Genomic DNA, 144,179 nt, shown 5'->3' on the forward strand with positions numbered 1-144,179 from the left:
GTTGTGCTAGCCAATTAGCTGCCAATAATTACGTGCTTGTGTGTATTTTAGAAATGGACCCTGGCTCTGAGCTCAGTTATTAGTCTTGTTTAGACAGTGAGGGGGGACAAAGTCACAAAAGGCCTCTTTGAGAAGCTCCTCAGGTGCATGTTGTCATTGTGGTCTGTGGCCTTATCTGATAAACTGCGAGATGAAGCTAGTATTCTGTGGTCCACTTTAACATTTCTTATCGCAAAAACGACAACACTTTGTGCTGTAGATGGCCACGACATGGAGCGGAGACCAAGTGGCTGCACAGAAACTGTGATAAGCATCAAATTGCTCCGACAAAAACTGTCTCTGTTTCTCACATTTTGTGGCTTTGGCCAAGGTCCCCTGGAAAAAAAGGTGCCTTTTGAAATGGAGATGAATAAGACACATTATGGCAGTACAGAGAAAAAAAAAAAACTTTCGCAGCATTTAGGTGAGGAATGACAAGTGGTCAAGCCATTTAACATCTATCTTAATATACAAGTTTAACATGTGCGTGGGGAGTTTTAATAAGTTTCGCTTGGCTCCTTTCCTTTGCCATATTTCATGCTCAATAATGAAAGTTTTTATAGAGATCCTAAAAATGAAGTACCACAGAAAAAGAATCCAGTAATGTGTGAGCAAATCACTTTAATGCCTTAACAGAAATGAGAGAAGCCCCACAGACTCTCCAGTGTGGTTGGATAATGTTGGGACATACAATATGAGTCTGAGCCTGAATCTATGCAACGATTCAAGATATACAGTACTGTCTTAGGCCACTGTCTTAGTACAGTCTTAGGCCAAGTGAAACGTTGTTATTTTAGCAAGGTTATGATGATTATACATACAGTATTTAATTCTCAGTAGTCTCTTTACTAAAATACAACCAGAACATACTGGAAATATGTATACAGTATTAAAAACGCAAATATGTCAAAATAAATCAACTTCAAAAGGCTAAAGTTAGAAGTATTAAGTGTGACAGACAATGGGATTTAAAATACTAATCTTCAGGTATACAAGACAATTATTTAAGAAAACTTCAAGATGGTGCCCAAGAGAGTTTGAGGTGCTATGTGTAAAGGGAGGTCACACTAAAAATTGCCTTCAGCTTGAATAAGTGTATTAGCTCTCACTTTTTTTGGTATTTTAATGCACTGTGCATGTTCTCTTTATTCTTTGTATTTTAAAGAGGCTGAGGAATAGATAAATATATATAATAATTGCAACTTGGCTAAAACAACAGATCTATGGTGGCCTAAGATTTTTGCACAGCACTGTGTATTGCATCTTTACCGTATCATTAGTTTTTGATATTTTCCTCACTCACTGAAGATGCTCCATCAGCATTCTCCCACTGTTCACTGCTGCTATTTTTCTGTCCCGTCACTGTTACTGAGCCACTGTGTGTACAGTTTAAGATAAAAGGCTGCTCCTATCTGTGGGCAGAGGGTGTGTACACCAGATCAGCACGCACATTATCGTCAAGTGAATATTTACTCTCTGGCCCGGTGCCATGGCTGCTCTCTCACGATGGCATCTGACGTGGTTTCAGTGCCTCCGTGCTCACTTGAATATGCCCCGACACTTTGATCTGTTGAAATTTCCTGTTGAGTTTTTCCTCCGTTCTCAGAACAGAAAGGTTGTATATTGTCATATGGACAAGCTGATACAGTGACAGCATTGATACTTAGTGGAGCCAAGTGTAATAGTTTTGCTGGCAGTGTCCACTGTGACATTATAATTTAGGTAACACCCTCATTATGGCTTAATGGGGCTGTAAGAGTGACATAATACTACAGAGACCCTCAGCTCTATGGAAAACCCCCTCGACAGTGATCCGTCTTTGACCCAGAGTTGAGTTACTACGTCCCCAACACCTGCTGCTCGCCACTCTGACGCTTTTTTCACATTCTTCGAATCTCTTTTCCACACTTCCAGCATCCTTTTTTCCTCCCTTCATATCCCCCTTTTTCTGCTCATGCTTTTCTGCTGCCTCTCTATTCTTTTAATCGTACATCTGCCTGTATTTTCCCTCCTCTCTATTTGTTTTTTTTTAATTCTACCATTTCAGTTTCTCCTTCCTCATTTCTTACAATGAAAAAAATGCACTACCCTGTAAGAGAAGAAACTAAACAGCTGAACATTTCCATGGAGATGCAATACCTACATCCAGATCTAAGCCTGGCTGCCTCAACTACTTGCACTGTTTTTCAACATGCATTTACACACAGCCTGGCAAAGGCAACTAACAGTACAGCAACATGGATGATGAGGATGATGAAGACAATAATAATGGTAAGAGTAATGGAATACTACTCTCAGGTCTGTAGCGGCTGCTTACGCATGCATCAGAATGAGTCACAGGGAGGGGAGGGTCCTCCCTCCCTCTGCAACTCTGTGGTGAGGTATTAAAATAGTGAGGAGAGAAAAAAAAACTGGTTTGACAGACAGTTACACAATCTGGATTCTTTGTTATGGAACGCAGGCGAAGTCGTGGTTGGATGTGTTGATGATGGGTATGCGTGCACATTACTGCTCTGTATATATGAAGAACAATTAAAGAGGCTGGAGATGAAGAGAGATGGAGAAAGAAGGAAAAGGAAAAATCAACATGGTATATGAAAGAGAGGATACTTTAATTTAATCTGCCCTCCAAAAGAAACAGACCACCAGACAGGTTGTGGACAAGCCAACAGTTTAAGGGATAAATAACCCCCCCACATCAAAAACACATATTTTCCTCTTGTGCTATTTATCAATCTGGATTGTATTAGCTATGAGTTGCTGAGTGTTGAGAAATGCCTGCCCTCGGCCTATGGTCCTCAAAGCGCCAAAAAATACAAATAATTAAAAAAAACTCAAGATAATCCACAGATCTTATTGTGAGCAGTTTTATTTAGGAACTATTTTCTTTCTACTGAACTGCACCCGCAAAAATGAATCATTTATGTTCATGACAACATGAGATGAGGGTCTAAATACTAATTGCGTCGTCCTCAGCTGAGCTGTAACACTGGCTACCTCAGGTGAATATTGTTGATTTTGGGGAGAACTGTACTTTTTAGGAAGATTGTCAAAGCCACTTTGTTAGGAAGTTAAACGCTAGTAAGTACAGTATCCATCAAGGCACAGGAAAACTATGCAATATACAATTGAGTTGCTGTGTCTTTAAGCATTAGATTAGTTGAAGCAGGAAGTTGGCGTGTGCACTGTGTTGGATGATCACAAAGGATAGTTTGAGTTCTATTTTTATTATTTCTTTGCTAATCTGGTAGTTTGTTTATAACCATTTTGCAAAACCAGTTTTGCCAGCTCCTCTAACTTCTTGCTAGTCATAGCTGCGTGGTTAGTCATTGATCGGTCGTTCCAACACTTTGGTGCAGATTGAAATATCTCAACAACTAAAAACTAAACTGAAAACTGAACCCCAAGATTGCGCCTGTTAAGTGGAATCGCTTGCCAGATGCATGTGCCAAAAAATGGTTTGAATGTTGCAGGTTTAATTACAAGGTATTAAGCCCACTGAAAATGCGCAGCAGTGTTTCTTCCTCAGATTTTTAGATCGCGTCTCTCAGCTCAAGGAAAGTTTTACAAATGTAATACCTCCATGTATCAAAAGTTCATAACAGGAACAGTCATACTGACCGTATTTGCAGTTTTAGGTGACCTGTCGACATTTTTCAACATGTCTTTTGTATTAGTGTTCTATGGAGGAAATGCTTTTTGGGCTGCAGGGGATTTTTCTTCAATAATAAGGCAAACAGGACAGAAATGCGTTACTAGTGGCCTGGTGCTAAGCAGCAAATGTGAGCACGCTAAAATAAGATGATTAACAAGGAAAACATTATACCTGCGTAACATCAGCATGTTAAAAGTTTTGTTGTATGTTAGCATTTTAGCTTAAGAGCAGCCTCACAGAGCAGCGACTTGGTGAGTACAATCTTTGTTTTGCCAAGAGGAGTTGACCAAAGCTATGAAAATAATACAAATAGATAATAACAATATTAGTTGTAATAAACTGTAACTGCCTTTTTAACTCTTTTAATAACCGCAAACATTTGCGCTCTTCCTAAATAAACATTTTTAGTAATGACAGTGTTCAAAATCCTCTGGGGCAGTCTTTAACCCAGATGGGAAAAGTGAGCTGCTCCAAAAATAGCTTTATGTCCTCCCTGCGGTGGTTCTCAGGTCTGTCACAGAGCAGAGAAACTAACACACTAAGCTATAATTTTCTAAGGTATACAATACTCTGCTCGTCTATTCATACATCTCTTTCAGACACACACAAGCACACGCAGAGTGAGGAAATGAGGATACTCGTAGCTTCTGGGTATGTTTGAGCACGATGACACAACTGTTTAGTCCTAACGACACTTCAGTCACAACAGGGACACATTGTCGATTGTTCTTCTCCTCACTGTGGAGTAATGCGCTTGTTTGCTCTGTGCAGGAAGGAGCTCCTTACTTATTTAACAAGAAAACACAAATACAAGGCCAGCTGAATGAGCCCTTTATTGTTAACACGGGTGTGCTTTAAATAGCTAAATGACTTTTTGCTTGCTGTATGTGAACGTGGTGACACTGGTGCCGAAGTCTCCAAGACAAACAAAAAGTTGTATTTTTCCCTCAGCATTCAGAGTGGAGGTGTGCAAGAGTGTGTGTGTGCATATGTCTACATGGTGTTTGCATGCCCACGTCTCACTGGCTTTTTGTGAAGTTCCATAATATGTCGACATTCCACCACAGCACAGTATACGGCATCACATTTTCCCTGGTACCGATGCAGCTAGATCACGTCTGCCATGTATGTGAGCAGGCATACATACTGTACCTTGGCATTTTGGAGTAGTGGAATAAGTACACACACATACACACACACACACCATCAACAAGCTGGAGAGCATCCACTCTTGCTGTAAGGTCTATAAACCAACGCAGGGCAACGAGGTCACACAGTTATAAACACGACCACTGCGTGAGTCACACGGTTCTCTTAAAAAAGTCTTGTGGCTTTAGGTATTGTTGGAAAAGCACACAGAACATTCATGTTATCATAAAGTGAGAAAAAAGTTTGATAGGTTTCAAGGTAATTATCCACATTATTTCAAATCTGTCAACTGTTAAATGTGTTAATTTAAAAATGGCTGTAGAAGAAGTGAGTCCTGCAACAAAACTGGCATCTCCTTAGGTTCCACTTGGCGTGCACACACAGGAAAAAATGGCAACTTTGCAGCAAATTGTGCTTTAAACGCTGCAGCTTGTGGAGGCTATGACCAGCAAAATATGTCGACATTTTTCAGACTCTCTGATTCGCCATCTCACCACGGACCCTCGACCGACATATGTCAGCAGTGTGTTTTTGGGCACCAGTTCCTCATTTAGTTCTTGGATTTGATGAGTTTTAGTGTGTTTTCTATTAGGTACTAGTGTTGTCATGATACTGGAATTTTTTTACTTAGATACCTTGAAAAATATTGATATTTGATACCAGGGGAAACGTAAATATTGACAATTTATAGTTTTTATTAAAAGATTAATAAGGCTATAACTTGGCAACGAAGAGAATTATTATTTTAGTTTGTCACAAAAAACAGCAGAAAGACTGAGGTTAACATTAACATTAAGCGAGAGCGAGAAAATGCCACTGGCACTAGTGTATTGATCCTGTGGAGAATGAGTTTTGAAACCATTTAAAATATTCCAAATCAGCGTCAATATATTTGACAAAACTATTAGGTAGGATTGATTCGTACCGTGGCCCAGTGTGATTGCCCCCACTCCCACATCGCTCAGCTTTCACGTAAACAATGCCCATCCCAAGCGCCAAAAACTGCAGTTTATTGAATGACCACTTGAGGCTGGCCACAGAACATAAACCCCCCGATGTTAAAATGCCCAACTTTACAGCAGAAATAAACATGTTTACAGCCTTGTACAAAGCAGTGTTGGTCTGTGAAACTAATTTCAAATTTATGACAACGTTTTCCCTACAGTGTAAAACAAAAGCAATCGCATGATCTCAGGCGCATACGGTGGAGTTCATCTTCACATTATGCCCGCTATGTTTACCATTTCAGGGACAGTATCATAAAATGATCCTCTTACCTGCCTTCCTGTTTTATCACCCACCCATTGCCATGCAGTCATGAGGATGAGAGTGACAGATGCTGGGAGCATGTGCAGATTTTGATTAAGTCCGGCGGTGTTAAGAAACACCTTCGCAACTCCACTTGCCAACTGCTACTCACGTTAAATAGCAGTCCACTTCTGTGTTTTTGTACAGTATTTTTTCACACCTAATGCAAGTACCTTGAGCATGGATTAACATACCGTGCCTGGGTACGGTACACAGTGTTTCCAGTAATCAAACAAACTGGACTCTGTGGTCAAGTGTACTCAGATCCAGGCCAGAGTCCCTGATGTGAAAGCCTCCTTAGTTTCACATCCTCTGTGCTCCGATGAGAGGAGACACAGTTAAAAGATCTGAATAAGTGCCACTGCATGATCTACTTCAATTACAGCTCATTGTCTACTCCAACGGCAAATATACCACAAACAGATATACCTGAAGTGACAATTAGTGAATTGGCCTTCACATGCAAATTTAAAACCATACAGGGAAATAAAAGCGGCTTATGTCACAGCAAGTCAGTTTGTGGTTTAATAATTAATTTGGCTGTCTGTTGTTAGCCTAAATATTTTTAAAGCTCCGCACCAGTATTGTGCACATACAACAGTCTTTCTGTGGCGACTGGTGTGTTGCATACTTTTCCAGATCTTTTCTATACATTTTAGAGAACTGAAATAGTTTCTGCTTCTCTTCTAAGCCATCTTTACACAATTTACCCATTTTCCCGCCAAAGGAATCAATAAAACCTGTGGGCAAGAAACACACTATTCAAAGTGTTAAAACAGACTTACATTTATTCCCACTGATGGCCAAACTTTAATGATTACCATGCTTTTGTCATGTTTATGGGCATTTATGCATGGAAGGTTTTGCCAGGGGAATCCTTATTTAATTCCTAAAACCTTCTCAGTGTTTCTTTTTGGCCCCCAAGCCTGTTTGATTACAGAACCATAGCCTACAAGCTGCGTCATGAATGTCATTAACAGTCGGTGAAATTACTTTAATGCCTTCAAAGTGCACTGTTGATCACAGTTGGTATGAAATCAGAAAGTCTCTGATGTCTTTTCAAAAATGCCTGCAAAGGAAGGGTGCTTTGCTGAGGTGGCAAATTTCCCATTTTGGTTTTAAAGAAATCCATGTGAACCTACTAATTTAGTTCACTTCTAACAGCCAGTTTTCTTTGCAGACTCATTAAATCCATGTGTCTAATGAACAGAGTGTAGTAGCTCTCTCTCTCCCTCTGCACATATGTACATCATATTAATGCTCTGCATTGGAACTTTACCTGATTCTCAAAGAAATAGTTTGACATTTTGGAAAATAACATAATAATTTGCTGATACTAGTCTCATGTTTGTTCACTACACATACTGTTTACGTGATCATACAAAAAGTTAACGTACAACCCTGAATGAAAAGTTCTACTGTCTTTGTCTGGCAGCTGGTCCCAGTCAATGACTGTATATTAAAATGGACTACGCATCTCCACTTCCTCCCACTATACAAAAATGGAGCCATAATATTCCTGATTTGACTGCGGCCATCTTGCGCTGGCGGCGTAGTTTAGAGCCAGTGTCTGTGCAGTTAGTTTGGCCCGAGTCCTTTTCGCTAACATGGAGGGGGCAGGGTTTATGGCCTATACTGTAGTCAGCCAACAAGGGGCGATCGCAATGTCTTGGCTTCACTTTTGGGGCGCTGTCATGTCGTCAATCTTTATTTTCAGTATGTAGCCCTGGCCAACAAATAGTCCGCCACATAACACTAAGTAAAACTGTTTTACACTTGTGTGAAGCAGCTAAGCTAATCTAACACATGAGCACAAAGTCAAGTAGTATCAATCCTAAACATATTTCCCCAAATGCTGAACTTTTCATTCTAGGGGATCATTAGTCGTCCCCAAAAAAGAAGTTTGAGTTTGACAACCAAAGATAATGCTTTCACCACGTACTTGCCCTTTCCAATTTCAAGTGTCTTTATGATAAATGGCACGGTATCATATTCTTACAATGAATATAAATTTGACCAAATAGGTCAGTTTTATGACATTTCATAGTTAAATATTTCATTGAGCCAAAATAGCTGTGAGACAGAGAGCGAGAGAGACAGTGAGTGAGAGAGGGTGGAGAGAGGGGGGGCTGTTAGTTCATGAGCTGGTGGCCCATCTGGTTTGAGTTACTGAAACCCCCCTCCTCAATTAGACTCAGCATGATGTCAATAAAACGTCAGAGTGGAGAAGCTATCACTTAAATTGGGCCTGTCAAGTATTGTTCTTTCCTCAGCATTCCAGCGGGGACGATCAGTCTGAAATGATTTGTAGTTTGATTAAGGTTACCACAATGTGCCATTTCTGATTTCGGTGCTTGGCTGGAAATCATTGCCATAAAAGTTGTTTGCCTATTACTGGGGTTATATATGTACACAGAGAAAATGCACCAAGCAAGGAAAACGAATGGTATAGAACGAAAAAAAAAAGCTAGTTAGTTTCAACTTTGGACGGTACTGATAATAATTTTCCATGTGTCTACTGTCCTTTACAACATTCCTCTTTTATTCAGCTGTTCTAAAGTTTAACCATCTAACTCCCCGATTTATGCTCATACTACATTTCTGTTTCTCCTCTCTTATTACACTGCAAATTTATAAGGAGTTCCCTGGTTTTAGCAACGGGAGTTTCCCAACAAGACTGTCTCCTCTCTTCTACAAACCACGGATCATCCTCCAGCGCCCTACGTGCTGATATCCAGAATTATTATTGTCATTTTACATTTCTCGATGTTTGCACCGATGCAGGCGTGTTTCCATAGAGTCAATCCAGGGCCTTAAAAACGGTGATCCGTGGAAAAGGTCACACATTCCCAACTGCTCCCAGTGGGAAAACAGGAGAGTCCACACCTTCTTAGGAACGCAGAGGCCTACTACCCCAAAATCTGACAGCAATTACCACATGAATTTCGGCATATTATATGCCAAACAGTTTTTCTGCAGACCTCCACTCACTGGTGTTCAGCCAGTCTGGAGATTATCAAGCTATTTGGTAGTTTTAACTGTCCATTTAAAGTATATAAGCTTCAACTACATTTGCTGGAGAGCTCAAAATTCACATTACAGATGCTTAAAATTCCAAGTGCAAAGATATGATATGCAGGCTCAAAGCTCTGTAAATCACAAACTCTGTGCTACACGTTTATGTCACTGAAGCCTCTATCGACATCTCAAATTCCAGCGTGCCTTGCGAACATAAAGATTTAATCAAGTGTTGCGAAAATGTGACAGCCACGGTTTAACAGCAGCACACCGAGTGCAGAGACGACCTGCTAGCTGCCTCTGAATCAATGCCAGAGCGCTCTTGAAGGTTTAAGAATGCTGCTGATTGCTGTAATTGCTGTGTAGCAGGAGTCTGATACAACTCATACAGAGAAATAAAAAACTTGAATGCTCATATGTTTCTATAGGAACCCCTCTAACATTGTAAAGATGTGGTCTTGGTTTACTGACGGACTATACACTTAGCTTTTATGGTACAAGCGTGACTGAAACTGCTGGTGTTAAATTAGATTGTTCTGTAGCTCATGTTCCTCTGGAATATGCTTTGTAAGTCATAGATAGAGTGGTGGACAAAATAATGGAAACATTTGAAGATTCATCTCTTTTATTGCTGACATTGCTTCAGATGTGGGTTGCTGATTGGCTGAACTGTATGAACAATATGCTGTAAATGTGCAACATATTGTATCCTTGTTGTAAATGCTGTTTTTTTCCAGATAAAGTTTGTGTGTCTTTACCATATTATATCATGATTTCTGAGATTGTTCTCACTACATTTTTTTCTGCACCTGCACTTCAGCCACAGATGATTTGGCTTCCTTGGAGCTCAGTTATTTGTCTTCTATTGCGTCTAAACTTTGAAAACTCGTATCAAAGAGCTGATTGCCAGATCTCTTTTATAGCCAACAGATGCTGCCAACTGGTATTCAAACTTAGATGACCCATTTTTTGAAGCAGTGTTTGTAAATGTGATTAAAGCATTGCAGAAATTAACTTCTTTTTCCATGTTTACATTATGTTGTCTACACCCTGTGGATTGATTTTACACACGGTATCTCTTTTATTAAGAGCACAGCTCTGTTTATGCAGATGGCTCAACCATTTGGGCTGTGAGTCACTTTTAAATAAATCAATAAGTATAAAGCATAAAAAAATAAGGTTAGGGGGTTCACTTATTTAAAATCCAAGTTTACCAATCAACTGGGTTTCTGATCTTTTGATTTTTAGTCCCCTATTTCTAAACCCTTTTGCTGTTAGTGTCATAGCAATGTTCCACCATTCATGGGTTTTAACATCAAATATAACGCACACATAAAAATCAGAATATTCCCAGTTTGGGTCAGCACCGACACATTACTGAGTTAGCTTAACCAAAAACCCCAAACTAAGTAAACACAAGACAGTGGGTCATTTTGACCCAGTGTTATATACTCTAAGGTTTACCGTGCAGGATTTTGCCCTTGAAGACAATTCATTCCGAACCCGGGACTTCTGGCAAGAAGGCTATGATATAGTGCTGGATAATGCTCACCCAGCAATGTGTAATTGTAATTACTTAGCAAGGCTTAGCAATTGCTTAGCAAGGTGTGAAAGTTGAAAGTTTGAAAGTTTTCACAGGATAAGCACAATATTCACACAATGCTCAAACTCACATTTTCGAGGCGCTAAAAGACATAGCATCTGTAAACAGCGTGCATCCAAGAGAAAGCTAATGAAAATTGTGTGCAAAGTGCCAAAAAAAAAAATATAGTGTGGCAAAAAGAAAACAAGTGAATGACAAAGCTTGTTCCCAAATGAGAGTGAATCTGGAGTTGGCTTTAACTTTCGTTGCCGATGTGGTTTATTAACAGCGGCCAACAATTCCTGCGTACTATAGGCTACCTATAACAGATACAACATTTAAGTGTAAAATGAGCTAGGGCAGATCATCCATACCATAATTTGACCCAGTATTTATAGTATGTGCATATTAGACAAACACCTAATATGTGTTTTTAAACTAAATTAAGGCTGACATATTTTGCATGCTCTTCGGTTTAACGGACATCTGTTCACTGTGGACATGAAGCAATAGAAATCAGGCAACCATTACAGTCTATGACGTGAGGCTGGTACTAATTTTGCTGGTAGTGAGGTTAGTGCAGATTGAGACATGAACCAGTCCAAGTTCTCTGTATGTCAACAAGGTGAGCTCATGGGAAGTCCCTGATTCTCCCATGTTAGACAGACAGAGAAACACATTTTCTCCAGCTCTGGCAGCCCAGTCCCAAGCCTTTTCTTTTTAGAGGCTTCTAATCCTGGCGGGTCCCTGCTCTGACGTCACAGGGCCGTTCCCCCCCACCCCTCTGTCTGCCGATGTGCTGTACCCACACTCTCATTTCCTCCGCAGCTCACGAACACCAATCTGTGCTCTGGTCCTTTTGGCTTCTGACGTCTGAGCATCTGATTAAAACAGACTGCCTCATCTGGCCAGCTGAGGGGGTTAAGCTTTGGAGAAAGGCGGTGCTGAGTGAATCTGTGGGCTGGCGTGGGTAGGAGGCAGCCAACCAAGATCCCTCTACTCCCCTCTGTCGCTCTTCCCTACTTCCCCTGTTGTATGTCTCTTCGAGCTGCATCATGTGACCAGGAAGTGTGGCTCCCCTCCATTTCCCCTCCTGACAGAAAGGAAATATTGTAACAGAGGGGGCCGGCGCTGGGCTCTGTTACGTCGCTGGTTAAAAATAACTGGCATATTTAAGGCTGCCGAGGAATCCCAGGGCAGGCAAAGGCTGGACAGCCTGCCGCCCGGCAGGAGCTCTCTCCTCCCTCTCAGTCTGTTTCTCGCTGACTTCTTGTTCTCTCCGCTTCCTCTTCTTAACCCATTTTAAGCCCTGCAACATGACCACGACCACCACCCTATACCTCAACCACTTTTTCCTACGTCTGTGGAAGCCCACCACTAAATTATATGACGTGATGAAGTCTCGGTGTTGGTCAGTTGCATCCCAGCCGGACCGCAGCTCTGTCCAGCTATAGAGGCTTGGCTGGGACTGTCCAAATAAACAGCCCCCACTGACTCAGACCTCATCCATATGCATACCATCACACAGCAGAACTGTCAACCAGCCCCATCTGTTAGCATAGGAGCGCTTTGAAAAATAAATACAAAACTATTTTGTCATAAAAATGACCAGAGCTAATTTCTTTACTGGGATGATTTATATACAAGGCTCTGCTTGCTGGTGGATGTCTGGACCACAGGAGCAGGTGTGGTGAACTCTGTGGGCCTAGGCCAGGCCTGGATCCATCAGGTGTTTTTACATCACAGAGCGTTTTAGATTATTATAAATGAAAAAGTCAAGCAGTAATGACTATAACAGGTATTTAGATGTTACAATCTCTGATCATAATTTGTAATGTGAATGTTGAACATCAACTGAATGTTTTTAATTTTTTATTGCAAATGAACCTCGGAAGATGCAGCTGAAACAACTCTGAATCAGCAGCTGTTTTGATAATCAATCATTTCAGTAATTTTTCAGATATTCACTGCCTCTTTAATGCGATGATTTACTGGTTTTTTTGGGGTTTTTTTTTTTGAGGTGGTGCCCCCAGAAATGTTTTATATGGGTTGCCAGATGGTTCCACTGAAATTTTTGGGGTGGCACACTGAAACCATAAACCATAACTGAATTGAAGGAATCCAATTATGATGTTATATATATTATGAAGTATATAGACGTGCTGTCCATTATGTCAATACTTAACATTTTGAGTTCCACAACAATCCTGTCTTAATGTGTTACGTAGCTATATGTTAGGCAATTCAATGTTAAAGGGATACACTGATTGTGAGAAACAAAACAATTATTCATAACAAGTCTTCTCAAGTTTAGAGGAGACAGGTGGGTATCCGTAAAACCCATTTTCATTCAGATATCTTGAGGTGAGAGTTTAAAGGACCTCTTAAAACATGTCCATGCCTGTTGTTACTTCGTCAAAGATTAGCCAAGCTTTTGAGTATTATTTTGCCCTGTTCCTGTAGTACCGTAAATATGATTGATACCAATAGATGCCTCATGTTGTCTAGTTTAATAAAATACCACCACCTTCATGGTAGCTTAAAAAATGAGCCTCTTAAACACAGTAATGTTGGTGTCCAGTTAGGAGAGGCGTGGATTCCCTGTGGAGGTGCTGCTGCTTTTTCAATGCAATTTCTTATTAGTTTTGGACAAAATAAGCACATCAAAGCTGTCTAAATGAGCTCTGTGAATGGAGATGGACTTTTTTTCACAATTTTTGACATTTTGTTGCCCAAACAACTCAGTGATTAGAAAAACAAAAAGTCATAAATTGCAGCCCTAGATGTTGATTTATTTAAAGGTTTAAAAACCTGATCAACAGCATGGTGTTGATCTTACTTTGAAGAGATGTGGATTTCAAATATGAAAGGAAAATGAGGTTTTGAATAGTGGAAATTAGGTGAAAACATTTCAGTGGAAATTGTTTTTTAAACATAGCTCTTCCAGTGAAGTATTCAAATTCTTTCTGAGATTAGGAATTATGACTCCAAACTAAAAAAAAAAAAAAAACTGCAGTACCAGGGGAAAAGATGATCACAATAGGACTTTTAGTCTGTGCTTTGTTGCCTGAGCTGCTCAAAGGCTTTTCTGGCTTTGCACGGACAGAAAGTTCCTACATACATATACTATAATTGCATTAGAGCTAATGTGAGGTGGAGTGGAGGGAAGTGCAGCACGGAGAATCAAAAAAGCTTGCCTCAGCTTTCAAGAATTAAGGAAAGAATGAAAGCTATTTTTTAATTACTGAACAGCATCTGGAAGAGAGCACTGCAAACCTCAATATCTGGAGTTATGATCCGCTGGTACTCATATTCACTTGGGTGCTTTCCAGAAGGGGGGACTTCACTGAGGGACACCAGTAGAAACGATGTCAGTAACATGCACACCATCCGGGGGGGGGGGGGGCAAATACTCAGGAGTTGTGCCGTTGAGATATTTGACTACTTACACTCTATATATTTAATATTAATGTTCACAACTGTGTGACTGGATTATCAACTTTGTTTGATCTCAATTTTAATATTAGCATAAGCACGGATTATGTCAGCTGCACAGCGACTGTTTTGAAAATATTAAACGCCTAAGCAGTCGAAACTCTCAGCACAGCCAAGAGTGACACCTGAGCTCACCTTTAAAACAGTAATTATTTTGAAGGCGCTTCTTCGAGTACGTGTCATCATATCCACACTTGATCCATGCCGCTAATCACACAAAGAAACAACATTATCAGGAGGCGTGAGTGGAAAATGTGACCTTTTAAGTGTCGAGTTAATGCTCATCAGTTATCTTTGTTTATAAAACAACGCCACCTCAATCTCTCCACATCTGATTCTTGCAATCATGTCACCAATTGTGCTAAAATAATGTCAATATTTGGAACTGCAACACTTGAAATGATTCATTGTGCCGCTTTTATATCGTCAGCACTGCATCCAGTGAAAACTGTAAATGTTGCATTTACATATTCCACACAACGGTTTTGGTGTGAGTTACTAAATTACCATGACTTCATTGTGTCACAAAAAAAGCACGTAGTGGTGTCATCTTCTCTTCCTTTATCTCTTTTCTCTCTTCCTCATCTCTCTGTCATTATTACGATGCAAAGCACCTCAGTTGTCAAAGTTGTTTTCAGGATCATTTTCAAAACTATTATCTCCCACCATAAAGAATACGGCTATAATGACACAGCTGCCATTGTGTTCGTACCTGCTGTAGGAAGCAGGTCTTCAAGAACAAGACACGTCGTTCAAACACTGAGGGTTAAAAGCCATCACTTTCAACCACGCAATGAAAGAAGTAAGACAATACGCATTTTACTGCTTGTATACTCGTGAGATTAAGTGATGTGCTGTTAATTTATCAAACAATTAATAATAACTTGCCCAACAGGATAAAGTTTATATTTACAAAGTTTAATTGTAGTCTGTTTTTTCCATTATTTTTTTTTTTGTTTGCTAACCAAAGAAACATGCATTAGTGCAATTTAAACCTTTGAATGAAGACACCGCCGCATGCTGACAGTAACCGTGTCCTGTTTAAATGACGGCATGTTTGTTGACATGCCTAACGGACAAGATCCTGATGCAGCAGGATCAGCGGCAAACGCTTTGTTTGCTCTCGCACTGAACTCTTGAGTCAGTGTGTCTAATTATGTTGGAGAGAGAGAGAGGTTTGTGTTAGCTCGCTAGCTCTGAGCAAACACTGCCTGAACCCAATTCAAACTCAACACTGAACAGTTCTCAGCATTTTAAAATTCCCAGGTAAGGTCATGTTTTTTTCCCATACAGAGTTATCACAACTATACCGCAGTGTTATGAAGTCTAATTAAGGGTGTTTTTTGGGCAAAAGTGTGATTTTTGTTGTCCCGATGACCCGTTTCAAGAAACGTCACACTAAAATGTAACATTACACTAACATGTAGACACACAGCAGCTCATGGAATTGTTTATTATTCAGATTAGACCTATGTATATTTTCTATAAATCTCTGACTATTGTGCTAAGAAAATAGTTTTTAACAATTATTGTCTTCGAGAATTTTAGCTATGCATAATGTATATGTCTGCTATGTAGTTGTGACTATAAATCTACATTTATAATGACAAAGTGTAGGTTTTTATTTTGCTGCCTGCTAAATTACGCATTTCTCTAACTGTAAATGTGTGTATAATATTATAATAAAAACATTTTAAAAAGGTTAAAGGTCACGTGTAGGATTTAGGGGGATGTATTGGCAGAAATAGAATATACCATTTTAAGAATGTTTTCTTTACTGTATAATCCAACATTAATCCAGCATCATTACCTTATAATCATTACCTTAGACTGAGCCGTTTATGTCTTCATAGGGAGCAGGTCCTTGTCCACGAAGTTCACCATGTTTTTTTCTACAGTAGCCCAGAGTGGACAAACAAAACACTGGCCCTAAATTGGGTTTTTTTTAATTTTTGTTAGAGAAATTTCCTTTAGATAGTACTGGAAAACACAGATTTTTAAAATTAAACTTCTTTATTCAGGAGACCTCTGGAGATAATTGACCTTATGGTAAAAACCTCCTGAATATTTGGATCTGAAGTAATCAGAGAAAAAAGAATGAGCACATATCAGCAATTACTGGGTTAGCAGTCCATCTATGATGAGCCAGACAGCACTGAAGAAACGATGATTTGTAACATGAAACTTCTTTATTAAGTGTTTATACCAATTTGAATCACTTGGTCTGTTTGTGTTGGAGATGGAGAGACCTCTAGAGATACTATGACAATGATCACTAAGAAAAATTTTCACCCACAATACTCTGCATAATTACCTGTAAGCTCAGGTAAAATCATTGCACTGATTCTAGCACTTTCAAAAGTGTCATATAAATAATGTTATTATTATTATTATCATTATATTACAAGTGGAGCAAAGTCAAACAACAACAACAACAACAACAAAGTTTTATTGTTTAAGTTTAAGATTTTATTTATTGATTATTATCATAGTATATTTTTATGTAGCCAATACAATAGGTCAAGGCAGGGATACTACAGGGATAACTTGCTCTGCTTGGAGGCCACTTTTGCAAAATGACAGGAGGCCAGGAGTCAGTCACAGCAGTCCCGTACATGTTCTAGGATTTTAGGACATTTCTTGGATTTTAGGATGTTTCTAGGATTTTAGCACATTTCTAGGATTTTAGGACATTTTTGAGCTTTTAGCATGTTGCTAGGATTTAGGACGTTTCTAAGATTTTAGGACGTTTCTAGAATTTTAGAATGTTTCTAAGAATTTAGGACATTTCTAAGATTTTAGGACGTTTCTAAGATTTTAGAACATTTCCAGGATTTTACAATGTTGTAGTATTTTAGGATGTTTCTAAGATTTGAAGATGTTTCTAGAATTTTAGGACCTCAGCTAGGACTTTTGTCAGGGCTGCGGGGGATCTTCCACCAATACCTTTTTTGATAAACAAGCTCGATTTTGATGCTGTTTTATGTCCTCTGGCACCTTATGTAGGCTATACTAAAAGTAAAAAAAAAAAACAATTTCCAGTGCTATTCACTTTAATCTTATTGTGAATTAGAAATTGGGGAGGGAGGGGGTTGTTCCTTGGACATTAAATTGAGTATCACAGGGTCAAGGTATGCTTTTTGTCTATCCAGGTGATCCCTTTAGCCAGCAGGTGACCCTCCTGCTATGATTAAATAAGAGTCAGTGTTATCCCCGTTTCAGCCAGTGCGCACAGACTGCGCACAGACCCACATTTTCTCAGGGATAACGGCAGTGAGGATTGGTACCGTTGCTACGTATGAATACAAACAAACCTCTCTCTGTCTCTCTCTCCCTGTCTCTCTTCCCCTCTCGCCCCAGCCTCCCCCCACGTGCTCCCTCCCTCGCGCTCATAATGTTTTTTTTCCGCAAGGTTGCCAAGCAACGTGGGCGGGTCCAGCAGCTCCAGTGTTTTAAGGTTACCTCTCTCAACGCGGCTGTCTCAGTTCGGGCTGCCGGTCCCTGCATGGCAACAGGCGCGAGGGGTTCCCCCGTACGTCGCCTCTCTGTCTAAAAAAAAAAAAGAAAGGAAAATTGCTCTAACGTTAAAAGTTATTGTGCTTGTACCGGGCGCGCCCATGAACGGCAGCATGTACTGGAATATAGTATAACGCGCGACGCGGAGCAGAAAGTTTAAAGCCGGGGAAGCCAGTGCGGTCACACCGAGGAGCAGCCGAGAGGACTCCACATCCAGATTCTCATTGATGAGGTGTGAAAACTTTTCATTTTGACTGGTGCACATCTACTTTTGTGGACTATCACAGACTGCTGGTCCAGGATCACTCCACAAGGATTTACCATATTTTCTCTTTAATTTCAGGCAGCCTCCAAATGACGTCGAGATGGCATTAGGTGGGACTCTGCTTCCATCTATATCCACGTTTGCCAGCGGCCCCACTGTCAAGAGCAAATCCATAGGAAGTGCCAATCTAGTGAGTAGCCCCTGGTCACTTTCTTTTTTACAAATAGCCCCGAGCATCAACGGATCTGTTGGGGGAAACGTGCAGCCTCTGTGTGCAGTTCATTTACAGCGTAGTTGTTTTGTGCCGCTCTCATGTTATTATAGGCACAGTCCGGGCTTGACACCACGCTCTACTGGGGCGTGCACCAGTTTACACAGGCTACTCCAGCTGGTTTTTAGACCGTGAGGCACATGGGATACTGCACTATTCCCTAGAAAACAGCCAGCTATGACTGTTGTTTTTATTCAGAATGGGCTGTTCAGCAGGCTGCACGCTGATTGCAACAATCTTCTGATGGCTGTGTGTGTTACTTGCCACCAGTAGTGCTTTTCAGTGCAGTTTTATTTGCGAGTGAGAATAATCTGTATTCTAGGAAGTGCTCTGTGCCAAGGACACTTGCTGCACCAGACTGAGCTCTGTAGCTGAGCTGTCATAATAATCACCCTCTATTACAGATCCGGGTTATTTTCTCCTGAATCTTTCCCAGGTCTCAGCTCGAAAATCTTTTATTTAACTATAGAGTATATGTCTGCAACCATAAGGCCCGAATGAATAATAAAGGTCTTAAACTAAACATAACAAATGGGAGATGAGCTGTAGGACTTGGGAGGTGTAAAAATCAGTATAGATGCTACTGGATCAGATTAATTGAAGGAACAAGACAAAATGAATGGCAATTTTTGTCCTTACCATTAAAAAAAACATTACAGTTTTAGAGTGAATATGCCTTTGAAATAATGAAGCATCTGCCCAAAATCTTGATGAAACCATAAAACAACTGACAGTCACCTGTGCAGATGTAGGTGCTTATATAATGAAGCAGGGCACCATGGGAGAGCATTAAGTAAAGAAACTATAAGGCAAGATCTTGAAACTGGCATTTTTAGGTACATTTGTGCTCCCTATTTGGGTCTCCTATATCAGTAAAACTCTTTCGATGTTACTTAGATGTCATTAGAAGTATCAAAGTCATGTAAAAACAACAGTTTTTGGCTGTATATTAAAAAATCAATCAGACCTCTATACATGTTTCCATAGAAACTATAATAAATGCACTGAATAAGCCATATAGTTGTATTTCATGTCCTATCTATTCAAAACGAGCACTACTTTCTGAGTAGGACAGTGTGATTTTGTTGCTGTCTGTGTTATATAAACACAACACAAACAAACAGCTCATACCAGTCCAGTCATTAATGCCTCTGTAACTTTCCTCTAGAGATGGAAGGAGGAGTTGTCCCATCTTAAGAAACCCAGCGTGCCAACCGGAAGCAGCTGCTCTGACCCAGACCATCCCACTGCCACCAGCACAACAAGTCCTAGCATGTCCAAAAAAGACACCGAGCCTGATCTGGACTTGGACTACGACTTTATTCTGTCTAACTCCATCCTGCAGCAGCAGCAGCAGCAACAGCAGCAGCAGCAGCAGCAGCAGGAGGAGGCCATGGCGTGCAGCTCGGCCCAGACCCTGTCTCCGTCCCCCAGCTCTTTCTCCTCATCCTATCCCCTCCCCTCCCCTCAGGGCACCGCCAGCGAGCTGCTCTATACCATCCCAGACATCAGCGACGTCTCGCCCTCTGGAGGCTTTGTGGCGGAGCTCATGAGACCCGAGTTGGACCCGGCGTACCTCCACCCCACCAGCCTCCACGGCAAGTTTGTGGTGAAGACAACAATGGACATGGGAGAATACAGCCAAGGCGTAAACGTAAGCAAAGCTTGTGTTACCGCCGTTTCGGACCCGACTCCTTCCCGCGCCTCGCCGTCCTTTACGTGCCACAGGATAAAGCAGGAGAACCCCAGTAACTGCACCATCTCGCAGCCAATGGACCTACACCTGGCGGGGGTGAACTCCCAGGGCCGAGGGAGCCAGCAGCAGCGCCCGTGCCAGTTAGAGCTGCACGGCTTCCCCGGTGGAGGGAGGCCTATGACAGGCGGCAGGTTATCCTCATCCTCTTCCCTCTCCCCAGACCATCCTCTGAGCCGGGAGCACCAGGTTCTGGGGCATCCCCACTCTCAGATCCCTCTACCTCCCCAGGGATACCATCATAGCTCCCCACAGGGCTACTCCTCCTACCCTCAGCCGTCCTCCATGCAGTACCAAGGTTAGAGCACACTTTCTCATTATTCAGACCGACTTTAGATCCTTTCTTGTAACCTCTTGTGGCTAATGAATGCGTAAATACGGAGAAAAAAAACACAGACTAACAGAAGAGATTAGACAACAGGAATATAAAGTCGATAGATTCTGTTTAAATAAATCTTATACAACCTTAAGGGCTTTAATTAAACCCCCCAAAAAAGGCAGCATAGGAGTATAATCTACATCCCATGGTTTTGAACAATAAAACCTCCTTTCATCATAAATTTCTTTAATAAGCCAAAAAAAAAGAGATGACATTAACTGCGATTAAACAAAATATACAGTTGTTTGGTTGTTTTCTTTTAAAAAAAAGTTTTTTTAAGATGAAGGCTCAAGTTTTCTTGAGTTGTATCTTAAAGTTGGGAGTTTGAAACATTCAGCAACTCCTACAAAGCATCAGCCTATGCATTTGAAGTGGTTAAATGCTCTCTTTACACTATGATCTGCCTTGTAAGTGAAGCATGGAGGCCTGTGACCTTATTATGCTGTTTTATATCTGACACATTGAATATTAGCACTGTTCACATGGTACTATGATGATGACTGAGATCTTTTGACCCCCACAGAACCCCTCATGATCCCCAGTGGGGACTGCTTGCCGGAGGAACCGAAGCCTAAACGTGGTAGGCGCTCCTGGCCGAGGAAGAGAGTCGCCACACACACATGTGACTACGTCGGCTGTGGGAAAACTTATACAAAGAGCTCCCACCTCAAAGCACATCACCGTACACACACAGGTATGTAACTGTATGTTTAATGTTCTTTACCGATGTTTTTTGTGCCTTTCATATCTGGTTTGCAATCATTTTGCAGGGTTAAGAGGCATATTTCTGTTTTTTTATTTACAGTTTAACAAAGTTGGTTTTATTGTTCTGAGCTAATTATAATCTGAAACAAGCACGCCACAGAGATGAATGGGGGTTAGGTGGGTGGGGGATGGGGAAGGGGACCTGTTGGGCAGGTGTGGTGAAACAGGTTGATACTGATCCCTGCTCAAATACAAACCCCAGGCTGATTAGGTCGGGCTTTATACACAAGCTGCAGGACAGGACTGACCTCTTTTCTGCTAGAGGTGGAGAAGGCTGTGCCAGTTTAACCTCAGGGCTGGCACTAACTGCCCCGTGTGTGTGTATTGTGTTTCCATCAAAGGGGAGAAGCCTTACCACTGCGACTGGGAGGGCTGCGGTTGGAAGTTTGCACGTTCGGACGAGCTAACACGCCACTACAGGAAACACACAGGCCACCGGCCGTTTCAGTGTCAGAAATGTGACCGGGCCTTCTCAAGGTCAGACCACCTCGCTCTCCATATGAAGAGACACTTATGAGACTTGGCAATGGATGAAGGCTACAGGAAAATGAAAAACATGTTAGCAAGAACCATGAACAAACTTGTGAGCTACACTTTTGAAAAACCATAATTTGCCTTCAAGACGTTGTCAAGCAACAAGACAAGCTGTGGTGTTCACGGCAAAGAAAAAAACAAAAAAAAACACAGCATTACTCCCTCAAGAGCCTAGAATTTCTCCCAAGACTGATCCTGGCTTCGCACGTCGTGCAGGTGACTTGAAAGGACCTCTCAGTCAGGGTTGTAAACTTTTATGAAAGGGACCAAACTGGAATTTGTCTTATTTAACCGACAAAACTTGGAGGACCAGGTGCCAACAACTTTTTAACTGGAAATGTATTTTTGTCAGGGAAACCAGGAGCAACAGACAAACATCTCCAGAGGCCTTAAACCAGCAACATGCCAATATAGGCTCTGTTATCAACACACTGTTCAAAATACTGTATTAATAAATACATCTATATTTATATACACATTTCACCTGCAATGCCATTAATTTCAGGTACAATGTTAATTTATACAGAATGGTGCTCAGCGACTCTGAAGAAGGCTTTTTTTTAACTAAAGAAAAGGTACCAAAGAATAAGGAAAATACACAAAAACTATGAAAAAGTGCCATACGGTTGTTTGTGTGTTTCTTGGAAACCTCTCTTCCACAATCTGACTTAAATCAGGTGAACACTTCACTTATAAATGGTGATGGCAATCTTCAATGCACTGCAGTTGCAAAGTGCAATAATTTATACGAGACATTCATATTTTTGTATTGAATGAGTAACTCTGAACAAAGATTTTTTTTTGTTTATAGCCAAAAATATGTAATATAATCTTGAATTTTGTACATTTGTAAATAAAAATGCTTTGTTATTGTTTTGTATTGTACACTATAATAAAATAAAATTGTATTTGAAATAAGATAACGACCTTTACATGCATCTACATCATTATCTCATAGAAAAAAAAGAAAATCTTCCTGGTAGTGTAATGGAGAAGCACGTTTAAATGGCAGCAATAGCTCACAGTCAGCTCTCTCACAATATCCCCCCCTGATAATAGCCAGATTGCTGCAGGCTGACTAACACAATGTTGTTGTTAAAAAGATTTTCAAAAAAAAGTACACTCCTACAATGTCCTGTTTCCATGGGGTTCTCTTTCCACCTGTCACTGGGAAGAATGGGGAGGACAACCGAGTTACTGGCTGACATTCAAGGATGACACCAAATCTGACTGCCGCTCGCTGGCCGAGCTCAGGCTCTCAGGTGCACCATATGAATAAAACCTATAGATGCATCGGTGAAATAGTGTCGTTTTCTGCTACATAATTAAGCACCATGCATGATAGTATCCAGATACATGCATTTTGTCAAAAAAAAGTTACACAATATTTTTAAACTTACATTACATACAATAAATCCCTCCACATCTTAAGTGTTAATAAGGACCTGATTTGCACAGCACTGAAGGAAAACCCTGTATAAACTGTAAAAAATTGTCTATGCTTTAATGTATGTATGTAATGTTTTCCCTCACAAAAATCTTTACAAGTAAATACAGGTCATGAGTGCAGTTTAATTAACACTATGGATGGCTGATGTGAAGAAAATCGGTTGTCATATTTTCTTTACCAAATACCTTGATATTGATATTGTGACGATATTGTAATGTTGACTGTTGGTGCATTTTTAAAGTATTGACTCAATGAGATTTTTGCTAAATATTTTCAGTAATGTGCATTTAATTACAAAGTGGCAAAAGACAAAAAATTAGAGTGGCTAGAACAGTCTGGTAAGTTCAGAAAATGACATGACTTTACTGTAACACAGAATTTAAAACCAAGAAGAGACCATAATCAAAATATTGCAACACCAAAAATCTAAGATGTTATCCATACTTATATCAAAATATCAATATTATACTGATATGTAGCCCAGCTCTAACATTATATTGAATCGTTTTGTAAAATTAAGATTATTTTTAATAAGAAATAAAATGTTTAATTTGATATGAAATTAAAAAATTAAAAAGATCAGTATGACAACATAACACCTGACAAAACATATCTTAAAATTAATAAGTTGTATAAACAAGTGACTAAAACAAAGAATTACATTCTACTTACAGTGACAGACAGTTTCAACAACATAACAGCCTATCTGCCTGTGTTGAGTGAAATTTTTCTATTCATATTCAAAAGGTCTTAAAATATGTATTTCAGTATGTTTGTTTATACGTTGCTACATTTAATGCCTCCATAGTTAAAAAATTAATTTAATTCATTTTTAATAATTTTGTGCTAAACAGGTCACACACTTGAGCAAACGCAGCTAGAGTTTACTGTTGACTTGTTGAAGCATGTTGTGGTCTATGTTGCCCCCTATAGGTCATTTTAGTTTTAGGCACACAAGACTCTTGTCTTTCAGTTTTTATTCCTGAATGGAGGGTTGTTGGAATTTTAGGTCATTTAAAATAACTCTACATTTTGCAGTTCACTAGCATGCCTGAGGCAGCCTGCAAAATGTGTTGTTTTATGATTAAATGACACTGATAACGCTCACATGAAAATAACGTATTCACTGTACAGTCTTAAGAGTTACCTAAAACTTTTCTGTGTTAGTTGTACTACATGTGTTACATTATGAATCGATCCAGGTCACTGTTTAGTACATTATGTTGTTTTCCTTTTTTATTGCTCTGCAATGTGTCTATTTTTCTAAATTGTTTTTAATTGGTTTTAAATTCAGTTTAGTTTCATTCGGTTGCAAATGTGGATTTGCTTACTTCAGTTTAGTTTTTGTTCACAAATGTCAAACTTAATATTTATCAGTGTCAGCATTTTTTAAAATTTTATTGTAATATAAAAGAAACTTTAGAATAGTTAATACAATACAGACACAACGCATAGATGCACCAAAGCTTCATCATGTTGCTGTGTTGATAAATTTGACCAAATTGACAAACACTGAAATGAAAGATATTTATCGTAATACATTTTTTTGTATTCTAGTTAGTTTTGTCAGTAAACAATAGCACATTTTTCCCCCATAAAGTCTAGTTTTTATTGTTGTTTCAGTAAATTATTTATTTTTTTAGCACCTAGATTTCAAGTCATAATTTGATTTTGGCTAACTAAAATAACCTTGGCCCCGGGGGACACAACAACAGGATTTGCTCTGGAAAAAAGGCAAAAACCGACCAATAAATTGGAACCAGGATCAACTGACATTGTAATAAAATGATTGCAACCATTATTTACTTCACAAAATGTGTATTTAGCATTAAGGTACTCATTAATACTTCAGATTTCTGCAGTCACGCTCCATGTAAACACAGCAGAAAAGGAACAGCTTTCATTTATTTTGAAAACTTTTATTTTTCTGTAAAAATGGCAGTCACTGCAGCTAAATCTTGCCACATGTATGTAAACTATATACATGTTAAAATGCCTTCATATGATGCATTGCAGCTCCTGCCAACAGTCCCTGTCGGTTTACATGCAGATGAGGGATGTTAAATGGAAAAAGAACTAGTGCCATACATGTTGTTTGTTGTGCACAAATTTAATTCTTCAAATCTCCATTACTTGTCAAGTAAAAAAAAAAAAAAAAAAAAAGAGTGCATGAGTACTAACCCCGAATAAATCTTGGAATGTGACACAAACTGCAAACCATAAGATTAACTAAGGCAATTTTTTAAAACAAATCAATAGCACACAGGTGATTTCTGATGCAATGTTATTGTACTTTAATTGTTCCTCCATTTCAAACTGATCACAAACAACAGCCTGTCCTTGAACACAAGCTGAAAACAATCCAGTGTTATTAAGAAAAGTGAATGTGGTGAAGTGGTGAATAAAACTTTCTTTTTTTTTTGGAAATGTGAAAGGCTTGTTGTACACATATTTAGCAATCAAAAAGTAGAGGAAGAAATAAGAAAAACAAAATCATAATGACAAATTATTCAATCATCGTCAAAGTTCTGTTGTAAAAGGAAGTTGGCAGCCAAGTTCTCGTTCTTCTCACAAGCAAAGTAGGCTTGTATAACGAGTCCCTCTGGAAATCCTAAAGCTTTTAGCTGGAATTAGAGAGACGAGAGACGAGGGTAAAAAATTAGCCAAACAATACTTTAAATAAGCAGAAGATCATTTCTTCTTTGTGTTTAGCCAACTCAACAATGTAAAGATAAAAAAATTAAAGTGACATTCAGGCAACAACATCAGGGTTTTACAGTATATTCCAGCACTTCTGGTAAAGCAGGGCTGAACTTTGAAGTGAGATGAAAAGTTAGTGACAGTGTTGTGCTCCTCCTCACCCTCTCAATGGCCTCTTTTTCCAGTGGCGTGACCTGGATGTAGCTCATCTGACTCCCGCCCGGTGCATCACCTGCTGGCCCCGCCGGCCCTGCAGGCCCCGCCTCTGGATTGGGTTCATTCAGCATCTGGATGAACTGCTCTTGGTGGCTGCTAATCTCCTACAGAGGTAAATGAACAGTTTAGGTATGGACTGTGGTTTTTTTTTTGTTGCTTTTAAATGAATTTGCAGGATTTCTAAGAGACAGATTTAAAAGAAAACGGTAAAAATCTAAATTTTTTAAGTCTCTAATTTGAGTCAAAGTCAAAAGTCAAATGCTTGTTCCTTTTATTCCCATTATCCCACAATACAACTCCATAGTGTCTTTTATTAGGTGACTTGCCTCCTGTATCACTGTTTTTTTAACTTAGACCACCAGTCTGTAACTCAGGTGTGCTACAACTTTTAGTTAAAGTCCACATACTAATTCTTTTATTTTTAGTAGGTATTACAGCTGCCCCTTTAAAGTATGTACTGTTGAATGCAGAATGCACACACTTGGGACATACTACTTCATAACACTACATCCTGAACTTTGGCTCCCTTGTTCACGCATTTGTTACCACGGAGATCAAAGAAAACATCATTCGCGGAGCTCGTCAGAGATGGAGATCAACCCGGAGAGCTCTGCTGTTGGTACTTGGCAAAGTATGTAGCTTAACATTTACACTGTGGATTCAGACATTTTATATTACTAAAATTAGCCTAGATATGCATTGCCCAGTCATGTTGTGAGTTTTTGTCTTTGTTGGTAATCTCTTTGATTATCACTCAAACACATAATATAATTCTATTACTATTCCACTCCTCGTCATCAGTGACTTTAAAGTGTCATGTGTCACTGCGGCTTCTGTCAGCTGTCAGTCAGCTGCAATCTGTTTGCGGCCCGATGTGACGTCGGTCTTGCTCCCACTGTGCAGAGAATTGTGGGTCAGAATAACCAGAATAACTTGTCCGTTTGCATACCCCAAAATCTGACGGGATGTGGTAGGACATCCTGGTAATTTTGGCATACTGCATCTGACATATTATATATTGGGACATACTCAATCTTTTACTGGCACACTACCTTGTATGGTAGTATGGGTAAACTCAGAGTGTAAACTGCACTTTATGAGTAAAATCAGTGGACTGTCTCTTTTTCTCTTTTCTTTAAAGATTATTTTTGGGGCTTTTTCGCTATTATTCAGACAGACAGCTCAGGCTTGAAAGGGGGAGAGGGAGGAGATGACATGCAGCAAAGAGCCGAGGCCGGAATCCCACGGCCACTGCAGGGAGGGCATAGCCTCTGTACATGGGGCGCCCGCTCTACCATCTGAGCCACCAGGCACCCCGGACTGTCCCTTTAAGTGAACTGTGAATTCACTGCTTAAAACCACAAACTCATTTAATCATAACTGTGTCGAGGGCTTCCCTACCTGCAGCAGCTCAGGGTTTTCCCTGCCGATCTCCTGCAGCAGGGCGGGAAGCAGAGCGGCATTCTGCTGGATCAGCTGACGCATCACGTGGAACTGAGGCTGATTCCTTAGGAAACTCAGGGGATTACCTGAAAGGATAAGATGTTGGTTTAAGCAGTAAGAAGACAGACACAGATGGATGAAAAGAGAAACAAACATTTGCTCTCCGAGGCTGGTGGAATATGCAGAATAGTCTCGGACTTACCTCCCCCAGCAGGTGGTGAAGAGCCGGTGCTGGCAGGAAGGCTAATACCGCCTATGGGTGCAGTAGACACTCCACTCGCTGGAGGCACCACTGCATCAGGTCCTGGTGCATGACCTGCATCTCTGCCTGGAATACCCTGGGAAAAAAAGCCATTACATTTTTTTTTTTTTAACTAGGCTTAAAAAATAGTGTAGGATACTTGTAGACTGATTCAGTTTAAAGCTTGTGGGTTGCATCATGTCATGAATAGATATATTTAGTCAGAAGAGGCAAGTCAGAAGTTTTTGAGAAGCGGTCATGGGTAAAGGACTTGTATAACTACACCATAAATGTCTCTGGCATGTAAACTAAAATTTAGATATGAACTCCTTGAAATCTGAGCAAATTGGTTTGAGTTGGCAAAAACCATAGGGAGAAGCAATGAGCAACTTAGCAAGACATGGACCAAAAATAAGCAAGAAATTGGCCTTTTAAAAAGGTTACAGAAAAATGACCTGAAAAGACCCAAAAAGTGCTGAAATTATTTTTATTATTTTGCAATTTGCGGGACATTTCTTAACAAATTGTCCACTGCCTTTTCCCTTATGATTTTGAAAGAAATCTGACCACTTTGCTCAGTTTTCAAAGGCTTAAACAGCCTGTACAAGGCGTATGAGTGCAGCACAAGAAAACTGATGTTGATCTAGGTTTTAAAGGGTTAACACAGTCCAAAGGCACCGTTAATGATACATGTACAAGATCCTGACCTGTGCAGGGATACTTAGCTCTAACTGCCCAAAACCACACAGAGGTCTAACCTCGTCGTGGGTTATGTACCGATCCAGTAATTTGCTCTCGGACATTTGCTACGTCGGCCGCAGACTGAACGTTGTTCTTACTGTAAGCAGGTACTCCACGGCTCTGTCTGGGTTGTTGAAGCTCGCTCTCAGGGCTGCCTCCACCCGCTCCCTCTCGTAGCCCATGAGCATCATCTCGTTCACCATGGCGTCATATGATGCACCCGTCACTAAAGGAACACACACACCAGGACAGAATGTAAAGCTTCGTTAGTCAGTCAACACAGTTTAAAGCCATTTGAGAGAATTCAGTGTTAATTGTAAATGACCAAATATTTTAAAGTTTGTATCAAGTACTGTTTCAGTATTGAGCAAAAAAACGTGCATTAGTCATTCATATTAAGACATGGGCGTCAAAGTGTCAAGGCGATTACTATGTTTAAACATTCATTAACAGAATCAGAATTGAATGACAGAAAAAATCGGGATATTGTCAAATAGAAGACATGCTGCTTAAGTTATGTTTTGGCTAAGCTGCAGCATCCTGCTTACTGGTTAAGTTAAGTCTAAGTCAGCATGATATAGATATCCACAAGACATAAGGTGGACCAAAATTAACTACTAGCCTACATTTACACGTCGGCCGACAGATTTATTGACATACAAGAAGCAGCTCAAAGGCATCGAGGCAAAAAGTCATTTTTGTCTAACAAATGGTGCGGTATTTGTGACAAAGTTCTTACATCAGATTCAAAATTACAATTCTGTCAGATCTAAAATGCCAAATGATGATGACCAACAAATGATGTTTACGGATGCAGCCTTACCTAGATTTGAAACCGCCTCATCAATCAGGTTTGTGTTTGTTGAAGCCTCGGAGCTTCTGCAAGAGAAAACAGACACTGGGTGAGGTGTGACCTGCATGTCAGGTTTCACAAGAAGACATGCTGGAACAACACAGTTTAAGACAAACATCTACCCATCTTTACCCGGCAGGTGCGGAAGCTGGTTCAGCAGTCGAAGACTGTCTCTCCTCTGGTTTGTCGTCTGTGGAGGCGCGTGCTGATGTGTTTTCGGGGCTGGACGATGAAGCAGGAGGCGCTGCAGGAGCAGCGGTGCTGGGAGCTGAAGTGGCAGGTGAGGGCTGCGGGGTGGTGGAGGCTGTTTTAGCCTGCAAGACAATTTTTTAAAAACAAAACCATATTTTTTTCTGCGATATTATTTTTTAAGACACAACAGGCAATTTGCTTATGAGTGAACATCAAAATGCGTTTTACTTTAAGACAGCTTTTCTTAAATAATGTCTTTTTGGTTATTCCTAAATTATACCAATAAAGGCCGCCATAGACATGAACTCTTATGGTACAGTGAGCTTGATCTTTCCTCCATGTATTCTAATTGGCAAATTGAGTTTAAGAAAGAATAAACGTACACACTTATTTTAGTGGAAAGGGATTATTCGGTTCAGTGAAAGGTTAAGAAATGCGGAACATTAGAAAGATCAGAAATGTGGATTTTCATGCAGGAGAGCTTGACTCAGTTTGACAATAAGAAATTAAAAGATGGATGAATGAAAATGATTTTTAAAAAATGAATGGAATTTAAAACATTTAAAGCACCTGCAGACACCCTGTGCATGATGAAAATACAGCCTTTTCAATACTGTCCTATATGTCCTATAGTACGTCTGTATTATATTCTATAGGACGCGTGGTTTCAACAGGATTAAGACAGCTTGATTCTGTTTTTCAGCATGATAAAAATACTGATCAAATGCAGTTATGCCATCTATTATGAAATACAGCAAAGATGTCATGTTAGGAGTTTAACAGGACAATCTCTAGAGAGAATCTTATCTTCTTTTGGAGCAAATTAACTGCAACGTACAGGCTTTGACAATACTGACCCCGCTGCAAGGCAGCAGGGATCACCCTAAGAGCCCGTTGAACGGCTCCCACAGACAGACACAAGTGGTCGGCGATGGAAGGAGAGAGTTACGAAACTTCATCATAATTCAGTGTAGGCTCATAGTTATAACATTTAGGAGCTTGTTTTTTTTATGCACAGGCAAACATCACATCTGTTTGACAAATAAAATCTGCCATTTAACAAAACAATTTTGGATTCACAAACCTTTGTCACCATGACGACCACAAAGTTCTTCTCACTGATTTTGTATTCTTTGAGAGCTGTGTCATCGCTGAGGACTTTACCTGCGAGGAAACAAATATGAGTCACAATCCTGTTGGCGTTACCTGACGTGAACTCTAAAACAACACGCAGGGATGTAACAATAGATGGTATCAGATTCTATCACTAAACAGAAAGCTGTTGAGGAGATAAATCGCCTGCTTTTGTCACCACATCTGGGTCTTTTTGTTGTAGTGTTTTTCATTGTGTTATATGTACACGTCTAAGTAGGTCACACAAAACTCCATTGTCTAAAATGCTACATTATGCTTATAAAATGGATTCCGCCTCCCTTGGCATTTGTCATGTTCGATTATATAAAAACACAAAGTACAGTGGTGTCATTGGGAATTTTTGAGTCTGCAAAAAAAAAATCCTAAACCTCACGTTCCCCTAGATTTATCTTTCTTTTAAAAGACATGACTGCAATGATTGTTTGACCCTTTGAAACCTGGACTGACATCAGTTTCTTTTGTTACATTCGATTGCCTTTCACAAGCAGTTAAACCTTTTCAACCTAAGCAAATTGGTTGGATATCATTTGACAACGTGGTTAAAAAAAGCAATGAGCAACTGCACGAGACGTCCCGAAAATGCAAGAAATCAGGAAAAGCTGACAAGAAAATAACAAGAAAATGAGTTTTAAAAAATCCAAATAAGAATAATAAGAGACAGAGAAATGATCTAAAATAATTATTTAATTATAATTCAATATTTAAAGTTAATTACATTTACATTTTAGCACTTTTTTCAAGCCACTTTTTTCAAACCATTTTTCTTTTCTTTTTTTGTTTGCTAATATTGGATAATTTCTTGTGAAGCTGTTTATTGCCTTACATATTAAAGATTTAAGATTATACCATTTTGCTCAGGTTTCAAGGGGTTAAACAAATGGTTAACTAGGCTGCATCCCTTGCAATTATCTGGCTGACATTTTCATTTTTCTGACAGTCCGATGTGTTTTTTGGCAGGTTTCTTGCTGTAGGGTTTGCAATACTGGCATAAGGAGATTAAATTAAAAAAATATATTCATGAATTCAAGGCTACACAGCATAAATAATAGATACATAAATAGTCGTTTGTGTGGGTATGGGTGAAACATTCATTTAAGGAGGGTTAAATACACCTTGTAACATACCAGCATATATCAGTTTCAGTCCAGCAACTGAAAATTGGTCTTTTCCTTTCTCCTGTTCAATCCTCTCCTTTAATGTCTTCACCTGTGGGGGAAAAAAAATCAGAATATTTTCTTTATATAATTCACTATGATATAATGATATGAAAGGAGTCAGCTTTGCTGCCACCATTTGGCCCAGCCCTAACTGAAGCACGAGTTAAACAGATAAAGGTCAAAGTGCACTTCAGAAAAATACAGCTGAACAGGCATGATACTGCTGGCTCCAGAGCTTACTACCACAGAAAACATGTTGAATACTACATCCAAATTATGGACAGTTTTCTATTTAAACCCAACATCATAATTTTACTTTCTATGAGTGCTCAAACATTAAGTTAACACTTTAAATCCTAAGCAAATTGGCTTGATTTCTTTCAAAAACAGGGGAAGGCAATGAGCGGTGAAAGAACAAAGGACCCAAAAATGATCCAAGACATTAGTTTTCTAAAAAAAATACAAGAAAATTACCTGAAAAAATTTTTTTTAAGGTAAAGAAAAAAATAACATAATTTTAAATATGTAATTAGAATTATTACAAACAGTTCCTCCCCTTGTTTTTTCTTTTTTTCCCTAGATATTCTAACAAGCTTTTAAAAACTATTTTCGAAATGTACAAATGTCTTGCAATTTGTTAAAACATTTCTAGCCAAGTTGCTCATTGCCTTTTTCCAATTTAAAAAAATAATAATGATAATATTAATAATAATAATAATAAATCGCACCAAATTACCCACGGTTTAAGTCTTAAATGCTTGTGAAAGGCATCTAAAAACAGACCAAGAAAAGTGATGCTTCTCCAGATTTCAAAGGGTTAACGTCAACTACGGTGGCTGTACAGTTATTGCTTACGTTAGCTTACGTTGCTAATATATGCAAACTCATCGAAAGTAACGTTAAAGGTTGAAACTGCCTTCTGTTAGAAACACGTAAAGTTTTATGAAAATGTAGCGTAGCATTTAGGCCGTAATAATTAAAGGTAACGTTATATTTTTTTCCCACCAACCACAACATGACGTTAAGATACAAACTACCACAAGTTTGCACTGACGTTATAGCACAGTTAAACGCTATTACCAACGTTAACGCTCATTAATTAATTGCTGCGGTTCCCACTGTGGTGTTTATTGTGCTTTATTACACAAAAAATGAACTGTACTTATTCCTCATAACTTACTTGTTCACAAACACTAAACGCTTTTTAGCGGTGTGCTTACTTTGACCCCCCACACCAATCTTGAACCATACATGGGCTACGGCTAAATGCTGACAATTCAAACTACTTTCCTGATCAGTATTTAATAAATGACGCTATTCTGTCTCAAACCCCGCGTCAAACACAAGGCTGTTAACCCGAACAGCAGTTTAATCTCTAACATATCCATCGTGTTTAGATAGATGTACCTGTTTATCGTCTAATTTGACATGGTCAAACACTAAAGTCCTCCGTTCCAGGACATACCCAACTCCCACTCCTCCCCCTGACACAAATGCATGGTTTCAACTCTCACCGTCTCCTCTTCATCGATGTCGATTTTGAACGTCTGCTGTTGCAAGGTTTTCAGAGTTATCTGCATTTTGTCGAGTTTTTGTCCCCGGGCCTAGTTAAAACGTTATAGATCCAACTTGGAGGAATCTTGTCTGTTTTTGTTGGCTCATTACAAACTGTCAGCCGCCATGACTTCAGTCTTTCTTCTTCTGTGATATATTTAAGCGACAGCGCTGCTGCCGGTCAGCCTGGGAATTGCAGGGAAAATGGACAATTTTCTAAGTATGCTTTATTTTGTAGTAAAGTGGTTTAACAGATGTCAGTATATCCTTTTCTTATAGTAAGTCGCAATAACGTTACTCCAGTTAAAATGAAATAAGCAGAATCTGCCCCTTACAGAGTGTTACACTATTATTGCACGTTATGTTATTGCATTACTATTACTGATGTACATATATGCAGCATTTAAATGTTGTAACTTAAACAGGGCGCTCTCAAATTAGGGACTGTGCTTTATATAGAGTAGGGAATGGCTAGGTTGTGAGTCTTTTTTTTTTTTTAAATATCATGATGCTCCCTGGAGCTACAAATATTTTTCCTTTAGCTTCCCAGAGTGACAGGGGGAAATACATGACCCTTCCTTCTCCATAAATAAACATATTTCACAGTTTCTGGTCATGAGAAATTATGTTATTTTGGGATTTTTAAAAAAAAAAATAAAACATGCCTTTAAAACCCATTTGTGGGTTAACTTTGAGAGTATTTAAAATAAATACAAAACATAACCATTAAAAAAACAAATAAAAACAACTGCCTCCCCTATGTCACTCTCTCCCCTCTCATAAATAACAAATAGTCCCTTACAATATCTTACAGCTGATCATATGTTATTTTAAAAAAAATCTATAACTGCAAAGTAAGCAGTAACTTTAAGTTTAGAGAATGTATTAGAGTGAAACTACCATTCTCTGAAATGGAGTGTGGCAGAAGTGTCAAGGAGCAGAAAATACAAAATACTCAAAGCTGAATACACTGAATGTACCACTTACCACACCATTACTTTCATTTTGCTTGACTGATTAAACCCATTACTTGACATGAGTCAATTTGAGAGAGCTCTGGAAATAACTGGTAAAATACATCATTGAGACTGTTACATAAATATTTTCAAAAAAAGTTTTTAAATACATGCAGTTTCACTCATAAAAAAATAAGAATGAAAACCAATACCTCCTATATAAAAAAAATAGCTACTCACGATGTAAGTACAGGCATTTTTCACAGATGACATTTAAAATGTAGGAACAACACAGGTGTAAATAATGAAATCAGTAATGGCCAATTTCCATTTAGCTGCCTTGATTGATTGATATACTCACACAAACACACAAGACGTAGGGTGTAATCGTGAACAATAATGTTGCTTTACTCAGAAAAACGTGTTTTCATCAGCTTATGGACTTATGTTTCAATCATTCTTGACAGATTTCCCATTTTATGTTAATTTACATGCAATATGATGAAAACATTTGTTGAATACGTACATTTTATGGTGCATCTTCATCATGCTCCTTTCAAGACTGACATTGGTGAAATAAACTTGTTGCCCTTTCTGAACTTGAGGAGGCACTTCATGTTGTAACCGCAAGTTTCACCAATCCCAGGTCCTTCAGGCATATAGGAATTTCAATATTATCCACCCAGCACTCAGTATTCAGAGGCTTTATTGACTCCTGTCTCACATGCTGCACAGCTCTGACTTTGAGAGGACTGTTAAGAGCGAGAGATAATACACTGGAGCTCAATGGGGTCTCTTCCCCGGCCACTTCTCCCTCATTCTCATATCACTTCCCCTTCGCTTTCCATCACTGTACGTGTGAATCTGTTTATCTCCCCCTTCTTTCAACTGTCTTTCCCCGTCCTTCTGCGGCTCTTTCTCTTCCTCTATTCTGACTTTCCCTTCTATCTCTCCCCTTTTCTCTTGTCATTACGACAGGAACAGTGCCCTTGCCTGCCTTGGCCCGAGCACACGCTCATCAGGCATTCCTTATGTTGCTCCATTCAGCAGCAGCAGCAGCAGCAGCAGCAGCAGCAGCAGCAGCAGTAGCAGTGTCCTCCTTTCCCCTCTCCCCGCTGTGGCTGTGCCTCTTGCTCCTGTCTCCAGGGGTCGTCAGTCTGCCACCGGCCCCCCTCTGAAGTGGCGAGCCACAGAGATTACAGTCTAATCCCTGGCGACTTGGAGATATTTTTAAGAGATGATGTTAGACATGTGAAATAAAGACTTGGCCCCTTCTAAAACAGGCAGGGGAGGAAATGCAGAGGACGTGTGAAATTGAGACTTTCAGAGACTCCACCAAGTGCTGTTTTATAGTGAGATGTTGAGGAAATAATAAAGCATACACTGAAATGTAAAGTAGAAACACAGCCTTCTGATCTCAGTGACTCGTGGTATTTAGGGCGCAAGAGCCACAGCATTTCATTCATGTACGTTACAGACATACAGAGATGTACACGGCGCACGCACACACACACACACACACACACACACACACACAAAACTGGCAACTGCAGGGTTTGTGGTTTTGGTCAGCAGAGCTCTTGCTGGGTGTGGAGTGTAGCAGAGAGAGCGAGAGAGAAACAGAAGGGTGGAAGGGTGTAACACAGAGCGAAGGCCACTGAGATGCCTTCTCAGCCCAAAGCTATTTCCTGTGGAAGAGCTGCTGGGACTATTATTGGTTGTTCCAGGGGCTCTGAGGACATCTTACAGAGGAAATCCTACATGTCACTGAAGATGGGGAAACATGTCGCACAAAAGTTAGACCGGATAACCATGAAAACATTTTACAAAGCATATGATTAACTCTGGAGTATTAAATATATGTGTGAGCAACTGCAAGTATTAGACCAAAGTGTTTCCACTGAGTATTACTACATATTACATGGAGGCTCAAGTGTTGATGGGGTCCATACAGCTGGTGTTAATCATCATAAAAATGATCGATATGAACAAACATAAGAAAGAGGGTGCACAATATGCAGATACACAAAAATAAAACTAGAAATACTCCCTAACTGTTTACATCCATGTCTGTCTGTGAAGCCATGACAATGCTTTGAATATGGATGTTGCTACCAAGAAGCTACATTTTCAACCTGGCAGCACAGAAGATCTATGCAATCCGCTCAGTTTCAAGGTGGAAACCCAAATTTCATGTCACCAATTCGGTATCCGACCAAATGTTGTAATGTTGAGTAATGCCCAGAAAAGCTTTTTTTGCAGAACATGATGTCACAGAGATGTTAACCTTTGACTGTATGGCTATAAAATGATCACTTAACATTTGATCCTATTAAACATTTGTGTTAAATTTTGTCATAATTAGTGCATTCATTGTTAAGTTATAGCCAAAGACATGTTTTGTGAGGTCACAGTGACCTTTGAGAAATTCTTATCAGTTCATCCTTGAGTCCAAGTGGATGTTTGTGCCAAATTTGAGGGAATTCCCTTAAGGCCTTCTAGAAATAACATGTTCATGAGAATGAGACAGATGGAAGGTCGGTAGCCTTTGACCTTCGACCACCAAAATCTATCAATCCATCCTTCAGTCCAAGAGGAAGTTTTTGCCAAATTTGAGGAAGGTCTCTCAAGGCATTCTGGAGATATCACGGTCACGAGAATGAGACAGAGGTTACTGTGGCTTAATCAGTTCATTGTGGAGTCCAAGTGGACATTTGTGCCAAATTTGAAGAAGATCTCTTATGGCGTTCTGGAAATATCAAAACCAAATCTACCTACTGATACAAATAAAGTAACCTGAACCTGAGGCTGTACTTAAGCAGGAGTGCTTTGAGCTGAATGCTAACATGCTGATGTTTAGCAGGTATAATTTTAAACATGTTAAGTGTTTTAGTGTGGCGTGTCTAACATTGCAAATAAGCATAAACACAAAGCACACTTGAGGCTGATGGCAATGTCATCTCGGATTTGGTCATACACCAAAATAGTTGATCTGATGATGATCCTAGACAAAAAGTCAGCTGATAACCAAACCACAGAATTCATCCTGATGAGACATGAATTTCTGTCAGATTTCATAGCAATCACTTTGAGAATTGTATCCAAGCATGAAGTACTCACTATATGATCAAATGAGATTAATTCTGAAGAAAGAAGCTACGAAAGGTAATTTGAGTAGAAAACAATGCTTTCTTGATGGGACTTGCATTGGATTTTCCGGACTGGTTCCTTTGGCATCACTTTGCCCTTGACAGTGAAGTACTTCACTTACACTTAATGCTCAATTTGCTATTCAGGAAGCTTGCTTATCAGGAAATTTAAATAGTTTGACATCCGCGCTGATATGCATAATACACTGATTTAGAGGGCAGTGGAAGTCATATATCAGACATGAGGAATTGTTAGGCATGATATCAAATATATCAAATGTGCAGCAAATACGAAGACTAATTTTACATGTAGCAACATGTTGTCACATAGCTCAGTCTTAACTCACAACATATTAGTGTTAAGTAAGAAAAGGTTGAATTTAAGAGGCCTAATTGAATTTAGATGATGAGTTTGTACAAAGGTGACATAAATGCAATTAACCGTTATCTGATAACTTTATTATCAAGTTAAAAAAAGACAATGAATTACAATATTTACAGAATATCCAGAGATAAATGGAATAAAATTGTAAACAATCATTCTAGGCAACATCACAACCCACCATCAGGTAATCAGATTTATATGGGAAGAAAGGCAAGAAGGAGAGATTCTAGTGTCAAACTATGGAGACAACAGTCCGAAAAGAGAAATGCATCGGAAACAAACTAAACATATATACAAGTATCCAGTGTGTTGTCAGCAGGGGCTTAACTTTGGGTAAACTGGGAATATCACAGTCTGGGGACTGCACACAGTGAGGGATTCATAGTCATTTTCTATTAAAATTATCACAGAACAACAAACAATTTTGGGTTGACAGCTTCATTACCCAGTTTGTCCCAATTTGTCATCATGGTTTACACTGGGTTTTCTAGCTGGGCAACAAGCTGCCTTACAAAGCTTATTTCTACAACAACAGTTTTCAAACAGTTTTACTTTCAAAAAAAGCTACAAGCTGGTCCTGAAAGAACATAAAAAGGGCTTTGAGATTCAGCACCAACTCAAACAGTTTTTTAAGGTATTACAAGGACTGAGGAGCGCCGTGGGGCTGCTACATTCCCACCTCTTGTCGACTATGGGCAACTGATGCCCTTACTGGTCATGGATAGAAGATACTGGAGTGTCAGGTGTTGGATTGGACATGAGTGAGCTAGATCTCAGAGGGATCAATAGGTTGATGGCTGAGCCCAGAAAAGGACCAAGCAGTTAAATGCCCCTAAAGGAACATTTTTTTCTTGTCTCTTACTTTGCCATATTCTTCTCCTTCACAATAAAAGCCCTGGCCATTAATTGGTAGAGAACAGCGTCATTTTCCTTCACGTGTTTAAATATTGTACAACCACACTGCTCTTCCTATCTGCTCATTCCCATTACAGTACAAAAAAGGAGATATTTTTCATTGTAACCAGACATTGTACAACAGCGTAATAATGTTGGATTGGGGACTCAAAAAGCCCCTGAGGGTTAGCTATCGTCTTTTTTTCTTCTTTTTTAAAAATGAGAACACCTAAAGGAAAAAAGAGTTAAAGTATCCTTTCTGAAACACCACAGTTCAAACACTTAACGAGTAGTTTTGTTTTCTATACATGGCTGCAAACATGTGGTTCGCTTGGGCTCCAAACCCAAATTTCCATCAATGGTTCAATGCTCAGGAAAAGACAATCACAGCAGCAAACACAGCGGGCTTGTTAAATATTTTGGTACCAAGAACACAATTGCATGAATTGTGCTCCTCTACAAATTTGATATTTTAATTATCAGCCATTTTAATTCAGATTGTTCAGCGTTGCTTATTGGTCTTATTGGAAATTGGGCATAAATTTAATTGCTATTCATTATCTTATAAGGCTTTAGGGCATTCAAGCAGCAACTTCCAACAAATACAATCTCTGCCTTTTGTCAGCATCAACAATAACATGGCAACTTTTTTCTAAAAAGAAGCACACATATGCAGGCTATGATGGTTGTGTCAATACAGAATTTGGAGGGGTTTACGTTGGGGAATTTGACACCTTTAAAAGTCAATCTTACAGTCCCACTGGCAAATATACTCTATAAACGTGGAAACAAATGGTTTTAGGGCTCTCTGACCTGGTTACACTTGTCTTTTCAGTTTATCCCATCATGTCAAAACTGGACCGCAAACTGTAGGAAAACATGTCTGTGGCATAAGCCATAAGTTTCTGATGGGATGTCTCAGAGCCAAGATTTGAGTTTAATGCTTAATGCCAACCTGTCACTCATTTGGAGACTAAAAATACGAATTTGGGCGATGTGGACAAACCTGGATGAAGCTGAGGTAATCAGCAGGGCTGACTGCGAGAGGCAGAGACATCTGTCAGTCAAGCAAATGTGACTCCACTTAAACTAGGTTTAGCATGGAATTTCATCTGTGATTCTCACAGCATTAAAAAAAAAAAAATTAGCAGCGTATCTTTCCACATACAGCATCCTCTTTAACGTTAAATCAAATAGTAGAACACTCAGAACACACTATCAGCAGTTTTCTTCAGGACTGTTATTTGGTAGAAAATAGTTCCAAAGAAAACTGCTCATGTTTTAATGCTGTGAGAATAAAAGGTTAAATTTCACCCACTTGCACTGGATCAGCAGAAATTTTAGAGGCAGAAATCTCAAAATCTTTGCAGATAAACCAAAGGTATAAGGCTAAATACCAACAGAGGTTGATCAGAATATACATCTAATTTTACATTTTTTTGCAATCGGGTTGAACCACAGGCCAGCTGCCAGAATAAAGTGTTGGTATTGTACACTTCTACAAACCATGGATATGTTATATTTGTATGTTTTATATGTATGATGTAGTTCAGATTGCATGTGGCAGACAGCAGCAGACCACTGTTGGAGACCAACAAAAGCAAGTGTCTTTTTAACAACACTTATGGACATGTCCAGCTGTGTTTGTAGTGTCCAAAATGGGTATTTAAGGCCAAAATATTATCTTTTTCTAACCCTTACCAAGTGGTTTTTGTGCCTAATCCTAACCACACATTAACTACAGGGTAAACACAACATAAAATAGCTTTAAACATAAAATTGAAAATTTATTGAAGTGTAAAATTTTAATGTATCTGCTACGTATGAAATGCACAAATTTAACATAATAGTGGTTTGAAGAAATGTAAAATGGAGATTATGTTGTGAGTTGACACACAGGTTCATTGTGACATTAAGAACCTCTAGATGTCGCACTACAGCATCCGCACCTCAGACCAAAATGAATGGGTGCATCGCCAACAATGATGTTCAAAATTGCCAATACAGTACACATTAGAAGAAATTAAACAAGATGTAAGCCAAAAATTCTTGTGGAAAAAAAAGTAAGAAATGGAGGCATCAGGGGGGTTTCTGGTAACTTCAAACTAACTGACATATTTTAAAGCAATTAAATTGATTCAGTAGCCATTCCATTTATTTGGCATTTCTGCTTTATTTTATAGGTAGGAGAGAAAGATTGGATGACATGTTGCAAAGGGCCCAGGCTGGACTAAAACCCGGGCCATGGCGTTAAGGACTCAGGACTACACGCACTAGCCGGTGAGTAATCGAGGCGCCCCAGAGGAACTGCATTTTAAGGCACTTGCGCACTAGCTTCAGCAGTGAGCTGTGGTGGTCAGCCTCCTCCAAACTTTGCATTAAATTATCATTTATGAATGCACATCCAGTATTTGGGCTGTGTTGAAATCTCTCACATCCAATTATTACTTTTGCACTGAAAAGACAAGTGTAATCTCTGTCTCTTGATCATGAAGACAGACATGTCGCCACTGTTGTTAAAACCTGTAGTGATGTTCACGGCTATCTCAGCTTAACGGATACCTATATCACATGGATACAGTCATGACACTTCATACATATCTCTGTTGTCATATTGATCTGATGAGTGCACAGGTTCACTACGATGTTGTTTAACCTGGACCACAAACACGTCATCATACAGGAGATTTAAACCAATCACACTATTTCCATGATTTCATCAGTGAAATTACTGGACAATAAAATAGTACAGGCAAAATGCGAAGGGTGCCCCAGGCTGAAGGCTTATACGTAGTATAATATTAAGGGACCTCAGATATAGCAATTTGCTACAAACATTGGGGGGAAAATTTCAGTATTTCTATGAATGAAGAAAACACAATCTGTGGGTTTTTTTTTTTTTTTTTTACTAAAATAGATAAGGTGCGACTCTTTCTCAAGGAAAACTTCTACACATTTAACACAAAGCTAAGATGATAAAAAGTCTCAAATTTCAACAAGAAAAGGTAGCTCTACAGTGGGCCACAGTTTTAAATGCTTTCATATCTTATTTGTTCCTCTTGGGCAAATTTACTGTACCCCTGTTTTGGGAGGGAGTGTAAAAGGTGCTTCAAATAATAAAATACTAAATTTAATTAATCATTTTGGACAACATTCCTTTATATAGTATTATCTAGGTGGGATCTTTCACTGTAGAATTGACCAGAATGTCAGCAATAAAGAGTTCTGTTCACTATTGGTTACCAATATATTAAGATCTGTCCTAGGGGACTGCCCATTTAAAGAGCTCAGCCGTTTTATGCAGCACAATCTAATACTTTAAATATGTAACACCTAAAACCTAGTAATGCGCCAACTCATAAGAAGTCACTTTTTTTCGGTTTCAATCTTTTTTGTTTTCTTTGACGTCCTATTCAAACTCAGTGCTGATCCTACCCAATGCTATCAGTTTCTAGCAAAACATCCCCAAGAGGCCACAGTCAGTTCAACCAAACTGTTGATCCTTTTTGGTGTCAAGCATTTCTTTGTCTTCCACAAACTGGCTTGGACTTCTCAGTGATAGATCCGCGGGGTTGCCTTCCTCGTTGCTGTGGCTGGACAGATCCAATCCTGTGTCCATTAAGACGGAGGAGCCAGTGGAAGATGAAGCTGAGGCCTCTATTGTGGAGGTGGTGCTGGTGTCCATTCGACTGTTGTTAACCATCCTATTACCAAAGGAGGGATCAGAAAGTAGTCCTTTTAACCCATGGAAAGATATACACAAATGATAACGGGTGCACAATTTCAAATATGCTGATGTGCTCTAGCTAGAAACACAGCCTCGTGGTTGTATGCGTCTGTGAAAAAGTCAAGTTGTAATAAAAGTTTACATCCATGTCTGTCTAGACTCACATGTAGTCATGACAGTAGACAATGCTTATGAATGAATATGGATGTTGCTGCAAAGAAGCTGCAAATTCTAAAATGTGGATGCTTCACGCACATCCTCTATTCCTGAGATATGATGATGAACAATGTGAACAATGTCTGAAAAGAAGATTATGATGTCACAGTGAAGTTGACTTTTGACCCTTTATATATAAGCTGTTATCACTTCATCATTTTATTTTATTTGACGTTTGTGTTAAATTTGGTCAAAATAATCCTATGAATTCTTGAGTTATGGCCAGAAACATGTTTTGAGAGGTCACAGTGAACTTTGACCTTTTGCCAACCAAATCCATAATCAGTCATCCATGATTAAATCAGTTCATCCTTGAGTCCAAGTGGATGTTTGTGCCAAATTTCAGAAAATTCCCTCACTGCCTTCTTGAGATATCACTTTGACAAAAATGAGATGGACTCAAGGTCACCGTGACCTTCAGCTACCAAATTCTAATCAGTTTATGCTTGAGCCCAAGTAGACGTTTGCGCCAAATGTGAAAAAATTCCCTCAACGTGTTATTGAAGTATTGCCTTGATGAAAATGGGCCAGATGGACGGATGGACGAACTTACAACCCAAAAACATAATGCTTCCGGACACGGCTGTTACCAAGCATGATAAAAACGGACAGAAAGCGTGCCATATGGCTGTGAGGCTGCACACAGGCACAGCTGTGCTTTGAGCTAAATGCTAACACTGTCACCATGACAATGTTTACATGCTGGTGTTTAGCAGTTTTGTTTACTGTGTTCACGTTTACTTTACCGTGTTCCTGTTTACTTAGTTTAGCATGCTGATATTTGCCAATTAGCACTAAACACAAAGTACAGAGGCAGAGGCTGATGTGAATGCACAAAGAGCGGGAAGACAGCTAAACAGGAGGTGTAAGGAAGCGAAATAGAAATAAAATACTAACATGCCATGTCGAAGAACGTGTCGTTCCCACTCGAGGCTGTTGGTGAAGCAGCGGCCGCAGAACTCACAGGGAAGACGCTTCTCAGCACCGCTCAGCACAGTGCTGCTGCTGCTGCTGCTGGGAGATGCAAGGACCTCTGGAAAATAGAGTTCAAATGATCAGTCAGTCTCCGAATACAGTAATTTCACAAGTGTTCATTTCCTATTCGCTACAATATCCGAAAACAATAAATATTCATTGCTATCAGGCAATCAGGGCATCTACATGTGGGTCATGTTAGACTTTCTCCCAGATAAACCTTTTGTCATTTTTCTCAAAAAAACAAAACCCAAAAAACACATTACATTTTACACATTTTACACTACATTTTAAGCACAATTTGATATACAAAATATGAACTAAAGGACTCCCACCCCATTCATTATTGACTGTCTTCGGCTTGATTCATGCATTCAACTTGAATTTATATTACATAATTTTGGGTAAATTGTATGTTGTTGTTTTTTTGTGGCTACTTTATATACAGTTATAAAATCAGCTGCATAGAATATCTAAATTCTAAATTTTCTGTAATTTCAGTATTTTAAGTATTAGACACTTATTTTGAATGCTTTTCAAGACCTTTTCAAGATCATTTTTAACCAATTTTTTTGACAAAATATATTTTGCCTTTTCAGTTTAATTTAAAAATTAGAGGCATATATGTGGCCCTGCACAGAGGTAGCTTTTATGTAAGAATATTGTTACCAGAGTGCAATAGGTTATTTTACACTTTGACAACAGGTATTAAGTAAAAAGACAGTATTAGGCTCTTTGGTAGGTTTTGAGATGTGTAACATCAGAAATGTGGACTTACATGCAGAAGAGCTTGACTCATTTTGATAAAATTAAATTAAAAGACAGATAAATGAAGTTAGATAAAATGTGGCAATTGAGACCTCACAATTTTAAATTTAAAACTATTTATCATGGTCTAATATTTAGAAAATTCAATTTAAAACATTTTAACGTTTTAAACGTCCACGTTTAAGGGACCTGCAGACACCCTTATTGTACATGTCACAAAGTAAAAATTCTTAATGTATTAGAAACTGGTGACTCCTCTAAGGAAAAAGATATCTAGTAAAATAAAAAAGCGCTCGACTTTATTGTTCTAGTATAGGCCACCAAAAGTTTAATTTGTATTTAGAATATCACCAATTTAAATAATAAAAAAATCAGTACTTTATGTCTATGTATCGACCCACTACCACACAAAATGTCACAATACCATGCTGTATCCATTTTTTCCCCCCAATCTTAATATTGTGGTATAAAATCTACTTTTTCCTTAAGTGCGCAGCAATACCAGTCAAGTACACATGGTGAATGATATGCTAGAAGAATAAAGTGCAAAAATCAATTCAGAATTATATGACTGTAGCTACTTTGGAAGAAAAACACCGCTCATGAAGAATAGCTAAAACACATTTAAAAATCTTATGCATGCTATGGGACTGATATTCTGCCAGTGGGATTGTTTTCTTACTTATGGGCCCATTTGTTTGGCTTAAAAGGAGACGCAGGAGGTTTTTCACACATATCACAATTTGATATAAAATTACTGCGACCGCAACAGCAAATGGCTTTTCAGCAGATTCTCATTTACTGTGTAATCCCGAAAGGTTTTGTAAAGAAATTTGTTGTGTGATAGGCTCATATGCAGCAGTTAAATAGGATTCAGGTTTATATTTATTCTTTCAGCAAATATCAGTGGTGTTATTTGATAGTCTGAAGCTAATCTTTTGGATATGGACGCTGTCTTTTCAGATAAATATGAGCAGATAACATGTAACTACCTTGTAGGACAGGCTTCTCCTCCTCCACCCGCCTGACTTCCTCTTCATCGTCTTCCTCCTCCACCTCTTCTTTGATGTTGTCCTCTATCTCTTCATCATCCATGTCTCTCTGTTCCTCCACCATGTTCTCCATCATCTCCATTTCTTCGTCGTCGTCCTCCTCCTCCTCTGCAGCCACTTTTCCGTCTACAACCATCTCCATGATTTCTCTTTCGTCTTCCTCCTCTGCACTGCTCTCTTGTCCCTTTATCATCTCCAGCTGGTCCAGGTTGACGCGGCCCATCAGCTCAAAGTTGCGGATAACCTGAAACAAGATGTACTAATCAGTTTGGTCTAGTGTGCTTGGAGCAGTATTAAAATTCCTTTTTTTTTTACCACACTTTGTTGACACCTTAAAACATCAGCATGTGAAAGGGTGGGTACTAAATTTGCACAAAGCATTACTTTTATGTTTAGGTGTTACTTTTTCTTTTTGCTGATGCCTTTTTTCAAACTTAAGTTTTTAGGCTGGTCTAAATTTAAATTAGCCAGAAGTGCGACTGAGTTTTGTATTTCTTTTGAAGGTGAAGGCCTGTAATAAGATTGTAGAAATTAAAAACTGAAATCTCTTCATTTTTCCTTTAATGCATGTCAACAACAGATATTTAAGTGTTTACAAGATTGAGGCATTTATTTACATAACTCTAAAGGCAAAAATATAATAGATTTTTGGATTGCCGTCATTGCTTTTTGGACCCCTTTTGACCTTCAGCTACATGTGAAAGGACAAAAACTCCTGCACATGTCAATGAATTATACCCACTTTATCAGCCCTGGATAGCAGCAGATACACAAATTACTTTTCACTTTTATTAACACTGTGAGGTAAGGCATTTTGTCCTGGCAGAGAACTGCGTTCTCTGAGTGACCCTCTAGTTAATATTTTTTATAGTTTCATACAGTTATTATCTTTGTCTGCATACATTAATCAAATAAACTGCATACATACAAACTGCACTGGCACCATGTATGTAAACATAGCTGGGGAAAGAGGGTGCCTGCATCGTTTATGCATATGCATATGATAGCGGTGCTGTTTGTCCATATAAATTTAACTTGATAAGGGTCTGAGGTTTGTAAATAAAGTAGAAGGAAGTGTGCATGTACTCATGAACCAGAGGATCGTGTTCATGATAGAACGAGATGTAAACATTAATGGCGTCCTCCTCAGCTGAGCTGAAATGTTAGCCAGCTCAGTGGGATGAAAATATGTTTCTGATTTTGGTGTACTGTCCCTTTAAGTAGCACCTCTTTTTTGGCAAAATTATACTCTAAATGAGAAGTGTATGTAATAATAACCAAACATTAAATGTTTCTCCTCTTCAAAGTCCCTCATGTCAACTTCAGTCAAAACAATAATTTTCTTGGATTTTTTACCTTTGACATTATCTATATATAGGGATAAACTATATTTATCATAATTTCCATTTATCAATCATCTATACCTACTTATTCCAATTTTGGGTGACAGGAGGGCTGGACCTTATCCCAGCATGCACTGGATAAAATTGATGATCTATGTAAAGAATTTTAAAAAAGATAACTGGGTGCCCTTTTACGTTTAATGTGCTCTAAACTTCTTAAATGCCACCTGCCTTCTCACATTATCTTATAAATTATCTGCATTAACAAAGACTGAGAAATTAAACCTTTTCTCTCCTGGACGAGGTTAGAAACACTGAAGCAATCTGATATGTGATTATTTTATCCCGCTGTATTATTCAGTGGCAGCTCCTTGTCATGGAGTTTGATTTTGGCTTCATAAGCTGCTGTTGCAATGCTGTGTTGTTTGATAAATCACCACCATATGGTAATATTCACTTTTAAGTACTCCAAACAGTTGAATGGAAAAATAAGAGGGGAAGAACAGAGGTGTTTTGTGGGCCAGTTTACATACTTTCATACTCCTGATTGACTTTATGGCCCACTGTAATTGGAATCTTCTAGTAATTTCTCATCTAATAAAGTTTTATTACGCATGTTCAAAAAAATACACCACACACACAATAAATGAAAGCTTTGAGGAAATCATTAACTGGGTTCTCCCTGCTTAAAAATGTAATGTTGGCTGATATGGATTATAGTTTGAAACCGCTGTGGGGAGAAGCTTATTTACATTTAAACTAACGCTTGTAGTTAAGCAGACTTTTCATCTCTTTTTTGTCATCAGTTCAGTTTTACACAATAGGCAAAGCGATTTTAACATTTACTAAAGTTTGGGTAAACCCCCAAATCACCAAATAAATATTTTTCCTATGCTTTAGGTGCACTTTCCTGTGTATGAGTTGCTATGCACTTGCCTACTTATATAGATAATTTCTTTTAAAAAATGCATCAGTTATTTTTTTTAAAAGTTGTATGTATCTGGGACTGTTTATGACAATCCACCTGGCTGCTAAAGATAAATTTGATTTCAGATTTGTGAATTGGATTTGGCATAATATCTTGACATTGTGGGAATACAGACTTGATTGGCACAGGCCTCACGATAATAACCCCCCATAAAACCAGCAGTGACCATATAGAATTAATTGAGCAGTTGTGTTGAGTGTATAAGCTGTAAACATCTCATGTTGCAGTCAGACTGACATGATCTTAAACCGCGTTCAATAAGACTCTGCATCGGATATAAGCCAGAAAGTCTCTAATTACATTGTACAAATCAGTTATGTAAGGCACGTCAATTTAAATTCAGTTACACTAAACTTCATGTTGTTAATATATGGACTCCCACTGACCTTGTGCTCCATGCGTAGATGCTCCTCCAGCTGGCTTCGCTGACTGGTGTCGTAATAGCAGAGCTGGCACTGGTAGGGTTTGATCTCAGCGTGCTTCTGCAGGTGCAGCTGCAGAGCCTGGTCACTGGAGCATGTGAAGGTGCATTTGTGGCAACGGAACACGAGGCCCTGCAGGTGGCGAGACAGCTTGGAACGGCTGACCTCTAGCGGAGCCACGCGCTCCTCTGGCGAGGGAAGAGGAGAGAGGAGAAGTGGATTATTAGGTTGGAGAAAGAGAGAGAAGAGCAGTGAGAAGTAGTGACAGAAAAGGGAAGATTGCATTCGTCATATATATACACACAAAAAGTAATCCCAGAGGCTCTTACTGTTGTCAGTTTCAACACAAACAGTTCCTCTAAACAACAGGAGTCTCAAATAAAAACGACCCCTAAAAGTTTTATTGACTTATTACATCAGTTTCATCCCTCTGTACTTGCTGTTAAATATTTAAAGATTATGCAATGCCTTATTATTCTGTAAACAAATAGGTCCACTTATAGTTTATGTTACTTGTTTACATTGTTTGAATTATGTTTACATAATCTTATATTGGTGCATGTCAATGTTTCTGCTGGTCACTTGACTTGAGACATCACTCCAGGAAGTTACTGCTAAGAGCCAAAAAAAAAAATAGCAGCCATCGCTCCTTCTCAAGTCTTTAACCTCAAAGTTAAAAGCAGTGTGAACAGTTTAATGTAGGAACTATTTTCTTTCAACCAAACTACGCTCACCAACCATATCACTGCACAGAAGAAAGCATGAATCTACTGAGTCAGTTATTATTACAACTCAGCCGATGAGGAGGCCATTATGTTTACGTCTAGCGCTGTCACAAGCACGAGCCTCTTGTCCATGAGTAACTCCATGCTTCCTTCTGCAAAGATATATAAAGTTCGAAAGAGTTCCTAGGTTTAGTTTTTCAATTGTATTTTTTATTTGGCACTTTGAGCACTACAAGCCCAGTGCCATCTAGTTATACTATATTGTAGAGAAGGCAGACAACACTCAGCAACTCGCACCAAAACAATCAAACCCAATAAATAGCATTATAGGTAAGAGGGAAAATATATACTTTGGATTTGGGGGCAAACTGTCTCTTAAAGCTAAGATCAATTTTTTTGTCTAATTCTCAGCAAGAAAGCAAAGCATTTACCAAATGTTGAACTCTTCCTTTAACAGTATAGTTTAATAAGTTTCAATTCAGCATGATGTGTACCTCTGTGCAGGACGATGTGGTCGATCATATTGCTCTTGTGTTTGGTGTGGTAGAGGCAGAGAGGACAGCGCAGGTCTTTAGGGACGTCTTCAGGTATATTGTTGTTGTGACCGGCCTCCACGTGCATGGTGAAGGTATTCCTGAGATAGAATCACAGACAGAGAGAAGGATCAGTAAATTATTGAAAGAAATTATTCACTGCTTGTCTACCTAGCATCTGTGCAGATGAATAGTCCTTGAATGAACGTTACTATTATTTTACATAAACAATTAAACATACATAGTTTATATACTTTGCTGTTTGCAGCACATATACTCACATAAACATCATATATATGTCTCTCATTTTTCTATTTTGTCTCTGCTGAATTCTGTCCTTACTTGTAGCAGGTGAAAAAGGAGCAGTCTTTGCACTTGAAGAGCTTCTTGCCACCGTGGCGGTCCCTGTAGTGTCGACGCAGGCTCTGCATGTATCCAGAGCTGAACTCACAGAACTCACAAGTGAGAATGCTGTCTGGCCGATTATCAGCCACCGTTGAGCCGCCAGGTGTTGAGCCGGAAGACATTTGACTGCGGGAGGCCAGCTGGTAATGACTGAGTTGTTGACGAACATCCGCTGGCTCCAGGTATGATGGGTCTTAGAGAAGGGCAGGGAAAATGAGAGAAACTCTGTTACACTGTAATGCAGATTCGAGTGAAAATGGAACAGCTTATAAAATACAAAAAATTTAAAAATAAATAAAATACAACACATTAACCAGTAGTTTTTAACTTTTTTGGCTTGTGGCCTTTTACAAAAAAATAGTGTCTAGTTGGGGATCCTATTTTTGCCTGGATGTGCACACTTAGTCCTTCTTTATAGTTGGGCCTCCTTGCCCATTTCAGATGTTTACAAATTGTTAGCAGTTCCCCAAAAGAGACATTTCCCCTCTAAACCTCTCACATGGTATCAATTAAATAACAGTCCGTGGCCAAAAAAGGTAAACTCTCCGGTTCTAAAAAATTAGAGTAAAGTTCAAAAAGTTAATGCAGATTTGTGCAGCAGAACTTTTTTCTTTCTTCTTTAGTAACACATAAATCACCTCACGACCCTCAGATTTAACTTGTCTTCCTTGGAGGGGGCCCAACCATGAGGTTGAAAAGTCCTGGACTAAACAACCTAACTATACAATAAGTAGTAAAACCAGCTCCACTAGCTCCAGCTACAACACTAAAATACTACTTTTGCATCGACTGCCCCAAGGATGACATTTTCTCTGTAGGCCAACCCGAAAACTAGCACCGCCATGGTTCCTCATCAAAAAGCCTGTGGGATTTTTCCATTAGATTTTGAATCATTGCAGAAAATAAACTCTGTGGTAAACTAACATTTATGATACTTTCATGTTTTCTGCAGCTAGATAAACTTCCCAAATGAACACCACTTTCAGGATTTGTGAAGCCTAAATGTAATTGTCAGAAGTAAAAAGCTAACGTTAGGCTAAGACAAACTACGCTACAGTATCAGCTTTGGTAAACTTCCTTCCATTTTGGCAGCGCACAGATTTCCCTGCTCATCTACCAATTTAAATTTTAGACTTAAATTTTGGCTGGCCTAGGGCTTTTGCTCGAACTGACGATTGTAGCTTAACTACAGATGGTGTCCATGGTGCGAAGGTACAATGAGTATAGACATGGATCAAGACAGCAAGTCACCTCTCTTACTCTCTCTATCAAACGTAGATCAAACTGATTTAAAAAAGAAAAACTGCGCAAAAACTCCCTAAAATGTCTTCAGAAACATATATAAGTGCATAGTTTAGCTGAGTTTGTAAACAGAGTGAGTGCCATACTGTTTCCTGTATTGTTAAAACAGAGGCTAACAAAACTGAGATTCTTACAATGTGGCCACCATATTGCTTTTTGTGTCAAAACAGCCAAGCTCGGGCAAGTATTTGGATCTTCCTACTGCATAGAAAGCTGAGTTTTATGAGAATACTATCTTTTCAGCAGTGAAATACTTCTTTAACAATGTGATAATGTCATATAAAATAGTATATATGGTTACGGGGGGCCATTTCCAGCAGAATACTTACTACTAGTAGTACTTTTGATACATAATTACATTTAGCTGATAGTTTGCATTTTTTCTTGATAATCATTTTGAGTGCAGGACTTTTATTTGTTATGGAGTATTTGGTACTTTCATTTTAACATAGAAAGATATCAGTGCGAACAACCTGTATGGACAGGAAGCAGCCACTCTGACAGGAACACATAATCAATATAATATATGCTTTGGTGATTGTAAGATGATTTGGGCACTAGTTTTCAACCCACACAAGTCACTTTACATCTAAGACTCATCTTCTTCCAATTTTGCACAGCAAAATGACCTACTTTATGTGTCTTCTCTTTCATCTGCCTCTTCTAATACATTTATGAGAGATGAATGATTATTTCTTCAAAAGGAAAATGCATATGCTATTGTTTATTTAAGGCTATCAGCAGACAGGAGTTGGTCCTTTTCTCCCTAAAGGAGACAGTGCTATGGGGAATTTGGTTGTGCTCGCCCCCAATGCCTCCAGATGCAGAAGTATAACTATGACTGTCATCATTTGTCCGCTACCTCTTTTCCTCCTCATTCCCTTTCTCAAGAGTCTATAATATCAGGGAGCAAGCTCATCTTCTCGCCCTACTTTGAGCCTCCAACACATCAATAAATAAACCACAGTGACACTAATAGAATATCTATCCGTGTGAAAAATGCCTCATTCAGCACTCAGAGTATGAGGAAGCATGGAAGAGAAAAAACTTTTCTTTTAAACTTTTGCTTTACAAAATGCTTGAGATCCAATTTCTCACTTTTGGAGGAGAGGCAGAGGAATTCACACGAATCAAACAATGCCACAGTTGATTCATGCTTTTAATATCCTTTCTGCATTGTGGAGATGTATGGAGATGAGATAGCAGATGGAGAGCAAATTCTGTCGTAAGGTGGTGATGTGTCTTTTTCAATGGATTAGGGGCCAAAACCATCTATTACCTCTCATAAATGAGAGGTAGGATACTGTATGAGGAGTTGAAGCAGACAGGGGAGGGGGAGGAGGATGCCTTAAATATATTTTAAAGATGACCTTAAAGCAGCATAAAAAGTGAGGACGGGGTTTGAGTTCAAAGAACTCGGTCTGATTAAAAGTTTTCGAGCCAATCAAATCTTAATCTTTTCAAAACAACCCCCTTTTTTCCACTTCAAACATCAGAATTTTAGACATCCGACTGAAGGTAGCTAGTTTGACACAGCAGAGAGACATTTAATATGTCAGCACTGCTCTCTCTCAATGCTTCGCTTGTCTTGGTAGGGCACAGCTGACGGTGGTGGTTGGTGCATTGAGGAATGCTGCCCTGCTTCAGCTCCAGGAAAGATTCCACAGCTCCAGCAGCAAGGTGACAGCTGCTGCCAAGAACAGTCTGTAAGCTAAAGCAGCGGCTGCACAGCCACTAAAACACCTTAAACTTGGCATAACATCTAGGAGCTAGCTGCTGCAGCAACCTACACTGCAGGTGCCTCTTTGATAGGAAACATTCTGTAAAAAGAGGTGCCATAATCACCATTAAGGAAGGCTTAGGCGGTCAAACCTCAGCTGTCAAACTACCATGAATATGACACAATTTTAAATGCTTACCGTTGACTCTCCTGATTTATAGCAAATCGAATGCGTTGCATTTCTGATGCAATTTTATTTTATTTTCAAGAGCATGCCATGTGCTATGCATAAAAAATATTTGTGCTCTATCTGCAATGATTAGTCATTTGATAGGAAATGCATCAGCAGCTGTTTTGATAATCGACTTTCATGTAATGATTCCAGTATCTCAAATGTGAGGATCTGATGTTTTCTTTGTCATAAAAAAATTAAATTAATGTCTTTGGGTTTTGAACAGTTTGGTGAACATTTGAGTACATCTCCTCAGCTGTGGGAGAAAATTTAAAATATATATATATATAATGTTGTGTTTTTTAGCACTATTTTTTTTTAAATTTATTCATCAAATGATTATGTAGATCACAAAAGACCTTTATATTCTTCCTCTTTTTTTATTATTATTTTATTATTATTATTTATTATTATTATTATTATTATTATTGCTATTTTAAAGAAAATAAGATAAATAAGATATAAATAAAATACTAAAATAAAAAATCATATACCACTAAAGGCCTTGGCTCCAAAGCTAAGGAACCCAGTTTCAAGGAATTCTGCACTACAGTGGATTCTGCTTTGATGCTCAATTGAGATTTTCCAAATCTAACCTGACAAGCCAACCATATCATCTTTTATCTACTGAGATAAATGAAATTATGCAGAATCTCATACCATCCGGGGCCAAGGGAGTCTGCTCTGTGTTACTGGCTATCCGTGAGGGCCTGAGGGTGCCATGAGCAGCCTGGGTAGCAGCCCGCAGTTTGGGGAGGGTCAGCGCCTCACCATGGTCTCTCAGAGAGTGCTCCTTCAGCTGGCTGATAGTCATAGAGGAGAAGGGGCACGACAAGCACTTGTATGTGTGCTGCTCACCTGGAGGACAATTGAGAAACTAAAGTCAACACGCTGTTTGAAATTTACAGTACAAAGGGAGCATTGGATGAGGATTTGCAGAGACTTGCACATGGCCAAAGACTCTTTATGAAAAACATAGTGGATAGTATATACATCCTCCATCACAAACATAGCTATTCTCCTCTGAGCCAATCTGGAACAAATACATTACGTTGTGCTCCTTTTGGACTAATTAATGTAATTTAAACAGAAAAAAGCTGCAATGCAACTGCAAACTCAACATATACTTCTCTTGAAGGTAATTTGGAAGTTACAAAGTTGATTTTGTATTTATTTTACAACGATCAACAATTCAGTGTGTCAGAAACACAAGTGCTACATGAGGAAACTTCCTCTGTTGAGTATGTATAAAAAGCTCTGAGTGTAAACATGGATGTCCTGCAGTTTCACATTACTAGAGGAAGGCGAGTCTGAAGGGGAGGCACATTATTGAGGACTTTTTTTTCCATGCTTAGCATGAAGCTTTTTAGCTTAAAGTGACAGTTCACAGTGACAGTTGGTGTGACTTGCAAAGTGTTGAAGATATCGGCCACAGAGATGTCTACCTTCTCTCCAATATTATGGAACTAGATGAAGTGCCTAAAAACCACATCTGAAAAACTCAACAGTAATGTCTCTTTCCAGAAATCATGATTCGATGACTCAAGATAGTCCACAGACCTTGTTGTGATTAGTTTCATGCAGTAACTATTTTTTTCCTATCAAACACCACCCACACAACATATTACCGTGCAGAAGGAAGTGTGCATCTACAGCTAACCCACCTAGCACCACTGAGCTAACTAATGTAACAGCTAAGCCAAAGAGGACTATCAGGACAACTCGGGCTATCATGACCATGAGCCTCTTGTCCATGAGTAGATGCACACTTGCATGCCCAGTGGTTTGGTTGGCAGGTGTATTCGGGGGAGAGAAAATAGTTCCTTCACGAAACTGCTCACAACAAAGTCTGTGGATTATCTTGATTAACTGGGTCATGATTTCTAAATGAGGACATTTTTGTTGAGTGTTTTTAAATGTATTTATTTGGCGCTTGGAGCACCAAAATCTGTGTGCCATGTAGTTCCATTATATTCAAGAGAAGGCAGACATCTCTACGACTGATATCTCTCAGTCACTCACACCAAAACAGTCTACACTGATAAATAGCACCACATGTAGGTGGAAAAATGTGTATTTCTGATTTTGGGTTGAACTGCTACTTTGAATAAAGTTTTAGTGCAGGTTTGGGCCATTCACAGACAGCATTTCATCATTTCATATAATGCATACAGCCACTTTCTGACTCACAAATTAGAGTCTTATATAGGCTACTGCCCAATATCTTTGATTTATGCTGCTACAGTATATGACTGTACTGAGGCTGCTTTGGCTACTGTGTGTGTTTCTGGCAGCCTTGGTAGAGTTTGAATGCACCCATGAGGGGGATTTATAGCATCTTGCTTCCTGTAGCTGTTGAATATATTTGCTTAAAGGCACTAATGCAGGCAGCATCCTGAGGAGTGGCGCCTTTTCAACCAAATCTGATCTGACAGTAACGTATTCTTATCAGAAGTGGTTTTAATAAGAAAACAACTTTCTGATTGAACTATTTCTGGTAGGAACATGTTTGGAAAAAGACAGCTCCCGAATGTGGATGTTTCAAATCCAAAATATCTTCTAAAAGCAAGGACACAAAGGAGAAGAACTGAGCCACAATCATGAAAATTTAATGCTGATTGTTTTCACAAAGTCGACAGAATCAGCAAACTCCACTTTTCAAATGTAATTGCGACTCAAAATTGCTTCGTGTCGATTATCCACAGCAACTCTTAGCGCTGTTTCTTGTTCTCCCCAATCAGACAGTTGAGAGCACTCAAAAGCCGTTTGAAAATTGGTCTTTCTGGTTTGCCAGTTTTGAGATTGTTTCTTTTGCTCATGTATTGATTTCTCAGGTGGAGCATTTTTACATTGGCTTGAATGTCTGTCTTTGTCTGCTGTCTGGCTCCCTCAACAGCAAAGAAATGATTACAGGCAATAAATCTCAGCCTGACTGAAGATACCTGTAGGCTTTCACCTTTGTAACACACCAAACAAGTTCATCGGCATACTTCCGAATAAATAACATCCACAATAAATTCATTTATTTGTGCTAAAACCATGATTCTTTTAGATGTGCTTAATTAGGTGTGTCTACTGTACTCCTCCAGCTAATCCACTGGTTACACAGTGCGGGATGAGCTAAATCAAGCACAGCATCTTTATGTGGATGATGATAAACAGGAGGCCGCTATACACTGTTAGTAATGGATACAGCTGTAAGGTTTGATTTAATGTATGTGTCGTGTATGTGTTTTTACCTGTGTGCGCCTTATGCAGGTGGCTCTTCAAGCGACTCACGTAGGCAGATTTAAAGGGGCAGAGTTTGCACTTGAAGGGCTTGTGGTGCCCGTGGTGAGACTGCACATGTCTGTCCAGGCTGGGGATGAGACGAAATACCCCCAAAAAAAAGAAAAAAAAGAAAAACAGAAGGGAGGATATGAGATAAGAGGATAAAAGTAAAAAAAAATAGATGGAATGAGGACAAAAGGATAGCAGATAAAGAGAGAAAGTGACAAGAATAGAGTACCGGAAAGAAAGAGAGCTCAACTCAACAGCATCCACTTTGATGATTTCAACAGCGGGGTTTTTCAGCAGCATCTAAAGCGCTCGATTCTGTTTACCTCCCAAACAAGAGCCGCACATTTCCAATGACTACAGAACAAGGAGCCGTGGGGTGAACTCATCTACCCACAATCCCTCGGTGGGAGTGAGCGTGTGAGTGCCTGTGGGGACGGTGGCTGTGTTTTTAATGCCAGCCTCCTAGGTGGCATGGGAATGCGGCTTCTTTCTGGGTCAGGGCACATACAGTACAGAGGGATTACACCTGGGAGCTCAGAGGAGATGAGGACTCTCTCTCACTCTGTGTTTCTGTGATGGATAAAACAAATCACACTACCAAAATGTCTGTCTCGCTGTAATGTTTGTCTTACTCTCCTAGGAGGCAGGAAATCTTACAGAAGATTGAGGTTTCAAAGGAACTGTGATAGGGTAAACAGAATAAGGTGTAAATTTGGGATGTGTACAAAGTGAGTTTAACATCCAGTTAATCTGCAGAACAGCTGGTGTAAGACTGGTGAGCTATGTGAGTGTGAGAGTTTAAAATAAACTGCTACCAGAACTACATATTTCACACCCGTGATTGTACAGCTGCAGGTATACAGTGAATTCTAGGACAGGCCGATTAATCACAGTTTTTTTTTTAAGTAGCAATTTTGGTTTCCGACAATTATGAAAACAAAATTGTCAAGATAAAATGATTATTGTGCCACATCGCATTTTGGAATCATGCTCTTGTTTTGTCTTTTGTTATAAATCCAGTGTATCCAATTCTTTAACAGCTGTGCGCTTAGTGTTGCCAATTTATTAACTCTCCATACCCTGTTTGTGACTTTTTTTTTTTTTTAAAGAGTACTGATAGATATAGCAACTTATTCAAGTCATCAGGGAAAAATCGAGAAACATATCATTTATCTGTCATATATTATTTCTATGTTACATATTTTTATTTATTTTTTTTCCCCTTCAGTTTTTTTTAGTTAACTTTATTTATTTTGTTTCTCAGTTTAAAAACTTTTAAATTTCCAGAATATCCAACACATGGTGTTTTCGAAGTCAATTAAGAATCATGCTAGATAATTGTGATCTCAGTTGTGACTGTAATGATCATGATTATTTATCATAATTTAATATATGATAAATATAACTCTAATATAACTTCCTCAAAATATAGATGGTTGTGGTGGAGTCTGCCATTTCCAGACTGGATTAAAATTGCTTTCACGTGCATGAGGGGCTATAGGAAATGGCGCTTGTATGTAATGCAGTGTTACTGTTTGTAATTTTACTTCATTAATATCTGTTTACTGATCCCTCGCCCAAAGCCATATCACAGCTGTGTTAAACTACTGCTGATGCAAGCACAGCTTTTCCTACTGACATCATATTTAAAAGCATTCAACTGGCAAACTACAAATAGACTTTAATTGTTAAGCTGATGCAGGAACCTCAGTTTGTTCTTCACCAAAATAAAAGCTGACTGTGATTGTTAATCAAAAGTGCATCAACAAAACATAATTTTCCCGAATGTTATGTTAGCAGATCATTTTAACTGTTTACTGTAGTATTAAATTGCACTTGCTGCCATCAGTTTGATTTATCCAAATCAACCAGGACTGAAATATTAAAGATTACATCTTGAACTAACCTTATTAAAAGGCACAAATGAAAGAAGGCAATGTTAAATAGGGGATCCATCCATCTATACATTAATACTGTTAAAAAACAAAAACATTCTGGTGAATATGTGTTTACCTTGGACAAAGTTGCTTCCTTTTAAGGAACCAGTACACAGGGGACTGTACTGCAGAAACAGTGTTGGAGGTGTCAAATATAGACCCTGCTCCTCTCTACTTACTTGTGTCTGAACGGTGAGACGAACTGGCAGTACTGGCAGCTGTATTTGTCTTCTCTGCTGAACAGCGCCATGGCTGAGTGGCTCCTCTCATGGGACCTCAGTCCCTGCATGGACATGAAGACTCGGTCGCACTGGGCACACGGGTGTCCTCCTGCCGCTAATCGCTGCTTCAGTTCGCCCTCAGACACCACGGCCCTGGCTGCAGCCACGAGGGCCGCTGCCCGTCCTTCAACGGCATCCGTTTCTGGCTCCAAAATCTCTGTGGCAACAGCATCACCACCTCCAGCAGAAGCTGTGGAAACTAAGGAGGGACCCATCATTGTAGCCATGGGTCTCTCGAGGCCATCAGCTTCAACTGCTTCATCCCCCTCGAGGTCGCCATTAGTCAGGCTCTCTGTAGGCAGGGTCAGGGGGATATCGCTGACTTCCTGCTGCAAAACAAAACAGAAGAAGTCTCAGATGTTCAGCAACCTTTCTGCTGATTCTGTCTGTCAGCCTTTTTATCATGCAGATGCACAACACTGCAATAAAGAGAGAAAGATTAAGGTTAACAATTTATTTGGATGGTCCAACATTGATGCTCAATCAGCCACCAGATGACAAAAATAGCTTTTCACCAGTATCACTTAGAGTCTGGCACCTCTAATCGTTTTTCCTAAATTGGGCAAATCATGTTAACAGCACATAAGCAACAGTTAAGCATCTGTCTAACACCTCTGGTTGTGTCTGTGCTGTATCAGCGCCATCAATGTTAGTTACAGCTCTCTCACCCCCCCCTCGGTTTTGTCGATTTGATCCATTTAAACTTGAGTACCGAATATTGGAAAATCACCATGTGGGTATGTCACTGACCTGAAAGTCTTTCTTTGCAACACATTTCCCTGAAACAGCCAAAACACCTGTCCAATGTACTTCAAGCTGCAGTGGCAGCCTGTAAATGAAACGAATGACTGGGTTGAGTCCAGCACAGGCAAGCCTTAGCAGTAACCTTAGGACAACTCCAACCCTGACATGAAACTCTGTGGTATGCTGATATTTGCTGACACACCATACTAAGTTGATATTAAGTTGATTGCACTACTCAAATGGAATGTAACATGAAAATTTGAGTCCAACCCCTCCAATCTGTCCAGGAGCTTTGTCACATATCATTCCCAACTGTCCTCCATCTTTTTTTAATACATGTCTCAACCGTATAACTCTAAGAATAAGAGTAAAAATCAATCATAATATTCACCCAAGCCCATCCATGGGTGAAATATCAGACAATAGGCCTATGGGCACAGATATCTGGTACTTTTGCCTGTCTTTGTGATCATTATGCATCTTTGTGTGTTTTTGTGTGCCTCTGTGGTGATTTTGTGTCTCTTAAAGGTAAGTTTGTGTCTTTTTGGGTTGTTTTTTGTCACTTTGTAGTCATTCTGTGTCTCTTTATTAAACATTTGTGCCTCTGTGAGGTCATTTTGTGTCTCTGTGAAGCTTTTTTATGTCCCTTTGAGGCACTTTTGTATCTTCTTTGGTTGTTTTGTGTCGCTTTGTGGTCATTTTGTGTCATTTGCATCTCTCTGAGGTCATTTTGTGTTTTCTTGTGGTTGTGTTTTTGTCTCTTGTAGTTGTTTTATGCCTCTTTCAGGTTGTTTTCCCCATTTTGCAGTTATTTTATGTCTTTTTGCATTTCCTTTTGTAGCCCACAGTAGAAAGGGGCATTAAAAAGTTAATAGACAAATAAATAAAGCCTTTATAATTAAACCATAGTAATGATAAAATGTGATTAAATAGGCTTACTTAAAATGTGACAGATAGAAAAACAACATAATGAATTAAACAGCCTTTAGTATTATTTACAAAATGATAGGGCATTGTTGATTTTGATGAGCAACCAATTGTTATCAGGTACCACTCTCGTTGTCCAATGAGACTGTTTATACCGCCTACGGATGTATTATAGGGAAGTCGGTCCCCCTCTATTATACATCCATGCGTCCACAAAAAAAGGGAAAATATGTATAACACTGTATTTATTTTGGGCAAAAAATATATTCACAGATGTCGATTTATGAAAATCAGACCAATATTTCTTGTCTTAATGAATGAGTTGATGAATTTCAAAAGAGCACTGAAATATATTAGAGCTAAACAAGCCTTGCACATAAATAGTTTGATTCATATCTTAAATCTTGATTAGATCTCTGTTTTTATTGTCTCCTCTTTTTCAAAAAAAAAAAATATTTGTTTTGATACTTGTGTTTATTTATTTATTTATTTTTTGTTTATTTTATGAAATGACGTTTAGTCTGTAATTTTACTTGGTGTACCTATTCATGAATGTAAAAGCCAGTTTTTGATTACAAATAAAGTTTAACGGAGAAAAAAAAAAACATCCACGCATCCGCCAAGCAGCAGGTTAGATGACGTTGCTGAGGTGAAAGGGCAAAGAGTCAGGCTCGGTTGAATCTGACAGAAAACGGGGTCATTGAAGTGTTCAGAAACGCCGCTGACAACAATAGAAAACTCCGTTAAAATTCACGATGTGTTTCTATGTGTTAATGTATATTTCGTGTTGACGATATAAACTACAGTATGGATAACAAGTGAAGTAGCAGCGCGTGCATCAAGGCCGGATGCCTTTTCCGCTGCTATTCTGCCCACAGGTGAGTTGAATCAGCCGCTAGCCGTGATGCTAATATTCGCAATGGCAAACTCTATTTACACGTGCTAAAAACATTAGCATTTACCGTCCGCTAGCTAAGTAGGGCCATGTTAAATCCAACTCGATTATTTTAAAGCTGTTTGCGATTGGAATTAGACTGGGCATTTATTTGGTGTGAAAAAATACTGCCTATAAGCAGTCAGTTCTGTTGTGTTGGTAGCCTATAGTAATAATACTGTCATTTAATATTGCTTTTATGCACATTTTTTATGCACTCTGAGTTCATTGCTGCAGGCTAGCTGCTAGTTGATGTACTTTGCCAGTTAATTTTACCATTAGCATTTTTATTTACTGTTTATGGGGAATTCATGAACATTTTAAAGGTGTGTTGAAATGCATGCTGTTTGTGTTTTATTTATTCACTATGCATCTTCAATGCAGTTGAGTATTCACTACAAGTGTAGCTCTCTAAACTAGTTATTTCTTTTGGATATGAATGAAATTGTGATTTTTGAGTCAATTTCACCAGCTGTACTTTCTAACTCGTAGAGGATATCTCGGTGCCATTGGAGGAGATTCCAGAGATTTTAAGGCGATTTCAGAGAGAACCATTTTCCAGAACTGGATGGCGAACCCAGTCCATGAGAGCCCAGAACCTGCTACTTCAGTGAGGAGGACGTGACCTGAACACCTGCATCAAGTACGGTAGGATTGCAAAGTACACACACATACAGCTCAGAGGAAAGAGAACATACATGGCTTCCTTCACACCAGTCACACGCTGGAGTTGGATAAAGAACTGTGATTCTGAAATGAAGCAGTAGTACACAAGAAGGTGTGCTTCAACATCATTTGGGGCACTTCAGTGATGCTTATGGATCTTGGAGTAAGCGCCTCTCTCCTGACTGCATGTGATAGTCCCTCTTATGTTATGTTGCAATTATACAGCAGTTACCAACAAAATAAAAATAGAATTAAAATGTATTCATGATGAGGGGCAATAAGCTCTAAAAATAAATTATTTTTGCAACTGTTATCTTCATGGAAATACATCAGAAAACAATCAGTCATGTCAGTAGAATCCTATATGTAATGAAACCTAGTATGCTACTCCAGGAAGTAGGCCTAACCATGATAACGACCTAGCAACAGACATGTTTTCTAGTCCCTGTTGAGTCCGCTGGCCAAGTTCAGCTCATATTTTCTAGAGATTGTGGAGTTTCCCAAACTAAATAACTACACCAGATATAAACACAGAAATGCTCAGCTTGCAGTCTCATTACGACTAAGACGTCTGGTGAAATTTTCTTTTTCCATAAACAGATTTAGCTACTACATCCACAAACTTTACCTGTATTTTTAAGCTGCCATGTCACCAACACAGCTGATGGAGGATGCCAAACATTTCCAATAGCTCAAGAATATGGTAAAATCCAAAAGTCAAAATTGAAAAAAAAAAAGATAGAGGTATCATCATTTCCAAAATTCACAACATGCTTTTGTAACGAAATGTTATGCTACTATCCATATTTGATGGCGTTTAGCCTTTCAAAAACATTTTCACTGTAGTCACCCTCACTTAGCCCGAGTATTGTAGTGATGCCCACTTTCCCATCATGCCTAGATCTGGACTGAGTAACTTTTAGTTTGCAGTTAAGTTTTCTAATTGGTATTCTAACATGCAAATGTCACTTTTTGTAAGTATTTATAATGTGTCTGCTCAGATTATGGTGATTTATCCTGGCTGTTGTCATCTTTATATTTTCCACCATTAGTGAGGTGACTTTTACTTTTCATAATATCAGCTGTATTTCCTCAGTGTGGACTATGAGGTCTCTGACATTAAGTAACTTCAACGCACTGATACTTCTTGGCCACAGCCTGATAACTGCTATCATGATTGCAGAATTTCTTCAAGTGTAGTGTTGAAGAAATGGCAGAATATTTCCTTTAGTGATGATGAAAGTTTGCTGTCATGGTGATTTTCAGCTCATTTTAAATGTATTGTTGACCTCTCTCATTGCTTGGTTGGAACTACTTGCTGTATAATTTCTAATTTGAACTTATGTGTTGAACTTAACTTTGTAATTCCACCTGTTTGCCACTTTTTCTAACCATTTAATATATGCAAATAATATCTATATTTGAGTCCTGTGTTTTCAGAGTCTGGCCCAATCTTTAATACATAGCTGTAACATCCCCTTTCTGTATTTAGAGGGAACACATACTGGTTACACTTTGCATCTCTTTGAGGTCAGTTTGTGTCACCTTGTGGTTATTTTGTGTCTTTCTGTAGTCGTTTGCATCTCACTGAGGTCAGTTTGTGACCACTTGAGGTAAATTTGTGTCTTTTTTGGTCGTTTTGTGTGGCTTTGTAGTTATTTTGTGTCTCCTTGTAGGTTTATTTGTAATATGTTGAAGCTAGTAAAAATTAATGCTGTTCTGTTCAACTGCTCTTTGGTCAATTAAAAGACAGAGCTTAGATATGATGCTTTATTTTGTTTTTGTTGTTATTTTTTAAAATCTCTTTTGTGCCAGCGAAACAAAGAAATCTTTCTTATAAATATAACTGTTAAAAGTAATTCAGTTCTTCATTACACTACCTTTGAGTTAGCACAAATTCACTAGTACGCTTTTATGAAACAAACTTAACCTTTCACATAAAAAACAACATTAAAAAAATAACTGCTTCGAAAGTCTCTTCATTATATATGTTTATATATATAATATATATCCTTTTCTTCCATCTATTTTATTTAACTGATTTCTATGTTAAAGCTTTATTTATTCAATTTTCTCATCAAAAACTGCTTTTTACAAGATTACATTAAAAACACCATAAGAATGTTATAATTGTATTCGCCCAGTAGTCAATTATTACTGAATAGAGCTTTAATGCATTAAAATGTAACACAGTTCAAGCAGCGATGCAGGGAAAACACTGGCTATTGTTCGCTAGATAAAAGCAATCCCACGCTCAACACATCGTCATATAAGCCACAAGGTTATGATAAAACTACTGTAAGAGATTCTTACTATGCGGGCAGACAAACTGCAGCGATTTTTACAGCGATTTTTGCCAAAAGATGACTAGATTGCACCTATGTTTGTGTTTTTTTTTCCCCATGTTTTGTAATTATTTTGTGCCTCTTTGCAGTTCCTTGCATCTCTTTATGGTCTTTTTGTGTCTCTTTGTGGTTATTTTGAGTGTCTTCCTGGTTGGTACATATATCAATTTGAGTGGCAGTTTGCAGGTGAAGGCTAGGGGGGCCTCGACAATTTGGGTCCTTGGGTCTCCATCCATGGTCCCATCTTTATACCAAACCATTAATTAACTTTATTACTAGTTGTAGCTGATGCTAAATCACCCAGAAAAGAAAAGAAAAGAAAAGAAAAGAACACAAAAACTAGTCATAAAACAAAACAACAACAACAACATGAACCAGCAGCAAAAAACAAAACTCCTCCATCTCCTTCCTCTTCCTGCATCTGCTGGAGTGCAGGCTGGTTTCTGCAGTCGTCACAAGTGGACAGACAATCACCGTGACTTTTTTATTGCCCCGAGGAAGCTCATTCTTTCTGTGGAAGGACCTGACCCTGCACTTCATGTAGCCATAAATAAGATGTGGCATCCACAGGCTCAACCTTGCCATCCAGTCTGCCCTGACTGCACTGTCAGCCTGCTCTTCATCCAACTGTATCAGGAACCATTGCAGTTCTATTGAGTTGGAACTGTATTCATGATACTATGAAAAAGCTTTCATTTTTATTTTTACCTTCTGCGATGTGTAAAACATGCAGTATATTCCATCTGGTAGAGATGCTGTAGGACATGAATGCTTATTGTAGCTCATAACTCTAGCATGTGTTATTAGCTTCACAGGCTAACATTTTATCCTATATACTGAATATCTCTAAAGGTCAAAGGTGAAACAGAAGCAGTACATTTTTAACAGTAGTTCTTGGTTGCCAAAGTGAATACAGTACATCTTAAATACAAAAAAGACTGACTGAGTGTCTGACAGAGGAACAGGCCTCCGTCTGGGTGAGGCGTTGGATCCTTAGGCCTGTTCCCTTCACTGGCATCCTCAGTGGAATACTAATGTTCGAATGGTTACCCGCCGCTGCCCTAAAAGTTATGGCTCACCACACTGTCCTCCACTTCCCCCTCTCTGCTGCAATGGGACAGCGCTGCTTGTTTTCTCTGGGGGAAGCTGACAGACTGTCTACCCAGAAGCCACCGTCAGTAATAAACAAAACGAGAAACAGAACTCAAGTCCAGTGAAACAGATCACTGCAGAGCCAGGAGGATGAGGAGTTAGTTTACAAGACAGAAACACTGACAGTCAATATTGTACTCTTAAATACTGTTCATAAAAATACCACTTAATAATGCATACTATAGATTTGCTTGATATTTGGAGTAATAGCTGCACATTTTTTTTGACATTTTGAGAAACATATTTATTTGCTTTTTTTTTTGCTAAGATTGATGTCACTCTCAAATCTGTTTGCCAAAGATGAAACTACAGCTAGCAGCAGATTAGCTTAGCACAGGGGGAAACAGCTGGCCTGCCTCTAAAGCTTACTGTTTTCTCCATGCATGTTTAATGAAAACAGAATACAGTGTTGGAGGCAGGGCCCCAAAAAAGCTCTACTACCGCAATATGGAATGATCAGGATCTTCTAAATAGTGCCCATAGAGCAAGAGCACTAGAGACTTAGAGCACATAAGCTGCCAGCTTCTGCTGGCCGAGCTGGCTACATCCGGCTAAGTGCTCCACTGACATGAATAAATATAAAAATGATTGAACAGTGTGGCTCTTCCAGACTTTAGGAATGTTTAGAAAAGATTCATCCACCGGCTTACAGACATATCTTTCACAAAGAAAGTAAAAGGGAAAAAGTCTTTTTGGGCCCCATGGCTTCATGTGATGAACCCGGACATTGTTATTTCACGTTTGGCCGCTCTGCAAAATTTTCTTCGAAGCCATGTGCTGCCTCTGTGGGGTTGATTTTCCCCTGTTTTCATGCAAAGTAAGCTACGCTAACCAGCTGCTGGCTGTAACTGGATCTTTACAAAACACATATGAATCATATTCAAAGCAAGTAAGTATATTTTCCAAAATGTCAAAATAGAAATGAATATTTATCATGGTTAGTACTTTGATTAATAATTTTAATAAATATATTTTAACACTGGCTTGTTAATGTGAAAATATTTCAGACTTAATGCAACAAATTCCCAATTATTAACACAAATACTATACCGTCATTTAATACATTTTGAAAGAAATCCCATTCCATTTACCTTGACATGGCCCTCTTTGACCTCTCCATACTGGACATGCTTCCTAAGGTGGTTGCAGATGGCTCGGAGGGTGGGGTGCATTTCTATGCAGAAGTTACATCTGAACCCTATGGGAGCTTTATTTACAGGGCTTTCCTGTTCACAGAAAAAGTGCAAAAATTAGTCTGTTTCATTGACAGTTTCAAAATCTATTTTAAAATGATTTGTGATAAGGACGTTTATTTTAAACTCCTTGTGGACTACTATTTCTTCTCTCCATGAAGTTACTGCCACTGTTCTCAAATATACATTAAGTGAGATCAACGGTACCTTAATGAACTTATTATAAAACTCATTATCACAGCTCATTATCACTGTTATATATTCCCAGTGACAGTCAAGGGCCAATTTGAAACACATAATTATCTCTTTAATTTTGGCAGAATATGACTACTCTGGGTACAACTGCAATGATTGTGGGTTTATAAAGTCATGTAAAGACAAATTAACTATAATCTCTGTGATAACTTATATCTCTATGAGCTCTTTTCCAAAACAACTGGAGGCCTGACTACAAAGGTACAGGTGTAGGATATGATGACAGTAGTAACTAACAGCATCATTTATTGCATGCTCTCAGATACTGATGGTGAAATTAAATCATCTGGGTTTAAGTCTGTCATTTACAAGCTTTAAGTGAGACTCGTATCTCTGCTCACCTTCTCAGGTTTGGTCTCAGGTAGTTCTGTGGCTTTCTGTTTGCTGAGCAGCTGCCTCCTTCTCTCCTGCCTCATGGCTCTCTTCTGAAACTCCTCATTGTGGTTCAAGAGATGTTTAGCCAGAACTGGGAGAGCCAGGAACTTCAGCTCACAATGAGAACACTGGTACAACTCTGACTCCTCGTCCCCAGGACCGGGCGATACCAAAAAGTCCCGCTTCAAGTCATTGCTGTGGTGGTCGTTGTAGTGCATAGAGAGCAGCTCGCCTGTGTTGAAGGACAACCGGAAGCATTTTAGACACTTGAATGGCAGCCATTCTGAGTCTCTGTCCTGCTCTGGGTCAAGATGAACCTCCAGTACATCCTTGTCGTCCTCCATTGCACTTACAACAATCTTCTCAGGTTCTTTGGCATAGATAACGGTAAAGTACCGACCAAGCTTGCTAGCGTGCTGCTTCTTGGGGAAGACACCTGGGTGGCGTTTGATGTAGTGTGACACAATGCTCTTCCTACTGAAGGCCTGGAAGGCGCAAAGAGAACACCTTCGTCTCTCCACTGCCAAGCGCAAGTCTTCGCTCATTTCTGTATTCTCCCCTTCCGATGGCGGGTGTGCTATCACTTTATTAGGCTTCTCGCTCATAGTCTTGGAGGCAGCAAGACAATGGGTGTAATAGGCATCAATATCGTGACGCTTCTGATAGTGTGCTGCCAGACCTTTGCGTATAGGGTTTGTGTATGAGCACAGAGCGCACTTGAAGACATTGTTTTTACCCTCTGGCTGAGCACGCACGTTGTTGTGCTTGATGCGGTAGTGACGAGCGATGCCTTTCCTGGTGGAGCAGAAGTACTTGCAGAGCTGACACTTGAATATGGCATGTTTCTCTGTCTTATTGATGGGTAACTGGGAGAGGGCAAGGTCCAATTCACTGACCTCCTGGACTTTTGCAGCGCTTGATATATTACCAGCACTGCATTCTGCTACTGGCTCCATTTCTTTACCGGGAGAGAACTGTGTCAAAGAGGGAGCAAACATATCAGAGGCAGACTGATTGTGATATTTCTCATAATGTATTTTGAGTTTCTCCAGTGTCCCATGAGTATACGGGCACATTTTGCACCTGTATGCTCCATAGCCTTGCCTTTGAGTTTTGCACTTGTCGTCTGCTTCGTTTAAATCAGGGATTTGCTCTATATCATCTGCAAAGTCTTCCGCGGTGACTTTCACTAATGGGTGTCTCTTCTGATAGTGGGTAAGGACGCCATGGATACGGGAGTTTACATACGGACAGTGACGACACTTATACACAGAGCTCGGGTTGATGTCTGCCTCTTGTGCAAAATCTGCAGCTTTTACTTTCATGCCCGGGTGCTTCTTTCCGTAGTGAGTGAGGAGGCCATGGAGGCTGTTGTACTCTGAGAGACATACAGTGCACTGATAAGGGTTGTTAGAGATGGAAAGACGTGGGTGGGGAGGATGGGGATTGCTCTCTTGAGGCGGAGTGACAATGACCAGCGCTCCATCATCCTCAACAGACTGGCAATTGAAAGACACGTGTTCTTTGGCAACCTGCTGTTGGATCTTTTCAGCTGAGCCATTTCCTTTGATAATATCCAGAAGCACAGATTCATCTCCTTTAATGACCCATGGGTGGACTGCCTGATAGTGACTAGTGATGTCCCATATTGTACAGGCCTCGAAGGCACAGTCTCTGCATTTGTAATGTTTCGTTTCCATATTGCCCCCTTGTTGGGTTGTCTCCGGACCAGCCCACAGCTTGCTGGCCATGTATGTGTAATCAACATTGTGCTCGGGATGGCGTCTTTGGTAATGGAGCAGCAGGCCTTGGGGTTCAGCGTGGGAGTAAATGCACCACTCACAGTGGTAGCCAGCCTCCAGAATGCCATCTTGGTATGCCCAGTGTAAAATGGTCATGGCTGTGGCTTTCACAGTCGGGTGCTCTTTCTTCAGATGCTTCTTCAGGGCATAGACATAAGGGGATGTGTAAGAGCAGTGTTTACACTTCAGGGAGCGCAGGGGTGTAGTGTTTTCAGGGTCTGGAGGGGCTGGGATCAAGGCGGAGGAGACGCTGCCTGACTGAACCATCTGCGCACGCTCACGCTGACTCCGGACAACTGCAGTGTGTCGACGCACAAGGTCGGCGTTAGCCTTGGTTTCCCTATGCTTCTTCTGGTAATGAATAAGCACTCCTTTTACAGTGCGGTTGCCGTAATCACAGTGCTGACAAAAGAACAGCTCGTCCTCACCTTTCTCGCCACTTCCCGTTTTGGGGCTGCTGTTGTTGGATCCATCGTGACCGTTATTTTGAAACTGCTTCAAGAACTGTTTGGGAGCCGCAATTTGCAATTCATCCATTAATTTCATCAAACCAGGGGTGGGGGCACCATGTTTTATATATTTAGCCGTCACTTTTACTTCTGGGTGTCTCTTTTGATAGTGGACTAACACGCCAACAACAGATCTGTTGCTGTAGACGCAGTGTTTACAGTAGTACATTTCTTCATCTGATCCATACAGTGCTGTGCTTGGTTGTTTTTGAGGTGTTGCCATGCTGAGATTATATGAGGAGTTTGCAACAGGCTGCGACTGATCCACAGAGATGACTTTCATGGTTTTCTGTATACGGAAGTAAGATGCTTTTTGCTCTGGGTGTTTCTTCTGATAGTGGACCAACACAGAGTGCATGTTGGGGCTAGCAAAAGAACACACGTCACAATCATAGACAACAACGTTGCCACCCATGGATTCTTTGAGAGGGTCTGTCTCAGCACTGGCTTCAGGGGTCTTGGAGACCGTTTTCGGCGCTGGGCTGGAGGAGGACCTTGGCGTTGATGTGGCTGAGTTCAAATTCTTGGGGCCAGAGTTTAATATTTCTCTCAGAGTTTGCGACTCACCCGTTTTGTGGGATTGCTCCACCACATAGCTGGAGAAGATCATTGCATTGTTTATTTTCACTGTAGGGTGCATTCTTTGGTAGTGGGGCATTAGGCTCCGGACGTTGGGGCTCGTGTATGAACAAAAGCGACACATGTAAACCAGATTTGGTTGGTTGAAGTTGAGAACATTGCTTGCTTCAGGGTGGTGATCCATGTAGTGTTGGTGCAAATCATTGTAATTTGTGTATTCAATGTAGCACTCTAAGCAGCGGAAAACCGCACTCTGGTCCTCAGGGTCCAGGATGTACTTAAAGCTGAATTTGATGTATGGGTGCATCCTCTGGTAATGGGTGCTGACGCTACGAGCTGACTTGTTGTGGTAATCACAGTGTTTACAGTAGAAGCGTGTCGTTCCTGGCTCCTCTGAGTAATCAGCGTTCTCTTGGACAGCGCCATCACTGGGGTCAGCAGAGATATTTTCACTATCATCAGAGAGAGTAAGCGATATAGGAAGGTTTCTAGGTTTTGACTTGGGGTTGCTTTTTCTTTTCCCTATTCTGCCTCCCTCATGAGAGATCATTGAATCTCTTGCATGAAGCTGTTGTGTGTTATAAGTAAAGACAGGATTTTTATTGTCATGGTTCCTGACCTCTGTATCAGCATTGGTGTGATTTTCTGCTGCATCTTCATCATCCATGTCATCTAGGTTTATGATCATATCCTGTTGGCTTTGGCTTATCTTACTTTGAAGGTTACTTGCAATTTCATCGATTCTAGTTCTCTTCTTAACTGATGATAAATCCAAAGGCAAGTCATTTATGGACTTCCTGGCTCTTTTCCCTGTTACGGAGGGCTTTTTGGTGGCAAGTCCTAAAATAGAGGTTTGGGTTTTTTGTAGAAAGATTGGAGAAGCGTCTGCTTCAGAGTCTGGCTGGTCTGTCAGTTGGTTTTCAAAGACAGTGGGATCTAGGTCATCACAGTAGGAATGCTTATGCTGCTGGTGAACCCTCAGACCTTTCAGAGTGGTGGTAGAGAAGCTGCAGAGCGTGCAGCGATGAGGGTTCTGCTGGTCGTTCGGTATGCTGGTTGTCTTTTTTCCATTGACTTTGGAACTTACATTACCCCCATTCACTGGGTCTGTAGCACTGTCGTTGTGAGGATCTGGACTATCACTTGTTAGGTCCAGGGTGTCTAAATCTGAAGATATGTGGCTCTGTTTATGCGTGCCTAGTTTAAGAGGGCTGGTGCAAATAAACGGGCATTCATCACATTTATACACTGTGGTTTTACCGGAGAGGTGAATGTTTTCAATGTGGCGGGAGATGCTCCGCCTGTGCATGGTGAGGAAGGAGCAGAACGGGCACTGAAATCGGTTCATGTACTTTCTGAACGGTATTCCCTTTGTCTCCAGCAATTTATTATCCTCATCAGTTAAAAGCTGCTTTGCATCTGCTGACAGGGTCCCAGTATAGCTTGGATCATCTATATCGCCCAACTCTTCTTCATCATCGTCGTCCTCTAAGCTGCTCCGAGAGTCCTCCTCATTGAGGAGGTTGGCATCCATCTCTACGATGCTTTTAGAGACATCAGATGAAGCAAACCTCTTTGACAAAATAGAGGAACCTGTGCTGTTGGGGGTAACTGCACTCATCTGTGCATATTGAAAGGATGAGATCTCCGGGATTGACTTCTCTGGCGTGTTTTCTGCTGTTTTTGCTACCGGCTCTTCCTTCCCTCGAACATCAGTGAAAGTCGTCTTTGATCTTGTCGGGCTTCGGGAAGCGGAGGGAGAATCTATATTGGGTGAGCATGCACTTGCCTCCCCTTCCAGCTCTGCAATGCAGGAAACTATCTTGACCTTGTCACTGTGTTCCTTCACCACGTGATTAGTCCAGCTGTCCTTCTGGTCAGTCTGATAGTTACACCACTCACAGGCAAATGTTCCCTTCATGAGTCCACTGGCTGAGTCCGATTCCTCTCCAGTCTCTGCGTATTCTGAGGCATCTCCAGCACCCTCTGAGGGACCCTTATTATGATACATTAGTTGGTGTTTCATTATCCTTGCTTTGCGTGGAGACTTGTACGTGCAATATTGACAGGAGTACACTTTTGAATGGTCATTGTGCATTATAACGGTGTAGCTGGGCTGCTTGGCTGTCTGCAAGGAGATGCTCGCATCTGAATCTTCCTCGACAACATTATGCACTTTTTTGGTGTGGTTTCTTAAGAATGACTTTGATCTGAAGTAACGGACACAGAACTTGCACTGGTAAAAGGGCAGGTGTGTTTCATCTGTCTGCTTCTGTGGTGTTTGGTTGGAGTTGTCAGCAGAGTTAGGGCCTAAAAAAAAGAGAGTATGTCAGCTGTAAAATATAAATTAGCACCATTTCATATTATTCAAACTTTTGTTTTTATCAGTCAGTAAAACTGGCAACAACTCATAAATGGTATTCTCCTCAATAACATCTAAAATCATTCTACTGTGAAGAGTTACTTCAAATGAACTGTAAAATCTGATTTAATGTGGTGGACATACTCGTTCCAGCTTTAGGAGGCGTGTAATCCTTGTCATCCTTGTCATCCTTGTCGTCAAATTCCTCCTCTTCCTCCTCATCCTCATCCTCGTCTTTCAGAGAGTCAGACTCATCTGCATCTGCAGGCTGCAGGAAAGCCGTGTGCACTTCCTGAATGTGGGTCTTTAAGTCATCATATGACTCGGCACGGAAGTCACAGCCGTCACACTGCAATACCTCCATCACTGAAAAGAGGGAGCACTCCCTGGAAAATCAGGGAAACCTGCAAAGAAAAAAAAAGAGAGAAAAAACATCATGAGGACATGCAGCATTTTATGATGAGTACAGAGCAGAACACATGTCTAATTAAGTGGGTGTGATTGAAAATAAAAGTGATTTATATGAGAATCATGGTTAAATATTCATAGGAGCCATTTACAGTGCAAGTTAAGGGCTGTTTACTATAGCATAGAGATGTGAATGTACAGAGCTATCACAGAGCAGGAATAATTTTATTCTGTAATACTTCAATATTCAGTGTAGTGAACATGCTCTTCCATAAGAATGAGCTTGGTGATGATCTAGTATGATTACCAACGGCAATTCCTGCTGTGAACAAAGAATAATCAGGATGGATGACGCACGTTTTCCACAGAGCAAGAAAGACAATGGACAGCAAAAGATAAAATGTTTCAAATGATCATGATTACATGTTCAAAAGATCTCCTTCCAGAGGAGTCTCGCCTGCTTGCTTTGAAGAGTCTCTTCAAGTTGAAATGGCAAGAATTTACTACAAAATTAGCATGTTTTGGAAATTTGGCACTGGAGGGAAACATGTTTTTTTGGATTGTATACTGTAATTGAAATAGAATAAATTACATAACAACATAACACAGCACACATTTATGTTTTTGTGATTGCTTTGTAATTTAAAGGTGAAGTATATTATATTTTATTTATATTTAATAAAATCATAAATCTAAACCAATATGGGATCAATATGTTACTGAGATACATCCCAAGCCAAAAAAATATGTAAAATTAAAATGACTGAGTTTTGTCACTGATTCTCAAATGAAACAAAGAGGACAAATGTGTTCATTCATGCAAACAGCAGAAAATTCCATGTGTCACATCATGAAGACAAAACCACACAAAGAGTCACAAATTCATATATAAAAGAGATTATTTTCAATCTCAAAAGCGACCGCAGCTGTCCACGAACTCCGATAGAAAGCCTGACAAAACATGATAAAGAGCAGAATTCAGCAGATGCTGATGTTAGTCTGAATACAAAGAAGGTCCCATTTTTTAGCATAGCATCATTCTAAGAACAATGGAGGGACTGAGGAGGGATTATGGGCTGATTTGTCCCATTTTTATTACCTTGGGATAAGCAACAGCTGGAGAGCAGCTCCACAGCTCAGTATTTAGAGCAGACTATTCCATCAGATTGTATCAACTGCTCTGAAATAAGATTGAATGAATCAACGGAGAGATGAAGGCTTTATGTCTTTGGGCTTCTCTGCAGTTTGGACTTGGCCTGAGGAATGGAAGTTGATGATGTGGCCATCGTTTCACAGCTCTTTCATCATCGCTTTCTAATCATTAGTCATTTTGTCTCGCAAACCATATATCACACATAGCATTTGTAGCTCACGCTGGTTCTGAAATGGATAGTTAAATGGCACACTTAACTACCTTGGCTTCCAAATCAAAACCTAATCAAAAAGATTTTCTCACACTTAAAAAGCACAAAGTTACTAGTTGCCGTGAGCATATTATGTTTGAGGTTCATACTGTGGTGCACACTGATGTTTGTGGAGGAAAGAATATCAAACATGTTGTCTTGGACATGTTTTTTAGATGAAGACCATATCCATACCACACCATATCAGTTAACTTTTAAACGCACTAATAATATTGTGAGTGGGTCTGGCAGACTCAGTAACTTCTTTTAAATCACATCTTAAAACCCATTTTTATAGATCTGCCTTTGTGTAATGTCGTCTTTTAATTCTTCTTTTAAGTTGTTTTTCAATGTGTCTTTTAACTCAACTCCAACGGATCCGACGTATTTGGATCTTTATATTGTCTTTTAATTTTAGCCTCTTATTTATCTTTTTACTTACTTATTATTATTATCGTTATTGTTATTATTGTCAGTGTTCTGCGTCTACTGCCTTTTTGTTACCATATTATTCTAATATGTCTCTGCTCCAAATTCCCTACTTTATTCTGCCTTAACTCTTGTCTGCCCTTTGTTGGCATTATTGACTAAATTGTTTTATTAACTCTGGGGTTTACAGCTTTGGCTTTGCCCTGCTTGTCAAAGCACTTTGTAAACTGTGTTTTTAAAGGTGCTATATAAATAAAGGTATTATTATTTTATTTATTATTATATTATAGTTGTATGCCTACTGATTATACTGATACTCATTATACTGTAACGATGTGTCAAGGTGGGAGATCAAATAATTAATCCACTTTAAAGAAAGTTAGGGTGCTGTATCTGACACTGAAAGCGTATGATTCAAAGTCTGAACTGGGATTGTCTGCACATGGCTACTGGTACTCAAGTTTCTGTAAAATGTATATTTGGGCCCCTTGGCATCACAAGGGAAGTTGTAATTCCATGTTTGTCCGCAAATTGGCTTTAAAGTATGGTGCTTGTCCGAAGGTTTTGTTCAGGACGCCATTACTAGAGCTGCCCCTTGAAAATAGGAGGCTCGAATCATCAGTCAGAGACCCTCAGTGACTGAGATTGCTCCAAGTGAGCTGTTTTTTTCTGGTCAGTGTACTTTTAAGGACGTTTTGGTCTGCAGATTTTGCGGTAGAGTGAGTGCTCTTGACTTTCATGCTACTCGTTGCAGTTGCGGACATACTGCAGCAGCACAGAGGGAGAGGGAGACCACACTGTAAGGTGAGGAAGTAGTGAAGTTACAGCTCACAGCCAGGTAACATGATGTAGTCTTTGATTTTGGTTGATATCTAGTGTCGGCAAAAAAGTTGTTGCACATTTGCGATCCGTCAATAGCGACGTTAGCTTGTTTGCTGTATTATGTGAATGCTGCTGACACACTTAAAAGTCCCACGAAGCCCCATTAAAGTTTAAAACTTTATATGGAAAACAAAATTAGTGGTCGAATATTTGTATTGAACAGCCAAATCTCATTTGACTGGCATAATCCTGAGTCGGGCACAGCCCTACCCCTTACCATACTCTTACCTTACCATCTTTACATAGCAAATAGTAGTTTGCTGCTATAGTAATGCTCTGAATACTATATACTCTTTATTCTCTGTTCTTACTGTATGGCGCTGCTACATCCCAATTTCTCAGTTTTGAGATCAATAAAGTATATCTATCTATCTATCTATCTATCTATCTACTTTACCTTTAAAGAAATGGATGGTTAACGGGAAGTGAATGAGACTCTGTACAAGAACTGTACATGTGATTTTAATCACAAAGCTCCCATTCATTTTAGGACTGCTCATATCCAAGGCCCATGCACAAATATGCAACCAATATGGAGAACCTGTAATGGTATGAGTATGTCTATGTAGTGGGATTCATTAGGTCTGTTGATCACTCTCTATAGATACATTATAGCCTAACAGTATGAGGCCATTGTACAGGACCAGTTGCACCCTGTGGTACAAAAACACATTTCCACATTTCAGGATGATTACATCCCCAAACCACTAAGTAAGTTGAAGAGTGGTGTCATGGGCACAATGGACACCTCCCAGGTCTGAACATATTTTAACCTATACACACAGCTACGCCCTTAAGATGGATAGAAGCTCTTCTGAATGCATACGTGGCTATTTTTCTCATTACTCCTCTTGACATATTGGCAGGCATTTTCTTTATTTTGTCCAGCCCTGCATGTAAATGTCAGATGGAGGAACAAATATGAAGTACATGACAAAAACAACAATGAAGTGAACACTAACGTACGTACACAAATCTAAATACACACACTGTGTACACTGCATGTCACTTCATTTCTTAACTGTTAAGAAAGACCAGGACAGATGCCTCAGCTTGCAACAACTTTTGTATGTGTTTCTCTTTTGTGCCAAACTCCTTTGTCCACTGAGAAAGTAATTAACAGTTTGGTATTTTAATACATGCCTTGCCTCCACTGCACACATTATAGACCACCCTGACATCCAAGGAGAACAACTTTCATTAAATCAAATTTAATGTAACTTGCTATTAAAAAAAAGGTAAAAACCCCCCCCCAAAAAACCTAAAAAACAAAACAAACAGACTGAAACACACATTTAGTTAAAAGCTCAGAGCCAATTTTCCCCTCTATTTCTATTTTTCCAAAGAAAGTATTTGTTTGGATATTCTATTAGGCAAAGACAGAAATATTTTGCATGTATTCAAAGAGGATTAATGGTTCAAATCACAAGCATGACCCTTTGTCACTGCACCGTCTGAATGAAATCACAATACGTTGTGGTTCGTGTCTATAATCCAACTGAATCCAATCTTACTATAAACATCAGTTCTCCTCATATTCTTACAGAAATGCCAGATGGTGATGATGTGTCACCAGTAGCTGTGTAATAGTACCCAAAGGAATATAAACTTTAAAAATGTAATGATAAAATCATAATCAGTGCCATTCTATAATACTGTCATAATAATAAACACTTACTGCTCTAAAAAAATGGGGAATAGTCATCTTAATTAAGTTACATTCATATAACTACAGCATTATTGAGCTGGTTTAGAGTGACAGTGGCATAAAAACAGTATTTTTTCATCAGGGCATTGAGCTTCCGAGATATGATGTTGCGTTTAACATAAGCAACTCCAATATGGCAGAAAACATTTAAACTTGTGATCAATGTGATGTAATTATTATAAATGATAATATGATTTTAAGTCAATAGGCAGGTGGATATATTATGCACATTGGTGAATAGTTGTCATTTAGTAGAAAATATATCACAGCATATAGATCTGGATTTTTTCAGTTTGTCCATGAAAGAGATTCCTTTAAAGTTAATGTGACGCTCATGCTGACACGGCCATTCCAAACTTAAGGTGGAACTGAGATGATTTTACACATCAAAGTCTGTTTACAGGTCTTTGGAAGCACTATGTGAAAAAAAAAAGTTGCATGAAGCATTTTGTGGCTCTAAGGGAGCTGCACAAAGTGGGTGATGTAGGTGTCGTGTTTTGACAAGGAAGAATAATGCATGGAATATAAAAGATGATGGCTCTGATGATTCTGCTGCATCGATTCTGATCTTTAAATGTTTTGCATGTTATAGGAGCACAAAGCTAATTTAGTGCAGTACTCCTTTAATGTCTTCAATTCTGGCTTGCTTTATGGCTCAAGAGAGGAGAAATTTAAATATTTGCCCTTGCAGTGCCTTAGCTGTAACCCTCACAAGTCGGAGTATCCTGTGGCACAGTATTTGCACTGGCACAGGTTTATTACTGAGGTGTACTTTGTTTGCTTGAAACAAAAAAAAAAAATGCTGCTGTATTTGTGATAAAGTTCCCAAGTTATAGATAACGAAATAATAATAATTACAAGGGAGCTCCAGATGTAAGGTGTTAATGTAACCTATTAAAATGTCAGCCATTAGTTTGAAAAGTTTAGTTTTGATTAAACAAATGCTTGTTTAAAATGTTAAAGGAATACTTCAGCCATATAATGATCATTTATATATTTGTTACTCACCCTTTCCCTTACTTACATGTGAAGAAAACCTTGTTTTTCTCACATGCCTCCACGGTGAATACAGAATCCAAAAAGTTGAGTGAATTCTTGATGAACTGAAGTCACAGGGGTCCACATTTAACAACAGCACAGCTTTATCAAAATATCCATTTACAAACTCTCACACAACCCATGCAGTATAATTTAAGATTGATTTATCTGGTCACATGCTCAGTACTTCTAAAACAGACAGCCCTTTCAAACTGAGGAACTAAACTAGAAGTGAAACTTATCTGTGCCAGAGTCCATGGACAAAAGCTGTACTTTTACCTTGCTGGACACTGGAACTGCTGGTCCACTACTGCCTGCATTGGTAGTTTCTTTGTGTGACTTTGATAAATCCAAACTAACCCTTTAAAACACCAAAGTCACACAATAACTCAAACAAACTGAATGATCAAAGCAGTAGTACCAGCAGCTCCAGTGTTCAGCGACGTAAAAAACACTGTTTTTGTCATTGGAGTCTTACTGTCAAGAGCACAGATAAATTTCACATTTATTTTCCCATTGGAAAGGGCTGTCTGCTTGAAAAATACTAAGCATATGACTGAATAAATGAGACTTATTATTCTGCACGAGAACTGGCTTCAATTCATCAAGAATTTTCTCCATTTTTTGGGGGGGGGATCTTTGTTCGCCATGAAAGCAAGGGAGAAAAAACAAAATTTACTTCACAAATTCAAAGTAACATGGGAGTGAGTAGGAGGTGGTCAATTGGACAACTGAACAAGAACATGGAAACATTTTACAGATCAAGTGTAATTTACTTTTACTAGAAACAAATTATACAATGCTGAAAAAAATACAAACTAGTTGTGAAAATGAGCTTTGATTTCAACAGAGATATAGTGAGATACAGCTTTAGTACCAGGATCAAATTCACTCCACTGATCTGGATACTGCAAAGAAGAAATTTCAAGTGAGATCCAGCCAGAGACAGTTGGGAATCCCGCCCTGCTTCCCACACCCAACTGGCCAGCCATTGGAGAGCTCCATGAGAGCCGGCCAAGCTGCCAGTATGTCCCTGAGCAACCAGGGGATCCATTGTTGTTCAGGGTCAGGTTACAGCCTCACCACGGGGCCCCACCCTGCTCTCTTGGCAGTTCACTGCTGTTTTGAACAAAGTTGCCTCCTAATGCCAGGTTCCTTGACATGGATATCAAGAGAATCCTTTCGGAGAGAAAGGGAGAGGAATGCCCGGGGAGGAGGGAAAAAAAAGCCTCCTACACAACCACCATCTGCCTTAGACTTGGCTGTGTCTTTTCAGCCAGTCAGTCCCTCCGCCACACCAAGTTAATGGGTGAGATTGTGTAACTGCTTTCATCTAGTCAGCTGGGGCTCGAGCAGGCAGCGACTGAGCTGCTCAGATCCTCCTCTGAGCCGAGCTTCAAGGGCAGCCATTTTAGGAGCTGACTATGTGCGCTTAGGTGTTCAGCCAGCACACAACATGGACCCACAGATCTGATCCTCTTCCTCAAAGGCAGGCAGCCCGACACTGGAGAGCTGCTGACAGAAATCTATCTGCCAGATGTACGCTACTGTACCCAAGCCCTCTGCCCACACAACTCAGCAGAAAACATCTCACACTCTCGCCAGGCTGACTTTGCCTGGTCCTTTCATTTCATGGCGACATTATCTCTCACATGAAGGGATTTCCGGAGAAATGCTCCAAAAGAAAGACAGAATAGGTCAGAGCAAGCGGCATGCACCGACACTTTGTGGAGAGAAACTGCCAACCGCGTTCCACGAGGGGGTCTAAAAATGTGAGGCATGTCTGAACTTCTTTATCTCAGAGCTCTGAAACCCTGAGGAGAAGGGGGCAGAGAGGAGCAGAAGGAGAAAGCAGGCCTGAAGGGGAAGGGTGGGAGGAGGAAGGGAGGCAGCGAGAGAGCATGACAGTGCCACCTGGAATACCTTTGGTGGTGAGCAGCTGAGGGCAAAGCCATCAGACTGGGCTCCCCAGATTCCAAAGTCTACTGACATTTGTTAATCACCAACCGGTCTCTCTGCATCGGCGAGCTCTGCCAGCAGTCACACCCTCTACTCAAACTGGCTGACAGCAGCTGCTCTGTCTGAAAGAGGGCCTTTGAATAAGCCAGCATTAAGCTGATTAGGAGTACAGAGGTTTTGTCCTTAACTGTTGGTTAGCGCTACCATCTCATGCCGTCTGGGAGAGAAAATACACCGCGTATTATTATATGGCGAGCATTCCTGGCTCCAGATAATTCATCTGGCAAACAAGACCGCATCTTGTCAACCTGCGCAACCTCAATTATTAATGACCCATTGATTGAAAAGGACAGACTGCTTTTTAAAGGGAAATACAGTGGTAATAACAGCAGGTAGCCAGAGCCATGGAAATTGATTTCTTGCAGAGATGAGATGACAACATCAGAGAGAAATCAATACATTTTTAGGTTCAGAAAGTTATTTAAAATAAATCAGAAGAGAGAGAAAGAACAACACAGGTTCAAATTCGGATCTCTGCAGGCCAAATTCTGCAGCAGGTTTAGAAGAGACAGCAGAGAATGATTTCAGTGTCTATAGCAGAAGAGCAGAAAATGCTACGGCACATTGTGTCCCTGTGAGAATTTGGCCTCTTGCACAAACAGGAGATAGGGAGCTGGAGATCAAGATGGCTACTCCCATCCTCTGATGTCATCAGCCCAGGAGCACTCAACACACCGGATCTGATAGTGTGCTTAACAGTTGCTCATACGCAAACAACACACTGCATAAAATAACATGATAAACCACAAACTGGGGCCTCAAAATGACCAAAGAGATAAAACAGCACATTTTTTACATGAGTCTTAACAAAAGTAGCAGGATGTTTGCAAGGCTTATATACTGGATAGGTATTTGCGCAAGTTTTTATCTGTCCATCTTTTATAATATAGATGAATGTGATTCTTCATGAGACAAAATCAACATGAACACATATAAGATGATCTTCCAAACTCCAGCCAAAAACTCATTCTAAACACTTAGATCAAATGACAATCATACTCGCCAAGAACACTACACAAACTAAAACAGGAAACTAAACTTCTAATAATTACATTTGGCTCAGAAAGCCATGCCAAACTGTGCCTGTTCAATATCATTAAACCTTGCTACAACTGTAAACAAAAACTAATATATAAAACAGCAAACCCACTTCACTGTCTTAAAACTTGGCCTCAAAATCAAGCGTTAGATCTAGAAAGCAGAACACCTCATGTTTTGAGTGTTTACATGCATTCAGCTTTTGCTGTGATTATTTTATCATACATTTATAGCATGCACGAGATAAAAAGAGACAAAAAGTGAGCCATACATCGCCGTGGTAAAGCAAACAGGTTAATAACCAGCAGCTTCTGCACACTGGTGTGCTGGCTCTCTGCGTAAATAACCCATATTAAGATTCTGACAATCTTATCAATGCCAAAATCAGTGCTTTTCTCTTTTTTTCCATAATTCTCCAGAGTAATAATGACCACCTGTCATTTGCGCCCATTATTCCACTTAAAAGCACTTCCTGCCAATACGCCAAATTGTGACAGGATGCTGAGATAAAAGAATTTATTAAAGGGCATAATACATCTGGTCAAAAGGAGAGAGCACGGCAATGAGCAATTAAATGTATAATGTATAAGTTTTATAATAGTAGAAACTGGCTTGTAAAGAGCTTACAGAATCAGGTAGTTCAATCGTGCGAAAATTGATGGAACTGAAAAAAATTGGTAGCAATGAAAGGCTTTTACTGTGTGTTTTCTTTTTCAGTCAATCTTATTTGTAATTTTGTCATTCAGTTCGCCATCAGTTCCTCACACCTGGGAGGACCATAGACAAATAAGTTGATGTGATCACTTTGTCGGCATTTTGAACATAGTGACCGTATTTGGGTGGGGGATGGGGGGTAGTGAGGTAGCGACTTGTCAATCACAAGGTAGCCACGCCCTGCAGCAGGAAAGTTTCAGACAGTTTCGGTGTATTTTACTTTCAAAAGGCTGACACACATGAACCTGTAACTGACCGGTTAGTTTTAGGAAAAGAAAAAGAGGTGAAATACAAAACAGCCTTTCCTTTAAGTCCGGTGCTTCATTGCCTCAGTGAGCTTTGGCGCTGCTTTTCAAAGAGTTATCCACTTAGATGTGTTGAAACTGTGATGTGGTATGTTGTTAGTGTCTTGACATTTATTTTATTTTCTGCTGACTTTCTGCTGTCAGACACTCAGCCGGCCACATTTACGTGTGGACACGCCCACTCCCTGGCCTCTAGTCTGAACTGTCCTCACCTGCCCTGCAGTGCGCACCAGCCTGGTCGGATGGGAGCTATCATTAGCTTGCTAGCACTGCTGCTCATTCAAGCGATCAGCTATTAAACGCCATTTCAGTGACAGAACGGGATGCTGCGGGAACTTATGCACACCCCTCCGTCTCTCCCCAGCTTGCCCTTTTGAACTGTTACTATTAAAAGCACTAGCCGTGCTGCTAGTAACAGAGTTAACAGTTAAGTGGCCATAAGCCGCGGCGCTCGCTAGTTCACTAGCTCCTACCAGACCCAATCAGGGTGCAGTGCAGTAAACTTACAGACAGACGTGTAACTGATCGAAACTATTTTTGGAGGTTAACCACTTAATGGTTAACTGTTGACGTCCCTACCCTAAAGCATATGCTGCTTTATCGTCTATTTTACTCTAAATTAAAACATAACTTACAAAGTGAACATCTTGCTGTATTGAAGAAAACTTGAATCTAGGGATTAGAACCATATACTTGTTAGGAAAAGGGTTTACTGACATTATAAATCAAGTGAGAAGTCATTTTCTCATAGATTTCTATGTACGATCACACTTTTTTTTGCAAGCAGTGGACTGGCCCCCTACTGACCATTAGATATAATGCAGGTTTAAAGTACTTTGATATTGGCCTCATTTGTCAGAATAGCAGATAGCCACTTGGTTGGAACCATCAACTATTTAGTATTTCTCCTTTTAATTACTTAATCTGATTATGAAATTACTTTACAATTTCTGTCCATCACTTACTCTACTGATCACTTCAGCTGTACACTAATGCATAAACAGTTCAATAATATTTACAAATCACCTTGGCATCCTCAAACCAAACAGAAGCAAGAAAGGAAGTTACATCAAATGATCTTTTTGTTTTTATGCGTAATTGTATCGATCTCATAGTCTAAAAATAAAATAATAACACTTCACCTATTTATATTAATCAGAATTAGTTTTTAGTTGTATACTTGTGTTGTGTATACAATGTTTTTAAGACTTTTTTGTGCTTACAGGCAGTTTTTGAATTTAAGGTTTGTATTTGTCAGTCCAACCCTTGATATCAAATTGTCAATGCACATTTATTTTCACTGGATCACCTGCTGAGATATTGTTCCCCCATGCTGAGTGCAGACTGCCCACACACCCTTGTTATCACAGTTTAGTAAACATTTAACTGCATAACCTGCTTTTCCTTAAAAAAGCCTCTGTGTCTCAGAATCTATGCATTGTTCTTTCAAACAAAACAATTTCAGTAAAAATTATGAGATTTTCAAAATTTAATAAAAAGTTACCACCAACACACTCATTTTAAATTTATTTCCCATTATAATTCCATCATTATATTAACAGTTAGGATCGGATTTTCAATTAGTAATTAAAGGTCCTCGAAGGTTATTTTCTAATCAAACTAAACAACCTTTGAGAAGGGAGGTAGAAATGAACAGTGAAGAAAACGGATATTTTATTCAGATTTCAGAAGTATCAGAGAAATGTTATACCTTCTGTTATTTATAAAATGATTCAATCGCTCCTAGTGCATTTTCATCAAATACAACCACTAAAAGACCTCTTGTCTGTTTTTAAACAATACCTGCCTTTATCATAGTATGACAGCCTTCAGTAGCTTTGTATCTGAAGGCTCAAATCATCATCATGAAGTCCAACATCTGCTGATGCAAGTATGGGCCAAGTCAAGCAGCAGCAAGAAATATTTATTTTGGCACCAAACCTTTAATCATTCCCTTTACCAGATAGAACTGAAGGGCTGTGAAACCAGAAAGACTGAGCTAAGGCTTCCGTTTCAAAGACAAAGTTTGTTTTTCTTTAACTCATCCGACACCTGGTGACCGCGTCATTAGGTGTGAGATTCAGAGTGAGGATTTGAGCCTGTTGGTGAGATCATTTACATCTGTGCAGGCTTACATTTAATTTGCAATGTTATAGTTACACTGTTGTAACATTACAGTGACTCATTTACCGACAGGCATTTGGCACAAAAATAAACAGAAATGGATTCGTACATGAAGCTCAGCAGTTTTAAAATCATGAAACATTTAAATGGACAGACGTAATTAGATGCCTGTTATTGGACACTTGTATTATTAATAATAATAATACTGTGACATGAAGAAGTGGATCCAATTTGCATCATCTTCTTTCAGCTTCACAAAAATCTCTGCCTTAATCTGTTAGTGGTCAACTACGAAATTAATTGTCAACTAATTTAATAATAGATTCATCAATTTGATTTTTTTTTTTTTTTAATGAAAAAATGTCAAAATTGTCTTGATTTCGGTGTCATAAATATTTTCTTGTCTGGTCTGACAGCAAACTGAATATCTTTGGATCTTGGACAAAACAAGACATTTGAGGTCATGAAGGTCATTTCCTTTTATTGTATAGACCAAACAACCTATTGATCAATCAAGAAAATAATTGACAGATTAATTGTCAACTAAAAATAATCATTAGTTGCAGCCCTAGGTGATCGTAAACTAAATATTTGGGGTGTAGGACTGCTGGTTGAGCAAAACAAGCAATTTGAAGACATCAGCTTTGGATTTAGAAGATTGTGATTGACATTTTTCACAATTTTCTGACATTTTAACAATTCATTACGATGATAATTGCTAGTGAGAAAGATAATTATTGGCTGCAGCTCAAGGTTAGACTGATTTATGTGTGCTCTGTGTGTGATGAGTAATAGGAAGAACATTTGCACATGCTGAAGGGGGAGCTAAAATTGTTTAAAAATGACAGTATGTTAGACTAGACTTAACAGACTTCTAATTGTATCAACTCCTGGAAACTGACTGAAAACAGGATCACTCTGATGGAACAGCAGAACAGGTCAGACTCATTGACTGCCACCATGACGCCAATAGAGACAGTGACTACTAGAGGGTCAGGACAACTGAGTCACTCATTCCACATGTGTAGGAACTCTTTGCACGCCATTTAAAGCTGTCGCAAACTCACTTAACCTCAGTATATGAAAAAAGTTTGATGAAACTATTATATAAGTTCTAAGCATAAAACGACACACCAAGGTGGTGTTAAGTTGTTCCCATCTATGTTTGAAACTAACTGTTATTTGTTTATCTTTAAAATGTCCAAAAATGATGCATAATAGAATTTCCCAGAGCCTAAGCTGGCTTCTCAAAATTTGTTTTGCGACAGTTGATTCAAAACCGAATCAAATCATATTTGATAGGCTGAAACAAAAGCCAGAAAATAATGTAAAAAAAAAAAAAATAATCATAATAATAAGTGACATTGTTAACAGTATTAACAGACACATTTATGACATAATATTAGGCTCATCCCTACTGTATTATTTATGAGAGACAGCTGCAGGCACTAAAACCATAGCCAAAAGGGTAACCAGGAAGCATAATTAATGTTTGGACTGCTGGACTGTCGGCTAACATGCAACCATATGTGCATGTGCCCACATATGCACAACATTCATAAGAGAGAGAAAACACATACACATGCACACAGTTAACCAGCATCACCACCACCTCAGAAACACATAAAGCTCTGAATTCCAGCGTCACCTCTTGTTGGATTTCTTATAGCCTTGCTTCACCCGAAAGCCTCAAAACGCACACTGAAGCCATGAATATGTCATACAGTATTATTCCCTGAAAAGGATCTCCAAAGAATTTCTTAATGCATGCTTTTGGAAGTTATTTTGGTTCAGATTAGGAACTGTGCCCTCAAATGCAAGCCAGCCAAAATAACAGCGTCTGGTTTGCAGCGATTCTTTGGCCTGCGTGCAGCTCACACTCTCGTTGGCTCACAGTTGGCTTTTATCTGTCGGCACTGTAGCAGATAACAATACTGGTTCAAAAGAGAAAAGCTGGTCCGACCTGAGTGACCTTCATATTCCAATACTGCGCCGCTGCCTAATCCCTACACAGAAGAATAACATATTGACAGATACAACCACAACACTGCACAGGACTCCATTATTGTGTTAGTAAGCATGTAAAGTGGAGACACTGCAGGTAGGAGCTGTGCTTTTGCTCATCGTTTTTGGGTTTTACAGATTTTCATGAGAAGCAGATCGATTTCAGTCTGTTTTTCACACTGCTGTTATGTCCTACTGCACCCAAAACTGTTTGGCTTCCTGCTACAAGAAGACGCCAAAGTTTACAGTAAACAAAGTCTTCAGGAAAAAAAGGAAAGCTTTGTCAATGAAGACTGGGGAAGAAGAGCGAACAAGTGAAGAACAATATAGTAAATGCCAATGAGCTGCAAGTTTTGCAAGAGTAGGGCTGCAATTAATCTCTATAGACAGATATCTGAACATGCATGCAGAATCTGCAGGCAACAGGACAAGAATTTGGTATTGTAAGTATTCTGGTTTCCATTTGTAGTCCAAGCAGTATTAATCAATCAAGTTAGAGCTGCAGGTAAACAGTGTGTGTACAGAGGTGGAATACATTGGCCAAAATGCAGTCTCAGGGTCCACCAGCTATTATCTGATGGCAATTTAGCTTTTTTTTAAAAAAATTATTTGCATTCATATACAGATATCGATCTATAGAGATAAGCCAAAATGACTAGTGCAGGAAAGAGAAAGTCTATGCCCAGATATCTGCTTGCTGCACCTGATCTCGACTACAGTCGGGTGCCCCCAGAGACTTATCATTACCAGACCAAGAAATTGTGGGTTCAGAGATTGGGCTGCAACTAACAGTTTCATTATTACTGTTTATTAATTATTTAAAATATCAACAAAATAAGGAAAAGGCCACTCTCAATTTTCAAGAAGCTGATGTAATGTCTTCAAGTTGCATGTTTCGACCAAATGTATTCAGTTTACAGCAATACAAAACAGAGAAAAGCAGCAAATCCTCACATTTGAGGAGCTGGAACTAACAAATGTTTGGCACATTCAGCCATAGTCAGTCCATTACTTTGGTTCAGATAGCAATATCTCAACAACTGTTGGATCAGATTTCCACATTTTAAAAATATATTCAAGGAAACCCTGCACCATACCTCTATAATACTTTAACTAGAAGTGTTTCACTCTGGCCTCTCATGCCTTGATTATTGTAAAAGCAACTAATCATGTAATAACAATCCACTTTAATGAAATAGATTTTGACATTGCAATTAATTTACAACACGACAATCTATCTAGCCGCCTAAATGTGAGAGATAGATATCTTGTCACTGTAGTCTTGATGAGCCTATCTGTTTCATTACAACATCCTTTCAGTGATAAGAACAACAGTCAGTTGGACAGTGACCTCCCTCCTCTCTGCTTGTGATCAGAGCAGAGAGCTTCCTTAAATGATGTGATCACATGGCGCTGCTTATTTGAGAAAGTCTGAATACACAGAGATGAGACATCGATCCCACCTTGCCGATCAATGGAGCAGGCCTTTTCAGAGGAGATGTGAGGAATCAATAATGTTCGGTATAAACGTTTTGTCATAACATTCATCAGACATCTGCTGGAATGGAATGAAAGGGACGGCAACGGCTGAAATACAAGAGAGAAAAAGCAGAATAGAGCTAGAAATACAACAGTAATGCCATCGTGCATGTCCCTGAAAACTGTCGGCATACACTTATGCTTTAATTTTAATTATTTCAAGCTTAAACTAAATCCTGATTTTACAATATTTCAAACTGATGATAGTTTTTGTAGATTCGGTTTCAGCTTTTATTCACTGAGATCAATACTCTGAATAAAATCAGACTGAGCGGCAACATTAAGCTAAATCACGAGCTACAGATCTGAATCCTTAAACTGAGACCATGTTAACAATGAATAAACCATGCATGGATGGGACTAAAGTCATCAACATTGTCATAAAACATCATCAGCCACCTGACTAAAAACACTGGTGGTAATCTGGCCACAAATCTGTTTCAGGAAGCATATGGCATCAAAAAAAGTAGGTCAGCCATCAAACAGCTAACACGGCCTTGACCAGAAACATTCTCCTAGCACTGCCATCTAAAATATCTCAGGCTAAGAAAAATACTCTGCATTAAAGCTCTTATGAATTAAAAGGTGAATTTATAAGAAATAAAAGGCACCTTTACTCAATTCCTCACACTCAAGGGTTTTGCTGCTACAGCCTTACTTAGTCTGGTACAAACAGTAGCATAGGGTGGCTGATGTTAGCTAATGTTATCAGTTAGATATTGCTCTGACCTCTTCTCTGCTTGTGTTAAACTACATTTTAGCAGTTACCCTCATCCTGTAATAAAGTGGTTCAAAACTACAACTGCAGAAATTAGTTAGCATTTTAGCTTTTCATGTTCCCTTGTTCTGAAGTCAAAGGGTTTTATCTTTTTTTGTTTGGGGGGAGGTAGATGCTAGAAATAAGATCAATAGTTATCACATGCTTAAGAGACGTTGTGTTTATTCCTACGACGTCAAAATGTGGTGTCGACATTGAAGTAATGCAACTGTAGTGTAGCTTGTTTATATAGTGGAGCTCATCTGTGGGTTAGGGTTAGATCACCTAGCTGAACAAAATGTGTAAATATCATAAACTTTTATTTGCCACAGACCTTATTCCCTAGAAAAAAATCAAAATACAATGGAAAAATCCCTTAGGCTTATTGTTGAGAGAACCAGGGTGACACTACAAATAAACGTCACCCCTGCAGCCCTCTGTTGCCATGTGTAGCTGCTGTTCAGCAAAAGTTACATAAGATGGCTTTCAATGGAACTAAAGGTCTACCCATGAACTGGACTGCTCTGTCTGACCGCACTGGTTCCATTTTTTACATTTTTCATAGTTGGACATAGACAGGAAGTGGTTTACCCCTAAGCACCAAAGGTATTAACATCTTTAGGTCTTAGGTCTTTTGAGGCCAATATTTTGTTTTACATTTACATTTATTAGATTTTTTTAAATTGTGTATAGGTTATATTTTCCAGTAGAAAAATGACTTTTAATGTATTTTCCTTTTCAGATTTAGCATTAGAAACTTTGAGTTATTGGGCCTTCGTTACAGCGGAAAAACACTTTCTGCCTGCTGCATATTTGCATTTAGGTTATTTCTTTTCAGTGACAAAATTCTTAGTATTTTAATAGGGGAAAGATTTTCCACAAAAAAGGTATTTGGATCCCAAATGATTGTCTTCTCCTTCTGGCCTACACACCTGTGTAGTACTACTACGCGTTACAGTTGGCATTATTTGACCTGTACTCTATGTGACATGTTTTTTTATATTTTTGAATTAATATCAACACGTTCTACCTCGGTTTCGTCAGATCACAAGTTACATTTCCTGTCATGGGAATGAACCACATTCTTGCAAAATTAACACGTGGTTTTTTGGTGAGAAGTAGTCCTACCAGTCCGCTCTAGAGTGTTGAGAACACATGAAACTCCTTCTAACTGCTTGTTGTGGGCAGACTCTGCTATACAGTCTTTTCGGTTATTTTTAGCTTGCTGTTGGCCTCTTGGTAGTTTTTCCTTTAGAGCTTCCTCTTTACATGACCATCCCTCATAGCAGCATGACCTGAACTAGATAAGGTCCTGATGGTGCCATAATTCCTCCAAGTTTTTCTTCCAGAACAAAATTAAAGGCTCTTAAATCTGATTTTATGGTGAAGTCTTTCTGCGGTAACATCTCTGAAATGTTGGCTCCATCATGCTGTCCATGCTCATCTCTGTGTACTGTGACGATCACTGAAAATCAAGTTTTATTTGCTCTAATAAGAATCACTTTGGCAAAAGTAGCTCACTTCTTGATTTTCAATGCCACTAACTGAATCTTAACACGATAACAGCCCTGAGTTAATGAGGTATGTTCATACTTTCTGTGCATAGAAGGACAATGAACAGTAGCTTATTGTGTTTACCCTTCTTTTACTGGGTACTTTAAAAGTATAGTTGGAATATTCTGAAGTTGGGTTATATGGAGTACATATCTATAGTCAGTGTATTACCTAGAGTAGATGTTAGTCAGAATGCCCCCAGTTTGGAGAAAGAGGCTGGAGTCCAAAATGTATATTAGCCACCTAAAAAAACCAATCAGTTTAAGTGTGCTATATTAAGAGTATTTTCATTGCATCTTTCTGTCACGTAGTCTGTTTCATCAAGGAAGCTGTGAACACCTTCATTTCCCCATTTATGCTCTCATCAAAGCCTGTAAGAAAACTGTCATTTTAGTTCACTGAACACAGGAGCTGCTGGTCTACCTCTGCTTCAATCAGGAAGTTAGTTTGTGTTACTGTGTGACTTTTGTGAACCCAAACTAATCCTTTTAAACACCAAAGTCACGCAATAACACAGACAAACTAACTGATCACGGAAGCAGTAGACCAGCAGCTCCTGTGTTCAGCTATATTAAATCACAGTTTTTCTCATTGGAGTCTGGCTTCGAAGAGAGTGATATGATGGCTTTGTTTTCCTGCTGGGAGTCACTGTCTGATTTTAACCCTCATGCACTGTTTCGATTTTGTGTCAAAAAGTGCAATAAAAATGCTATATTTAAAAACTTTTTTCAACTTTCACTCCGTTACATTTGTCAACCAACATCAGTCCTGATATTAACGACCAAATATTCATTCGTTTTTAGGATTTTTAAAAAATACAGGTAAATTGCCCAATCTGGTAAAAAATAGTAAAATTTACTTAAAACTCACCCAGGACCACAGAATGAAAGCCTGATATAATGGGATGCATGCTTTTATGCTGGAATGACAGCAGGGTTAAAAAAAAAGTAGTTTTAATGGGTTTCAATGGTACAAAAAATGTACCAATAGTGTTATGAGGGAGTTTTTCATCTATACTATGTATTATAGACACATTATATGAACTGAGAAATCTAAAAGGCATTAACACAACCAAAATGATTCAAAAATGAAAGTAAAAAAAAAAGTAACAATAGTTGCATGACGGTTAAGGTAAGGCAATGAAAATATTCTAAATATAACATACACATTTGTTTAGGTGGGACTTTTTTTCAGTGGCTAAAATATGTTTTGTTGCTGACTCCTCCACAGCAAAACATTGCTTAGCCACCATGTCAGACACAAGTCTGCTTCTCCAAATTGGGGGCGTGCTGACTAACATTTACTGTATGTAATACACTGACTATGGATTAGTACCCCATATAACCCCATACAACCACACTTCTGAATTAAAAAATCTGAACTACTCCTTTAACTGAATGAATGAGTTAAAAAAACAAAGAAGTCTGGACTTCTTTGGTAATCATTCCGAAAAGCGCAGTAATCCCAAATTGTCTTGGGGGACTGGTAAAAACAAGTGTGGAGCTTTTCACACACTACAGTCCAGTGACCTTTGCCGATCTGTCTGCAGCCTGACCTTCACTAGTGACACTTTCAGAGGGCGTTAAAAAGAAACACCTAACCGCTGCAGACCTGGGAGACCCTTAACGATTCAGTGTAAAGGAGAAGATCATAATGGCTTACAACCATCCTATTAAAGTCACTGAATGCAGGAAGAAAAATATATCTGGAAATGCAGAAGTGATTTATTTCATCAATGGGTGTTTACACAATATTACTGCCCTTAGAATTGGTTTACTTTTCAAAATCATGCTCCAGACATCAACATCAAAATGAATGCAGGATGTCCCTCAGTAATAAAGGACATTGAGCAAGGTCTAAAGACTTCAAGGTTTTTGATCTGTGGACCTTGAAGTATTCTGCTGACTGAGGCCTTCAAGCAAGACCTTGCATCAAAAAGACAGACACAGAGAGGCTGAAAGAGAGAGGGAGGAATGCCGTAAGTTCGGTTCCCCGGTCTGCAACTCTATGCTAATCCCAGGAAGAGATGATAGTTTTCTATTTTATGTCTGCGTCGTCCATACTGCAAGGTCAGACGGTGCATGTGTCAGCCTGTCCCTCTCTGACAGATGGTTACCTGACATCACCCACCCAGTCAGACGGCCTTTAATACTTAATATCGCTGCACTCACTCTCCTCTTTATACCCTGTCTTTGCAAACCAAGACCATTCTCAATCAAAGACATCCAACTTGCTAAATTGCTACATGTTTCTCTCTAAAACTGCACCAAAAAAAAAAGAAAAAAGAAAGAAGCCGGCCATCATGGAACAAGTAACCTTGCTCCAAGGGTAGCCTTTGTGTTTAGCAGAGGGCTCAGATTGTTCCTTCTGAAAAGGGGGATGGCTGCAACACAGAGCACTCAGTAGCAACATTTGCCCTTTTTTTGCACAGAAGATAATGACCGACCAGATTAGGAGGAGATGAGAATTAATGGCTATCTTCCATGTGGCTACTGTCTTCAGGTTGTCATGGTGAAAATTCACTTTAAAATAACAGTAATGAAAAAATCTACTACTTACAAAATGAAGCAGCTTACAGTCTTTAACATCTCCTGCATTTACGATTTTTTTTAATCAGGAGCCTTCAGAGATATTTATGTGACCTTCAAGCCTAAAATTTGCACAAAGCAACAAAAACAGAGGGCTTGTTAATCCCTCTGCTGAAGCCTGCTGGGTGTCAAGGTTAGATAATGAATACCCTTGAATAGTTGCGCTCTTCTTTCCAGTTAACAAAGCCCAAAATTAATCTTTTCATCTACGGTGATCTGTTTTTTTTAACTACATGAGTCTGCACAATGCAAAAAAAAACACCAAACTGAGGGGGGGGGCAGTTAATAGCATGAAGCAGAATCCAGGAAATCAAGTAGTTGAGTGAGGATAAGAGGTGGAAGCAGGCAGACGTGCACGGTTTGACTTCTCTGGAAGCTCAACCTTCTTTTAGTACAGTCACCTCACTTGGCTTGCTCTCTCGTCTCTCTCTCTCGCTCCCTCTCTCGGGGCTGACAGAATTATCTTCTGCATCAGAGCTGAGGCTGGGCCAACGCTCCACACACAGAGGACTCCATTTCACGCAGCCAGCCCCACTGTGGCCAAGGAGACACTGCCAATCACGCTGGAGTATCAGTGGCATGGCCATCCACCATTTTGTGCTCCTCAAGGTCTTTGACTGTCCTGCCTCAGCTGAGTGGAGCAGCCTCTGCTTGCTCCGCTATCTCGTTACACAGATGGAAGTGTTTAACTTTAAGAGCACAGACCTGAGCGAGCAGCAGCTTCCCCTCCTGTCTGTTCCTCTGCTGACTGTCATGGCAGTCAGCAAAAGCAGAAGTGAGATGTGTCGGGTTTTTGTGCTCGCTGCAAAAGATGGCCACCTAGAGTGCGGCTCCGCAGTTCTTCACAAGCTGAAGGCAAACATCCTAGAGAGATCTGAGGATTGTGCCTCTAAATATGGAGCTTTCAATAACACTGTCACTCAAAACTTTAGGAAAATATGTTATCTTCTGTAGATGACATGAAATGCAGGTGACCCGACAGGTTCTAAACATGTTTTGTTGCTTCTGTGAGAGAAGTACAAATCCTTTTTTTTCTAGACTGAAAAGCATAGAAGATAAAACTTGGGGCAACCCTCTGCAACATGATTAAATATTCCATCCAAAAATGATTAAGTGCACAATTTAATTAATAGCCTTAGGCGTGCTTATTTTTACAATTTTATATTGGAAGGAATAGGTAGATATATTTGGTTTTCTCAAGAGGTTTCTTCCCTCGAGCTTGAGGAGACAAATTCTCAGAAAACGAATTCTACCCAGTGCTGTACACAAGTAGGCTACAGAAAACTCATTTATTTGCACACAATCCATAAACCATACATGTTCACAGTGACACGTATGCGGCTGAAGACATGCTTCATTCAGATCTCCTCGAGCTGAAACAAACAGGGGCTAAATAAAACCCTGCCGAAGAGTTGGGCAAGTGAAGGATGTCCAAGGACAGATCTTGGAGAGAAACCAGGAAGTGTTTTTCCACAAAGACAATTACTCCAGGAAACCTTACATTCCACGCGGCCTTGTAGTCCATCTCTCCTAGGAAACCATTTCCTGACGTAAATCAATCTGCTGCCGTCTCATATAAAGCCTGTATCATCTCAGACAACATAAACTCCAATCAAGTATTTGCATGATATGACGATTTGAGCGAAGCCATCTACCACCCAAGGATTTTACCTAATCACAATCACATCCAAACTCTTGATTTTATTCCTGTTTTCATTTTATCTGTTAAAATGCCTTCAGCAGGATCCAATTCCACCAATTCACTGAAAAAAAAGATTACAAGAAGAGACTGCACTGGAGGATTTCTTGTAAGTGGTGCTCAGTGGACAACTGCCAGAAAACACTGCAATGCTGACTTCCTTGTAAGCCTGACATGGCAGTTACTACAGTTACAGGGAGTGGGTGAGGTTACAAGCTAGTTGGGATGGAGTATTTCAGAGTGACCAAAAGAGGACACAAGAAGCAATTTTTTAAAATGAGAAGAAACGTCAAACTAAGTCTGGTTTGCTCGCAGAAATGTTGGAGGGCTTTTCTTTTTGGACAGCCTTTTCTTTAAAGCCACTGGGAAGTTTATCTAAGTAGCGAAGGTTCTTCTCCAGGTTTGTCAAACCGATCTCTCGAGGCAGCTCAACAAGTTTGAAAAGGGAAAGATGAGAGACCCATCAATATTAACTTACCACTGAGACCTCCTTTCCAAGCTCTTAAATATTTAATCGTCCTTGGACAGCTCTGTTGCTTCGTAGGCCGAGCCAGTGTGGATCCCTTCTACAAGACCACTCCTGTTCCTGCTCAATGAAGGCCTTGTCCGGTGGCACCACACTGCCCAAGGAACGGGCGTCTCCAAAGAATTCAGGATTTTTTTTTTCTTTCCACCACAGGCAGCTCGAGGCTGACAGAGTTGGTTCACTGTGTCTTATAAGAGAAGGGAATAAATCCCGAATTTAGGCTGGAAACCTGAGTAGACGGCTTAATTTATCTCAACGGACAAACTGCCTCATCAGCCAACCACTTTATACCTGAAGTCTTCTTTTCTACAAAACTAGCCCCTTTATATGGACTAAGATAGACACAACTGTGAGCTATACTAAGCTACAAGCATTTTTTTTCCAGGAGGGGAAAGGTGACGTTGAACTGTTGATGTTCTGATGGAAAGCAGAGAGGAGGAACCAGTTCTGCAGCCGTGTAACGTGGCAACTGACAACAGAAACTGGAATGACACCTAAAGCAAGCCACGTCCTTGTTCCATTTAAACCCAGACGTGATGTTGCTTTTTCAAACAGGCCTATACCTAGTTACACAGCATTGAATTATTCAAAGGATCCTTTTAACTCCAACAATGCCGCGCTTTCATATCTAAACCAAATATCTAAATCATGAGAGAAATTTGTTTATGGGGTGAGGGAGGTCGGTCAAATGCAAGCGGCGAGGGTTTTTTTTGCCGTGCTGTAATGACTATAGTGTTTTGGATCTGGGGCCTGTGTGTTCCAGCACACTTACAAGTGTAGCAGCGGGGCCCGGCTGCATCTCATGAGCCATGCATCATGTCAAGAAAGCACTCACTGGAGCATTTCAATTTGCTTTTGTGTGTCTCCCTGGCCTTCTTCACTGCCCCAGGTAGAGAAGAATGGAGGAATGCATCACCCAATGTGAGTGAGTGAATGAGGGGAGAGAGAGGGGAGGGTTTCTCTGTGTGTGTGCGCGTATGTGTTTGTGTGTGTGTGTAAGACACAGAAAGAGTATCAGAGTGAGTGATGAGCTTCACAACCACTTCCTTCCAGCGTTCAAACCATCACAGAAGTCTCTCTTGTTTAATCCTCTGTCTTCTCTGTCGAGCTTTTTAAGCATAATCCTGAAATACCTTGCAAAAATCCAGTTATGTAATTCTTTTTTTTTTTCTAAAAGTATCAACCATACATAGTTCAGTTCTGCCCTGTCACCTTAAAGCTGAACTGCAGTGAAAATGTGAATGAAATGTCTGATGCAGAGGTAAAACTCTTTCGTTTGGATAGCCTTAGTTGCACTCCAGATACGATATAATTATTTAGCCAGGAAGATTGAAGCCTCTGTATAAGGGTCAGTATTTTTTTCATCTTCTAGCATTTTGCAAGACACTCTGTTATCCATTTGATAAATCTACACTGTGTAAATATATTGTAAAGGGAGTGTGTTTAAAGGTATACTATGCAGGAATTGTCGGCTATTGTTTGTACAGGCAGAGTGCAGACACTAAAGTCACTAAGACAGAAAAACATTGGAAAATGTACAAGAGTATACCCACTTCCTCCTTGTTAAATGTCCCATTTACCACGTCCCATTTACCTAACACAACCAAAATGATTCAAAAGTACACGCACCTCATCTACTAACACTACACCACAGGTCCTAACTGATGACTGAGAGGGGTAACTTTTGTATGAATTTTTAAATTTTTTTTTTTTTTTGGTAAAATCTTGCAAATTACAGTATTTTACTGTAAAAATTTGATATTGTTAGAAAAAGGCCCAGTTAAACAATGTGTTTTGCCCAAAGTTGACCTGTGACCTGTGTTTTACTCTGACAAAGCAATCTCCAGGATGACTTTATGTAAATTTGTTTAAACACATTTAGGGTTGACAGTAATGCTTTGAAGCTTTAATTATTGCCATGGTAATCAACACCCAAATCAGTATTCAACTGCTCTGTTTATATGCAAGGACTACCCCAAATAGCCCGTAAATTATGAAATCATAATCCAGCATTATTCATTATGCATCAACATTATTCTTCTCAGACAAGGGAATTTTGATTCATTTTAATCTTATTGATAGTGTTCTGACTCTGACTTGCTCTCATCTAACGTTATTCACCAGCATCTCAGAACTACCGAAACTGAGACGGTCTGACCACATGTAAATCGCTAAGAAGATTTTGAAAAAGTCAAGCATCTGGAATGATTTCAAAATTGCGAAGACGACCCTAAGGAAACTGGCATATCACAAATCTGCAACAAGTTTGGTAAATCACCGGAAAACTTAAAGTAACATCTGAGCCATCTTTCAAATTATTTTTTTCCCCAGCTTTTATTTAACATTACTGTGACCTGCATGCTATTTAGGACAGCCCTACACACCATTTATTTAAAGATAAGCATATGTATGTCAGCAGAATATTAACTAAACTACTGAAGAGATTAAATCCAAATTAATAGGGATACAATTTCTGATTATTTTCATATATCTCATATATCTTTTTTGTCTGATTAAAAGTCAGAATTCCTTAGATATTTATTACTCACATATTATATAAGAAAAGCAACAGTTAAACAATTTTATCAGTTAACAGTTTTTTAAAATAAAAATAGAGAAAAGCAGTAATCCTCAATCAATTAATTGACTTATCATTTCAGCTGAGGCTGGTATGATGTCAGATTTTTACTACATGATTATTGTTGCCAAAATAATTGACAAGGAAGAAAAACCTACTACTCAAAGTCATCTTTAAGTTTACTTAAGCAATTTGCCTATTTTTTTTTTAAAATTAATTACAAGATATAATTGTGGGTACGTGAAGAAGAAGACAAAACAGAAAAAAACGACTGACTTAAGAGGTGCTGGATTATTTACATGCTATCATATGTGTATTACTAACATGATATCGACATTCAATTTTTTAGTTATCACTGCTATTGTCAATACTGATAGGCTATATTGTGACACTGCTGGTTTCAGCTGTACAATTTAGACAGGTCATCTACATGACAGGCCTTAAGATCAGGTCAAAATGCCGTTTTTAATTTACTTTAGTGGTGTATGTTATCAGGAAATAATAATCAAATTACAACATAGTAATGCCATTAGGAAAACCTGTGGACATCCGGGTCCTCTGACAGTCTGGGGCCCCCTGCACAGCTCCGTACTATGACCTGTTAGTAATCCAGCCTTGGTTTATTATAACACTACAACATTACAAAACTACTAGAAATGCCATATCTGCTCCAGCGAAAGCAAACAGCCCCGACCCCCGTGACCTTAGCTGGTGAGTTGAAGTGAAAACCTGAGCACACAGATTAGTTTCTAGTGCAGCACGAATAAGCTTTACAATTGAGAAAGAGTCAAGAATGTGTTGAAGGCTTGTGAAAGTTACTACAGGAGCTCTAAGTGCACAGAGACAGCAGCAGACAGTTGCCCCAGGAAGAAACATCACAATCACATCCAGAGTTAAATCACTGGGCTCATTTGCAGAACATCCACCATCCGCCACCAGACTACATATCCATTGCACCCGTCTGCGAGACAAATGTGTCGACCGCAGCAGATTCCTGCCCGGCCGTCCTCTGTCGGCTCCTCCTTGAGAACCTGTTTGCCCTGCCACGCCAGGGAGAAGGAGCATCGCCACCATTTTGATTGCTCTTCTCAGCCCCAGCATTGTCGCAGCACAGTGTGTCAAGCTCACAGTCTCCTTGTCAGCAAGATTTCACACAGTGGCCAGGGGAACTGCAGAGCGTAGCACAGCCACACACACACACATATATACACACACACACACACACACAGTAACTGCCACAGGAACACACTACAGCTTGCAAAACACGCCTCCTTCACTCTCCTGACAGTCTGGTCAGCAGACACCTTTAGGATATAATGTGGGAAAAGTCACCTAAGGCTGTGCGGTGGACGTCAGGCACTTTGTAACAATCCATTCGTCCAAATAACTTTTGAAACACAATAACACACACATGTGCCAGCCAATAAACAGCAGGGTCCACTTGCTCCTGTGTATATAATTAGTTTGCAAATTATGAGCAAAACTGTAAATTTAAAGCCATCACAGTGTAGATCACAAGCCTAAAAACTCAGCCAAAACAAAAAAGAGAATCATCTTGAGAACTTCCTTTAACTACAGCTATTACTTCACTCCCTCTCACACACACATCGGAGAGAGAGAGGAGTGTGTGTGGGGGTGTTAAGACTACTTTGTTGAACATTAACTACCTGCATGGCCAAAACACTGCATTATTCTGCATTAAAATTCCTATCTCATCCACGTGTCCCTCAAGCCATCACAATCACAAACATGCACTGTCCACAACCTGCAAAAAAATCCCACATATCCACGAGCCAAATTGTGTTCAGTCATGCAAAAATAAAAAAGCAGCAACTTAGTTCATGGAGTTAACCTTGAAAGCCCTGCTAAAACATCTAAGCTCACTTTTTTTTAGAGTTCTTCTGCTTCCTGTAGCACACTCAACTTCCGAGGTGAAAAAGCAGAAAAAACAGAAGGAGAAGGAGAAGAGGTCGATCATTTATGAACACAACCTTTGTTCTGGCGTGAGGGATCCTGCCTGTCTGACTCCAGGGCTCTCCTTGGAGACTCATCTGCTTTCCTCCATTTTATGGTGAAGCCCTACTAGTATGACATACCTGACTTGAGACCAGTGACAGCAAAATAAGCATCCAAACAGTGCACGAGGGGACAACAACGTAGCTTAGCAATGAGAGCAAAAACAAAAACAGTCAAAAAATATATCAAGCCACCAGCATGAAGAGAGCTCCAACCCTGTGGACACTCAAAATCCAAAACCAGATGATGTTTTTCTTTTTTTTAAGAGAGAGAGAGAGGTTAGCTTCCTCACACTGGACATGGCTTTCATAGTGTGTGTGTGTGTGTGTGTGTGTGTGTGTGTGTGTGTGTGACTGGACCAGCGGCTATGCCAGCTCCTCTGTGTCGCTAATGGAGGCTGCTTGGGAGAGGAGAGCAATCCGTGCAATGGCTTCTCCATGAAGCTAACGCGCAACAACACGCACGGCCGGAGAGAGGGGACGCACAGCCGGGGCCAATAATTCCCCTGACCAGACATGTCAGAATAACAAAACACTCCGCTCCGGTGCTGCTGAAACACGCAGGCGACCCTCTCTCTTTACAACAAGCCGCGTCCATTTCCTTGTGTCACTTTGACAACACAGCGAAAGGCGACATAGCGAGGAAGAAGCGCTAGGTTTGGGTTATTTGGATATTAACTGGGGAAGCGAGAAGACCCACTTGACTTTGGCTGCATGGGTGCCAGCCGGAGCGCCCACCCGACTACAAAATCTCGCCTCGGCTTCCTCTCCCAAGTCGGCTGGACCTGGACTAAAAGGAGAAAAGGTGGTGGAGGCGGATCAGCTCTTTCCAGGTCATTCACGAGGCGCTCTCCAAATTATATCCCATGATCTACCATACCGACGTTCTCGCAGACCTTGAAAGCCCAGCCGAAATCTTGGCGAAACTGGAAATATAGTGCAAGAGGGGAAAAAACTCACTGGTACAATCTTCTCCTCAAGCGATCCTCCCAAAAGTTGTCCTCGTATTTCATGCGTGCGCCCGGTCGGTCTAATGGATGATCGCCATCTTTCCTGCTTCTCCTTTGCTGCAGCTGCAGATGACCTGAGATCCGTCTGTCTCTGAATAATGAGCAACCACACAGACAAGGAAGACAATCTGCAAAGCAGGCTACACAAAGAAGTTTGGGAGACTAGCAAGCACCAGAGGGTGCACAAGAGTTTACGATGAGACGAGGGAGCATCAGCAGGATGGACAACGTCTATGTCTGAGAAGCTCATCCTTCATCTAGACTGAAGGCAGATAGCCCTGCAAAGCCTTATCAGCGGCTCAGACCACCACCAGATACATGCGGGCTCTGTGAATTTTATATAGGCTTTCCATAGTGTGTCTGCCACGTCATGGGGTTATCTGCAGTTCACTTTGGTGGTGATGATGCTGCTTCACCCTTCAGCCACACAGAAAACAAGAGATAGATAGATACACAGACAGATACACAGACAGATAGACGGATACATAGATAGATAAATATAAATATAGATTTAATAACATCCAAATTGGCTAAAAATAAATGTGTTAAAAAACATATTAATAATCAATATATGAAATATATGTTTAAAAATCACCCAACACTGCCTCCATCCAATTATCATTATCACACTTCCCCCAAATCTTTATCATCTTTATTTAAATAAAATGCAAACAATACATAAGAGTGTTAATTCATTCTGTTCCTCATTCAGAAATATAAATATATATATATATATATATATATATATATATAAATGGCCAAAGTGTTGCTGTGTGTTGTTATTACACTATTACTAAATACACATGACGCTGCTGCTGCAGGCTGCTGCTCTGTCCACCAGCTGCTAACAAAGAGGGAGCCCAAGACAAAAGGTGCAGGGTCCTGCTCAGATGTATGTCAGTGTGAGGGGTGGGTGGGTGGGGGTGGGAGGGGGATGAGCGAGTGGTGGGAGGGGGATGAGCGGCAATAAGGGGGCATGCATGGGAGGGTGGAGGTCTACCTTGCACGATTGAGTGACTGTAATGTCATTTGAGAACGCTTATGTGCCTTCATGAAAATAATTTAGCATGTTTTCTACGCTTATTAACGCAAATGACGCACTTAAATATATTTTTCTCCTCACATAACTGCACTGTGGGATTTTTTTAAAAATATAATGACAATATCATGAGAGATTTAGACTTTATTTTTTCATTCAAACTATCTAAAGACTTCAAATTTGACTGCACTGCATGATGTAAGGCTAACTTTTCTATTAGCGACCTCAGATGCTCTTTCAATCTTGCAGCCGAGTGAATCATGTGTGACTTGAAGTTAGCAAAAAAGCTTTATTTTTAGCAAAAGTTACACTGGGCCTTGAATGTACTTATTTGTTTTGCAGAATTATGGGAAAATGTGTGTTTTTTTATGCTTATTACCATTAATGATGCTCTTAAATGTATTATTTCTTGTCATATTACTGCACTGAGAGATTATTTGGATATGATGAGAATTTCATGAGATATTTAGAGTTTATCTGTACATTAACTCTATAGTAAGAATTAAAAGTTAAATGCATTGCATGATACAAAGCTCACATTTTTCTATGGGTGACTTTCGTTTATCTTTGAAAACTTGCAGCTGAATTAATCCTGCATGTTTTAAGGCTGACAATGAAACTAAATGTCATTGAAAGATGCACTGGGCCAGGATGTGCTCATTTGTTTTGCAGAATAATAGGCAATTGCATGTGTTGGTTGTGCTTATTACCAAACAGTATTTTATGTCATATTACTACACTGTAAGATATTTTTTATATGATGACAATTTCATGAGAGATTTAGAGTTTTTTTTCTATCTTCAAACTATCTTAACACTTAAAATTTGACTGCATTGCATGATGTAATGCTGACTTTTTTTGCTAAAAGTGACCTTAGTTGCTCTTAAATTTTTCAACTGAATAAATCGTACACAACTTAAAGTTAACAATGAAGCTTCATTTCATTGAAAGTTGTGCTGGTCCTAGATGTGCTTATTTGTTTTGCAAAATGATGGAAAAATATAATAAAACACACACTATTACATAATATTACATTCATCTAAATGCCAGTAGGTTTTGTTTAGAATACTTGCTCAGTAATTACCGTGATCTGCATGGAGCAAGCTGCTGTGCAAGTGAGATGTTTTTCTTCTGTCTTTTGCAGACAGTAGATGGCAATAACAACATCTGCCCTCATTATAACAAAAGCCTGTGAACTGTTCTGCACAGTTTTCTTTTTCAATTAAACAAGTTTGTATTCAATCGGAAAAAAAAGTTGTTTGAATCATTTTAACTTTTTTTTTTTTTTTCCTTTTTCATCCGATAATCCTGTCTGTGTCACCTGAAAAACCTCAGCCGCAAATCTTGCAAGCGGGCTCGCTAGTGATTGTTCGCTGATTTACAGGCAGAGACACAGAGAGGAATTAAATTTGTGTAAGATACAGACGTAGTTAATCATGTTTGACAAGTGTTGGTGTTGCCTCTTGTGAGATTCGGTTATGAATTATGGATTGTGGAATACATTTTTTTTTTGTGTGTGGAATTTAATAGAAAGCTTCAGATAAGAAATGATATTCAGTCAGTCTTCGTATCACCAACCTCCTATCCGTGTCACTAGTGCTAATGCAAGAGCTAGATTCTCCACAATGCTGTTAAACAGTGTTATACAAACAGTATCTTAAATATATGACACCTTGGGATCTGAATCATGTGAGAATATGAAATATATAATGTGCTGTTAGACATAAGGTGACAGATGGAACAGGAATGAGGCTTTTTTAAATGCAGGTCCATAGTGCCAGTTCTCCTGTTGCAGTGTGACGTAAATAGCCCCATGTATTTCCAAAACAGTGTGGCAAATCACCACTTGGCCCCAGAATGACTTCCTCCTCCTTCAGGGTTACCTCTGATGCCCTTTGCTTCATTTATGCTTAAAAAAAATTATTAACAGCATCTTAAAAGAAAATCAAAACAAAACAAAACACAATACCTGTAATATTTCTGCCAATGACATTTCTAATGTCTCAACAGATATTTGAAGGAATGTCTCCAGAGGAACTATGTGTGAAATACACACCCATGCAGACACACACGCACATTGTGTTGACAGCGTGTCCTGTGGGTGCCAGGTAGCAGCCGGGGTTTATCATGCTGCTTGGACATATGGTTGCTGCGGCAAATCTGATTAATATGGGATGGCCAGGAGTCCAGCGTACAGCAGAGGACAGACTGCACCAGGACATCCCCACTGGTCCGGCCTCCCCCGCTCACCGTGCCAGGCCTCCATCCAGCACGGCTAAAAACAGACCAGTCGTCAGGGATTCAGATGGTCTGAGCGGTGGGAGAGCGGGAGGAGTGGGGGGGCGCTGTACAGATTTAGAAGGTGGCCACTGACTTTTTTGGATACATTAATATTCATGACTGGGAAAATCTTATTCCTAATTAAGCTTTAGTTTATTCCTTGAAGTTTCTGCAAATCAGATTGATTAAATGAGTGCTACCTGTGAGGTAAATTAAAATGTGGACCTTCTTATATTTAATATCCTTGTATATGCATGGGCAGATTAGGAGGCAACGGGCCCCTGGGCACAAATACGCAAAAGGCCCCACCACCTCTCCTATATAAGAGCAAGACACATACACTTTGTTGTGGTTTTGTGTCTCTTTGTGGGTATTTCACATCTCTTTGAAGTAATTTTGTCTATTTGAGGTAATTTTGGATCTCCCTGTAGTAATTTAGAGCCCCTTTGAAGTAATTTTGTTTATTTGTTGTCATTTTATGTTTCTTGGTAGTCATTTTTTGTCTCTTTAAAGTAATTTTGTCTCTCTGAGGTAATTTTTAGTCAATTTAGTGCTTCTTTGAAGTAATTTTGTCTCTTTGTAGTCATTTTATGTCTCCTGGTAGCCATTTCGTGTCTCTTTAAGGTTATTTTGTGGCTCTTTTTACTCGTTTTGGGTCTCTTTGAGGTAATTTTGTGTCTCTTTAATATTGCTTTTATGTCTTCTTTTGGTCATTTTGTGTGTCTGTAGGGGTTTTTTTGCCCCAAATGTAGTATTTTTGTATCTCTTTACAGGTTCTTCAAACTCTTTTTACAGTAATTTTCGTGTCTTTGCGGTTGGTCAGTGTTAATTAAAGGGACAATTTGCAGGTGGGTGCCAGGAGGAGCCCTCACACTTTAGGGCCCCTGGACCTGTGCGTGGTAGGCCCGTTCGGTAATCCATCCATGCCTATATGCTGGTGAGAATTTAAATGTGACTCTTCAAAAAGTTCTAAATCCTGGAATTGAGATGCAGCAGAGTCCTGTAGGGGTCAGTGAACACTATGGTCCACTGTGTGCCAGCAGAGAGGGGACAGATGAGACACGAGGAGATAAAATGATTGTTGCCCTGATAGTGCAAGTTTTCATGGACAGCTTCAAGTCTGATTGCGCTGTGTGTTGTCTGTTTTTATCATCTCTTCGACTTTTCTCCCTCATAAAACACGTCAGCCTCATACATACACACAATCATATGTATGAATTGTGTGTGCCAGTTTACTTGTGATGTCTTTTTTCATACTATCACATAAGACAGACAGCAGCATGAAGGGATTCATCCAGTAGTTGGACAGATTTTGACATGTCTTCTTAATTGAAATGGATTTTTCTATGAGATTATGATGAAAGAAATGGCAACACATATTATTGTTTCTTTCATCAGTATCTACACCATCTCCACAGAATTGCCTTTTCTCCAAAAAATTACACCGCAGCCACTGTTTGAGAGATCACTTGAATTACAAAAGTATAACAATGTGCATAAAAATGGGAAATAAAACCCATTGGCGGCTGCCTGCGAGGACTTCCAGACGGAGATGTTACATCCAGCAAATTGTCATGGCATGTGCCTAAATGGAGAAATGATCATGAATTATTAATGCTTCAATTACTATTTCATTTAGATAAGCCCTTTAACTCGTCAGAAATGCTTCATAAATGTCTTCATGTCTTTGGGATTACCAAAAAATGCTCAAGCTTCTGTTAGACAGACTCAGATCTGGCCTGTTGTGTGTGAAATTTGCATGTTCTCGTGCTCACGTGGCGTTCTTCTGTGTGTTCAACCGTCTTACAGCAGTTTAAAGATGCAAATCAGGTGAATTTGAGGCTCTTAGTTGCCCAGAGGTTTGTATGTTTTACCCTGCAGACCAGTGACCTGTTTAGCATGTTTCCCTGATGTCTTCACAATGCATGCTGTGCCCTGCTCCCCACGAGTCTGAGCAGGAATATGCAAATATGGACAATGAAAAGAAAGAGAACCTGTAAAGATGTTGCATAAAAAGTAGTGAGAAGACGTATTCCAATCTGAGCTGTGTAAAAGAAAAACTCCGAGCCTTTATTTAGTTGGATGTTTGCACCGCATGTAGTGTGAAGTGAAATTTTCCTCCAAATCAAAAGAGAACAGGCAGTGCAATCATTACAGTGCACTTACAGTATGTGTCAAAATAGCACAATGAACAATACATATAGGCTACCTGCTGTGTAATCTGAATGCAATTTTCAGCAATCTAAACTTAAAATGCCCTTTTGAATGAAAGCACTTTATATATTTTGTGGGACACAACAATTTGTGGTCGCACACAAAACAAGAGGCAGAGGGTTTCATTTTACTGTCAGGATTTGGGAAACGCTGCTGTTTCCCCTTAAATATGAATACTAAAAATGTTCCCACTCAGCATCTTAAGTTATTAAGAGCAAATTGTTGATTTTGCTTCAAAAGAAGACACGAAAAAACAAACATTTTATGACATTACAATTCCCTTCCACTGACCTTCAACAAAAACCAGCTGACAAATATGCATTTTCACTTATGTCAATCAGCACCTAACACATTCAAAGCCATCCATTCATGTACACATGAGGGGAGGTAAAAGTTATTCTAACATTTGAACCTCTGTTGCAGTCTTACATTTACAGAAACCCCTTGATGTCAAAGGAAAGGCACAAACATGACAGAACCAGCATGGCTTTATGTTTCCACCAAACTGCTGCCTGGTGATTTGCATAGCAGTCCACAGCTCATTTAGATATCATATTCTAATCTGTAGATGTTGTCATAGGATGTATCACCTTTCCAAAGTGCTGAGGGATTGCTCTGCCACTCCTGCTCATGTCTCACATCTCCATCATGGCTGTCTGGCTGTGGCTGCGTCTCTGGTGCTGATGGTACTAATGGTTTGTAGGAGCGAGCTGCACACTTAGACTGTATGCTGACAAATGCGTCTGGATTCCTTTTTTTCTCAGATCATCAACAAGTCAACTTTTGATATTTAAAATTAAATAAAAGACAATAATTAAGGCTAAAATAGCTAATAATGATAATACAATTGTATTTAAATGGCACCTTTCATTCATAGAATGCAGCTCAAAGTGCTTCACAGAAAGAGAGAAAAAGAAATACATAAAAGCATAAAAATAGCAACAGAGCAATTATACGAATCGAAAGGTAAGATAAAAGATATAGAAACAGATCCAACATCAGAGACAACAGAACAATATCAATATTTGACCAAAGAATCAACATCATGTCAAAATTAAATAGAACAGTGGCATAAGGGGGTAAATCAGTCTAATGTTAGTGCCATCTCATTCTTGCTCTAAATTTTACATCTTACATCATGCTAGACTACGCAAACATTCGTTTTAAAAAAGGCTAAAAGTTTGCAGCCATGCACGACTCTGTGAGGCTGTACTACGTTTGAGCTAATGCTAATGCCAACATGGCAAGATGTCTACAATGACAATGGACAATGCAAAAACTGCCCATTAATGTTACATTACAGCCTGTTATCCTGCTGTTGGCTGCAGGGCTCTTGTTCCATGAAAATGTCGTTTCCATTAGTCACTTAAACACAAAACATTGGAAAACAGGGTCCAGGCTGAAAAATACTGAAATGAATCTTTAAAGGATCGCAAAAGCTACTACATTGCATCTGAAGGTGTCTCTACCAAATTTCATGGCATTCTATCCAATAATTGTCAAGATATTTTATTCAAAACCACAAAGATCAATCTCAAGGTGACTTCAGAAAGTCATTAGCATACATCCTCGGAATATCTGTCCAAAACTGTGTGCCAATCCATCCTGCAAATGTTGAAATACTTCACTGGATAAGTGAAAACTTTGACCTGCGGGTGATACCAGATAAGAAGTCAGAGGATCACCAGAATCATTAGAATGAATCCTCTGGGAACCATGAATATCTGTACCAAAATTTATTGCTAAGTAGTTGTTGGCAAGAAGTGGTGCACTGATAGACCAACCAACTGACTGAAATTGCTATCAAAAGCTGCTACTGTGGCTGAACACTTGCTGGTCTTTAGTTTATGTCTTTTATCTGATGTATTCAGTTTTCTGCATTTGAGAATATATGTGCGACGTGTAAAGATACTGTTCTCTGTAGATGTGATTCACAGTTAAGTGCTTTTCCATATGTTTTTGCACAACAGAAATACCATTGAGTGTGCACGTGTGTGTGTGTGTCTGTGTGTGCTGGTGGATAATTTCTCATCGTAGGGATTTTTATTGCTTTCTAGTCTTCATTCCCTGACCTCAGTGAAGTGATTGCCTCTGATAATGCCATTAACCACTGCCCTGCAATTCTCTGGGGCGCAGTAAAAAGACTGAGAATAGAAAATACTTTTATTTCTGAGAGAGGTGCGGATGTTTCTCAACCTTGATTTATCAAAGGGCAAAAATTGACCACATTTTATTTGCTTCTGACTAACTGAATCATTCATCGATCGTCCCTCACCTACTAAGCCTTTCATTTGTATGCCAGGAGCTGAGATAGGGAATGATGGTCAAATGAATGGGCAGTAACAAATTACACTCTTTTGTTGAAAAAGCTAAAGCAATCTTTTCCATGTATATTGTAGTAAACAGCTATAGAACAAGCATGATAATGATCTGGGCCTTTTGTGTTTGGTGGAATAGAAAGAAGGGATGATGTCAAGATAAGTTTTCTGAAACTACATTTTATTATGTGACCTACTGTGATATTTCTTCTCTACTGAGATAGGAGTTAGCTGTTCCCAGTTTTAGCTATACTACCACACAAAAAGTGGTACACAAAAAGGTGTGTTTTATTTGTGTGCAACCATTAATTTAATTTAAAAGTTTTAAATATTTTCAGCCATGTTAGCACCTAATGTTGGCAATGTCGATCAGTTGGTCAATCTCTTGGCCCACAACTTTGGTCCAGACTGAATAATCTCAACAACTATTTAATGGATTGTCATGAAATTTGGTAGAGACATTCATGTTCCCCTAGGGATGAATTGCAGTAACTTTGGAGATCCTCTGACTTTTAATCTAGCGCCACCATCACGTCAAAATTTCAAAAAGTAATGGCTACCCCACTCTCCTCAGCTACACTTATACACTAATTAGCAAATGTGGCATGCTAAGACATAAAACAAAGATGGTGAACATGATAAACATCATACCTGCTCATCATCAACATGTTAGTGTTGTCATTATTAGCATGTTAACTCAAAGCACCCTTGCGACTACAACGTCAGCATGGCTGTAGATGCTAATGGCCCAGACTCACCAAAATGTCGTCAAAAACTATTTGCAACACAGGCTGACTGTTGCTTCGCCTCACCTCACTTGTGTGTTAGCAAGTTGCAGTTAAACACTCTACAGCTAACAGCTAACACATCTGTTCTGCACCTGTGTGAAAGGAAATGACTCTCCAAACCAGCAGGTGGCGGTAGTCTGCATTGGTTATTTAGAAAGGGAAACTGGAAGACTGACAGGATGGATTTCAGATGCTAGTTAGCCAGTTAGCACATATAGAATATTCACAGTGTGCTTTCAAACAGTAACACAAACAATCATAACCCATTTCTGCTAAAGACCTCATTGCTTAAAAAAAGATAATGTTACCTTATATTACAAGATTGCTTTGACCTCACGCTCTCTTAACTTTAGTCGTTTAATTGCTTTCCTCACTTCCTTTTTTCTTGCAGAACGCACCACAAGAAACAAGGTGATGGATCAGACGTTCGCCATCGGCCCAACATCGACCCTTGTCTTGGTGTGTTACGACCCTTTGTCTTGTTTAATGCAGTTTTCAACACTTTGAGCTACATCTTATGAATAAAAGGCATTATGCACGTCAGGCTTATTTATCTGAATGTGTATCTCATAGTTTCTACTGAACCATCTGATTCTCCTCCTCTGTCTCTCCTTCCATCCTTTCTATCTACGTTCCTGTCTGCAGGCGGTGTCCAAGGTGCCCAGTCTTTATCCCCATCTATGTAACAATAAATCTGCTCTGCCACAGGAACTAAAAAGTCCCCAGGTGAGAGCTGTGCAAGGAGGCCCTCCTATCAGGGAACAGCCAAGCATACAGTGGACAGTGGCATCTCTGGGATTAAAAACTGCTGCATCCACTGTTCCCCTGGCCCATTGACGGATGGATAAAGCCTTGGACTTCACCTTATTGAAAGAAGGAGAGAGCGCCCGGGGAGCCATGAAATCCATAGACCCTTCTTTAAATGGGTTTGTAAGAGGCTTCCGCCTAGCAAACCACGGCTGAAAGAGCCCATTAAATAAAGCCCAGCTCCTCAGCAAGGAGCTGGGGCAGATTCATCAGAGAGGAGAAGGCAAAGATAATGATAGCTCATGGCCAGATGTGAGACGTTGGCTCCGCTTGCATGTCATGTGGGACCATGTCAATAACAACAGGCAAACAGTGTTTTCTTACCTTCTTCTCTGTGGGGATTATGTCTCGCAAAAACAGCGATATATGAAGAGACGTGTAATGTACACACAACCATTTTCTTACTTAAGCAGTGTGACACTCTTTTATTAACCCTCTTTAGTTTATTTCATCACAGATCTGAGGCTAGTGAGCTAGATATGAGTTCTGCAGAGCACCATCTACAGCAGTGATACTCAAGACAAATCTGGCCCCCGATAACATGCCAGGTTGCCCCACCAACCATTTTCTAATTCACAATTAAAATAAAGTGATTCACATTGTGAATTGTTTTGTACTTTTAGTATATAGAAGGTGTCAGGGTTCATAAAACAGCATCAAGATAGAGCTTTTTCTTTTTAAAAAAAGTGCCAGTGGAGGATCCCCCACACCCCCGACAGAGGTCCTGGCTAAGGCCCAAATGTCCTAAAATCCTAGAAATGTCCTAAAATCCTAGAAATGTCCTAATATCCTTGAAACATGCATAAGTTCTAGAAATATCCTCATACCTTAGAAATGTCCAAAAATCCTAGATCTGTCCTAAAACCCTACAATGTCCTAAAATCTTAGAGATGTCCAAAAATCCTAGAAACTTGCTAAATTACTCAAAATGTCTTAAAATCCTACAAAAAAAAAAATCCTAAAATCCTAGACACTTCCTACAATCCTAGAAATGTGCTGAAGTCCTAGAAACATCCACAAATCTTAGAAACACGCTATAAAGTCCCAGAAACATGCGAAAGTCCCTACAAATGTCCTAAAATCCTAGAAATGTCCTGCAATTCTAGAAACGTTCTAAAATGCGAGAAATGTCTTAACATCCTAAAAACATGTATGCCACGACAGTCCCCTAGTCTCCTGTCATTTTGTAAAAGTGGCCCCCAAACAGAGCAAGTTGAGCCTCCCTGATTTAGAGCATTTGCTCTGTCATTTTTGTTTGTCTAGCTGTGGATTCAGGGTGGGGACATTAGCCCACCGTCTTTCTCCCTTGGTTGTTTGGCGAGACCTTCACAGCAAGAGAAGGTGGAATGCTGCCTGGACAGATTTGAATATCAATGTGGTCAGATAGGATAGGAAGGTGCTGGAAGGAGGGAGGAAGGAAGGCTGAGGAGGGCCCCTGGCAGGACAGTGGGCGAGATGGAGAGAGAGAGAGAGAAGAGAGAGAGATTCAGGGAGGGACGGAGAGAGAGAGATTTGTCATTTGCTCTCCGTTCCACCTGCTCCCCTGTCATGCATCCTGCCGGGGTCCCCCCCTCTCGCTTTTCTCCTGCTCCCCTCTTCTCCTTGCTATTTATTTGAGGAGGGGGACTGGCGGGGAGGAGGGGGGGGGGGGGAGCAAATAGAGGAGGGGAAAAGATGGACAGGATTGAGAAGGAGACAAAGGAAGATAGGAAAAGAGAAAGACACAGTTGTAGAAAAAAAGGAAGAAAATATATGCATACCATTGCGTATTTGAGGTGCCAAGTCCTGAAATGCAGCAGCTAACTACAGGGGCTGGCAGGTATGCAAATAGGAGGATGTACCAGTGCGCCACCAGATTACTTTTCCTGCATTTGCTATTCATATATTTGCAAGGTGACTCACTTCAGACAAAGCAGGTGATCAAGAGCTCTTTCCTCTACCCCTCTCGCTTTTCTCCTTCTCTCCTCCACCACATCTGAATAGCAAGGAGAAGAGGAGAGCAGGCAAGGCATGATGGATCCACAGCCTCAGCAGAAGTCATAAGCCTTGCAAATGCCGCAGCCCACAATTGCATGCCCGCAGATTTGATATGTATTCTGTCAGCAAACCCCATTTAATCCATTTTGCTGTCAGCCCCCCCTTAAAAGCATCTCGACTAATACAGGGAGAGTTAAGAGTGCAGCAGAGAGACAAACAAGACACCAACATGCATAGCTAACAATCACACCTGAAACATCGAGAAACATTTTCAAATTTATGCTTTTAACTTTGCTTCTCCTGACTGATTCTCTTCAAATCGCTCTTTCTGGCTGGTGCTATCTATCAGAGATTCATGCTTAAGGGGCTGACTTTCCCAAAAGCATCTAAGCACCGACATCTCCATTGACTGATTGCACAAAGTTCGAATTCTGACTAAAAATGCTTTTGGCAACTAAAGCCCAGGTTGCTAATGGATGTACTCGACTTTGGGAACATACTTGAAAATGTTGACCTGCCTCCTGCTGTTTACTTAATGAACATCTAGTGAAGCAGAGCTCAGCTGCCTCTGCATACAAATAATAAAAAACCTGAAAGATGATAATTATATTAGAAATTATATGCGTATCTAAAGCCTGATTTTCTACCAGTAGCTTAAGGGTTCTGAGCTACATTTTACTGTTCCTAGATCTGTGAAACCATGATACCAACATTGAGGTCCTGAACCCAAGTGTTCCCGTCATCAATAACATCACTTCAGTCTTTCACTTTAATACAATAAACAGGCTTTATTGGCAACACATTTGATATGCACTGCTAAAGCACAATAACCATTAAACCATTAAAATACAGTGAATAAAATTAACAACAGATCACATAAATAACAATATAAGTAAAACAAAGAAAAATAGGTTTTTAAACTAGTAAAGAAAACTACTATATAACTGTCTTGGCCTCTGTTATTCCTCCAGCTACTAATATTCCTTCTTCTTAATGCCACATGGGACCACTTCATGTATTGTGTTTATACTGTTTATAGTGTTTATTACTGCACTGACCGGTTGTGTGGCCACTATTCATTTATCTTACCGGACCTGGAAGTCCCACAGGATCCAAGCTATGTTACCCTCAGTCCTTTGTGGTATCTCTCATGGCATCTTAACAGGTGCAGCTACAAGGGCACATATTAGTGTGGTTGTATCATGCGTCAGTTTGTCTTGTGACATGACTCTGATGTCTGCTGCAATAGTATTTAAGTTTCCAGCCCCTTCTCCAAAGTTGTTAAATACTGCTTTCAGTTTAAGATACCAATACTAAAAGCCACCTCTCCTGTCCACATGATACCCTGCAGGTCAGCTAAGAGCTCTGCAGGACAGAACAGGTTTCTGTGTTATTTATTATAGGCCTATGCCTAAAGAAAACATTCTGGTCTAATGTTGAAAGAACATTTTAAGGATGTTTATCATTCCAAATAATGTTCCTCTAAAGTTAATTGCTGACTAACCTTTGAACTGCAACATTTTGAGGATGTTTTGGTGATGCTGAAAGGTGACAGATCATTGAATGTTCTTTTTTTATAAAACATTCCCACAATGTTTCATGAAAACAAAGGAAGACCATTTTTAAAGTAACATCCAAAACATTGGATTGGTTGCATTGTACCGTTTTAAGAACATTTTTTAAAAATTGCTAACTGGGCAGCCAGCCATACATTACAAGACCACATCAGGTTAAAACTAGGGGTGTAACGATTCCATCTGAATAGCTGTTTAATGATCAAGGATGCAATTTGATCGATGCATAATGAAAACATCATCCATATTATTATCTTCAAGATATGCTTTTATTTTGAAATTCCGAGTCACCGTCAAACAGCAGCTGGCAGGTAATGGCCAGCAGCCAAAAGACAGACTTTACTCGGTAATAAATCAGCTGTATGGAAGTGTTTTTGGATGTTAGAGGAGACACAGGTCAACAGGCAGAGCACGTCATATGTAAACAACGACGTTGCCAGATAAACAACAACAAACCTGCCTGGACAGGCGTGTAACACAGCTAACTTGTTGCAGCAACATTAGCTTCGCTGTTTCAACTATATTAGGCTACAAACCTACATGCAGGCTGAAATTCAACCGTGCTGCTCTTTCGGGAGATGACGTAGAGCAATGGTGAGTGAGAGAAGTGTAAACTATACATGTAAATTGTTTCGCTATGAGTAGAGGAAAAGTCCGTTAGCGGCGAGGCTAATTTATGCAATGTAAAGGTGCTGAGGCTAACAGCTGTCATGTCTGTGAAACCTGACAGTTTGTTAAATTATGTATTTGTTAATCCGTGTTTTATAGCTGTTGGGAGATGTATGCCTTCAGGGTTTCAAGCCATATCGCTCTGAAATCAGAAAAAAGATCATGGTTTGGGTAAAAGTGAAAATATACTTTAAAGGTTGACTTAGACCACCAGCAGATGGAGACATGAAATACAATGATTTTCAGTGTATGTAATTTTCATTCATTTTGCAAAATATGAAAAATACTTTAACTTAGGGTTGATGTTTTGTACGTATTCACTTTTTTTTAATTAAAAAAAGGTTTCTGATATGGGTTGAAATCAGCATGCTGCCCATATCTGCCGATGCCGAAAACGTGTTGATATTATCTTGCATCTCTAAAATGGACTGATGATATCGTGTCGTATCAAATCGAATTCGTATCATGTAGGTAGATATTGTCAACTGCACAGAGTACAGCCACTAGATCGAGATATTTCATTCAAAACCACAAATTCCAACCTCATGATGACGCTTGAGGGAAATTTACCAAACTCATTAATCTTTGAAGCATGAAGGTTAACTTCGTGGCATTGCATCCAATAGCCGAAAAATGTTCAATGTGAACCAATGTGATGGACTGACCAACAGACCAGCATACAAATATCCAGTGCTCAGGTACCAGGTGCAATGGTCCGAAATAGATTCAGTTGCCAGTATTTGATGGGAGATCTGCAGAGGCATAAACCATCATCTCATGGGGGTTAGTAGATCCGAAGCAGATATCTGTCTCCAGGTATAGATTAACATATATGTAGATGCAGCGTATTGATCAGGATGACAGGTTTACTATTCCTGCCAGGCAGTCATCAAGCCTCCGAGGGCTTTGTCTTGGTGAGATCTGAGATGAGCTCTTCCCTCCAGTTCTATTTGATACAAGCTTTGTAAGCTCTCAGTAAACACAAGGGAAAGTACTGCAGGAATAACATTTCCTTTATAAACTCATAAATTCATAACATTCTACCATCATATTAGGCTGGATACAGTGCATAAACAGGATATCTCCGCTGCACCCACAGCGCTACAAGGTGCCACGCTCTCTCCAAGGTCACACTTCATCTCTCCACCAAGGCTGTCATGCAATCACAAGAAATAAATGAAAAGCATGCCGCATCCTGAGGGGGAAAACCACAACAAACACTGGGCTTCTGTGGGCTTCTGAAACCATACAAAGGGAATTTTGATAAATAGGCAAAAGGTTTTATAAATCATAATACTTTATAGAGTATTCTTTTATTCTAAATTATTGTTAATTCTACATTTGGCAAGAAAACTGCCAATCATGTATGTTAATGTCCGTGTCTATTCAAAATGACTCCCAATATTTGTGGATTTCATTTTAGAGGGAATTTTTCCTTGAGGTCAAATCTCAGGAATCAAATTCAGGACTCTAGGCAACATAGTGACCCATATTTCTTTGAGTGGCCAGTTCTCTCACATGACTTGGTTGTTTCACTTCACCCAGTTCTTGTTAATACTGTTTTTTTCCTGATCTCTAATGCTGTCTCGGATGTTGCAGTAAGGTGAAGTCAGCTAGGGACATCAGGTAAAATGGGACAAATACGGTTTTCCATATTTGGCACCTTAAATATGGGCGCCAAACATGATGTTGCTTTGTATTGCAGAGTCAATAAATTGAAACACTGTATAGATGTAAATGTGCGGCTATCTTTTCAAGTTTGGACTCTCTGATGTTTCCAGCAGGTTGCCAAAACTAAGCTGGGTAGAGCAGTGGTCGTCCTGCATAATGGAGCAAGGAGTCCCAAAAACACTGGTCTCAGAACTTGCAAGGTAAGCCAAGTGACATGTTGATTTTCTCTTTTTGTAGTAATAGTGCTGCAGCTAAAATAATAAGCGTATAACACCAAAAATGGTTGTAGGATGTTGCATTTCATCAACTGTCTGACTTATAATCAAAATATTTTTACAATACACTGTAGTTTTTTATGGGAACGGGTGTTGAGTGAGTACTTACTGCATTCAGGTAAAATGGAACAATTTTCTGAATTGAAACCAGCATGTTTTCAGGTCACCTTAAAATCATGAGGTACTATTTTGTTGCTGTCCATTCTGTAACATTATATTTTTGTCACCATATGAAATATGAAAGATGTTGCAGAATTATCCCTTAGCATAGAGATACACAATCACGTACATCCTATATGACACAAGGAAACAGGCAGCAAAACAACAGGGAAAGCACTGCAGAAAAGTTGAACAGTATTTTTAAATAAATAGGTGATACATTAATGATTTGATGAATTGATGATTGAACTGAAACATTTACTTTACTATTTAAAAAACAAACACAAATGTCCCATTGCACCTGAACATGTCATCGTAGTGAGGTAGAGGTTTTGGTGTGTTTTAAGGTCCAGAGTGTCTTAAGTATTTTACTTGCAAACAGTGTCCTTATACAACCAGGGATCCAAGTTCTCACAGTAGCACTGTAGGTAGTCTTTCGGATTTTAGGTGGTTTTCTTGGTAATCTACCAAAAAGTGCACCAAATTATCTGACTTCACTCTAATGATATTAAATGATCCAGAAATAAAAAAAACCTGTACAGTGAGCATGAAATTTTAGAAAGCAGGATCATCTTGCCTTCTTACAACTGTTGCTTCTCACAAAGACAAAACATTTTTTTTAAATAAATGAATAAAGGGGTTATATAACTTGAGTGCTTTTGTAGGCTACATAAGATATAAAATTTATAATCTCAACACTTGAAAAGTAAGGATTCCTTGGCATAAGCTACTAAGATGTTGTCAATTAACCAATTTTTAGAAAATTTCCTCAATAAGTGAAGAAACTTTTTTTTCCATATTATTTGTAAACATTGCAGAAAATTAAAGGAGCTCTTTTCCATATTCAGAGCGTATCCATGATTCAGAAGTGGTTTGCACATGGCTCTCAACATAGAGGTGGCTAACGGTGTTAACAGCTTGAACACTGCTAACAACGCAGACAGTGTTGACAGAGCTAACAGTGTTAACTGGGGGTACTGAAGGGTGGGTGCTACTTTTTTGCGCCACTGCCATCCCAATATTAGTGGTAACCACTGTATGAGTGCAGTGCAGAGAGATGGCGATTAGGTAGCCAGTGGTATACACACATGGGCCTAACATACACTAACATACACGTCCACGGCCACATCGTCTACCACAACACAGAACAGAGAAGCTCACACAGAGGTACAGTGACTTCATTCTCTGCTCAGGACAGCAGCGCTCCACTGTGTCCTAACATAGCAAATAATTGTCTGCTGCTATTTTAAAGCTCTGAATGTCATATGTAGCTCCTCACTGTTTATTTAAGGCATTCAGAATGCGTGAAATATCAGTTTTTCTTTCAAAAATGGAAAACTGAATGGATATTTGAATAATCCAATTTGCTCTCTATTAGTTCAGGATATTTAAAGGGCTGCTTTCCACAAAAAAAGGCATAACCAGTGGTAAAATCAAAAAACGCCACTTTCTTATGTTGTCTTTTTCCTTGATTCCTTGAACCCGAATCTTGTAAAATCATAGATGTCAATAAAAAATATGCAAGAAACAGGTATGAAATATTAAAGCCGGGGTGTGACTTCAGGAAGCACAGAAGAAGTTGTCGGCATTTAATTTCACTTCTTTGTTGAGATTTCTTCCTGAGACAGTTGGCAGCGTCAGCAGATTCTTGCCGCTGGCACGAAATTCATGGGACAAGTGTCCATGTCAGCACTTTCTCCCCCCTCAGCCGGTGTATAAAAGGACATCACACTTGTCAGCGGCGGTGAGCCCAAATTATAAGGACAAATAAAATGGTGTGCCTCTGAGCGGGGCTTTTCAAAGAGGATGTCCTTTTGGCTGAACGATATGATAACTTGTACAAGGTTCTCACACGGGATGACTGATAGTGTAGCTCCCCTGCAAGTGCGTGTGTGCGTTCAAAGTCTGTGAGCAAAGGGTGTGGATGTCTGTGTGTGCACATTAGCCTGTGCGTAATTGTGTGCTGGTTCGGTCTGGTAGTGTGCAGGTGTGTATTTGTGTGATCTCTGCCTGCTTTTTGTACCTTCAAGTAGAGTTGAGTGAGGAAATATAAACTTTAGGTGATACTGCAGCTGTCGTGTACATTTCTCCATTCATCATAAGGGACATGTCTGACATATTTGTGGAAACAGCATCTGTGCACTACTGACTTGAGCACATCACACTAGTTCAAGACATTTCAACACCTGCCGAGTCATCGTGCACACTTGCTGCTGTGTTAAAGAGGAAGGGGTTCAAACAAGCATTAGCTGTCTTTCTTTGATTGGTCTGCTAAAAGAAACAGGTCCTGTGACCACAGCACACTGTTACACTGAGATACAGAGAGTAATGTTACACCAATAGATTGCCTGGGTTGCTATCGACCAGTATTATCTTATTGCAGGTATACTGGAAGGCTATTGGAGTAACAAGAAATTGCAATGCAGAATCTCCACATTAGGTTTGATGTAGTTTAAAAAAAGTATTCCATTAAAGGGAACTCATTATCAGGATTCCCACTGTCATGGAATTCCTGAAAAAGTTATGAAATTATAAAAACTGTTTTCCAGGCCTGGAAATGGTTCAGAATTAACAGAATGTTTTGAAAAAGTTTTGAGTACACCTTATCTTGTCTGTTAGTTAAAATATTTATATAATATATAAGGTCATTGATCCTCATGGACATAATGGCAATCAACCATTATCAATAAAGATTGGTCAATGCTCAGGTTTAGACATGTCTATAAAACAAACATTTGTTTAACATGAGATGAATAAACTTGTCAAAATTCGAATCCAAACACACATCTAATGGCAGTAATATCTATATGATCATTGGTTTGCTATCCGCCCTAAAACGTGCGTGACTGACATTTTGTGAAGTTCCTGTCTGCTCTGTAGGTGTATGTTGCTGGATGGCAGTAGGAATTTCTAACAAGGGAGTCAATTTAACAAGCTTAAGATGTCTGTTTTTTAATCCACAGATGTTTAGGAAATGCAAAATTAAATATTGTGGGACTGTGTGATGGATGTTTATATTAAACGTGGTGAAAGTTTTCAATAATGGGGTAAACGTATGTAAAAGTTATAGCTGTGAGCAAATCCTTAGGCCTCACACCACTGTAAATACTCTGTTTACAACATTTTTTTCTATTGTGGCTGACATCAGCTCATGAAGGATTTCCATGGTCATATGCTCCAGGCACACACAGGATTTTTCACAGTAGAAAGTGCCGCTATACTCTGTGACAGTCATTCCTCAGCTGCAAGTACACTGCTACATGTAGCTACATGCTAATTTCCGGGAAACAAGTGATGGTTGCAGATATTGTTAATTTCTCCTGGATTTCAGATCATATTCCTGTTGGAACATGTCCAGTCCTGAAGATTTTGGTTTAGAGGCTTTTATTGATGATTTTCGAGGTAAGAATGTGCTGTCATTCTCTGTTACAGTTATTTCCCGGCTGCAATGACGAGTGCAGATATGGAAGACCTGGAAATGCTGACCAATTACAACAGACTGGGCTTTTTTTGGGAGGGGGTCTTAAAGAGCGTCTCAGACAGAGGGTGAGTACAGGTGTTCCAGCATAGACAGTAAGTGTTTTTTTTTAAGATTAAAGCATTTAAATCTGTTCTTGTAGAAACCTAAAACATAAGTCTGAACCTGAAAACGAGCACATTAGGTCCCCTTTGAATCCCCTTTGGAAGATTTTAAACTTTAAAATCTTCCAATCAGTATCTTGCTCGCAGATTCTAGAGATCCATATCAAGATTGTCTTTTATGGTATGCATTTATATATTTTTAAAAGGCCAATATGTCACAGCCAGCCTCAAAAATCCAGTATCAGTCAAACTATAGTGCACTGTAAAATCTGACAAGTTGATCTTACTTAAAATAATCTAACCAATAGCCTTGAAAAAGGAAAGTACATATAACTATTAACCTTGATTCAGGTTTACTTCACATCTTATTGTCAAGTTACCTCAAAATGTAGCTATATTTACTTAATTTTGTAAAGTTATTGCAACTTAAAAATGGCAAATGGAATTTTCCTTTTCTTTCTGAGTGTTAGCAACTTCAGTAAACCAAGTTAGACTGACTAAGCTTGATCCTGATAAAGAGGGTTTTTGCCAATAATGAAATTAGGAGATCTACAAGTTCTGTTTTGTTAACATTTTTAAGAATATACAAATATGATTGACTACTTTGCAACCAGCAGAATACAGATATATAGAACAGTAAACTTGGTTTACTGACGTTGCTAAAACTTAGAAAGATTGATTTAAATAAACTTGCCATATTTAAGTTGTAACAACTTCACAGAATAAAGCAAATATAACTAAATTTTAAGTAGACAGTTGGATACAAAGTAAACATATATTTAGACTAAGTTATATTTACTTACATTTTTCAAGGCAGTCAGTTTCCTAGATTTTTTTTAAAGTAAAATCAAATTGTCAGATTTTACAGTGGAGTGCCGAAACCATAAACAACGGCTAATGACATCGCCCCCTCAGCTGGAACTTAAATGATATCATGGACTCTTTGCAATAATAACAACGAATATTGCGCCAATTACATTACCACTACCACCATCAGTCAGTAGCACAGACTCACGTCTCCTGGAGAACAATAATGTCAGGGTGCTATGACTGCATAATATTTTAATTTCTTCTTTTTGCTAATAACAGTCTAGTAAGCACTCAAGTAAAAACCAATGATATGATTTTCATAGAGATGTTTAGGTTTGACCTTAATACACGCTGATAACACCCCTCATGAACCGGTGTCATGCTGCCGTCGACACACTCACACGCAGTGTTACTTTGTAAGTGAGTGCGAGGTGAGTCAGGTTAGGTATTAGTAGCTGGTAGGTGTGGATTAAGGCTTCTGCTCATTAGACAGAGGTAGCAGAGCTGTAATCCACATCCTCCCTCACAACATATAAACACACATTCACATAAGCCTATACACAGTACACACACAGAAACAAACAACCAGCTCAATTCATTACAAAATAAAAAGTTTACATTCATTAATTTTGCATGACCAAATGGCAGGAGCCTCTCAGCCTTTCAGGTTTTTACACATAGAGCTGCTGATGTAACTGGGTGGAAATGACAGCAGGGCTGCAGCAGGTATATAGGTTGAGATTTTATCTGAGAAAACTGTGGGAATGGCTGTAATGTTGCAGTGCCTGAATCAGGATTATGGCTGCTGTCTTTTTCTGTGGCTTCTGAATCAGTGAGATGGAGCTGAAGCAGAGGTCTGCAAAAGTCTAATCCTCCCCAGTTCTATCAAAATCCTCACAGGGCGTCATTATGAAGTTATTGATCTGATCTGTGCTGAATGTCACAGCAAAGGTAGAGGTAATTTTCTTGATATCTGAAGGTATCACAGCTGCACATACTGTAGTGCTGCGGAAAAATAAATAGTGAGTTAATGATGTATAATTGTTATATAATTGTTAGGAAGTGATATGATATAGGAAGTAACACTTCCTGTGAGAGGAGGTCATAGCAAGGGCAAAACTGAGCTGCAATCCATGAGCAGTATTTGACAGACTGTACTTGCATCACTCTGAAAACAAGTCCTTGTTACTACAGCTGATAGATCCTATTGGGTTTGATCGTAAGAATGGGAAAACTTCTGAAGACTTGTAAAACAAATGTACTGCCGATATTAAATTCAGGAGAATCCTATAAGCTTTTTAAACTGTGTGTTTATTTGTAAAACAAGTTTTAAAAAAAAGTTATGTAGCTGCTTAGCTAATGTTAGCCAACCATAAGCTCGGTATTAGCCTTAACTTACTGTTCTTTGAGCAAATTAAAATGTCAAACAGAAGTTGTTGTGTGTTGATGTGGGATTTTCGACCCGCACGTTTTATATTCATGTTTTACTGCAATTTGTTGTTGTTGTTGTTGACCGATGTGTAGTCTTTAGATATGTAGTAATCTTTGATATATTTGTTTCCATCTGGACATCAGAAATGTAACTTAAGTTCTTCATGGTTCTCTATTACAACTTGATTGGATGCTGTCTGATTGGCTCAAACTTAATGGATCATCTGGGTAATTAAGTGTTGTCTTGCTGGGAATTAATTGTGTTATTGATTCAGAAAATGAAGGAGAATTAATTGATTCGTGGCACACTTTTTAAAACACTTTTTTTTTTTATCTTTGGGTTTGGGCCAGTGTATCAAGTATTTTCAAGTCTGAAGGCTCAAGTCCAAGTGGAGTCAAATGTCACTAGTGTTAAAGTCCGAGTCGAGTAGCAAATTTGTGACTTGAGTCCGACTCAAGTCCAAGTACACACAAGTGCAATTAACTGAGTTAAAATCAAATATAGATGAAACACTTGCTGAAATTATAATGATTTCTGAACGTTGTAGTTGTGTGCACTTGTTCTCGGTTGATATTGGAGGAGAATACTGGCACAGTTAGTGAGTGGGTATGTTTTCAGTCCCTACAAACTATTATGAAGATAAAGTGTGATTATATGTGTTGCAGTGATGCTCTGCTATTGATTTTAAAGGCTTGTGTGAAAATGGCCTTTATTTTAGTTCCCCTTAATGATCTGTTTTATAAAATGTGTGCAGGAAAACTTTAGACTATTTTAAATTCCTGAAAGTCTCTAACAGTATATGTTCCACCACCACTTTTTCCACAGCTGTATAGACAATGTTGAAAGAAAGAGGACAAAAGTTTTTGAAGCCTGCAGTAATTAGCTTTTTGTTGCATGGCATGAGATTTGGATGAGCATGTTGTCAACAACGGTGCAGCAGGAGTAAAAACAACATCTTAATGATGCAGTTGGTTTGTGAGCTAATTGGTGTACATCAGCAATGACAGCTCTGAGTGGTTCTTGAGCTGCGAGGTAATCATATCTGCTTTAAATTAGCAAAAACTCCAGCGGTGTAGGTGGCTACGCCTCAGTGGGAAGTATACAATGTGTTTGCATTAGTTAACATTCATTTTTTTCTGCTGTTGATGGACATTCTTCCTACGCGTGTGCACATTAACAATCACGTTTCAGCCTTGTGATATTTTTTTGTAACAAAAGTGTTTTTAACTAGTGAATCCATCAGGTGTCTGTCACTATTTCTGATTTTGTTACTGTTCTGCTCTTCATGCTCCTCTCCCCTGTGCATATAATCATGTGGGAGGGCACGGCAGCTCAAAAAGCACCTTTGTAAAAAAAACTGCATCTGAAGAAGCTCCACCTTATCTGAGAAACACTGGAGGCAGACTTGTCAGGCTTGTGATGTTTTATATTCAGGGGTAATATCCGGATTCAGATGAACAGAGGAACCCAGGTGTATCTGGCCACTGTCTGTGCAGAATTCAATCAAAACCAAGCCAGATCTGCTCCATCTCCCTCTCATCCCGCACTATTTCTCTTAATTTCACTTCAATTCACAGCGCTATGCTGGCATGAATGATAAATGAGCAGTTTTGCCTCAGCATCAAACAATAAATAATTGTCCTTTTTGGCCATTTGTATCTATGTATTCTTTACGTAGACGGCCTGTATAGTAATGTTTTGTATATTGTAATAATGTGTTTTCACTCTTTGTGTTGCATCTCTTGTCTCTCTTACCATTTTTACAGTCCCCCGTCTGGTAACATAACTTTGGACAGGATATCATGATTTAGTTCACTTTCACTACCGTGCAAATAGCTTTTGTTTTGTCAAACAATTTTGCATTTTGAGACATCTGTGTTAAGATTTTTGTTTTGGAAATAGAAGAAATATTGCCTATATTCTCAGCTTCGTCTGTGAATTATTTTAGGTAGAACATTTGAGACTGGTTATACTGTTGCATTATTTTGGGGGTCTGTGAATTGACTTTGCAATGTTTATGTATTGACAGTATGTTCATTGTTAATACATTTGTTTTGGCTTTCTGCAGCCATTGTAGCAATTGTAGTGTGTTTGCCCTTGTTGGCCACTGTAGTATATCCCTATGCTTATCCTTCCCATTCCAAGCATGTCTGAGGTTATGGTGGCCTTCAGGTTACATAAAAATGCAAAATGCACTATCTAGAGCCAGTGTTTTGGTTTGTCTGTTTCCGGCTACTGTAGAAACATGACCTGAGACCTGTCACTACCTGACCTGTACTAGAAACCTGATGTGTTCATGGCCTATCCCCTGACCATAAGACTGCCCTGACCCTAACCATTTAAGGTCAATAACCCGAACTGTCTTTGCACATGGGTAGATCAGGTTTGCAGTAGCAACAGATCATGCAGCAACAGCACCTGCTCCCTATGTAGATATGAAGGGCTCAGTCTAACAAATCTTTGTTTCTGGTGATTAACCTTTGAACAGTTTTAAATATTATATTTTATTTTTGCCATTATATCCCCCTAAATCTTACACACTGCACCTTTAAAGATCCACTTACTAGCTTTTCAGAGCATTTAGATGTATCTCATAATTTCGATCCTGTGAGCACCCAAAACTAAAATTTTATTTACCTCCATTGTGTTGAAGTGAAGCCTGAAACTCATCTCAATAATCTGCATTGCTGATTACTTTATGGCAATGAGGGAAAGTAACATAATACATTTACCTAATTATTATAATTAAGTATTTTTTTTATTTTATGCCACTTTTTCTTCTTTGTTTTTTTTTTTTTTACTTCTACATTGCTTTTACATTTCAGAGGGAAATTTTGCTTTTTACTCCACAGTGTGTATTGAACAGCTACAGTTGCTAGTTACTTCACATATTAGGGTTTCATGGTATCAAAAATAGGCTTATAAAATGCAAATTATTGTTGCAGATATAAACCAGTGTTTCCCAATCACTGACTGTAAGCCCCACCCGGGCAGCAAGCTAGGTGACACAAATCAAACACATCCATCAGATGCATGCTGGGTCTAGCTACATGCTAATGTGCTCATGGATCCTCCAGTGGAGCTTTCTACATTTCCCCAGGAGCTTGTACCTATAGTGAGGTGCATGAGGCTTTTCTGCTGGTTTTGACAATAATCCTTGTGTGCAGGAGCCATGCAGGCTCTTCCTGCTTTAATATGTGTGTTAGTGTGTTGTAGCTGCTGCCTGTTTGTGTTGTCTTTACATCTCTGTGATATCTGTCTTGCTGATGATTTACTCTGCCGTTAAAGCGGCAGGTTTTTAAATATATGTGGCATATATGTGGCTGTGGTGTCCATAGCTCTTTGCAGTTATTGTTGGTCATTTTGTTTAATTGTCTGTGTTTTGTCATTTTTCCTGGTTAATTCTAATGAGGAAGGAAATGTTTTTAGAGAGGGAATTTATTAGTGGTTTGGCCATCAAGGTTATGTGATGTGATTTTGTTCCACTAGTGTTTACTTTTGCTTTAAGTACATTATGATGATAGTTCTGTACTTCTACTTAAAGCTGGGGTAATTTAATTAATTAATTTAATTTGTCTACACTGCAAAACAGCCTGAACAAGCAAGATGGACTTGTCAAAAATATTATCTGAAATAGGGGTCGATCAATGTTGTTTTTTCAGGGTTGATACAAATACCGATTATTAGTAGTTAATGAGACCTATACCCGATATTTGGAAACAATATGCATTTACAATAAAAATAAAAATCTTTCTGTCAATATTTTGAATTTGGAATATACAAAACTCCAACACAAAACTTTGTTTAAATGCCTTTAGCAAATGTTTAATCAAAACTGAAAAGTTCAGCATCATGCCAAGTGAAAATTTAAATAAATCATGAATAAAATAAAAATACCTCCCTGAGGTTTTACACCGTAAAAGTTCCTCCCACGCTGACCCTTTTTCTGCACTTTTTTAATTAATTAATTTTATCTGTACTCATTAAAATAAAATTCTGATACATATAATTGGCAAAAAGCCAAGTCTGTCGACCCCTGATCTGAAGTCTGAAAATCAATGAAATAAAATGTGTCAGTATTGTTGTAACGAGAAAATGTTACTCATATTTTAGCCTTGTGCTAGAGCACATGGAGCACTAGAGTAAAATGTTCATGTCTGTGGCTTCAAGCTCACATTTATATAACTAACGTTAGAGCCTCCAATCACAGCGTGTCCTCTTTTTCACCCCCCACCACTACAGACCACCTTACTGGGAGAGGACCAGCAGCTCCGGAGGTGGAGATGGACTTCAGAGATGGACACCCAGTCAGCAGAAATTGAGCCAGCTCAAATCCCAGCTCCTGGAGACCAGACAGCTCCAACTTCCCGCTGGATCAGCTAACAGGTTAGCCAAATTTGAACTCCCCCAAAGTCAACCAAAGGTCCTTCGACTGAAGGTCCGTCTCCCGAGTTGCTACTGGCTCTCCTCTTGGCATAGTAGTCTATAGTAGCACAGAGTGAGGGTATAGGAACTGTGGGGCGTCTTGCTTCTTTACTTCTTGTGTCGTTTGTGTGCTGCTAAACAGAGATAGAACGAGCAGAGAAAAGGAGGGGCTGAGCGAATGCGGTGCAACTTTACAATAAAATAACATTAGTAAGTCATTGCATCCGAAACGCTGGGTTACCGTGTGGAGTGCATGCATATGCTCGTGGTCGTGTGGTGGAAGGGGCTCAGGACAGAAAATGGTGACATGCAGGAGGAGGGTGTGTTTTCAGATTCTGCGTTGTTTTGTTGTTTTTTTCGCTTTATCCATATTTCTGCCCACCTAAGCTTTAAGTAGAATATTAAAAGCAGGTCTTTTACTTGAGTGTTTTCTCATTTGTCTAAGTAAATGGTTGGAATACTCCTTACACCACTGTCTAGACTTTTTTTTTTTTTTTTAGCAATTTGTATGAAGCAATCCTTTAAATAACACAGGATGCAGGGCTGTGAGAGGGGAAGCTCTTCACCCTGCCATGCTCTGTGGTGCACATTTGCTTCTGTGTGTTTGTGATCACACTTTGTTGAGAAGGGATTGGATTTTCTCTCTCCATTTGGGCCACCAGTGATTAGATGAGTCTATGTCTGAGAGTTTAATCCTTGTTGGAAGGAGCACCAAGTTGCATGTGGCATGCACACACGCACACACACACATTCACACGCTCTCACTTGCAATTTGAGATCCAGATGTATCTTCTTTTTTTTTTTTTTAAGTGGAGCTGCATCTGCAGGGAGGCATGCGGCCCTCATGGCACAGACCCAAGCTGCTTATTGATGGGCAGATTTAGCCATTCATTTCACTCAGACATTCCTTTGTCAGACCCCTCACCCTCGCTTTCTCTCTGTCTCACAACACACACACACACACACACACATACCATGTGTCAGATGATGCTAGCAGGGGATCGAGACTTTGTGCAACAGGCCAGAACATTAAGATATGATAATGTCTTTTTAAAAGCACCATATGACATAATCTAATATTTAGTTTTCCCCTGTCTGATCTTTCTTTTGCCTCTCTTACTCTCAATAGTAAATAAATAAGAAGTTTATGGACTAAATTGACAGTTAACCGTACATCAGTGCATTGTGATTGCAAATCTGCCTCAGCCAGAAGGACGGGTGGTTTTAGCATAATAATACAGCTTCTCTACTGTACATTAATATTCATTTTTACAGACTCTGCTGCCGCTCTGACAACTTAGCCCCTCTTGCACCTGCTAGACATCTGTGTCACAGCAACAGCCAGACTTTGCACATTCGAACATACAAGGCAGTAACACTTTCTTGTAGCTCAACTTGTAGCACAAATCCACTGCGGATGAGGACAAAATTGCTTCTCCTGAAGCTAACTTAATGTTTATTTCAGGTCAGATCAGGAGAAAATAAGTAAATAAATTTCACTGGTGCTAATATATCTTTCACCCACCCACCTTCTTCTTGTCCTGGTAACTTTGCCTCCATCTGTTGCCTAGACAATTTAGAACTGTGATTGATTTAATTGCTCCCTGAAAAATATTTGTAGCACTTGTGAGAATCTTTGCAATAAATAACTGTATAATAAAAATGGTATATACCCTCCCCAAGAGAGCGAAATACACATACTGAAAGACATAGTCTTCGTTGTTAATCTTTCTTCACTTTTTGATAATTTTGCATCTCTTTGTAGTCACTGTGCATGTCTTTGTAGTCTTGTTTCCCTTTGTAGATGCTTTGCATCTATTTGTGGTTGTTTTGTGGTCTTTAGTCATTTTGCATTTTTTGGTAGTCATTTTGAATCTCTTTGTAGTCATTTTGTGTCTCTGTAGTCATTTTGTCTCTCTTTATAATCTTTTTGTGTCTCTTTGTAGTTGTTTTGTATCTATTTGTGGTTGTTTTGGGTGTCTTTGTATTATTTTTGTTTATTTGTAGTTGTTTTACATCACTTTGTAGCCTTTTGGCTCTGTAGTCTTTTTTGTAGTCCTTTTGCATTTCTTTGTAATAATTTTGTATGTATTTGTAGTCTTTTTGTTGTTTGTTTTGAAGTTGTGTTGTGTGTCTTTGAAGTCTTTAAGTGTCTCTTTGTAGTTGTTTTACATCTGTTTGTGGTTGTTTTGTGCCTCTTTGTAGTGTTTTTTTGTAGCTGTTTTGCATCTCTTTATAGTACTTTTAATGTCTTTGTAGTCTTTTTGTCTCTTTGTGGTTGTTTTATGTTACCTCCTGGTCATTTTGCAACACTTTGTGGTTCCTTTGTGTCACTTTGCGGTCGCTTTGCATCACTTTGTCGCTGTGTTTCACTCTGTGGTCATTTTGTGATGCTGTGGTTGTTTTGCTTCACTCTGTGGCCATTTTGCATCACTTTGTGGTCATTTTGCATCACTTTGTGCTTATGTTACATCACTTGGTGGTCGCTTGGCTTCACTTTGTGGATGATTTACTTCACTCTGCTGTGATTTTTCTTCATTTTGTGGTCATTTTGCATCACTTTGTGGTCATTTTGTGTCACTTGTTTTGCTTCACTTTGTGGACTAAATGCAATATCCATTGAAACAATAAATTAACCAAAGTGATTCAAACCTGTTGATATAAGGTCACCATTATTGCACAATATAAGGGATTAGAGACCTGCTGTTAATTTCATACGTGTTGACCAAATCAACACAACAAACCTTCTAATGGATTTTAGCACTTTTGTGACAAATCACAGCCCCTTACAGTCATTAATTTGAGCACAGGCTTTAACTAAAACACTAAAAAATTATGGGCTAAACTGGCCAACAGCAAGCATTTATTTAATTTTGTCTGTTAATGACCCATCTCATGTACAATGATCTCATGCACTTTTGTACAGTGAGTTTACAAAAGGCTACAATTTTCTGGTTTGCTTTAGTTTTTAAATTTTTTTTAATGAGTTGGTTTTTGAGATAGCTAAGTCTTAAGCATTTTTCCGTAATTGAATTTTCACCAGTTGAAATGTATATGTGAATATTATGGTACATTATGAATAGTTACCATCATGGATGTTCCTGGATGTGGATGTTGTTTAGTGTGTTTAGTATCTTGTTTGATCATCTAAGCATTACATCATGTGGTGCAAGATGCTTAAATCAATCAACCAAAAAATATAAAAAAGAAAAATATAAAAGCATGTTGATATGAGAAAACGATCAATGGCAAGTGTACTATAAAAAAGAAAGCATTAGTTGTGGCCTAGGTTTTAGGTTTTGAGGCTTTTTCATATGCAAGTCTGTGATCGTGCCACAGCAGCTGCCGTTTCCCCTGTCCTCCAGTGCGACTCATGCATCCTCTGGCTCCAACACACATCATCATGTTACTCATACCATCCTAAACCACACACACAAACACACACACAGCATCTTACTCATTTCATCCTAAATACAAGGCCTGCTCAGACCATATTTCATCACATACACGCCATCTTTGAAATGGGCAACAAACAAGGTTACTGAAGCTCTTCATTTCTTTTTTTACATTTCTGTGTGCGTCCCATCCTCCTGGTGAATTCTCTCCATGCATATAATGAAAAGGCCTGTAGATATAATACAGACATGAGATGTGGACTCTCCATCTCTGCAGAGGTCTCAGCAATGACACAAAATCTGTTCTGTGCATTCAGATGTGATCTTTGTCTCAGTAAATGTCCCTCAACCAAACCTTTTATTTATGTGGTGAAAATGTGCATGTGTGAGACATCTGGTACCTGGGCAAGCCTCGTCCCTCAGAACTATAATGTTTTACATGTCACTCTGGCATTTCATTATTTGCGATCATCTTTTCTCTCAGGCAGGAAATAAAATATATTACAGGTATAACAATGGGAGCGTGAAGGCTGAAAGATGCATCAGAGGAATCTGATATCTTTCAGGGGAGAAAACAAGATGCTTATTTTTGTCATTTAATTGAGAAACAAAAGCAAAGGTGATTGAGGTGGAATTAGAACTGGGAAAGGGGAGAGGCAACGGTTGGGGTGCGGGGTATCACTGGTGGCCGAGAGAAACAAAAAGTGGGTTTGCAGATGAAGACAGCCTGTGTTTATATTGCTGTGTAGACTTTTTGTCCCCAAACAATCGCATTTCTTTCATGTTTTGATCTACGCTGGTTCTCAGCGGATGACGCTGAATCTTAGCTATCCGGCAACCTGTCTTAGGTGACATTTTTTATTGCGACAGAGACAGTGAAAAATAGTTGGTTCCTCGCACAGACATCTGGCTTGTTCTCTGAGGTGAGCACCTTGCAATTAGTATGCAACAAAGACACCTCAATGTGGCCGCAATCTGAATAGAGAAAATGAAAGTTGTGGAAAATATGATGTGTTTTCAGAGCCTTGGGAGAAAGGAGCTAATATGCATGTCAGTCAAACCCACTGGCGGCAGATAAAGCCGAGCAACCGTTTTATGCCTGAGAGTGACTAAGATATTGGTGTGAACTAACTGACCGGATGCTGTTTTCAGAGTCAGTGACCTCCAAACAGAGATTTATGCAGAGCAGGGGAGTGAGGGAGAAGGGAACAGTGATTCTCATTTGTCCGAGACGTCATTCAAATCGGGAATGGAGTGACACTTCAATTAACTCCCCGTCCTCAACAAAGTTTACCTTGGTCTTCAGAAAGGCGCAGTATTTCATTTCATCCTGCAGGATTAGCCAATCATATTTCCAATCTCAGACCTGTCACCATGGTGTCGCTGTGCGGCAGCTGGTAGTCATAATGACAATCTATTCTTCGGGAAGTGAAGAGCTGTTTTTCTCCTCAATTTTCTCAACCAAAGAGGGACACTGTGTTTTTACTCCCTCGTATCTCCCTCTCATATTTTCTTCTTTATGATAAATACGGTTTTTTTTTAGTATGTCTATTCTCTGTTTCTGTCTGCCTACCTACGCTGACTTGTTGCAACTGCCCATCTGTCCCTCTGTATGTCCATTATTAGCCCTTTTGACAGAATGATCACATCATAGAGCCACCAGGAAGCTCCCTCCTTTGCAGGGGTAGAGAGAGGGTAGTTATATGCACATTACGCAGGTGCAAGGCTATCAAAAAACAATCTTAATGAAGACAGTGTTTTAATCCTACTTTGAGCTTCATCCGGTCAAAATGTTTGAAAAGATTAAACCACACCTATACTTTCACATAATACACACCAATTGGTTGATGAGCTCTATGTTGGCAGGTGTAGTTAATAATCTGAACCATTCGGGATGGTAAAACGATTGACGGGCAATGATTCAATAAATTACATAGGAAATACATAAAAGTACATAAGCAAAGAAGGTTATATTACAAAACATCAAATATATCTCAGTTAATATATAAAGTATGTCAAGATTCTTTATATCAAGATGAATCTTTATATCCAAATACTTATATTAAAATTCATCAATAGTCTACCCGTGTTCAAAGTTGTATTGAATTAAGGTTAAGGGAGAAAAGAAGTGAACTCCAATTCATACACAGAACCAAACAATGGCAGCAACAAGCCACTCCAGTGCGTTATTGTTAGATATCTTCAGGCATCATGAAGGCAAAAGAGGTGTGACCGACATGACCCCGACAGCATCTGCCTGTAGTGTGACATTTAACATACAGTATTTCCCACAGAATATCTTTTTTGTCATTCTGTGCACTTTCTCTAAATTCTGAGTTTTTTTGTGAGTCCTTGGACACAGCACAGGCAGAGATCTCCACAAGCTCATTTTTAGCCCATTCAACAGCAGTTTGTGACTCGTGTGGCGGATAACTGATCTTTCCATCCATCCATAGCTGATCAGGTCAGATCGATGAATGGGAGGAGCAGCTGTTTGTGAGTGAAAGCAAACTTTTAGACTCAGCAGAACGATGCGCTTTGTGTTCTGCTACTGTGTCTCTACCTTGAGTATGCTCTGCACTCCAACATTTTCATTCTGTGAATAACCAAACGATTTACTATTTTAGTAGCACTCCAAATGAACTGTTCAGCTCCAAAAATAGATATAAATCTATTTTTAGTGGCAGATGTTTTCAATCATAGTGGGCCGCCACAAATAAAATAATGTGTGGGAAACCCTGACATATGATACGTTTCGTAAAGGGCCACTATACCAATTTTACATGTCAAGGTCAATTTATTTGTAATTGGCAGTACTACTACTTAGCATTTAAAAAAGGTTGTATAAGGTCCTCTGTGACATTTGAGCTTTGTCAATACTGAAAAAGCTTGGTCAGGGAGACTGATACTTTAAAAAAATGTTTTTTAAAATTTCCTTTGTTTTTATGTTTGCACCTATAGTAGCACCACTGATTTAGTTGTACGTACGTACAATGACAATAAAGGCAGTTCTGATTTCTGTTTCTGAATCAATACTTTTTTCAGAATAAAACACAAAATGATGGCCAACAACATGAAATAATTACTTTTTTTAATGCACAGGAAAATTTGATCTTGAAATTGAATATATTACCTCTTAACAGTTTGGAGTACAGTTATACAAAGTACATAAATCTGAATTAATACAAAACACTTAGCAAGTTTACTTAGCACTTCACATAATCAATAAAACCTAATCCAAACACAGTAATTTAAAACTAAATAACAGTTATAATAACAACAAAATAAATTTTGACTTGGGAATAATTATTGTCTTCTTAGCCTAGTGCCATGTCAACACTAGGTGTTAACAATGTGGTAACAGCAAGTTATTCATTCTCAGTTTGGAAATACAGACAGGTTATTTTTCCATGCTTCCTGAAATGACACATTTCCCTAGACTGTAAATACAGAGTGAGTCGGCCAATTAAGCAAACAAACAAAAAAAGTAATTTACTGTTTCCAAGCATTCCACCTCTGGGTTTGGTCACACTAGAGGTTTGTCTCTACATCACAGACAATGTTGGCCCTGGTCAGCCAGCAACAGAAATCCCCCTGGCCTAAGTCCAAAGTTTTATGTCCACAAGCCGTCCTCTGCAGAGTGGAGAAGGTTTTCTGCAGTACAACACCTTCCACTCTCACAGAGAAGAAAACACCATCATGGCGTTAAAGAATCAGGACTAAGTTTGGAGACAAACACTGGGGAATCTCAGAATTTCAGTGAAGCAGCAGATATGGACCTGACATTGTTCCAGATGTTGCAGCAGGACAGCTCTGGCCAGCGTCACCTCCCTCTGCTTCTTGGAATAAAGCACCGAGAGACAACTGAGGAATGCAAGCAGATGTTTAGCATTACTGTACGCAGGCCCACTTTGGCTTGCTTGTCCCATGATGGATGTCATGATGGCTGGAAAAGAGTGACACTGCTGCTGGTGCTGCAACCAAGGCCGTTCACAGTGATGCAGCGTGTTCACTGCTGCTTTAAAAAACATACATCAGACAAACATTGCTGCTGTCAGAGCATTATTGTAAAGTGCAGCAGAACAGATCAGGATAAGTAGGCCATCATGCAGCCTTCAACAGATGATTCTGGAAGAGGCTTACATTTCTTAAAGGGCCACTACACCAATTTTACATATTAAAGTCAATTTATTAGTAATTGGCAGTACTACCACTTAGCCTTTAAAAACGGTTGTATAATGTCCTCTGTGACACTTGAGCTTTGTCAATACTGAAAAAGGGACATCACCCGAATATTCCAGCTTGATCAGAGAGACTGTACTCTTAAAAGAAAGCATGCATTAAAACTGGGGGAGTAAAGTGTTTACTAAGAGATTCTTGACTGATTGACAGTATAGAAAGTGTAGGATGCAATATTTCTTTTAAACTTGAACCATACAAGAGACCCTTAAAGTAAATGATGGATGTAAACACAGCAGACAATTTGTTTCCTCTCTCCATCTTACAGTAGGTGCATTTCATTCCACCTGTTTTGATCATGTTCAGTTTGCACATATAAAGCCTGAGTAGGGGGTGCCTGGTGGCTCAGTGGATAGAGCAGCGCCCCATGTATAAAGGCTGTGTCCTCGCCGCAGCTGCCGCGGGTTTGAATCCGGCCTCGGCCCTTTGCTGCATGTTTCCCCCTCTCTCTCTCTCTCTACCTTTCACACTCAAACTTTCCTGTCAATTAGAGGCAATAAAAGTAAAAAAAAAAAAAAATCTTTAAAAGCTCGAGTAGAAATGCTGGGAATGCAGAATGTTCAAATATCAAAATAAAGGTATACACCATGCTGAGGTGGAAAAAAAACACAAAGTGCAATGAAAACAGACTTGGTGAATTAATGCAGCTGGAGCTCTCACCGTCAGCAGAATCTAGCAGAATTCTTTCAACAATCAACGGTCATGCAACACTCTGTCCAATAAGTTATTAGTTTTAGCATGCTGTCACTAAAGCAACCACCACGTCCTTATTGACGACCAAATCCTTGTCGGGGCACATCACATCACATAAGCATTTATACTGCATAAGATATGTGATCAAATGCCTCCCAGAGCACCTTGGCAATTGGTTTGAGTGATGAAATCACCATGCGTCTTGTTGGTGGTTTACACTTGTATTTAGCACAATCCACTTGTGATCGGATCACCACAGACATCTGTTAATACCAGCTATAAACAGGGTCAATGATCGTTCCCTAACCTTGACCATGTTGTTATTATAGCAACCATGAAGATGAAGGCTTAACCTTCATGAAGTAATTATTCTAATCAAAACTATGATCTTTCCCTAAACTTAACCAAATTGTTTCTGTTCCTAAACTTAACCAAACATTAACCAGTGTGTCATCACACTGTAGAACAGAATTGTAATATATTTTGGTGTCTGATTAGGAGGACTTGTTGGATTGAGTTGGCTGTGGGAAAGGAAAGAAAATCTAAATAAGTGGGCCAAGTTAGCATGAAGATAGTCTTGTCAATCTGCTGCATCACCAGGAACATTACTTGCTATCGTGATGCAGCATTTAAAAGTTGTGGTTTCTGGTTTAGATGTTGACTCGCTTATTTCTTCCTCTACTACTCTACCCTGTATTACTTGCGGGTGAATATCACCAAAGAGAACAGATGTGTGTCGACAAAGGCCTTTTTCTTTTCCACCACCATCGGCTATTTGTCCCTCATTTCTGCAAAACTTAGAAAGACTGCTGTGTTATTGTCTCATTTGTACTCTCTCTGTGGGTATCTTTTCATTGCTCCAAAACGTATGACCCCTTTTATGTTTTTTACACATTCAAATCGGTGACTGCACAATAAGGCTCTCAGTGTGAGGACTTAATGTTGCGTTGTAATGGCTTGCATTTTGTAAACTGAATGACAAAACGTGACATCACGTGGCGGCTAAAGTGTACAGCTTTTGATGTTTTGTTCATACAATAATAGCAATTGTATGAAAAATGTAATATTCAAGATGTAACGTCTGAGTCAGTTGAGCAGAGAATTACTTGTATTCCCTGATTTAATAACTGGCTGTCACAAACAAGACAATCTTGAAGTCTTACATTTATTTCCTCTTGTCTCATCCCCCCCCCCCTTTGTCTCCTCTCCTCTATTAAGCTGCATTGTAATCCTGCCTCTAAGCTAACAAGTGGCACTAATTTAATTCATACACGTCATTACAAAAACATAATAGTGCACATTCATTACTGTAAGGTCCTTAAAATGCTGCAACAGGTTTTGTTTACCCTCAGCCGCTTCACCTTCGACATCTAATATTCATCAGTGAGCACTGTCCTACGTTAGAACTGCGTCACCAGATGATCAAAAACCACCATGAGTCACACAAATCCAGGTTTTTTTTTCTGCATCTGAGTCAAGGTGTCATTCTGTACGTGCAACACCGGCTCATTGCAGCTGATGCAAACATAAATATAATTCCATCCGAAGACAGTACGGTAGGACATGACTCCTCCATCATTACTCACCTTAGAATTTGCATCCATGGTCATGAATATAAATGTGACGCTCCATAAAGAGATGGATCTCAACAACAGCATCTAATAAGAATATTCATACTGTACGCCAAGACGTGCATGAGTAAATATAATTGAGCGACGTGGTGCAAAAAAGAGGAAATGACAGACAGGGTGAATACTGTAAGGAGACGGAGAGATGGAGGCGTCAAGAACTGTGAGCTGAATACAGAGTTTGATGGCTGAAAAGGAAGAAAGGAAAAAGTATATCATACAACAGTTGTTTACTGCTGCAGTACATGACCCTGGGTCTTCTACCCTCATTTTTTTTTTACTGTCCAAATCTTTTTTCATTCCATCCATCTATCCATTTTCTTCCGCTTATCCGGGGCGAGGCAGGCCGTTTTTCATTCCATTTCTCCTTAATTGTCAGTGTGGCAAATTGCACCAAAATAACTTTTTAAAATTGCTTAACTTTCACGGTGTTAAATGTTTTAGTTAATTGTTTTTAGTTCTAGGGGGTTTTCTGTTCCAGCTACTAACATGCCTTATCTATGGTCAGAGGAAGTTTTAGTTAATTTAGGTTAAAGGGCGGCTCTGTTATTTATTCATTGGTTTAGTTTTTTTTAGTTCTTTTTTTTTTTTTAATTTCATTCTGTAGCTTCCCAGTACAGCCCCCCCAGAAAAAAAATTAAAAATAAATAAATAAAAAAATATAAACAATTCATCTGAAGTTTTAACTGTTCCTGGATAATGGCAGAATAACATTTTGCCTTTACCCCATAAAAGTTGCATGGGGAAAACTTGAATGACTGGTTCACTTAGAGGCCAAAATGATACCAACCCTCTACCAAACTGCTGTTAAGATGGTAAACAAGTCAACCCCCAAACTGTTGACGTAACAAAGCATTCCCAGTATTAGTAACCCTCAGTACTAAATTTCTAATTGTAATCCCTTACACTATTCAGGGCTGAAAAAAAGTAATCACATGACTGTAACACAAAATAATGCATCCAGCACTGATCACAGAATGTTCATTTAGTGCCACTCACATGCCAAATGATGGCACCTCTGAGCAGAATAACCTGTTCTGAAAATAACACCTGGCACGCCTGTCATGACATGTAGTGACACAAACCTCGAAATAAAGCATGTGGAAAAATGACCTCAACTTCAAGAAGTCCACAAATGCTGCTGGCTGATGGTTAAACTCTAATGAATGAATGAAACCTCAAATATTGCTTTTTTTTTAATCACTTATCTCCATTATAGAAGTTAACAACAAAGTCTTTGTAGTTTCATAAAGTCTTTGAACAGACAAGCCTCCTCCAGGTTTGTTTCAGATGCCCAGGCAGGTGACAGACTTACCATATACTTCCTGTTTGCAAAACACTCACACATCTTTACAGGCACAGATAAATTCACATACTATCATGCGATTGATCGCATTTTAACACATTGGCCACCCACCACATCAGCAGCGTTTCCTTTCCAGCTAATCTCAGGATATGACACATAGTTAGTTTCCTGGAAAGGTTACAAGGTCAACAGGTTCTCAATTCATTTTAAAGGCAGAATACAAACAATAAAATGTTAAAACAAACAAATGCAGATGTACAGATACAGATATCTCACTTTAAAGGTTTTTAAATGTATTTGTTTACAGTCCTAACCAAAAGTTTAAATTTGAAATTGATTTGAGTTGATCAGAGGTTGCTATATTTACTATTTATTAAAAACTGTTTTAAGAACAATCATAGCACTCCCACTTTGAATTTAAGTTGCGATCACGCGGACATGTGATTCATAGGAAAAGAGCAATCAATTTTTAAAAAAAAAAAAAGATAAAAGCATCTGTGCTTTCTGTTCTCTGTCTTCTTTATTAATAATATAATATATTATTTACTGCTGCTGAATTTAATTAAAAGGATTCAACTGGTCAAACATGGAATGGCTTTTATTTTTTGAAGTAGTCACAGGAAACAGTACACAGGCATAGCATTAAACAGCACTTGGTGTTACCACTAAAACTGGCGTCATTAAATCAGCCAAGATCTTAAGGGTACTTTGCTTTTGCCATATCTAAGGTGAATATGAGCCAAAGAGCTCAAAATTCAAAAGGTAAATAGTGGGGGTTAAAGTACAATGTTACCTTTATGTCTCACGTGTTATTGGTTATAGCTACTAAAGCTATTTCACGAGGAGGCTCAGACGAGTCACGTCTTTTTACTGGTTATCAGTCTTCATCAAGTTTAAATGCATAAGCTTAACACGGCTGACCTTCCCCCAGCTAATGACCCTTGTTATCACACGGGCTCCACACCAGCACTTTACACCAGGGAGACAGTATAAACAGCAGCCTCGGTTGACCGGTCTTCAGTCACAGCTCCATAATGGCAGTTACCTTGGCACAGTGATATCCGTCATCATCATCCAGCATTAATTTATCATAAGGGATGAGGCATTAGAAACTGCAGAGGGACAAAGCATAGCAGAACAGCGACAGGGGCTCCCTCTGGTGTGATGAAAAAAACACTGGGAGCTCCATGCTGTGATGGGCAAAATAGTATGTATGTCACAGATGTGACAAATTATGTTTGGGGAAATTGAACAGTGTTTCAAAGAAGATTGCAAGAAAATGATAGTAATTTGAGACTTTTTGGAAGTTGTGTTGGCACACAGAGAAATATATGTGTTTGTTTGTTTGTCTTACTATCTGTATCTGTCTATTTCTTTGTTTCTGTGGCACACACAGGTAAACATCCAGGCACCAGGATCTTACATAGTGCCCAACTAAATAATGCAAAATATACAGAAAACAGTCAGTGCTGTAGCTACCACTGAGAACACACTGATCTCATGTCCGTATTATTTTATTATGTGAACTTGTGCCTTACACATTTTTAGGCTGATTCCAGCCATTTAAACTCAATGTATCTAAATTTGACAACTTTTAGGCTTAGAGAAAAAAACAAAACCAAAAAACATGGATTCAGTACTTCTTCACCAGATTTTATTTTTGGTGCACAGAGATGGTTTGAAACAGCATTTAGACATTTATTTTTTGGAAATGACATGAAGGCATGCAATTTACAGGTCCGCAATTTCACAAAAGCAGAAAGGCAAGAAGTATACACCAGGAAAATAGAGACAAAGTTTTGTCACAATTATTAGTTGTTGTTTTTTTAATCAGAGGTTTGCAGGAGACATTTTGCATACAGCAAACTGTGACATTATTTTTTTTTTGCATATTCACAGACTCACTTAGAACTTTTTTTGTAAAAACCATATCAGACAAGTTATTATTCCAGCTCATTCCCCACTCCCAACTCGTCAAATACCACTGCTTTGTCCATGATCTTGGTGTCAGATACTGACGCAGAGAAGCACCTTTTGCAGCAGTATGACACGCACCGGGCAATGCCAGTTGTTTAGGCAGCAGACAGCAATCCAGCTTGTGCAATGCCACTGCTTTGTCAGTGGATGTTTTCATCCGACACCAAGTCACAGGGGCACCCTTTAAGACGGTATGAAACACACCGTCCCTCAGCAGTTTGTAACGCCATCAGCAACTACTGTCTCTATAGGATTTGCGTGAGGAAGCTGAATGGTTCAAATAGACTTTGGACTTTTACCAGGAGTTTGATGTTTGTTTCCTGTGTGAAACCAAAAGTCAGTGGAGTTATTTCAATAACAACATAGTGTGTCAGTATGTGTAGCATGCTATGGTAGTGATGTACCGGTATATCACATGATGTTAATAAGGGACCTGGTGAATGGATCTGCATTTGTGTAGTGATTTTCTACATTTAGTGCAATAAACCAAAAAATGGTGTTTTACAAATGACGTATGTTTTTTTAAAAAGACAATGTATGTAACGTGCAGAAACTGTGCATTCCTTGTGAAAATAGAAGTTTGTTTTGAAAATACAATGCATGTAAAAAGTGGAAATTACACACTGACCCTGAACGCACAAAGCATCATTTTTTCATGTGCGGGTCCATTGCCAAAGTGCCAATATTTGGTGGGTTGGTATGAGAATACATTGATTGTTCCAAGCCTAGTGTAAACATGTCTGTGGAGGATGCTTTGCATATTTTTGGGACTTTGTTTTTGGTGGCGGTTAGGGACGGTATCAGAGGGACTTTGACTCATACCCACTGTAATCCTGAAATTATGGTAACGGCCCCATTAAAAAATACCACTGACATTCACCTTCAGTATTTTGTCAGGGTTACCATTTTGCAGGTGCAGAGGAAGAATTATTAGTAATCCATAAAACTGCATTATAATAATCAAACTTAAAAGGACAAAATGCAAGATTACCCAGCAGTGCAGAACATGAACAACCTGCAGAGGCTTTTCACAGTCACAGTGGGACTCTGTAGACAGGCTTCAGTTTACAGTAAGCAGCATGTTCACAGTAACCGTGGTAGGTTTACAGACTGTTCCATAGGGGGCTGTGATGAGGAGCCACTGTATCCCACAGGAAGGGTTTCAGAGCAGATGGTTGCCTGGGTGTGCAGGCTCAGTGGCAATCCTTCCTGCCCTTTTTTTTTGTGTGTCACCCTGGCATCACGCAGCTCCTTCGTGGAGGGCAGCTGACAGCCATTCACCCACTCATCAGCGCAGAAACCATGTTGAAGCGTGTCCTTGGTGTAGGAGGAGGCAGATTAGAACCAGATTGTGGTGGAGGATTTGAGGATGTTTTCAATCATTGATTTGGAAAAGTGGAGCAGGATTGGTGTAGGGAATGCTGGATTTTACCAAATGATGCATGAAGATTTTTTAAAATCCTTTTGATTAGGCAAGGTATTTTGGTTGTGGCATAGCAACCCTATTGCCGTACAAGAATGTTGATATTGGAAGATTTTGCAAAATCCTGGATTTCTGTTTTAATGAGTATTTTATATCCAATATCAAGTGCGGTTAGGAATAGACAACTAAAACACTTAGTTAAGGTAAAGGAGAGAGTCAAGTGAAATGCAAGCATTAATTGCAGGTCTCTCACTATGTCCAACAGCAATGTTTTCTAAATTCCCGCTTTAAGCCACATTTGCATGAGGTGCCTTGTCTGGTTTATACTGGAAAAATGTTATGACGATTAAACAAAGTATCTAAGATAGACTCATGCAACATTTTGAATGATATTTTATGAAAATGCACATGCATCAGATTGTCTAATCTAACAAATAAGCCTCCCAAGAATGACGTTATTTATTAAACGTCAAGTTCTGTAGCTTAGGTTTAGTCATGTAAAATTCCGTGAGTTAGAAAGTTACTTTGGTTAGGTTTAGGAAAACAAACATGATTGTTCGTCTTTAGGTGTAGGCAAGTAAAGTTATAAAGGTTAGGCTTAGGAAAAGAAATGGATCTGAACACCGGTCTCCGTATGACTCATCCACCACCCCAACCTGCCTTAGTCTTATACTACGTACTTCTTTACTCCCATCATGGGTCATATACAAATTGTGATGCATTACTTTTTGTAGGTATACATACTTACAGGGCATAAGAACAGCCTTTCTAGTCCCTTTCCAGAAAATCTACACACTGCACACCCATCCGCCATCATAACTCCCACACACACTTTACTGCACTTTTTTCCTCGATACATATTGTAGGATGTACAACTTCCAGCATTGGCACTGAACGTTGTCATCAGATGGAAATTGTGATGTGTAAAATTGTCCAGTATGGACGTAATTCTTTGGGATACTGGGGGTGAGTGTATTCAGACTTCTGTCTTGTCAAGCTTTGCAAAGTTTGTCTGAAATCTCTTGAACACTATCAGCAATACTGTAAGTAATTCTGTGGACGCCTATGTTTAAGGGCCCATCTCTAGGAACAGTAACTCTGGTTGATTTTTGATATGAACTTGAAGTATCCACCCTCATCTAACTTCCTGTTTTGGCTTTTTTTCTTTAGACCACTGAGTTTTACAAACTGTCTGGTTAACCAGTAGGAATTTAACTTATTCATCCTTTTCAGGATGCAGCCACTAATGATCAAGCTTTACTGACCAGACTGATTGATTTGATTGCTATCTCCATGTTGCTTGCAGTACTTCCAAGAGGCAGCATTCCTCTGAGTCGGCTCTCCACATGTAGATCTGTCTCGATCACATTGTGCCACCACCTGTTTCCATGTACTCTCCAGACATTTCCTTTGTGTTGTGTCATACTTCCTCTTCCTGTTCATCCTTCCAAATCCAGTCCTTACTTCTCATTACAATCCATTTCCTCCATCTGCAAACTCTGCCCTTTGAAGACACCACATGTCTTAACACTTATAAAAACCACGGACACACACCAGCCTACATCAGCTTGACCTGTACAGCAGCTAACCCTGAATGCCTGTGCAAAAAGCATTATAAGTTCAGCCAGTTTTGATGTTTGCTGTTACCACAACATGAAAAGCTCTCTCTACCTCATCTTGTTTTTTTTTTTCTGCTCTCTCTTTCTGGCTGGTCTCTAATGTATTCTACCCCTTTGGTGGCCTCTAGCCAGCCTCGCTCTTATGTGCTTAACAATGGAGAGGGAGGAGGTCACTTGATGCCTCTCCTAAGCTCGACTCTGCTCTCTTTTTCTCTCCTCATATTCCCTAAAATGCTGTTTTCCCATCTCTCCTTTCTTCTGCTTTCCTCCCCTCTTTTCTGTCTGCCCCCCCCTTTTCGTCTTCTCCTCAGCCCTCTGGGTGAGGTTGTCCTACCAGGATGTAACTAAGCTCTCTCTTTCTCTTTCACTGTCTCTCTCTCTCTCTCTCTCAAGAGAAAAGAAAGAGCTGATCCGAGGCACATTGCAGCAGGCAGGTTCTTCAGAGGACGATGTGACTCTTGAACGGATAAAAAAATGTCAGGAATGTGCTGTGTGTTGAGGGCAGATGTTACAAATACATAAGCAGTGCTATACAAATAATATAAAAAGAGCAGAACCACAACTACATTACATGGACATAAGCATGTGGACACTCAAATATTACATCCATATGTGATCGATCTCATTTCAAAACCATGAAATTGCAGCTGAAATAGCCGTCAATCTTCTGTGAAGGCTTTCCACAAGATTTTGGAACCTGGCTGTAGGGATTAGCTCTCATCCAGCCACAAGAGCATTAGTGAGGTTGGACGCTGATGTTGAGCGATAAGGCCTGGCTCGCTTTTGGTGTGCAACAGGGTTTAGATCAGAGCTCTGTGCAGGACAGCCAAGTTCTTCCCAGCTCACTATCCCTAGGAATTATGTTTAAATTGGATGATTTTGTTTGTATCAATTCATGTGTAATGCCAACATTCAATGCCAGTGCAGAAATATGTTGTACTTTATGAGGTGGAAAGGAAAGAGGATTTCTGTTAGGAA

The 144,179-nt window shown here is 39.4% G+C and overlaps 3 protein-coding genes across 3 annotated transcripts; 1 reads left to right on the forward strand and 2 right to left on the reverse strand.

Moving 5' to 3' along the window:
* The first annotated feature begins 17,728 nt into the window (after positions 1-17,728).
* klf4 (Kruppel-like factor 4) lies at positions 17,729-22,534 on the forward strand. The gene is made up of 5 exons (XM_042509956.1): positions 17,729-17,994; positions 18,106-18,217; positions 19,467-20,349; positions 20,954-21,124; positions 21,537-22,534. The coding sequence occupies exons 1-5, from the start codon at positions 17,990-17,992 to the stop codon at positions 21,710-21,712; spliced, it is 1,347 nt and encodes a 448-aa protein (XP_042365890.1). The 5' UTR covers positions 17,729-17,989; the 3' UTR covers positions 21,713-22,534.
* A 2,915-nt stretch (positions 22,535-25,449) lies between these two features.
* rad23b (RAD23 homolog B, nucleotide excision repair protein) lies at positions 25,450-33,573 on the reverse strand. Its single transcript, XM_042509117.1, has 10 exons — positions 33,392-33,573; positions 31,845-31,926; positions 30,650-30,729; positions 29,506-29,687; positions 29,344-29,399; positions 28,619-28,746; positions 27,741-27,876; positions 27,497-27,624; positions 26,041-26,199; positions 25,450-25,803 (listed from the first exon to the last, which is right to left on the reverse strand). The coding sequence occupies exons 1-10, from the start codon at positions 33,455-33,457 to the stop codon at positions 25,690-25,692; spliced, it is 1,131 nt and encodes a 376-aa protein (XP_042365051.1). The 5' UTR covers positions 33,458-33,573; the 3' UTR covers positions 25,450-25,689.
* Positions 33,574-37,973: 4,400 nt separating this feature from the next.
* On the reverse strand, positions 37,974-101,385 carry znf462 (zinc finger protein 462). Its single transcript, XM_042509838.1, has 13 exons — positions 100,852-101,385; positions 72,708-72,967; positions 67,278-72,511; positions 66,580-66,714; positions 58,619-59,049; positions 56,463-56,581; positions 53,884-54,081; positions 49,907-50,162; positions 49,526-49,665; positions 48,271-48,494; positions 45,494-45,797; positions 43,656-43,791; positions 37,974-42,519 (listed from the first exon to the last, which is right to left on the reverse strand). The coding sequence occupies exons 2-13, from the start codon at positions 72,925-72,927 to the stop codon at positions 42,300-42,302; spliced, it is 7,617 nt and encodes a 2,538-aa protein (XP_042365772.1). The 5' UTR covers positions 72,928-72,967; positions 100,852-101,385; the 3' UTR covers positions 37,974-42,299.
* Positions 101,386-144,179: the final 42,794 nt, after the last annotated feature.

Source organism: Plectropomus leopardus, chromosome 20 (assembly GCF_008729295.1).
Source record: "Plectropomus leopardus isolate mb chromosome 20, YSFRI_Pleo_2.0, whole genome shotgun sequence".
NCBI lineage: Eukaryota > Metazoa > Chordata > Actinopteri > Perciformes > Serranidae > Plectropomus > Plectropomus leopardus.

What these genes read in the sequence shown, in the direction of transcription:
- klf4 (XM_042509956.1), top strand. An exon ending in CCATAGGAAGTGCCAATCTA is followed by an intron (nt 18,218 to 19,466) that starts GTGAGTAGCCCC and finishes ACTTTCCTCTAG; the next exon opens with AGATGGAAGGAGGAGTTGTC. An exon ending in ACATCACCGTACACACACAG is followed by an intron (nt 21,125 to 21,536) that starts GTATGTAACTGT and finishes TTTCCATCAAAG; the next exon opens with GGGAGAAGCCTTACCACTGC.
- rad23b (XM_042509117.1), bottom strand. Translation starts at nt 33,457, where the DNA reads ATGCAGATAACTCTGAAAACCTTGCAACAGCAGACGTTCAAAATCGAC. An exon ending in ACATCGATGAAGAGGAGACG is followed by an intron (nt 31,927 to 33,391) that starts GTGAGAGTTGAA and finishes TTTCCCCCACAG; the next exon opens with GTGAAGACATTAAAGGAGAG. An exon ending in TGGTCGTCATGGTGACAAAG is followed by an intron (nt 29,688 to 30,649) that starts GTTTGTGAATCC and finishes ATTGTCTTGCAG; the next exon opens with GCTAAAACAGCCTCCACCAC.
- znf462 (XM_042509838.1), bottom strand. Translation starts at nt 72,927, where the DNA reads ATGGAGGTATTGCAGTGTGACGGCTGTGACTTCCGTGCCGAGTCATAT. An exon ending in CCACATCGTCCTGCACAGAG is followed by an intron (nt 48,495 to 49,525) that starts GTACACATCATG and finishes TTCCCTCGCCAG; the next exon opens with AGGAGCGCGTGGCTCCGCTA. An exon ending in GGAGAAGCCTGTCCTACAAG is followed by an intron (nt 43,792 to 45,493) that starts GTAGTTACATGT and finishes TCTATTTTCCAG; the next exon opens with AGGTCCTTGCATCTCCCAGC.